The following is a 133,419-nucleotide window of genomic DNA, read 5'->3' as shown; positions in this document are numbered from 1 at the left end:
ATAATGTATGTTGGTATGTTGACCAGAATATATGGGTCAAATTATGTGTTATCTTAATAAAAATATAGCAATAAATTGTGAGAGTATAAAATGTTCGGTTGCACCCGAACTTAGCCTTTCCTTACTTGTTTCAATAATTTGCTTTTTCCTAGTTTTTTTTTCAAAAAAGGTTTTTCTGTTTCAGAAAAGCATGCAATTCGTTTGGACAATCAACTTTGGATGCTAAAATAGGCCACGATACTCTATTCGAATTCTTGCCAACAAACCAAGCTCACTCGTCCTGATTTATGGATCAGAAGCGTGTACGATGTCTACATCCGATGTGACGATACTAGGAGTTTTCGAGAGAAAGGTTTTGCGGAAATTTATGGTCCTTTGAACATTGGCAATGGCGAAACGATGAGCTATGAAAGTTATAGGACGCCATTCACATAGTTCAGCGAAAGACATCGGGTATAAATCATGTAGATCACGTGGAAAGCAGCCTGGTTTTGCCCCAAAATTACGAGAAAAAGAGACAAATGAACAGTGGTTCCGCTTGTATGAAGCCGCGTCCATAAATACTTCCCATTCGGACATCGCTATGCAATTTTAACCAAAAATTTAGAAAATACTTTGCCACATCATGCGACTATATCCTATAGTGCCCATAGGAATGATCGGGACAAGTTATAATAATTTTGTTATTTTTGGTTATAAACTTTTCCATTTTATTGTAGAGAGATATTAATATTTTGGCGGAAAAATGTGTGGTTAACTCCCGCCCGTCCACTTCTATACCTATACAAATATACAGATCCTTAATAAGACGTTATTATTAGATATTTAACAAAAAAATGAATAACAATTAATGAAGGGCTGAGTTCGGTTATGAGAGATTTTCCGAATTAGCGAAAAGCACTGTGGTCCTCATGTTCTATATCTGTGGCTTTGAAAGGTTATAGTCCAATTTTGGCGATTTTTATAGCTGTTTTATTTATTTGTATCAGATGGACTTCAAAATTGTGGTGTAAAGGTTGCAAGCCGATTTCACCCATTTTCAAACTGTAGTATTGGGATGCCAAAAAATATTATGAACCGAATTTCCTAAGATATGGTTTTTAACCAATAAGTAGGCGTCGCCACGCCCATTGTTCATTTTTTAAACCAAGCTTAATTAAACTTTTATGTACCATCTTTACATTAAAATTTAGGGTGTCTGGTGTTTTTCCTCTTTTTTAGAAGTTTTACCTTTTTATAACCTTTGTATGGGAGGTGGGCGTGGTTATAATCCGATTTTCCCCATTTTCATGGCGTATAATCAGGTTCCTAAAGGAAATGACTCCAGCAAATTTGGTTGATATAGCTTTAGAAGTTTATGATATATGCACAAAAGACTTAAATGGGCGCGGTTACGCCCACTTTCCCAAACAAATTTTATCCAAATATCCACCTCCCTAATGTGATCCTTTGTACCAGATTATGCCTGTATCTTTAAATTTCTGCAGCAAACTTTAACATTTATATGTATTAACTTAAGAAACCCACAAATATACTGGACAAAAAAATCAAAGGGGGAGAAGGAGGAATACAACTAAAATTTTAACTAAACATAATAAAGACGCGTACACAATCTATAAAAAAAATCAATTTAAAAGAATACAACAAAAATTAGTTTTTTTTAGTATAATATAAAATATATACCTTTCACATAAAAATACATTTAAATTCATTAAAATTTAGACGAAAGTATTCGATAGACCCTTTTGGTCGAGAAGTATTCGCTGCGCTATGAAAACGAACATCTACTCACGTCTTCCATTCTATTTGTAGAAAGTCCCGTTAGATTTCCAGATAAAACTGTTTTACCATAGAAAATGTTGGTCATTTTAGAGACAATTCGTTTACATTTTGTCAAAAAAATTTGTTATAGATTTTTGGACTTTTGGCCTATGGGCGGAACCATTATAAAATGGCGCACTCTTATAGAGTCGGCTATAAACTTGTAAGAGGTGCTTCGGTCAATTACATACATATGTACATGCATTTAGATTTGTATATGTAGTAGTAGTAGTAGTATGTCTGTACATAAGTATTTATGTACATATATCTGACACCCATGAAGTGAACGCATTCGTCTACATGTATATTTGCGTATATATGCGAAGTATAAATTAAGTGCAAATACATATATATAGTGTTCATACATTGCAAATTGTGGAATGCAAGGGGTTAATTGATATTAAACAAGTAAGGAAAGGCTCAGTTCGGGTGCAACCGAACATTTTATACTCTCGCAATTTATTTAGAGATTTACCTATATTTTCGGTGAAAAATTACCTTTAGGCACTGAGTTCTTCATGTTTGATATCAGGGGCCTTGAAAAGTCATGGTCCGATTTTGACAATTTTTCCTCAAGTGATGTCACAGCTCAAATACAGTATTTGTGTAAAGTTTTATTTCGCTATCTTTATCTGTTCGTTATGTATACATTGTTTTATTAAAGTGAAAGAATCAGAAGGATTCAAAATTGAGTTATATGGGAAGTAGGCGTAGTTGTGAACCGATTTCATCCATTTTCCACACGTGTCGTCAGGGTGCCAAGAAAATATTATTTCATTCGAATCTGTCGAGTAGTTCCTGAGATATGGTTTTTGACCCATAAGTGGGCGACGACAACAAATGTTGCTAAAGAGAGTATTATAGTTTTGTTCACATAACGGTTGTTTGTAACACCCAAAACTAAACGAGTTAGATATAGGGTTATATATACCAAAGTGATCAGGGTGAAGAGTGGAGTTCAAATCCGAATGTCTGTCTGTCCGTCCGTCCGTCCGTCTGTGCAAGCTGTAACTTGAGTAAAAATTAAGATATCTTGATGAAACTTGGCACACTTATTTCTTGGCACCATAGGAAGGTTGCTTTCGAAAATGAGCAAAATCGGACCACTGCCACGCCCACAAAATGGCGAAAACCGAAAACACATAAAGTGCCATAACTAAGCCATATATAAAGCTATGGAAGTAAAATTTGGTATGAAAGATCGCACTAGGAAAGGGAATATGTGGATGTAATTTTTTTGGGGAGGTGGGCGTGGCCCCGCCCCCTACTAAGTTTTTTGCACATATCTCGGAAACCAATAGAGCTATATAAACCAAACTTTCTGCAGTCGTTTTATTTAGCAACTTCCTAATACAGTTCAAAAATGAAAGAAATCGGGTAGTAAGCACGCCCACCTCCCATACAAAGGTTGGGTTGAAAACTACTAAAAGTGGGTTAACTCACTAACGAAAAACGTCAGAAACACTAAATTTCACATAAGAAATAGCAGATGGAAGCTGCAATCAGATTTTTTTACAAAATGTAAAATGGGCGTGGCGTCGCCCACTTATGTGTCAAAAACCATATCTCAGGAACTACTCGACCGATTTCAATGAAACTTGGTTTGTAATAGTTTCCTTACCTCCCAATAATATGTTGTGAAAATAGGCCAAATCGCTTCACAACCACGCCTACTTCGTATATACCAGAACTTTGAAGCCGATCTGAATCGTTTACTTTACAATATATAAAGCAAGCACTAGTGACGATATCGGTGCAGAACTTTGCACAAATACTATGTTAATAGTGTGGCAGCCCCATTCTAAAAATCGCCGAAATCGGACCATAGGTTTTTAAGGCCCCATATATCGAACACGAGGGCCTCGGTGCTTCTAACCTAATATTATGGTTTCCAACTTTCAATGGACTTTATACAATATATTTGACGAATATGTGGGTCAAATTGTGTATTATATAATATAAATAAAGTTAAATAAATAAATTGCGAGAGTATAAAATGTTCTGTTACACCCGAACTTCGCCCTTCCTTACTTGTTTAATATTTACATCAATGGTCGGCACATGAGGAATTGTGACTGTGTAAGCGTATTTTGATGTCTTTAAACAACTGAAAACATTAAATGTAATAGATTACATCAAACTATATTCACATTCTACATTACAATTCGAAGTCTGCTAGTGGAGGTTTACTCAACTCTCTATCTACACTATCTATATCTTTTTGAAGACAATATGCCTTTTTCAGAACCTAAATATTGTTGAATGGTGTTCCGTCTATTTGTCATAGAGGAAAGTATATACCGATGGCTTCCCTATTCGTTGCCAAACCACCCTGTGCTAGGTGACACATTCTAACTCAATTTTATTAATATTTACCAAACATTAACCGACATATTCGGTGTAAATTAAACTGTTTTCTTTTGCCAAACGTAATTACAACTGTCACGCAACGGCTAGAACAAGCAGTAGCCTAACAGTTCGATTTAAATGTTGAGGAGGATTTACAATTTAAGGGGACCCTCCCACGTTATTCTATACATATATAGCTATGGTATGAACTAGGATAAATCAAATAGGTGGAGATCTTCTTTACTTTTCAACTTTTTGTGGCTTAAAAAAGGCGATTTTCAAAAAAAAAATTTCAAAGGTCCTCCATCTTGTTAATTTTTGTGCGAAATTAATAATTCAAGTTCATACCAGAGCCAGACATGTACTTCTAATCCCGTCGGAATTTTTGGTTTTAGATGTTCCAGAGAGTTCCTAATGTGTGCTTAGTGAGTGCAGTCGCAGCTACTTAGCTCTGGGTGAATTTATTTAAACCTGGTGTAATATTTGTGAACTAATAGTGTGAACTATTGTAATAATATATAATTTATATATTACTAGTGTAAAATTTATGGACTAATAGTGTGAACTAGAATTAAAAAAAAAAATAAATAACTATATATTCAATTCATGCTTAATGATATTGAAGTCAATGGGACGTGTGTGGACAGCGAAGGCTGGCAAACCACATACCAGCCTAAAGCAACAAAGCGTGCGAACATTGATTCTCCCAAATTATCAAAAAAACAACAAAGGATGAATGAAGCTCCAAACAATTCAAACCGGTTTTCAGTACAGGATTTGGATGTGCAAATTGATGACCACAACTCTAACGAAAATGAAGACTCTCCCACAACTGCTGTAATTTCGCATAAACCACCACCGATTTTTGTACCACAAGTGAGTGACATTAACAAGATGTTGAGTAGCTTTTCAGCTATTATCGGTAGAGAAAATTTCACGTACAAGTCAGGTAGAGACGCGCAAGCACGAGTAATGACTGCAAATAGTGAATGCTACAGAAAACTTGTAAACTATTTAGATTCAAATGGTTTTGTTTTTAATACTTATCAGTTAAAAGAAGATAAGCCATATCGAATAGTTTTAAAAAATATTCACTTCTCAACGCCCATAGATGATATTAAAAATGACTTAGCAAAAAAAGGGCATACTGTTCGAAATATTGTAAATGCTAAAAGCAAAATTTCCTAGTTGCCGATGTCAATATTTTTTGTTGACCTTGAAACTTCAATAAACAACAAAAGGGTATACGATGTAAATCGCTTGTGTAATGCTGTCGTAAAGATTGAGCCAACTAGAAAATTTAATGATCTGGTACAATGTCATCGATGTCAAGAATTCGGCCATACCAAACAATACTGCAAAAAACCTTTTAGATGCGTAAAATGTGGACAAGATCACCCAACGTCACTTTGTCAAAAGAATAAAGAAACTCCACCAAAATGCTTCCATTGTCTACAAAATCACACCGCTAATTATAAAGGTTGTAGAGTTTATCAAGAGTTAATATCTAAAAGAGAGTCGGTTTATAATAAGGCAAAGTCCATTTCAACAAATCATTCGAATTTTGAACAACGGCCTTTCAATAAAAACGTCAGCTATGCAGATATAACAAGAGGACAACTTAGTTCTACTACAAATAACGAAAATAATGGAAAATTAGATAAACTTGAAGAAATGATAGCCAAACAAATCGAATTAACCTCAACATTAATAAATATGATGTCTTCTCTCTTAACGAAGCTATGCAATTAAGTCTGAAAATAGCGCTTTGGAACGCCAACGGACTGAGTAATCATAGACTAGAAGTTGAGTATTTTATAAAAACTAATAATGTAGATATTTTACTGGTCTCAGAAACCCACTTTACCGATAAGTCATACTTTAGAATAAATGGATTCGATCTCATCACTTCAAATCATCCTGACGGTAAAGCACATGGTGGTTCGGCAATTCTTATAAAATCATCACTAAAATACGTTGTTTTAGAGCCAGTTTCAGTACCATCAATTCAAGCTGTTTCTTTGAAAATCCCGACAATCAACGGTGAGATTATTATAACTTGATTATATCTCCCACCCCGATTCAACATAAACAAACAAACTTTCAAAGCATTCTTCGACAAAATGGGTTCCAGATTTTTAGTTGGAGGTGACTTCAATGCCAAGCATCCATGGTGGGGATCACGTCTCACGAATCCTAAAGGTCGTGAGTTGTACAAATGTGTTTCTCAATGCAACTTTAACGTTTTGTCTACTGGCAGCCCCACATACTGGCCGTCCGATCCTAACAAAATTCCAGATCTTATTGACTTCGCAATTTACAACGGCATTGATCCTAGTCGTTTAGAAATTTTTAACAATGAAGATTTGAATTCTGATCATTCTACTCTTATTATCAATATTAATATGCCAGTTTTAGTCACTTCTCGTAAGCTGCGTATTTTAAATAAAAGGTCGAACATAAAATTTTTTCAATCTTGGCTTGAATCTAACGTAAATTTAAATATGGAAATAAATAATAACAGGGATTTAGACGACGCTGTGGAAAACTTCACCCAAAAAATACATGAAGCCGCTTCGCTAGCTTCTCCTACTAATTTATCCAATCCTCCCGGTAGGAACAAAGTGCCATATTCAGATGAAGTGGCTGAAATGGTACACAATAAAAGACGACTTCGAAGAATCTGGCAGAATGGTAGAAATCCGATTGACAAGAGTAGACTGAACAAAGCAATCAAAGAATTAAAATCTAAATTAGCAGAGCTGAAAGAAGAATCGATAGCAGAATTTCTTAAGAATGCCGGTCCAAATAAAAATGTTGACTGTAATCTATGGAGAGCAACAAAATATTTAAAACGTCCTCCGAAGCGACAAGTACCAGTGAAAGATGTTAACAATTCATGGTGTAGATCCGACAAAAACAAAGCCGACGCTTTTGGCAATCATCTTAAGAATATTTTCAAGCCGTTTGCCCTTAATAGTGACCATCAGCGTCAGTGTGTTGAAACTTATCTTGACTGTCCATGTCAAATGGATAAACCCTATGCCCTACGTAAAACTGTCGGAAGTGCAAGAAGAAGTGTCGCGCCTAAAAAATTCCAAATCACCAGGCCTAGATAATATTGATACTTGGACAATCAAACAACTGCCAAAAAAATGTCTGATATTCTTAGTGTTAATCTTTAACTGTAGCTTTAGGCTAAGTCACTTTCCTACGCAATGGAAATGCGCTGAAGTTATAATGATTTTAAAGCCAAATAAACCAGAAAATGAATTATCATCTTATAGACCAATAAGTTTGCTAACAATATTCTCAAAAATACTCGAAAGAATATTTCTTCGACGATTATTGCCAATTTTGGAATCTATATCTATTATCCCAGACCATCAATTTGGATTCAGGCAACTACATGGAACTCCGGAACAATGCCATCGAATCGTTAAAACCATATTAAGAAGTCTCGAAGAGAAACTGTACTGTTCGGCAGTTTTCTTAGACATTCAACAGGCTTTTGACAGAGTTTGGCACGCGGGGTTGTTATTTAAAATAAAAAAGGCACTTCCAGCACCACTTTACCTATGTATTTCTTAGATCATACTTAGATTACAGACATTTTTACGTGAAAATTAATGATGACACATCTGACATTTACGAAGTTAAAGCTGGTGTTCCTCAAGGCAGTGTACTTGGGCCAACACTGTATACAATTTTTACAGCTGATATGCCAGTAATAAATGATGAAAATTTAACTGTTGCTACATATGCCGATGACACCGCCATTCTTGCTTCAGCCTTTTCCGCTATCGACGCTTCTGAAACTGTTCAAAAACAACTAAACGAAGTAGAATCATGGCTTCGTAATTGGAACATTATGGTGAATACAACAAAATCAGCGCATGTCACCTTCACAATGAAATTAGGAGATTGTCCTAGTGTCAATCTCAATCAAACAATCATACCAAAATGCAATAGCGCTAAATACCTCGGGATGCACCTAGATAGAAGACTGACTTGACAGCACCATATAAAAGCAAAACGTGAACAACTTAAAATAAAGACCAGAAAAATGTACTGGTTAATTGGTCCTAAATCTAAACTTAGTCTTAAAAATAACATGCTTCTATATAAATCCATTTTAAAACCGGTTTGGGCTTACGGAATCCAAATCTGGGGAACTGCAAGCGAATCGAATATAAAAATAATTCAACGATACCAGTCGAAAACACTGCGGCTGATTGCAAACGCTCCATGGTATATCAAAAATATTCATTTACACAAAGATCTCGAAATAGATATGATAAAGTGCGAGATTCAAAAACTCAGTTCTAGATATGTTGACCGATTGAACTGTCACCCTAACATACACGCCATTAACCTACTGGACAACAGTGAAGATACTCGACGGCTGCAAAGGCTGCATCCCCTAGACTTACCATTTAGATCTTAAGTTTAACTTTACTCAATAAGTTGTAAAATATAATAGAAAACTAAGTTATTGATAATAGTAACATATAGTACAAATCACATGCCTTTAATGTATTTAATGGACAAATTGCAATTTAGCATCAGTGTCAATCTTTAGATATAATTGTATTTACTTATTGTCATTCGACAGATTATAAATAAATGGATGTAATATAAAAAAGATGTTCCAGAGAGCGGAAATCACAGGGCTTTTGTTTGATCACAAAAAAAAAAAAATATGTAAAGATTCTTTTCTTCTTTTTTTTCTTCCTTTTTAAGTCAAAATTCAAGTAAATGTATGCAAAGTTACAAAAAATAATTTATGTTCATTTACCAGCCTATTGAAAATCGTCAAAATTTGAAATCGAGAATGGGGGAACCCCTTAAGAAGCAATAGGTTGTTAGATTTGTTTGGTTGTAGGCAAAGTACAGGGAAACTTCTCTAACTCGAATCACCATAATCCACAAAAAAACTTCGAGTTAGAGAGACAGTTAGAGAATTTTCATTAAAGCATACAATTTTTCAAAAAGCTGTAAAATATAGATTTATACACAGTTTTATTTATTTACAACGCATAGAGTTTTATGTTCATACGTTAAAACATGTATTCTGTATTTTTGTTCATTGCAGTTTGCTATTATTGGCTCTATCCCATGCCTTTGTAAGATGATTTATGCAATCCATAAGTGCTGTATTATATTTTTTGTTCGCCTCCGTACAATATAGAGGGGATCTTTTAAAATTCTGCCTCGATAGTAAAATTTTAAATTTTGTATTATATCCTAACCAAAAAGTTCGATTGATGGAAGGAAATTTGTATGAAAGTTGCCTTTTATTGTCTCTTCAAGAGTTTAAGTTATGGAGAACTTCGAGTTAGGGAAGGAAATTTGTATGAAATTTGGCTTCTAATTTTTGGCTTCTATTGCCAATTCAAGTGTTCGAGTTATGGAGATCTTCGAGTTATGGAAGTTCCACTGTATATTACGATGCTATTATATTATTTACATAACTATTCTGTACCCCTACACCCCTTGACTCCAACTCTAATGGACTGCAAACTAGTGTTATGGTTATTTCTTGATCATTATACATACACATATTTCTTAGCAAACGCCTATATATTTATGTATACATAAAACTACGAATAATTTTCCATATTAATTTATCATTTGAATAGAAGAGAGTTATGGAGCTTGTCAAACGCCAAGCGGTGCACCCGGTGAATGTATGTTGATATATAAATGCCTTGAACTTTATAACACGACCGTTAAACCCAATTTAGGAGAAGCGGAAATACTATTTTTAAGGCGGAGTAAATGTGGTGAACTTGGCAAAAGTATTCTGGTAAGTATAATACAACAAATTGAATTTTTCCACAAAATTTTCCCCAGCAAAATCATTCGCTATAGAAACCCTTAGTAACCATTTGGTGACAGATCCGAACTGTAAGGTGGGTAAAGAAACTTCCAACCAAGCTCCCGGAGCTTCTGGCGCGTCATTATCGAAGTGTGCGACCTGGAGTTGTCGTAAGAGAACGCATTGTCCACCTTATTGCCTAAGGGTGGTCGATTGCTCCATTAAGAGTTTGGCCGTAGGGGAACAGATCCTAGTATTTTAGATGATTATCTTGCAAACCCACGAAATTCTAAGCAAAACCTTCTTGTTCGTCAATTCTGGATTAGATATCGTTTGTGCCGCATATACATTTCACACAGAGTATAATAGTTTTTAGCCGATCAGCTATAAAGTGCATTAAATAAGCCTTAATAAATAAAGTTATAAATGTAAAATTTTGGTATTTTGGTAGGATCGCACTAGGAAGGGACATATTTGAATGTATTTTTTTAGGGAAAGCGGGCGTGGTATTGCCCCAAATATAATTTTTCATATACATACACTAATTAAGGTATTTAAACCAATTTATCTGGACACATTTCCATTTAGTATCCTATCATGCACTATGGAAATGGGAGAAATTGGACAATAACCACGCCCACCCTCATACAAAGGATATGTTTAAAACTACTAAAATCTTGTTAACTCACTAACAAAAAATGTTAGAAACACTAAATTTTACAGAAGAAATTGCAGAAAAGAACTGCACTAAGACTTAATAAAAAAGTAAAAAATGTGCGAGGCATCGTTCATCAAAAACAATACAGCGGCAACGGATTTCAATGAAATTTAATACATATTACTTTGTTGACACCCCTTTGGCGCCAATTGGTTATTCCAAGCGGAGGCAGGTCCCTCTCCACCTGGTCCTTCCATCGGAGTGGAGGTCTCCCTCTTCCTCTGCTTCCACCAGCGGGTACTGCATCGAATACTTTCAGAGCTGCCATTCGAACAACATGTCCTAGCCAGCGTAGCCGCTGTTTTTTTTATTCGCTGGACTATGTCTATGTCGTCGAATAACACATACAGCTCATCGTTCCATCGTCTGCGGTATTCGCCGTTGCCAATTCTTAAGGGACCATAAATCTTCCGCAAACCCCTTCTCTCGAAAACTCCCAGTGTCGCCTCATCATATGTTGACATCGTCCACGCTTCAGCACCATTAAGTAAGATGGGAATGATGAGGGACTTGTAGAGTTTGGTTTTTGTTCGTCGAGAGAGGACTTTACTTTTCAATTGCCTACTCAGTCCAAAGTAGCACCTGTTGGCAAGAGTGATTCTGCGTTGGATTTCCAGGCTGACATTGTTATTGCTGTTAATGCTGGTTCCCAGATAAATGAAATTATCTACAACTTCAATGTTATGACTGTCAACAGTGACGTGGGAGCCAAGACGCGAATGCGCTGACTGTTTGTTTGACGACAGGAGATATTTCGTCTTGTCCTCGTTCACCACCAGACCCATACGCTTCGTTTCCTTATCCAGTCTGGAGAAAGCAGAACTAACGGCGCGGGTGTTGTTTCCAATAATATCGATATCATCGGCGTACGCCAGTAGCTGTACACTCTTATAGAATATTGTACCTTCTCTGTTTAGCTCTGCAGCTCGTATTATTTTCTCCAGCATCAGGTTAAAGAAATCACACGAAAGTGAGTCACCTTGTCTGAAACCTCGTCTGGTATCGAACGGCTCGGAGAGGTCCTTCCCGATCCTGACGGAGCTTTTGGTGTTGCTCAACGTCAGCTTACACAGCCGTATTAGTTTTGCGGGGATACCAAATTCAGACATCGCGGCATAAAGGCAGCTCCTTTTCGTGCTGTCGAAAGCAGCTTTAAAGTCGACAAAGAGATGGTGTGTGTCGATCCTATTTTCACGGATCTTCTCCAAAATTTGGCGCATGGTGAATATCTGGTCCGTTGTTGATTTTCCAGGTCTAAAGCCACACTGATAAGGTCCAATCAGTTTGTTGACGGTGGGCTTTAGTCTTTCACACAATACGCTCGACAGAACCTTATACGCGATGTTGAGGAGGCTTATCCCACGGTAATTGGCGCAAATTGTGGGGTCTCCCTTTTTGTGTATTGGGCATAGTACACTGAGATTCCAATCGTCAGGCATGCTTTCTTCCGACCATATTCTGCAAAGAAGCTGATGCAAGCACCTTATCAGCTCTTCGCCGCCGTATTTGAATAGCTCGGCCGGTAATCCATCGGCACCCGCCGCCTTATTGTTCTTCAAGCGGGTAATTGCTATTCGAATTTCTTCACGGTCGGGCAATGGAACATCTGCTCCATCGTCGTCGATTGGGGAATCGTTTTCGCCATCTCCTGGTGTTGTACTTTCACTGCTATTCAGCAGGCTGGAGAAGTGTTCCCTCCACAAACTCAGTATACTCTGGTCATCAATAACTAGATCACCTCTGGGGGTCCTACAGGAGTTTGCTCCGGTCTTGAAACCTTCAGTTAGTCGCCGGATCTTTTCGTAAAATTTTCGAGCATTACCCCTGTCGACCAGCTTGTCAAGCTCTTCATACTCACGCATTTCGGCCTCTTTCTTTTTTTGTCTGCAAATGCGTCTCGTTTCCCTCTTCAGCTCTCGGTATCTTTCCCATCCCGCGCGTGTTGCGGTCGATCGCAACATTGCGAGGTAGGCAGTCTGTTTTCTCTCCACTGCGAGACGACAATCCTCATCATACCAGCTGTTTTTTTGACTTTTCCGAAAACCAATGGTTTCGGTTGCAGCTGTACGTAAGGAGTTTGATATGCCGTCCCACAGCTCCCTTATACCGAGATGCTGATGAGTGCTCTCAGAGCAGGAGTGCAAGTCGAGTAGAAAATCGTTCGGCTGTCGGTTGTGATTGCAGCTTCTCGATGTCGAACCTTCCTTGTGTTTGTTGACGTGTGCGCTTTTCTACACAGAGGCGGGTGCGTATCTTAGCTACTACAAGATAGTGGTCCGAGTCGATGTTGGGACCACGATGCGTACGCACATCAAAAACACTGGAGACATGTCGTCCATCTATCACAACATGATCGATCTGGTTGCGAGTGATTCGATCCGGGGACAGCCAAGTAGCTTGATGGATTTTCTTATGCTGGAATCTAGTACTACAGATGACCATATTTCGGGCCCCGGCGAAGTCGATCAGCCTCAGACCGTTTGGTGATGTTTCGTCATGGAGGCTGAATTTTCCGACTGTTGTGCCAAAGACACCTTCTTTACCCACCCTAGCGTTGAAATCGCCAAGCACGATTTTTACATCGTGTCGGGGGCTGCGCTCATAGGTACGTTCTAGGCGCTCATAGAAGGTATCTTTGATCACTTCGTTAAGTTAATAACATACAATTGCAAAAATAAAGTGAATAAATACGTTTCAGCGCGCGTCAGCGCCGAAAAACACTTCAAAACTGTTTTTCTCGCGTTGATCAGCATTACGCTCTGCCTCTGTCAAGCAGTGAAAGAACTTGCAGACTTGTATGCATACCGGGTCGCAAGTCAGTTCAATGAACACTTATACGACAAGTTGTTCATACATCATTTCGTTGCAATCTTTGAAGTGAGCGGACGTTATGGCATCGGATGATGCAATTGTGTGCTTGTAATTTCGGGATGCGCTGAAGGGTCGTTTTATTTAAATTTTTATTGAAAAATTTCGAAAACTCAGCCGTTGGTACTTCATCTCCGATCATGTGTCCAAAAAAGGCTCTTGCCGTGGACATTATAACTCATTATTAAAAACCAAAAATATTTCGACAGTAAATGGATAAATCTAGTTAATGATCGAAGGAAAAAAATTATATTAAAATTTAAATTTTTACAGATTTTTAACAAAAAAAAACTAAAACTAAAAACTATTCTCGCCATATTTTGGCTCAAAAAAATATTTGTAATAAAAAAATATATATAATCCTTAGTTCATTAACTACATAATGTTATTGCAAAGAAATGTGCAAAATTTGAACAAAATCGTTTCATAAATTTTCGAAATATCGTGTCGCGCCTTGATGCGTACACAACCTTCCAAAAATGAAGCAAGAATGAGATCGGTCCGCGTATCACACAATATACTTTGCTACCCGTCGCAACGACGAGCAGAAAAATTGAAACATTTCAATTTTGTGCATACTTGCATGCAGACCTAAAATTTGGTGTACAGACCAGGCTTTACACGATGCGACGGTAAACCCCGGAAGGGGTTCTGCTGCAATTGTATCAGATACCCTAGCTGGGCTCTAAGCTACCGGGGGGGTCGACAGGTCGCGGATAGCCGAACGGCCTGTAGTAGCAGGTTAGTTGCGAGATAAGGTAAAACGAATAAGCAACCCCCGACGATGAGTGACAGGAGCGGAGGATGCGGCATAAAAGCTGGCAAGTCCTATGAAACTCCTGTGACTGTGGCGAAATGGCACCGCCTCATAGAATTATGTGCAACACAAAACCCAGGCGCGACGGACCCATAATGGGCGGCTTCCTGGTCAGCGTCTGTTCACCACGTTAGGTGCGGCTGTTATCTTAAACTGACCGGTACACATCGCGGCGCACTGGGAGTCCCTTGAAGTGTAGACAGCGACTTCTCCGCTGACGGGACGAAGAGGGTGATGTGAGCGTGCTCTACCGAGGTGTCAGCCGTGGTGTGTATCAGTAACCAGCCACTTCGGGCCCTGGTCAAGAAGTGTGCATTGGACGAAGGAGTAGTAGCCTACGTTGCTCCGGGCGAGCGCTGGTCCGTCCGTGTTTTCCGGGACTGGTAAAGCGAAGGACAGGCCTCAGGGAACTGGGGTAGGGGCTGTGCCGCGAGGGTATACCCGTTCCTGTCTACTTCGGCCCGCCCCCCTGCACACGATGCGCTGGAATATATAAACCAATGGAGAAAATCTTGAGAATAAGTAACAACAACGATATTTTTGTGAGCAGCGGCACTGAGTGCCAGAATGAAACAACTAATATGCAAGAGATAAACTCTTCTCAAAGGACGGCGCTTGCGGAATCCGATCCGTTCAAGCGTGCAAAACTGGGTAGGTCCCCGATTAAGAACCTCAATGTAGAGAAACCGGTGAGAGCGAGGTCGTCGCCTCCGTCGCTGGGTGATTCTACGCCCATACAAAAACGTGGAGATAGTATGTCTCAACTAGCAATTAAAAAGTTGACCGAAGTAATGCGCCCTCCGCAACGGTCTATAAACAACAATATGAGAGGTCTTCTCAGCTTGATAACCAAGCTGCATTGAAGCGCTCAAGAGGAGCACATTGCAAACAAGGAAGTAAGACGTAATATCCTTGTTAGCCAGCCATTGACTGCTGAAACAACGCCGAAGAGGCCTCGTGAAGAAAAGCAGGTGAAGCGAAGGACACCTCCCAAGAGGAATAAAACAACTCATAATGAAGTGTCCAGTAAAAGTGATTTTGACCTGAACAAAGTAGCTAAAAGTGATAGCTCTATCAAAAGCAATGGAAATTTGTCGAAAAAGCAAGATAGTTGGACCACGGTTAAACGGAAAGACCAAAGACCACCAAAAAAGATACCACATAAACCGACACCCCGACCCGATGCCATAATTATAGGGCGAACCGGGGATATGTCTTACAGCGATATATGAGGCAGTCAAGAAGAATGAGTTCAAGACCGCGATAGGTAAAGTGTTAGGAAACCACGCACAAATCCGAGCACTAACACATGAACTAATGGTGGAAAATCGAGATCTCGACGAGATCACCACTAAAGAAAAGAACAAGAAAAGTTGTTGGAAGCACTAGTGGAAACGGAGAAAGAAAAACTACAAATTGAGAAGGAAAAAATGATGGAACTAAAATCCATACGAATTTCAAATGGCTATGTGGCTTCACTAACGAATTATCTTCCAGATTAACGTAATGTATAGCCCCCAAATGATGAAGCCGTTGTTTGATAATGCAGGACATTCGAACAAGAGATGCTCCATTGTTTCTCTGGTGCCTTGTGGCGTGCGCCTACGTTGATCATGCTTTCAGATGACAGTTTTACGCCTCTTTTGGCAATCTCATCCACTACCTCGTTACCCTCTATGTACTTGTGGTCTGGCACCCAGCACTTTCGGTACAGTTGTTATAGAGAAGTAGATGTACCTGTGGTTAGAGAATGGCGGTTTACTTAACACTCTCCATTGCACTCACATTGTTATCACTGGACTACTTTGTAAAATGAAGTTGAGTAGGGACTCAACTCTTTGATTGATATCGGTGCTGCCCCAGATCGTGTGATGGGCGTTGGCATCGGCTCCCACTATTAGCGCCTGTTTTCTTCTTCGGGATGCAACTATAAGCCTATGTACCTCTGCCGTGGGTGCTTCAGCATCATGTGGCAAGTAACAGGATGCAAGTAGGGTCATCCTTGACATCCTCTACTGTCACAACAGTCAGGTCGTCTGTGGAGAGGTTAAGATCAATGTGGGAATACGTATTTTTGCTCACAAGTATGGCTGTTCTTATCTTGTTAATAACGCTCGGGGTGCATATGGTAAAGTTTTGTGACTTTAGTCCAGCGACCACGTTACCCGATGCTATCCATGGTTCTTGGACTAAAGGCACATCGTCATCAAATGTGGGCATGGGTGCGCTTGGCTCAGTATCCATCCTCGCAAAGAGGACTTCCAATAGCTTCATTTCCACTATTTTCCAACTGACATCTGCCGCAGCGGGTTACTACGGTCAATGAGTGCCACGATAAGATGTCGTTTTGCAATCTCACTGGCTACCGACGCTGCTTTGGACATCGTTGGTTTATCGTCGGCATGCCTGACGTGTTGCTTCTCAGCTACGTCCTTGCACTTCCTATTTTTCGCTGGCGCCTTCGGTTCGCTCTCCGTCGAACGCTGCCTCTTTTCAGCTATTTGCTCCTCAATCCGATTAGCAAAAGCTGGATCCGAGGCATTGCACCAGTTACGAGTTGCAAATTGCTCCCAGCCGGTCTTCACCTCCTCTCTGGCTCAAGCCAACCGTTGCACCTCATCTTCCATCAGGTTGGACTTGCCCTCGATTCGGTTACATATTCCGACCCCGCCTTGTATCTGGCCTTGGCTTTCATCCCCTCCTTGTTAGGCTTCTTCCTGGACCTTCTATTGTTACCAGAGTTGGTACCCACGGCCGTTTTTTCTTCAAAAATTTCACTGTATATTCTTGAAACATGTATAAATATATTCTTACAATTTTGAAATAATTGATAAAGTATTTTTTTTTAATAAACATTCCCAAAAATCACCAATTTTTTAGGCCATTACACTAGGTGTGCCCCTTAACACTAAAATATTTAATATATGTATGTATGTATAGTATTTTTGTTTTAAGAGAGATTTGCAATAGTTATGTTTCTGTGGCATTCGTAAAGATTACCCTAAAGATAAAGAACCTCTTTGTGATGAATTTAATTTGACAACTTTTTGTTTGCTTTTTGCACTTAAAGTTATAGACGATTTTACGTTATAAATATAAGGGAGGATAAAAAAATTGCTTCGAAAAAAGTAATTTTGGGCAGGATTAACGTAACTTTTTCCTATTTTTAAAGAGTTATAAATATTAAAATCTTAACATATTTAATTTTTACGGAAAATATTCAGGCAATACTGGAACAGTGCAATCAGAATAAAAAGAGAAACAATGAGAGAGAGAAAGCAGTTCAAATGTCAACATAACTTAGAATTCTAAATTCAACAGACTTCCAAGTCAAATTATAGGTTCGGTAATCAAGTATGTATAAGTTAACTCAAATAGCTCACCCACAGACGGAGAATTCACGCGTGACTTGAGTGAACAAAATCCTATCTCTTGCCAGCCACTGCGTTGGTCGCTTGATACTATTTACGGTGTAAACGGTGTAAAGTCACGTAGCAAGGCTCTAGATATACTTTTCATTAGATTTAAGTTGTAGTTATAAATTGTAGCTCATAAGGTGCAGCAGTAGTTCACCAAATTATAATAAAATAAACAATACAAAATAACATGTGTTGTTTAACTTATTTAACTGGCCTCCAACAAGAAGGATTGGAACCCAGCAAAAACGGATTGTAACATAACTATTCTAAATAAATAAAGAAGCGTGTAAGTAGAGTGCTTATTAAACATAAAAAAAATCGAAATTATTTAAAACAAGTAAGGAAGGGCTAAGTTCGGGTGTAACCGAACATTTTATACACAATTTGACCACATATTTGTCATATATATTGTATAAAGTCGATTGAAAGTTGGAAACCATAATATTAGGTTAGAAGCACCGAGGCCCTCGTGTTCGATATACGGGGCCTTAAAAACCTATGGTCCGATTTCGATGATTTTTAGAATTGGGCTGCAACACTATTAACATAGTATTTGTGCTAAGTTCTGCACCGATATCTTCACTAGCACTTACTTTATATATTGTAAAGTAAACGATTCAGATTGTCTTCAAAGTTGTGGTATATAGGAAGTAGGCGTGGTTGTGAAGCGAGTTGGCCTATTTTCACAACATATCATTGGGATGTAAGGAAACTATTACAAACCAAGTTTCATTGAAATCGGTCGAGTAGTTCCTGAGATATGGTTTTTGACACATAAGTGGGCGACGCCACGCCCATTTCTCATTTTGTAAAAAAAATCTGAGTGCAGCTTCCATCTGCCATTTCTTATGTGAAATTGAGTGTTTCTGACGTTTTTCGTTAATGAGTTAACCCACATCTAGTAATTTTCAACCTAACCTTTGTATGGAATTGAATTGATTCATTTTTGAACTGTATTAAGTGGCTAAAAAAACGACTGCAGAAAGATTGGTTTATATAGCTCTATTGGTTTCCGAGATATGTACAAAAAACCTATTTGGGGGCGGGGCCACGCCCACCTTCTTAAAAAAATTACATCCAAATATGCCCCTTCATAGTGCGATCCTTCATACCAAATTTTATTTCCATAGCTTTATATATGGATTAGTTATGGCACTTTGTGTGTTTTCGGTTTTCGCCATTTTGTGGGCGTGGTAGTGGTCCGATTTTGCTCATTTTCGAATGCAACCTTCCTATGGTGCCAAGAAATAAGTGTGCCGGACGGACGGAAGGACAGACAGACATTCGGATTTAAACTCCACTCTTCACTCTGATCACTTTGTTATATATAACCCTATATCTAACTCGTTTAGTTTTGGGTGTTACAAACAACCGTTATGTGAACAAAACTATAATACTCTCTAGCAACTTTGTTGCGAGAGTATAAAAATGATTTTTAAAAACAAGAGAGTTATTAACAGAATCTGTGCGAGAGTTAATTAATTAATTTTCTTAATTTTCATAAATTATTGTAATATGTCAAGGAAACTTGTCGATAATGCAGTTCTATGAAGAAATCGAGCGTAAGTTAACGCTCCTTTTTAATAAAACTATAATCACATACGAAAGCACCTTAGCTGCTTCTCTAAACGAGAAATACAGAACAGATGCACTGAGGATATTTATTTCAGGTATGAAAAAACCCTTAAGTGACATTCTTTTTGCGGCACGCCCAAATGACCTGCCATCAGCGTTAGCCTTAGCTCAAGAAGTTGAGTCTAATCATGAACCTTTTAAATTCTCAAATAATTTTGCAAAAAGCTTGGAAGAAAGGGCCAATCGAAATGAATATCGACAACAACAAAGTTTAAATTCAGATTGTAAAAACGTGCAACTGTCTAAAAATAATTTTTATTTTATTTATTATATTTTTTATCAATATCAAGTTTATCTCCTTATGTACTGCAAGGGACTGCATGGTTTACGCAACCAAAGCAACATATAATAAATCATCTTTTACGAAATAAAAGCAAACCTGCTCAAGAGGAATTAGAATATCAAAGTACAGACGAATTAGAGGCGAATGATATTAGAGATGAAACTTATCAATATGATGAAATCAATTTTTTAGAAACCATTAAACCGTTAGTAGAACTAAAAAGCGTCACAACAGAAAACGATTATGATAATGCATCAAGAGAGGAAGAACGCTCCTCAGTAAAATATGAAGCTGCAACTGAATTATTTGAAACAACGGAAATAAAAGAAGAATTGATTCACAAATATATAGTTGAAGAAGAATCTTCCGCAGAAATGAATGAATCAAAGAATCAAAAGATATGAAGTTGCACTTGATTTTTTTGAAACAACGGAAATAAAAGAAGAATTGATTCACAAATATATAGTTGAAGAAGAACCTTCCGCAGAAATGAATGAATCAAAGACTAAGGAAATATCAACCGAATTAGTTAAAACCACAGGAGAAGGCGGGGATGATGATAACATACAAACCATAATATTTCTTCCAAAAACAATTGTAGAAACATACCCAGGAAATGACGGACATGTTCGAATTGTAATGTAGAAGTCTTGTAACAACAGATACACTTCACAAGGAAATAGTACAGCACTAATCAAACGTTCTGAGAAGACAAATAATTACTCAAACTCAATTGAAAAAATATATGTAATATCAACCATATGGGAATTTTTGATTCCATGGCAGTCAACATTGGATGAAACCAGTGAATTCGCGAATTATCGGCATTAATCAATACCGCTAATACAGATTATACATTTTTTTACCCATCAATGCCAATATTTTGTCAGGAAGCTGCAATGGAAACCGACTTGGGAACAGCGGTTTTAATAAAAAGGAGAGAGGTCCTTAAGGACAGATAAGTCTTTCAGAAATATAGCGAAACAAGATTACTTATGAACCACTTCTCCCAGTCGCATATGCCAAAAATTTGAATCTGATGTATGTAGATCATATAGCAACACTTTTAGAAACAGTTAACTCACCATAGATAAGCAGGGAGTATTAATGTCCTAGGAATTCCTTTGAAAGTGATTCTCGGAACTCCCGATTTTGAAGATTTTGTAATGAACCTAGATTAGTTTGTAAAAAGATAACTTATTTTCCTGTCGAACACAACGGCACAATATTACATTTCGCTAAAAGCTACAATGTCGCAGATTGCGGCGATAAGATCCTGCTAATTTGAAAGTACACTATCATGGAAACTGCACTACCACACTCACGAAGACTTTCTACAAAAAATAACCCTTCACCACTTGTGATCAACAACTCCACTCCGGTGGCACGGCGCATTGCAATACCCGTCCCAGCCACCTAAAACCGTCTAAACCTAAAATTAGTCTATTATACCTACAAAGGCTTAACATCAAGAATCTACAATACGTTGGTGACATAGATAGAAAGCCGACAACAAGATCTGCAATGTTTAGCATGGCTATTCTCCTCATCACAGCTATTGTATTTTCTCTTTAGAAGGTGCTCCAAAAATTAAAAAAGAACGAGACGCACATCTTCCCTAAAAATTGTTATAGACAGCCTGAAGAAGCCCGAGGACGGCCTACATTTAGAAGGGGACGAGTTAACTCAAGTAGCTCACCCACAGACGGAGAACTCACGCGTGGCTTGAGTGAACAAAATCCTATCTCTTGCCAGCCACTGCGTTGGTAGCTTGATACTATTTGTAGTGCAACGGTGTAAAGTCACGTAGCAAGGCTCTAGATATACTATTCTTTAGATTTAAGTTTTAGTTATAAATTGTAGCTCATAAGGTGCAGCAGTAGTACACCAAATTATAATAAAATAAACAATACAAAATAACATGTGTTGTTTAACTTATTTAACTTATATACAAAGCCTATTAAGCAGATTATTTATTTGACAGTTCTCACGTATGGCAATGCTATGATCACCAGATGCTTATCGACGCTGAAAGCCGAGCCGAACGCAACGCTGATGAATGCTAGAAAAAAGCGTCAAAGCTGTGCGCATTCATAATCATACGAATCACACAGTTAGCGCAGAGTGGAAGTTGAAGCGGTAAATACACTTGCAGACTTGTCTGTACTACATGTCTTGTATGGCATTCCGTCGCATTTTTTTTATTTTTTTATTTTTTTGGTATGGAGGGGGAATCTTCTAAAGATACCGATAACGGTATGCACGATTCGTACTGTCCTCTAAGGTACACCTCATTTGGGACCGCGCCCATAAGGACTTGTGGACAATACGCCTACGTACTAAACCCTTAACTCCATCGTCAGTGCTTATCTGTACGGCTCACGGAACTGCCGTTAGGCATTACATCGAGAGTCCAAGCATAGCCATTCGGCTCGTCAGTTATTCATTTTTCTTAGTCACCGTTTATTCTAACGCTTTCGCTGCGTTGCCACTCTTTTTTTCGAAGTTCCTGCATGGCTAGTGCTGACCATGTTCGTACTTTATCCCAAACTAGCTTGGATTTTATCATATGTCGCACGATATTATCCGGTGTCACTCGTTCTGCTATAATTTCTTCCAGTTTGGTTCTCTCATCTTTATACCGCGGGCAGAAAAAGAAAATGTGCAGCGCATTTTCCTCACTGTTGCCGCAGAAGGAACAATTTGTATCGTCGTCATGGCCATATTTGTACAGATATTCTCTGAAACATCCATGCCCCGTCAAAAACTGCGTCAAGTAAAAATCAGTCTCTCCATGCTTTATTTCTAACCACGCTTGCACGTTTCCGATGAGTCGATGGGTCCATCTTCCGGTCGTTGCTGCGTCCCATCGTCTCTGCCATTCATTGAGACTTGCTTGTCTTTCCCCTTTTCGCTCATGTGCTGTGAGTCGCCTACCAATACTTTTGGATGTATCGAAAATTCTTTTCAGCTCCATCGCCATTATGTCTGGCGGAACGATGCCCGCTATAATACAGATTGCCTCATGTGATACCGTTCGGAATGCACTAGCGACTCTGATAGCATTGAGCCTAGTTACCGTATTAACTTTCTTGGCGTATGTATTGCGCAACAGGGCTGGTCCCCATATGGGTGCCGCATACATTAGTATTGATTGGCTCACCTTAGCCAATAATGCTCTTCTGTTGTGGGTTGGTCCACCAATGTTGGCCATTATCCTCGACAGCGCGGCAGTTACGCGTGTCGCTTTTTCACAGACTTTGTCAACGTGCATTTTATAACATAGCCTCGTATCAATCAGGACTCCTAAGTACTTCAGTGATCTCTGTGTCGTGATGTTATGCCCGTCAATATTAAGTGTGACATATTCAAGCTTCTTCCTACTCGTTATTAACACCGCTTCGGTTTTATGGCCATCAAGCTGGAGATTTGTTGCAGTGAGCCAGTTCCTAATTTGTACAGCTGTACTATTAGTTAAATTCTTAATTTGTTCAAGCTCCTTTGCCACTACGGTTACTGCAATATCATCCGCGTATCCGATGATCTGCACTTCCCTCGGAAAAGGAAGACACAACACACCGTCGTAGAGTACATTCCACAACAGTGGTCCAAGCACGGAACCTTGCAAAACCCCTCCTGTTACCATATACTTTCTGGGCCTATCTTCGGTGTCGTACAATAACACCCGATCAGACAGGTAGCTGGACACGATTCTCACTAGATAAGTCGGTGTTGACTTTCGTTTCAGAGCTTCTATGATGTGAGGCCAATATGCAGAATTAAACGCGTCCAGATTAACCTCTCGAGTATCTTGCCAACGGTATCCAGCATGCACAGTGGCCTATATGAGCTGGGTTCGCCAGCTGGTTTATTAGGCTTTTGTAATAGGACTAGCCGCTGCTTTTTCCAAACTTTTGGGAATACACCATTTTGCATACACCTCGTAAATAGTTCACAAAAAGGCCTCGCGTTTTGGTTGATGGCAATTTTCAAAGCTTTATTTGGGATGCCATCCAGACCTGCTGCTTTGGTATTACCAAATCTTTCTGCTGCTCGTAACACCTCTACGTCAGTGACTGTTGGTACGTTTTTTCGGGTGGATCTTCTCCTCGTGCCTGTCGGTTTTCAACGGGCTGTGAAGGAAAGAGTGTTTCCACCACCGTTTTCAGTAGTATGGGGCAAGTTGGAGCTTCACTTTTGCCACCTTTAATCCTCGACATTACAATCTTGTACGCATCGCCCCACGGATTTTCATCGATTTTCCCACATAATTCTTTGAAACAGTAGGTCTTACTTTTCTTTATGGCTTTTTTCAGGTCGTTGCGTTTACTTTTGAACCTTTCGCGTAGTTCCGTTTGCTCCGTCGCGCCTCGACTTCTTTGGTATATTCTCCTGGCTTTGTGGCAATCTCTCCTTAGAGTGTCGATTTCTGCATTCCACCAGTATACGGGTTTTCTGCAGGCCCCAAATTTCTTTCTGCACATTGAAGCGTTGCAGGCTTTGCTAATGTGTTTCACCAGCATCTCCGCTTGTCGGTCTATGTCTTCCACATAGTTGAGATTATCCTCCAGTGATAGTCTGAAAAGTTCGTCATCAAGGGTTTTGATTTTCCACCCTCTCGTTTGTACGCTGTTAGTAAGCACACTCCGTCGATTTTGCATTAAGTGTCCAATTTCTTTAATAATAGCCTGATGATCGCTATGTGTATAGAGATCACACACCTGCCAGCTTGTTGTGCGCACGAGAGACCTACTTGCGAATGTGATATCAATCACAGAGCCCCTACCGTTCTTTTCGAACGTGTTTTGATTTCCAGTGTTTAACAACACTGTGTCTAACACCGAAAACGCCTTGAGGAGGGCATCTCCACGCCTGTTTGTGTAGATGCTACCCCACTCCGTCGCCCACGCATTAAAGTCACCTGCCACCACGTTCATCGTAGTGGTCAACACTTCTTTCACTAATTCGTCCAGTATTTTTTCAAAGTCACTCTGGGATACGCTTGGTGGGATGTAGCAACTATAGAAGTTGATTCCACCGATCTTTGCCCTGGCGTAGAACGGTTTATCTACTAGTGGTTTGTCTTGGAAAGCTTTTCCACCACATGCCCATATCGCAGCTTTATTTGTGCAGTCTGATATCCATGTGGATTCGCTTTTGTTTCTGTACTGCTCACTGATTATAGCAACGTCTATTTTTTGTTCATACACCGTCTGGCTTAGAAGCTCTTGAGCAGCCTCGCAGTGGTTCAAATTAAGTTGCAGTACTCTCATCTTTTGGTACTTTTGATTGCTTCTTGATATAGGGGGCATTTCTTACTACCTATTTGGTGGTCGGTGTTCTCCCTACTCCTGCTCCTACATGCGATACACGACGGTTTTTTGGTGCACTCTTTCACTTGCTTCTATCGTCAGGATTGTTACATGCCTTCGCAACATGTCCGTATTCGAGACATCTGAAGCATCTTCGTATATTCAACTTCTCTCTTATTCTGCATACTACCCAGCCTATTTTTATTTTATGTAAGTCGAGTAGGAAGCGGAAAGGAAACTAATCAAAACACGTTCGAAAGAACGGTAGGGGCTCTGTGATTGATATCACATTCGCAAGTAGGTCTCTCGTGCGCACAACAAGCTGGCAGGTGTGTGATCTCTATACACATAGCGATCATCAGGCTATTATTAAAGAAATTGGACACTTAATGCAAAATCGACGGAGTGTGCTTACTAACAGCGTACAAACGAGAGGGTGGAAAATCAAAACCCTTGATGACGAACTTTTCAGACTATCACTGGAGGATAATCTCAACTATGTGGAAGACATAGACCGACAAGCGGAGATGCTGGTGAAACACATTAGCAAAGCCTGCAACGCTTCAATGTGCAGAAAGAAATTTGGGGCCTGCAGAAAACCCGTATACTGGTGGAATGCAGAAATCGACACTCTAAGGAGAGATTGCCACAAAGCCAGGAGAATATACCAAAGAAGTCGAGGCGCGACGGAGCAAACGGAACTACGCGAAAGGTTCAAAAGTAAACGCAACGACCTGAAAAAAGCCATAAAGAAAAGTAAGACCTACTGTTTCAAAGAATTATGTGGGAAAATCGATGAAAATCCGTGGGGCGATGCGTACAAGATTGTAATGTCGAGGATTAAAGGTGGCAAAAGTGAAGCTCCAACTTGCCCCATACTACTGAAAACGGTGGTGGAAACACTCTTTCCTTCACAGCCCGTTGAAAACCGACAGGCACGAGGAGAAGATCCACCCGAAAAAACGTACCAACAGTCACTGACGTAGAGGTGTTACGAGCAGCAGAAAGATTTGGTAATACCAAAGCAGCAGGTCTGGATGGCATCCCAAATAAAGCTTTGAAAATTGCCATCAACCAAAACGCGAGGCCTTTTTGTGAACTATTTACGAGGTGTATGCAAAATGGTGTATTCCCAAAAGTTTGGAAAAAGCAGCGGCTAGTCCTATTACAAAAGCCTAATAAACCAGCTGGCGAACCCAGCTCATATAGGCCACTGTGCATGCTGGATACCGTTGGCAAGATACTCGAGAGGTTAATCTGGACGCGTTTAATTCTGCATATTGGCCTCACATCATAGAAGCTCTGAAACGAAAGTCAACACCGACTTATCTAGTGAGAATCGTGTCCAGCTACCTGTCTGATCGGGTGTTATTGTACGACACCGAAGATAGGCCCAGAAAGTATATGGTAACAGGAGGGGTTTTGCAAGGTTCCGTGCTTGGACCACTGTTGTGGAATGTACTCTACGACGGTGTGTTGTGTCTTCCTTTTCCGAGGGAAGTGCAGATCATCGGATACGCGGATGATATTGCAGTAACCGTAGTGGCAAAGGAGCTTGAACAAATTAAGAATTTAACTAATAGTACAGCTGTACAAATTAGGAACTGGCTCACTGCAACAAATCTCCAGCTTGATGGCCATAAAACCGAAGCGGTGTTAATAACGAGTAGGAAGAAGCTTGAATATGTCACACTTAATATTGACGGGCATAACATCACGACACAGAGATCACTGAAGTACTTAGGAGTCCTCATTGATACGAGGCTATGTTATAAAATGCACGTTGACAAAGTCTGTGAAAAAGCGACACGCGTAACTGCCGCGCTGTCGAGGATAATGGCCAACATTGGTGGACCAACCCACAACAGAAGAGCATTATTGGCTAAGGTGAGCCAATCAATACTAATGTATGCGGCACCCATATGGGGACCAGCCCTGTTGCGCAATACATACGCCAAGAAAGTTAATACGGTAACTAGGCTCAATGCTATCAGAGTCGCTAGTGCATTCCGAACGGTATCACATGAGGCAATCTGTATTATAGCGGGCATCGTTCCGCCAGACATAATGGCGATGGAGCTGAAAAGAATTTTCGATACATCCAAAAGTATTGGTAGGCGACTCACAGCACATGAGCGAAAAGGGGAAAGACAAGCAAGTCTCAATGAATGGCAGAGACGATGGGACGCAGCAACGACCGGAAGATGGACCCATCGACTCATCGGAAACGTGCAAGCGTGGTTAGAAATAAAGCATGGATAGACTGATTTTTACTTGACGCAGTTTTTGACGGGGCATGGATGTTTCAGAGAATATCTGTACAAATATGGCCATGACGACGATACAAATTGTTCCTTCTGCGGCAACAGTGAGGAAAATGCGCTGCACATTTTCTTTTTCTGCCCGCGGTATAAAGATGAGAGAACCAAACTGGAAGAAATTATAGCAGAACGAGTGACACCGGATAATATCGTGCGACATATGATAAAATCCAAGCTAGTTTGGGATAAAGTACGAACATGGTCAGCACTAGCCATGCAGGAACTTCGAAAAAAAGAGTGGCAACGCAGCGAAAGCGTTAGAATAAACGGTGACTAAGAAAAATGAATAACTGACGAGCCGAATGGCTATGCTTGGACTCACGATGTAATGCCTAACGGCAGTTCCGTGAGCCGTACAGATAAGCACTGACGATGGAGTTAAGGGTTTAGTACGTAGGCGTATTGTCCACAAGTCCTTATGGGCGCGGTCCCAAATGAGGTGTACCTTAGAGGACAGTACGAATCGTGCATACCGTTATCGGTATCTTTAGAAGATTCCCCCTCCATACCAAAAAAAAAAATAAAAAAATAAAAAAAATGCGACGGAATGCCATACATGACATGTAGTACAGACAAGTCTGCAAGTGTATTTACCGCTTCAACTTCCACTCTGCGCTAATTGTGTGATTCGTATGATTATGAATGCGCACAGCTTTGACGCTTTTTTCTAGCATTCATCAGCGTTGCGTTCGGCTCGGCTTTCAGCGCCGATAAGCATCTGGTGATCATAGCATTGCCATACGTGAGAACTGTCAAATAAATAATCTGCTTAATAGGCTTTGTATATAAGTTAAATAAGTTAAACAACACATGTTATTTTGTATTGTTTATTTTATTATAATTTGGTGTACTACTGCTGCACCTTATGAGCTACAATTTATAACTAAAACTTAAATCTAAAGAATAGTATATCTAGAGCCTTGCTACGTGACTTTACACCGTTGCACTACAAATAGTATCAAGCTACCAACGCAGTGGCTGGCAAGAGATAGGATTTTGTTCACTCAAGCCACGCGTGAGTTCTCCGTCTGTGGGTGAGCTACTTGAGTTAACTCCTCCCCTTCTAAATGTAGGCCGTCCTCGGGTTCTTCAGGCTGTCTATAACAATTTTTAGGGAAGATGTGCGTCTCGTTCTTTTTTAATTTTTGGAGCACCTTCTAAAGAGAAAATACAATAGCTGTGATGAGGAGAATAGCCATGCTAAACATTGCAGATCTTGTTGTCGGCTTTCTATCTATGTCACCAACGTATTGTAGATTCTTGATGTCAAGCCTTTGTAGGTATAATAGACTAATTTTAGGTTTAGACGGTTTTAGGTGGCTGGGACGGGTATTGCAATGCGCCGTGCCACCGGAGTGGAGTTGTTGATCACAAGTGGTGAAGGGTTATTTTTTGTAGAAAGTCTTCGTGAGTGTGGTAGTGCCGTTTCCATGATAGTGTACTTTCAAATTAGCAGGATCTTATCGCCGCAATCTGCGACATTGTAGCTTTTAGCGAAATGTAATATTGTGCCGTTGTGTTCGACAGGAAAATAAGTTATCTTTTTACAAACTAATCTAGGTTCATTACAAAATCTTCAAAATCGGGAGTTCCGAGAATCACTTTCAAAGGAATTCCTAGGACATTAATACTCCCTGCTTATCTATGGTGAGTTAACTGTTTCTAAAAGTGTTGCTATATGATCTACATACATCAGATTCAAATTTTTGGCATATGCGACTGGGAGAAGTGGTTCATAAGTAATCTTGTTTCGCTATATTTCTGAAAGACTTATCTGTCCTTAAGGACCTCTCTCCTTTTTATTAAAACCGCTGTTCCCAAGTCGGTTTCCATTGCAGCTTCCTGACAAAATATTGGCATTGATGGGTAAAAAAATGTATAATCTGTATTAGCGGTATTGATTAATGCCGATAATTCGCGAATTCACTGGTTTCATCCAATGTTGACTGCCATGGAATCAAAAATTCCCATATGGTTGATATTACATATATTTTTTCAATTGAGTTTGAGTAATTATTTGTCTTCTCAGAACGTTTGATTAGTGCTGTACTATTTCCTTGTGAAGTGTATCTGTTGTTACAAGACTTCTACATTACAATTCGAACATGTCCGTCATTTCCTGGGTATGTTTCTACAATTGTTTTTGGAAGAAATATTATGGTTTGTATGTTATCATCATCCCCGCCTTCTCCTGTGGTTTTAACTAATTCGGTTGATATTTCCTTAGTCTTTGATTCATTCATTTCTGCGGAAGGTTCTTCTTCAACTATATATTTGTGAATCAATTCTTCTTTTATTTCCGTTGTTTCAAAAAAATCAAGTGCAACTTCATATCTTTTGATTCTTTGATTCATTCATTTCTGCGGAAGATTCTTCTTCAACTATATATTTGTGAATCAATTCTTCTTTTATTTCCGTTGTTTCAAATAATTCAGTTGCAACTTCATATTTTACTGAGGAGCGTTCTTCCTCTCTTGATGCATTATCATAATCGTTTTCTGTTGTGACGCTTTTTAGTTCTACTAACGGTTTAATGGTTTCTAAAAAATTGATTTCATCATATTGATAAGTTTCATCTCTAATATCATTCGCCTCTAATTCGTCTGTACTTTGATATTCTAATTCCTCTTGAGCAGGTTTGCTTTTATTTCGTAAAAGATGATTTATTATATGTTGCTTTGGTTGCGTAAACCATGCAGTCCCTTGCAGTACATAAGGAGATAAACTTGATATTGATAAAAAATATAATAAATAAAATAAAAATTATTTTTAGACAGTTGCACATTTTTACAATCTGAATTTAAACTTTGTTGTTGTCGATATTCATTTCGATTGGCCCTTTCTTCCAAGCAAAAAGCTTTTTCTTCTTTGCAAAATTATTTGAGAATTTAAAAGGTTCATGATTAGACTCAACTTCTTGAGCTAAGGCTAACGCTGATGGCAGGTCATTTGGGCGTGCCGCAAAAAGAATGTCACTTAAGGGTTTTTTCATACCTGAAATAAATATCCTCAGTGCATCTGTTCTGTATTTCTCGTTTAGAGAAGCAGCTAAGGTGCTTTCGTATGTGATTATAGTTTTATTAAAAAGGAGCGTTAACTTACGCTCGATTTCTTCATAGAACTGCATTATCGACAAGTTTCCTTGACATATTACAATAATTTATGAAAATTAAGAAAATTAATTAATTAACTCTCGCACAGATTCTGTTAATAACTCTCTTGTTTTTAAAAATCATTTTTATACTCTCGCAACAAAGTTGCTAGAGAGTATTATAGTTTTGTTCACATAACGGTTGTTTGTAACACCCAAAACTAAACGAGTTAGATATAGGGTTATATATAACAAAGTGATCAGAGTGAAGAGTGGAGTTTAAATCCGAATGTCTGTCTGTCCTTCCGTCCGGCACACTTATTTCTTGGCACCATAGGAAGGTTGCATTCGAAAATGAGCAAAATCGGACCACTACCACGCCCACAAAATGGCGAAAACCGAAAACACACAAAGTGCCATAACTAATCCATATATAAAGCTGTGGAAATAAAATTTGGTATGAAGGATCGCACTATGAAGGGGCATATTTGGATGTAATTTTTTTAAGAAGGTGGGCGTGGCCCCGCCCCCAAATAGGTTTTTTGTACATATCTCGGAAACCAATAGAGCTATATAAACCAATCTTTCTGCAGTCGTTTTTTTAGCCACTTAATACAGTTCAAAAATGAATCAATTCAATTCCATACAAAGGTTAGGTTGAAAATTACTAGATGTGGGTTAACTCACTAACGAAAAACGTCAGAAACACTCAATTTCACATAAGAAATGGCAGATGGAAGCTGCACTCAGATTTTTTTTACAAAATGAGAAATGGGCGTGGCGTCGCCCACTTATGTGTCAAAAACCATATCTCAGGAACTACTCGACCGATTTCAATGAAACTTGGTTTGTAATAGTTTCCTTACATCCCAATGATATGTTGTGAAAATAGGCCAACTCGCTTCACAACCACGCCTACTTCCTATATACCACAACTTTGAAGACAATCTGAATCGTTTACTTTACAATATATAAAGTAAGTGCTAGTGAAGATATCGGTGCAGAACTTAGCACAAATACTATGTTAATAGTGTTGCAGCCCAATTCTAAAAATCATCGAAATCGGACCATAGGTTTTTAAGGCCCCGTATATCGAACCCGAGGGCCTCGGTGCTTCTAACCTAATATTATGGTTTCCAACTTTCAATCGACTTTATACAATATATATGACAAATATGTGGTCAAATTGTGTATAAAATGTTCGGTTACACCCGAACTTAGCCCTTCCTTACTTGTTTTAAATAATTTCGATTTTTTTTTGTTTAATAAGCACTCTACTTACACGCTTCTTTATTTATTTAGAATAGTTATGTTACAATCCGTTTTTGCTGGGTTCCAATCCTTCTTGTTGGAGGCCAGTTAAATAAGTTAAACAACACATGTTATTTTGTATTGTTTATTTTATTATAATTTGGTGAACTACTGCTGCACCTTATGAGCTACAATTTATAACTACAACTTAAATCTAATGAAAAGTATATCTAGAGCCTTGCTACGTGACTTTACACCGTTTACACCGTAAATAGTATCAAGCGACCAACGCAGTGGCTGGCAAGAGATAGGATTTTGTTCACTCAAGTCACGCGTGAATTCTCCGTCTGTGGGTGAGCTATTTGAGTTAACTTATACATACTTGATTACCGAACCTATAATTTGACTTGGAAGTCTGTTGAATTTAGAATTCTAAGTTATGTTGACATTTGAACTGCTTTCTCTCTCTCATTGTTTCTCTTTTTATTCTGATTGCACTGTTCCAGTATTGCCTGAATATTTTCCGTAAAAATTAAATATGTTAAGATTTTAATATTTATAAATCTTTAAAAATAGGAAAAAGTTACGTTAATCCTGCACAAAATTACTTTTTTCGAAGCAATTTTTTTATCCTCCCTTATATTTATAACGTAAAATCTTCTATAACTTTAAGTGCAAAAAGCAAACAAAAGGTTGTCAAATTAAATTCATCACAAAGAGGTTCTTTATCTTTAGGGTAATCTTTACGAATGCCACAGAAACATAACTATTGCAAATCTCTCTTAAAACAAAAATACTATACATACATACATATATTAAATATTTTAGTGTTAAGGGGCACACCTAGTGTAATGGCCTAAAAAATTGGTGATTTTTGGGAATGTTTATTAAAAAAATACTTTATCAATTATTTCAAAATTGTAAGAATATATTTATACATGTTTCAAGAATATACAGTGAAATTTTTGAAGAAAAAACGGCCGTGGGTACCAACTCTGGTAACAAGAGAAGGTCCCGGAAGAAGCCTAACAAGGAGGGGATGAAAGCCAAGGCCAGTTACAAGGCGGGGTCGGAATATGTAACCGAATCGAGGGCAAGTCCAACCTGATGGAAGATGAGGTGCAACGGTTGGCTTGAGCCAGAGAGGAGGTGAAGACCGGCTGGGAGCAATTTGCAACTCGTAACTGGTGCAATGCCTCGGATCCAGCTTTTGCTAATCGGATTGAAGAGCAAATAGCTGAAAAGAGGCAGCGTTCGACGGAGAGCGAACCGAAGGCGCCAGCGAAAAATAGGAAGTGCAAGGACGTAGCTGAGAAGCAACACGTCAGGCATGCCGACGATAAACCAACGATGTCCAAAGCAGCGTCGGTAGCTAGTGAGATTGCAAAACGACATCTTATCGTGGCACTCATTGACCGTAGTAACCCGCTGCGGCAGATGTCAGTTGGAAAATAGTGGAAATGAAGCTATTGGAAGTCCTCTTTGCGAGGATGGATACTGAGCCAAGCGCACCCATGCCCACATTTGATGACGATGTGCCTTTAGTCCAAGAACCATGGATAGCATCGGGTAACGTGGTCGCTGGACTAAAGTCACAAAACTTTACCATATGCACCCCGAGCGTTATTAACAAGATAAGAACAGCCATACTAGTGAGCAAAAATACGTATTCCCATATTGATCTTAACCTCTCCACAGACGACCTGACTGTTGTGACAGTAGAGGATGTCAAGGATGACCCTACTTGCATCCTGTTACTTGCCACATGATGCTGAAGCACCCACGGCAGAGGTACATAGGCTTATAGTTGCATCCCGAAGAAGAAAACAGGCGCTAATAGTGGGAGCCGATGCCAACGCCCATCACACGATCTGGGGCAGCACCGATATCAATCAAAGAGTTGAGTCCCTACTCAACTTCATTTTACAAAGTAGTCCAGTGATAACAATGTGAGTGCAATGGAGAGTGTTAAGTAAACCGCCATTCTCTGACCACAGGTACATCTACTTCTCTATAACAACTGTACCGAAAGTGCTGGGTGCCAGACCACAAGTACATAGAGGGTAACGAGGTAGTGGACGAGATTGCCAAAAGAGGCGTAAAACTGTCATCTGAAAGCATGATCAACGTAGGCGCACGCCACAAGGCACCAGAGAAACAATGGAGCATCTCTTGTTCGAATGTCCTGCATTATCAAACAACGGCTTCATCATTTGGGGGCTATACATTACGTTAATCTGGAAGATAATTCGTTAGTGAAGCCACATAGCCATTTGAAATTCGTATGGATTTTAGTTCCATCATTTTTTCCTTCTCAATTTGTAGTTTTTCTTTCTCCGTTTCCACTAGTGCTTCCAACAACTTTTCTTGTTTTTGCGACTCTGTTGACAAAAAGTCAATAATTCGTTTCTCTTTCGATTTTCTAACGAATATTCAACGCTATTATTATCGTAGACTTCGCCCATTTCTTCAAAAAAGTCTCAATTGGACGTTGTATTTCTCCTTTTAGTCCCAATATATTGGAGAATCAGTGCATTATTTCATCTACGGAAAAAGAATTGTCCACGTCTTGTATTTCTCGTCAAATTGCCTGCCAAATTGTGGTACGCTTTTTTATTTTGGCAATAAAATCGCTCTCGTAGCGGAGCCGTACTGCTATGAGCAATTTTTTGCGCTCACGTTTCCACTTTTTATCACTATAAACAGATAAAGAGATTTGCATGTGGCCACATGTAGAAGTGCACGTGCAAGAAAGGAAAGTTTCTCTCAAGTAGCTCACGAGGTCCGGTCATAGACCAAGTATTCTTTGGATACCTAACAGACATCCATTTGCCGGCGACTTAAACTGAGAAGGCGTAACCAACTTCTGCTACTGTGGGTAAAATTTGACTTATCACATAAAAAAACATGCCTCAGTGAAAAATCATTTTACGAAATATTTACAACACTTACAAACGATTTGAAGTCACACACCTGGAATGTTCGGACCCTTAATGAAGTGCGATTTATGGAAGAATGTGAGTCCTGTGAAATATACTACAACGGCGCAAATTTGGTGTGGAATGTGTGGTGGGAGAGAGTCTCCGTCGTCGAGTCCTGGCGTTCACACCGGTGGATGAACGTGTATCGCTGATTTGCGCCCACTTCCCGACGGAAAAGAAGGACGATGTGATCAAAGATTCTATTAGCGCCTAGAACGCACCTAAAACGCTGCCACCGCCATTATGTTAAAATCGTCCTTAGGTTCGGCACAACAGTTAGAAAATTCAATCATTCATCATTCATGGCGAAACATCCCCAACGACCTGAGGCTGATCAAATTCGCGGGTCCGAAATATGGTTGTCTGTAGTACCATGATTCCGGCAAAATAAAATTAATTAAGCTACACGACTGTCCCCCGATCGAAAATTACGATCATGTTGTGATTGAAGTCATGTATCCAATGTTATAGACGTGTATTCGTTCCGAGAATCAAATATTGGACCTAATCATTGAATCCGTTTCGATCGAAAAATGGTTCGATTCGATCGAAAAATTTTACATGGGAATCATTGAATCCCTATCGATAGTCACATTTTCGATCGAATTGAACTTAGTTACCGACGTGATAAATTGCTTTCCGCGGCACATAGATGTCACTAATTTCGGAATCATTAATACCGCAATATCGAAAATTTGCATCGAAATCAATCCGTTGGTGAGTGCGTTGCGGAAATTTTAAAGAAATGGAAAATTTGTAAGTATTTGAAGTTACACCCCGATACAGTGAAAGGATTTTCGCAGAGAGCACCAGGCGACTTGAATAGTTTTTGGGAAGAAATATCAAATAAACTGAACGCTTTATGTCCTCCAATCAAGGACAGAACTGGATGGAAGAAGGTATGAAAAATCATAATTTGTAAATTATCGGCTATTAAACGTCTTTCTTAACCTATAACTAGGTTTGGACATATTTTAAGTTTGCAACAAAGAAAAAAATGGTAAAAAATGCAAAACACATTTCTGGAACAGGTGGTGGGCCCTTCAGCCAAGTTTCTTTAAGTTCACTTGAAGAGGAAGTGAGTGTTATACTGTCACTCAATACATCAGTGAAGGGCTTAAAAGGCATTAACAGTTTTGGATGCTTACCACTCACTTCAATAGAAAATATCCCTGATGAGATTCCTACAACAAGTAGTGCTAGCAAGAGACCAGTTGAGTCAATTTATACCCAGCCTGACATTGAATTGGTTGAACCTACACCACATATGACTCCTGGTCAGGCAATAGAATCTAATGTGGATGCCGATATTTTCTGTACTCCGCATAAAAAGAACAAAACAAACAAGATGGATCTTCTTACAGAACAAATAACGATCCAAAAAAAATGGAGAAAAATATTTCAAAACTGCAGGACACGTTTGTGAAACATCAAAAAGAATATATTAAAGAACAGTCCGACACAAATAGGTGGCTTAGAAAACTTAATGAAACTGAAAAGGATAAATTAAAGGAAATGAAGCGACATAATTCCGTCATGGAAAAAATAGCAATAGATAATTTAGAAACCAAAAAGAAAATTTTAGAACTAGAACTTGAAAATTTAAATAAGCCATAAGTTTTATTGTTAGTTCAAAACATTTCGTTTTAATGAATTTTTATGTTTTTTAATTTGGTCTAATAAAAATGAATTCAACATATACATATATTAAAAAATATCTAACAAACTATCTCTTATTCTACTTGCTTCGTCGGTGGGCATATCATTGTCATCATCGATGGAATATTCATTTTCAGTTGTATCCAGGTATGGCTCATTAAAAGTTTCGTTAGAATTAAAATTCAAACGAATATTATGCAATGCACAGCAGAAATTAACAATACGCGCTGCTTTAAATGGCTCGTAATGTAGACCTCGTTCAATGCAAAGGCAACGAAATACTGATTTTAATAAATTTAAATTTATTGTTTTCTCAACAATTATTCGGCCTTTAGCATGATGCGTATTAAATCTTCTTTTTCTAAGGCATGTGATTGGTTCTCTAAATGGAGTTATAAGCCACGGTTTTTAGAGGGTATCCTTTGTCACCTTTACGTATTTGCATTTTGTGGTCGCACACCTATATACATTCAAAAAAGCGAATATAAACACTTAGTTAAAAGATAATTATAAAAGCCTCACAATCATAACGTTTAGACTTGAGAATCCTTTGCGGTTATAATAGAGATGTTTATCTCTTTTTGGAGCCATTATCTTTATGTGAGTTCCATCAACTGCCATTGTCACACCCGGAATTTTTGATTTGACAAAAAAAAAGGTTTTTGATTCCAATTCTTCGCTGTAAGTCATGTTAATAGAAATCCACCTCGAACATAGCCTGTACTCAAGACAGTTAAGAACTTCTTCCAATATTCCACAGAATGTCGATTGGGCCACATTTATATTGAAGTCCTTTCCAATGCAATGCTGATAGTTGCCTGTGGCAAAGAAACGTAGACATGCAGCAAGCTTTAATTTCGGGGAAAGAGAACCTTGTCTCTTATCATTTCCACATACATTTTCGTATTCCCTTAAAATATATATAAATGCTCTCTTGTTGACGCGAAAATTTTTGATGAAACTGTAAATACGTATACATATAAATGAAGTTATGTATTCCTTTTTTAGCTTTAATACTTACTTAAAATCATCCTTTTCCAATATGTCTTTTGAACTATTTCTTAAATTTCTGCGCTCACGACGAATTTTTACACAATTTTCATTTTCACTATCACTATCACTTAAATTTAACGCGATTGTATCCATTTCAAATATTTATATAAACGAAATAAAAATTCCAGAGAATTTAATTTTTCAAACCTGTCAAACTTACAGTCGACAATGAAGTTTGACATTTTTATTTTGTGGTAAAGCAGTTTATCGACGGAATGAATGATTGCATAAAAAATTTCGATCGAAAATACTTATCGAATCGAAATCGAATTCGCTGCGGATTCAATGATTAGGCCCATTGACTCGGACCACTATCTGGTAGCAACTATTATACGCACAAGCCTCTGTGCAGCAAATATTAGACACACTTCCAGAAACAAACGCTCAGCATTTATTTCTTTCATCTCTTCTTCTAGGACATTGTTGTCCTCCTTAGCATTCCTTTCTCCATTGGCATTAATCCTAAACTTTAAATTAAACAGTAACCAAAAATTATCCTCGCAGTCGTCTACGCCGTTACCGTGAACAGGAATATTTGGGTATCATCTGTACCTGAGATGGTGCCTGTCCAACAGGCTTTCTAAAATGCTCTTCAAAATTTCGGATGAATGATTCCACAATGATATAGGATTGTGGATGTGATGCAGCTTCAAATGTTTTCCGGACACACAGCTTCTGAAACATCACCCAACTTTTGATGCCCACGTCTGAAATCTCGCCAGTCTTTTTTATTACGAATTGGGCACACCTCTGTCCTGACCAACAAAACACTCATGTTTCCTGATTTACTGGTAGCAAATCGCTCTAATGGAGCTGCTGAACTGTACTGCTTCATCTGCCCATGACTCTTGGAACTCGACACTTTAGCTGCGAATGCAATCTCTCATTGATTGACGACAACCAACCCAATAAAATTGATTCTTCAACCACCAACTTAAAATTGTTCCACTGTGCCTTCGCGATTTGACGTTCTGCAGCTATTTCTTCTTTCTTTGGTCGTTTGTTCAACTCTACTAGCCCATGCATTACACGTTTTACAACTGGAACTTCCTGTTAATATTCTTGTAGCTTCTTCGGATTACAATCTTTTTTCCAATGGACTTCTGGCTTCTCTGGGGTCACCTGCGTCGATATATGTGCTTCCTGCTTCTTCAACTGTGTCGAAAGTTGTGATGGTATACACTCTCCATGTGCTTCCAGCTATTTTGACACCTCTGCTATATATGAGTTCACCTCAATCGACGGACTTTCCTCAAGCTCTTTCGACTGTAATGTAATTTCCGGTGGCATACTAGACAACGTCTTCTTCAATTGGCTACGTATTTGGTCCCCATACGCTTCTATCTGGCTGCACAATTGCGACGTCATCTGCGACATTAGGGACAGAGACTGTGTTCCTGTCTAAAGTTTTGACTTTCGTCCACGTTTTCTTCTTCCACTGCCACTCGTAACCGGGCTTTCAATTCGCATTTCAAACCATTTGTTGCTAACCCTCCTGGTTCAAACTCCTTTTTGAGTTGTGATATTCTTTATTTATTGAATTTAGTCATTAACTCCTATGGAATTCTTAATTGCCAATACCACTTCTGACACCAATTGTAACGGATTTCAAAAATCTGTCGTTAACGCAGAAACTCTATCCTGAGTTCGATCGCTGGATTGTCAAATAAAAGTCACACTTTAATGGATATACACAAATCTTTATTTCTAAATCCTTATAATTTAACACTTTATTACTCGATACTCTACTTTATAACTCTAACTAATAACTTACACTTTATTCGACAACTCGCTCCTTGGAATTGTCCTTACTCACCAATTCTCTTATCAGTACTTATAGAAGCTTCTGTACCGCTGTGTCTGAACTTGGTATCCCTGCAAAGCTTGTACACACAGTATGTCAAGAATAAGTTTACACATTCCAATTTCATATTTTTTTCACTTGAAGATTTAATGTGTGAAAGAAAACTATGAATACAGCTCTATTCAGAATAGCACAAAGGGAAAAGGTTCCAAACCGTATTTGTTTTGAAACCACACAAGTTTTTGCACCACAGCCAGACCAGGTAGCTCGCTTTAGACGCTTTAAACATTTAGAGATTTAAAATATTAGAAGATGTAAAAAATTGGAGTCAGCCAAGAACATAAATGATAGGTGAAAAAATCATTTATTCAAATTGTATTTGAAATTTTAGAATTAGTTTAGTAAACACATTTGGGCCTTTACAGTTTGAAGTGGTCGAACTATTGCTATTTATCACCAATTGCGTAAAAACGTTTGAGAGCTATCACAAATGTTTTCTATAACACTCAAAAAAGTGTATAGTGTGTAAAATTTATTAGAAAATGAGAAAAGACTATAAGCAAAGCTAATCAAAAATTACTAGACGTAAAAAGCTTTTAATTATTCATAACGTCACTATTAGCAATCAAAACTTTGCATTTGTAGTTAATTTTGTCGATTTTGGAACTAGTATCAACAACACAAATAATATCAGTCTTGAAATCAAACGGATAATCACTCTTGCCAAGAGGTGCTACTTTGGACTGAGTAGTCAATTGAGAAGGAAAATCCTGTCTCGACGACCTGAACTCAAACTCTACAAGTCGCTCATTATTCTGCTTTATGGAGCAGAATTGTGAGAAAGGTTTTGCGAAACATATAATAAAAAGACAGCGGCTACGTTGGCTAGGTAATGTTGTCCGAATGGACGAAAACACTCCAGCCTTGAAAGTGTTCGATGTACCCGCTTGAGGAAACAGAGGAAGAGGAATGCCTCCACTCCGTTATAGAGATCTGGTGGGGAGCGACCTGGTTTCGCTTGGTATTTCTAATGGCGCCAAATTGCGAGAAAAAGAGAATAATGGCGCGCTCTTACATATATATTCGGCTCTAACCGCGTAAGCGGTGCGTACGTCAATTACATATATGTTGGTTGTACATAAGTATTTATGTATACCTGACGCCCATGAAGCGAAAGCTTTCATCTACATGTATGTATATAGAAAGTCGGCGCTTTTGAAATACAGTGCGCTTAAATCTATATTTTTTAATTGGAATCGAGGTTATATGTATATAGAGATATACTAAATATTATTTATGTTGTAATGGAAATGAAATCCTTAAGGAATATCGCTGTTCTACTTGCATTAACTTGGTGTGTTTTCGGTGCAGTTTCTGCGGGTAAGATTTGTGAATTTGCAAACCTGAGCACTCTCAAAGCCTTTAATGTCTTATCACCAATTTGTGTGTATATGTATGTGAAATTTAAATAAAGTGTAAATATAGAAATAGTTCATACAGTGCATTTGGAAATTGTGGAATACAGTTACCAGGGAATGTTCTCTTTCTTAAATAAATATTAAAATATATAGAGCACAATAGTTTTGTTCATCTAATGCTTCTAATTATCAATATGACTAGACGAAACGAAATCGAGGTATGTATGTAGTAAGGAGGGCCTAGCCTCGAATACTAATAAATGTAGTGTATAGTAATCCCCTCTTAAGTGCCCCTTTTGAGACACTTAAGCGGGCACTGAAACGGGGATCACTGTATATATTAAAGCTGTCTTTAAACAACTGAAAACATTAAATGTAGTACTTTACGTCAAACATCCATAATCATAAGCAGGGATGGCCACTATCGCAATCAAACAAGCATCACAAAATGAGATTGTGTTAGTGCGCTTACTGTGGGACCAAGCGAATCAACGATCAAAAACACTCAGTGTGCTTCAACGGGAAATTGTTCACAGCTGAGATCATCTACATTTATTTACTGCGTGTTTCAACACAGAGTTTTAAATAAACGCACTCTAAAATGGAAATATTCTTGTGGATTTGGAAAGAAAATATTAATGAAAAATTTAATTCATAAAAATAATTATGCTCTTTCTCACCACCTCTGAAGTTGCAATATAGGCGCGTTAACGATGTTTTTGGATGTTCGATTCCCCAGGAGGCATATTGTCACTTAAAACATTATTCACTATTTAACTTAAAAAGCTTTTGCCACAGTACATACAGTACTTATTTGTGGGGAATTCTCGGTGGTAAGATAGCCGCCATCTTGGAAAACCGCAGTGCTGTGAGTACATAATTGTCTCCGACCGATAGCAAATTTTTGGCCGATGCCAATGCCGATTAATCGGCCAGTTGGCAAAGGATCGGCCGATACCGATGCCGAAACTTTCATCAATAACTTTATTTAGTAAATTAGTAAAATAACAAAGAAAAACAGAGACAAATAACATTACAAAATAAGTAAAAAACAGTTCATATGTAAAAATTAAGTTGTTTATTTATTTAATTAATATTCAAAACTAAACAAATTATTATTATAATATATACATATATTGTTTAATATATACATATGTGTTTGCTTATTAATTTATAATATATCCTAAATTTTCAAGTCGATCTGAATAATAGTTTCCAAGATAAAACCTTTGGAAGGTGTGCGCTCCAAATCAGTTATTATTGTTCCTCAAACTTTAAACGCGTTTTTCTCGGAACCATGTTTTCAAAGTCGGTTGTCAAAGTTGTTGTTCTCGAAAACTACTCAACCGATCTTGATGAAATTTTGCATAATGTGTTCGAGATACATTTAGAAATTTTTTAAATGAATAAAAGAAAATGCCGAATACTTTCTGCTTATGCAAAACAACTCATGGAAGCAATTTACTAATGTTTTGTGCTCCAACTGATAAATTGCAAACAATTTTATCAATGTACAATATAATGTTCAAGATAAAAAAGACCGGTTAATGTAAACAAATACATGAAATGTTTACTATTTTATTGTCAAAAACGGGTATTTCAAATACTTAGTTCACTTTGTTGAATACACTTTGATCAAAACCATATAAATTATTCTTTGTAATTTCAAAAAACACGAAAAATATTTGAAAAGCTGCCAAAACCTGCATGACACCCGCGCGAAGTGCCTTTTTATACTCTCGCAACAAAAGTTGCTAAGAGAGTATTAGTTTTGTTCACATAATGGTTGTTTGTAAGTCATAAAACTAAACGAGTTAGATATAAGGTTATATATATCAAAATGATGAGGGCGACGAGACGAGTCAAAATCCGAATGTCTGTCCGTCCGTCGTGCAACGGATAACTTGAGTAAAAATGAGATATCTTGATGAAACTTGGAACACATGTTCCTTGGGACCGTGAGAGGGTTGCTTTCGAAAATGGCGGAAACCGAAAACACATAAAGTGTCGTAACTAAGCCATAAATAAAGTTATAAAAGTAAAATTTGAAAGAAAGGATCGCACTAGAAAGGGGCATATTTGAATGTAATTTGTTTGGGGAAGGGGGCGTGGCCCCGCCCCTAAATCGGTTATTCGTATATATCTCGCAAACCAATAAAGCTATATATATCAAACTTTCTGTAGTCGGTTTCTTTCGTACCCCACCACACACCATGAAATTAGTTGAAATCGGATAATAACCACGCCCACCTCCCATACTAAGGTTAGGTTGAAAATTACTAAAAGTGGGTTGTTATCTCATTAACAAAACACGTCAGAAATACTAAATTTTACAGAAGAAATTGCAGAAGGAAGCTGCACTCAGATTTTTTTACAAAATGGAAAATGGGCGTGACATCGCCCACATATGGGTCAAAAACCTTATCTCAGTAACTACTCGACGGATTCTAATGAAATTCGGTATATAATATTTTATTGACACCCTGATGACAAGTGTGGAAAATGGATGAAATCGGTTCACAACCACGACAACTTCCCATGTAACACAATTTTGCACTCCATCTTATTCCTTCACTTTATAATATATAAATAAGGAACCAATAAAGTTAGCGAAAAAAAACTTTACACAAATACTGTATATGATCTTGTGAAAAATTTGTCGAAATCGGACCATAACTTTTCAAAGCCCCGAATATCGAATATAAAGATTTCAGTGCCCCATGGCAATTTTTCACCGAAAATTTCGGTAAATCTCTCAGGTATCTTAATTTAATTTAGAGGAAATATTTTTCTTCTAATAGTGTAACTTCCCCTAGCTCTCATATACCTAATTATAGGATTTTCAAATTGGGTCAAATTGTGTGTTATCTTAATAAAAATATAACAATAAATTGCGAGAGTATAAAATGTTCGGTTGCACCCGAACTTAGCCTTTCCTTAATTGTTAGTAGTATATTACGCACGAAAACCCGCACCGAATGCCTATCGGTTTCTTTCATTCTGTTGCATTCATGTCCCAATTTCTTTCAAGTGCTAAACACAAAGACGACGACACGACACGACGTAGCGACGGCTGATCACAAATGTCGCTTTGAAGCCAGCGTCTTGAACATTTTGAAGACGGCAGCGACATATCAAACAGGAATTTCATTGTTGCCGTACTAAAATCTTCCTCTTCAATCAAATTCACATATTTAGTTTAAAGTGAAATTATTTGTGCAAAAAATGTAAAAATGGTCGATTTATTTGTTTTATCATCAATGTGCTTTAGATTTCTTACTTGTAGGTTTCTACAATGCTCTGCTAGCAGAGTTTGAGCGAAGTCGGTGCCGAACGATTACAAAATTCAAATACATATGTGTTCGTGCTAATAAATGTAAAAAAAGAATTGTATTTTATAGTTAGAAGAAATTGTATTAAAATGGGTAATATAATAATTTCAAATAACCATTTAGTGATATTTTACAATGAAATAATAGTTTTTATTTCAAATATAAATAAACAGCCCTATTCTGTGCACTTTACAAATTCAACAAATTTCTAATTTGTAAAAAATTGAAATTTATCAAGCATTTCGTATTCTGTGTCTAAAATAAAAAGCTTTTTTCTTTACAAATTGTTAAGAAGTAAAATCTCTTTGTAAAAAGCATAAAAGCAAAGCAAAGATATTTTACATTTGTCGTTATTTTATACAAAGAGGAAAAATATGAACATGTTGATGGCTCGCGTTATTGAACCATTTCTATATTAAGAAGTTTCTGTTTACCTTTTTTGTATAAAAAATTAAGATAATGAGGGTAACTTTGACGATATTGATTTCTATATATTGCATACGATTACAGTTTAGCAAAATTTTGCTAATAAAGCGAATATGTAGCCTCTGCCTTCAGATAATCAATCAACCTCATTTACGCGCGGCACTCCCCGTTTGAGGTTAAAGAGGGTCTGGCCACCAAGTAAAGGCGGTATAACCTTATCATCTATATAGAGTAAATGGGGTTGTAAAACCAAACCAAATACTTTGCATCTGGTCTGGGAAGCTTCAGTCGATATCTCGTCATCAGATAATCGGTCAATCGTAAACCAAACGTATCAACGAAGCCACAATGAAGAAATCTCGATTAAAACAAACACTCATCCAAATAATGATCTTTTGCATGAAATAGGGCCAGATTCGGAGCATGGAATATTTGGCGACTCTCAGAAACCTCACGTCTAGACTAAGAGCAAAGATTATTATTATTGTGAAATTGAAGTTAAATTATTAACTATTTTGCAACAAATATTGAAAATCATGTGAAAACTTGCGGAATAGAATAATTTAAAAAAAATTCAGAAATCAGAAATCAGCTGTTTCTGTTTACATTATTTTGTTTCCCACATGTGTGGGAAAAGCTATGCGTACTGAAGCTTTTTATTTTATCAAAATTGTCACAGAATACCAAAAAATTTCTTACTTGATAAAAATTTGAAACAATTTTCAAATTTTTTGTTATTTTGTCAAGTGCATAGGGCTGAAAATATATAGTTCCGCTCACATCAACCTGCTCAGTCAACTGCCGTTTGCAGACTGATTTTATCGTCGTTTATTTATCGTAGTGTCCCATCGTAGGTGCTCGTTTAGTGCTGAGCACAAAGACGACGACATGACACGACGTAGCGACAGTGGATTACAAATGTCGCTTTGATGTCTTGAACATTTTGAAGACGGCAGCGACATATCAAACAGCAATTTCATTGTTGCTTTCTTTCACATCAATAAAATTTATATATGTATTTAGTTTAAAGTGAAATTATTTGTGCAAAAAATGTAAAAATTGGTATATTTATTTGTTTTAAATAATCGATTGTTATTATTAATGATATATCAAGGCTATTTTACGCTTCTGCTGTCAAAATAACGTCATACTTGTTAGAACTTTGAATACATATTAATGGCAGCTCTACAGCGGCCATTTTCGTCGGCAAAATTATAATCATTTCTAATTTGGCGACAGCCAGAACTTCAACCCTTTTGTCGCGAAGTTGTACTATTGTCTAAAAAGCTGTTCCCATAAGTACGCGTGTATTTTAATATTAGACAGATGTCGCTCGTCGCTTGTCATCGCCTATGTTGTTTCCAATTGTCGATCCCTTTTGTTAGAGTTATTGTGTAATGGTGTCCAGTGAGATGTCCTCATGTTTGTGTAAGTTTTTTTTATAGTAGGGGGAAGCATCGGAATACGGAACTTTAATCCGCTAAACCTAACCTACTCACAACACAAAAACTCTCCCACGGAACCACCTGATTAATTATTACTTTGTGGGAGTGTTAAGACAATTTAAGTCGTCTCTGTCATTTAGGCCTGCCACTTCGATAAAAAAAACTTTCCAGTTATCGGAGAACTGACACATTACCACCCGTGGTTGCTTTCAACTTTTCCCTTAAGTGCCCTGGAGACGATCAAATAATTGCGTCAAACAGTGCATATGTGTTAAGCACTGAATACACTTGCAGACTTGTCTGTACTACATGTCAAGTATGACATACCGTCGCATCGTGTGGAGCCGGGTCTGCATACCAAATTTTAGGTCTGCACACAAGCATGAAGAAAATTGAAATGTTTCAATTTTTCAGTTGGTTGTTGCGACATGTATGTCCGTTTATTGTACGCAATGCAGACAGAACCTCATACTTCGAAAGAATTCAGAGCGATAGGTAGTGCGCACACAATGGCTTTAACAGATAATGAGTTTTGGCGCGATTTTATCGAAGTGTTTAGAAATGAAAAAATATTATGGGAAGTAAAAAATGACAACTACAAAAATAAATTAAAGCGTTTACAAAGCTGGGAAATTCTTTTAACAAAATATAAAGAATTTGATTCGAGGGCTACTATAGATGTTGTGAAAAAACGTATTAATGGCATGAGGAATTGCTATAGTATATATAGCCGAAAAACGTTCATGGGGCGTAATTGCGTCTCTCATGAATGTATCCTCTTTTTTTATTAGGGGTTCCACCATCGACAGGAGTTCTTAATAATTTTCATTATTCATTCGACATATGGTATATATATAAATTCATCCATAAATTCCTCTTTTTGTGAAAATTCCTCTTTTTTGCCAAAATTCCTCATTTATTTAACAAAATAAATTTTTAAAAATCATATCGAGGACAGCCGTTTATTTTGCTAACACTTGTATTGGCTTCACCAGAAAGGAGTTCTACGCGAAAAAACTTCGAACACACCTGGTTTTGGCTCGACCAGGGTAATTTTTTTGAAGCGCGGCCGAAGGCCGCCTGTGCAGAAAGCAGTTCTACGCGAAAAACTTCGAACACCCCCGGTTTTGGCTCGACCAGGGTTATTATTTTAAAGCGCGGCCCAAGGCCGCCAGTGCAGAAAGGAGTTTTACGCGAAAAAAACTTTGGACATCCCTGGAAAGATTTTTTATATACATTTTGGATGCAGAAGAGAGTTCTACGACAAAAAACTATGATATGCTAATAAATAAAACACAGTCATTAAAAAATCTATCATCTATGGTTTCTAACATGTGGCAACGCTCGTTTTCCACATAATTGTAAACACAGAAACCTTTTCAGCTATTAGTGTGCTAAGTGATTTTTAAAATAAGTAATTTTTGCCTAAAAAATCTTAAATAAATCTATATTTTGAATTAAATTGAATGTTAATAGTGTAATTTTCAATATGTGAAGTGAAAAATGTGAAAAAATAGTGTTATAGTGTGTGAAATTCCATGTGTTACTTATAGAAAAAATTGGACTTTTAAACATGAATATTTTAAAAACTATAAGTCCAATAAAACCCCGACCGCCAAAGTAATCAGAATCGTGCTGGCCTGCGCTAAAATGTCCTCTTAATCGTGCGAAATAGTGCTGAACCATTCTCTTTGGTGGTTTTTTACTTAAATCTGCACAAAAATAATTATTTTATTTCTTTGTTTCGAGCTGCGTCTATAACTTACCTTTTATTTAATAAATAAAAATGTATTTAAAAGTAAAAACAACAAACATATATGTTTGTATTGACATTTTTGTCAAAAATGTGTCCTTTTCTCGTTTTTACCATTGTGAATAGTTTACACATGTAAAACAAAAACAAGTATCCGCATATTCTCCTGTACGAAATCAAATATGTATATAACTTTGTTGTTGAAGATTGCGAGCCGAGAAGTGACCAATCGATTACAGCTATAATTATGTTGGCTAAGTCTTCCATACAAACTAAGCAATAGCTCAATTTGCTGGTCAAATAAAACACGCCTAACATCACATGAATATAATATTGCCTACTGATTGGTAAGCATGTTCAAGGGTGAAGTAATTCCTACTACTGTAGCTAAACCAATTTTATCTTCATTCTTTGGGAAAGCATTTATTGTTGAATACAGTAATCTCCATCGATTGCCCAAAATTCCGAATGTGTTTTATATGCACCCGGGCTTTAGATAACGCTAATTTACATTTGTCTTTATATTCTACTAACTGGCGGCGGGGATATCGCCGATGTAATAACTGCCATTCAATAATTTGCTTCCACCGTCACTTTGTCTTCCTAGATTCCCGACGTCTACATATTTGAGTACGTTATTAATGGAAATCTAAATGGACTTTTTAAAAATAGAATCGAAGACGCGAGTACATGTTCATTCTCATAGCGCAACGAATACTTCTCAACTAATAGTAGCCATACACGATAACAGATCGAACACACATGTGTATCGTGTATGGCCACTTCAAAGGGAAAATTCACAGGGGTCTATCGAATATTTACATTCCTAAATTTGAATGATTTTAAATGTATTTTTAAGTGAAATGTATTCATAGTAAAATAATAATAAAAGCTATTCTGTGTTGTATTCTTTTTAAATAAATGCGTTTCTTTACCTTGTTTTTTTTTTTGATATTTTGCATACGTCTTTATTGTGTTTAGTTAATCTTTTAGTTTTTCTCCCCCTTAGATTTTTTTGTCCAGTGTATTTGTGGTTGTCTTAAAGGCCTTCTGTTGCAAATTCTCGGGCGATTCTCTTTTGCAGTCGCCCATTGCGTTTACATGAGGAATTTGTGTTCGACAACTATGTTCGTGTTTTTCTCCCATTCTCTTTAATATAATTTTCTCAACTTCTTGTAAGCATCGTTTCCACATAAAAAAATATATATCATTAACTAATTTTTATCTTCTTCTTCTTGACTGGCGTAGAAATCGCTTAAGCGGTTATAGCCGAGTCCACAACAGCGCGCCAACAGGGTGCAAATCAGTGATATGTTGAAGAACCTCGCTTTGATGCGGATTGTGGCTAGACGTTCATCCACCGGAGTGAATGCCAGGATTGGACGACCGAGTCTCTCTCCCACCACGAATCCCACCCCGACTTTGCGCTCCTCCATCGCATTTCTTGGATTGCGGTGATGTCAGCCTTTACTCTTACGAGGATATCAACCAGCTGGGCAGAGGCACCTTTCCAATTAAGGGTCCGGACATTCCATGTGCAAGCCCTTAAATCATAGTCCTTTATACGTTTGCAGTGGTCGTCATAAAAAGGGGGGTGTCTCATCCGAGGCTGTTGCTTCTTATTCATTGGTTATTCGTTTTTATGTGGTGGGTCCCAAACCCTACGCACAACCGAATAAGCGGTATTCGCCTTCTCACTTTAGCTCGCTTCCAGACGAATGTCTGTTGGCTACCCAGAGGATACTTGGTCTAAGGCCGGAAGTCGTTAGCTGCTTGAGCCACATGCAAAAGAATCGTTCCTGGCCACTCCCAAGTGAATGGCAGTCAGAAACTTTTCTCACTTACGTGAACTTCTAGATATGGCTCCATCCTCCAATTAATTATCGTTATTCTCTATTTATTATGCATATTTCTATATGAACTTCCAAACTACATAGAAAAAAATAAATTATAAAATTAAAATTTTCAAATATAATTTATACATTAATTTTAAAATGTTCGCAAATGCAACACTGCTACATAACAGCGAGCTGTTACGAATAAAAACACAAAGAGTGTTGCCGAACACCGCAGGCTCGGCGCGATTGTCCTCTCTTCGCCGCCCCCTCTCCTATTAAGTAATAATTGCCGCCACAGAAGTTCATCCGTGTGAAAGAGCTCAAAGTGTATTGGTCTCGTCGGCTTTTGTCGGCTATACGTACGCTACACAGATTTGTTGTCGGCTCTGCTTGATGAAAATCTAAAATTTTTAATATTTTAATTCGCCGACCGCAAATTTGATCGTCTCCATTAAAGTGCTGACCACAAAGACGACGACACAACACGACGTAGAGACGGCTGATCACAAATGACGCTCTGAAGCCAGCGTCTTGAACATTTTGAAGACGGCAGCGACATATCAAACAGCAATTTCATTGTTGCCGTACTAAAATATTTCAATTCAATAAAATTTACATATTTAGTTTAAAATGAAATTATTTGTGCAAAAAGTGTAGAAACTGACGATTTATTTGTTTTAAATAATCGATTGTTATTATAAATGATATATCAAAGGTATTTTACGTTTCTGCTGGCAAAATAACGTCAAATTTGTTATAACTTTTAATAATTGTACATTTCACATATTAGTGGCAACTCTACAGCTGCCCATTGTCGTCGCCAAAATTAGAAACATTTTTAATTTAGCGACAACTACAAGCCAGTTGTCGCGTAGTCGTGCTGTTGTCAAAAAATCTGTGCCCATAAAAGTCCAGACCCAATGCTGGCTGGCTTTACTTGCTTTGCTGTGAGAACTGTCAAAACTGAATAGAACTATACTAGAGCATATGAAAAGAGGCCAAATGGAGCTTTGCTTCAAGCACTTGAAGTTACGAATAGATCTATGCTCTATTTGCCAGCGCTTCTGGCGCTTTTGACATTTGATATTGTAACTAGGGTTGCCAGTTTGGGTGAAATGTACCAGTTTCTGTAATTTTTTTGTTGCTACATTGGCACACAAAAATTTATCACATAAATTACTGGCGTTTGCCAGTACAAATAGTTAAAACGTAGAATATTTAAAATAGTTGATGTAAGTATGTAGAAATTTACAAAGAGTTTATAATAATATAACATTTAACATGAAACTATTGGCAAGTTTTGTTTGATTTTTTGATGTACAAATTATTAGGTGTGTGGCAATAGTGATTGTGACATTATTTTCAAAGCGTTCAAAGCGCTCAATTGGTAATACGAGTACAAGCATTCAAAGTACGCAAAGTAAACGAAAGCAAGTAAAGCCAGCCAGTTTTGGGTCTGGACCTTAAGAACGCGTGTATTTTAATATTTGACAGATGTCGCTCGTCGCTTGTCGTCTTCTACGTGTTCAGCACATCATGCTTGAAGAAAAAAAGTTCATTTGCCTTCTGACGTTCAACATGGCCGGATGCGCTGACGAAATTAATTGCATATTACGGTATATTGGACGTAGTAGTAGTAGTAATCGGGATGAGAAGAGGAAGCAATGGAATTTATTTTAAGGAATTTGTTTTAAAAAGTAATATTTTTTAAATAAAATTCCAGAAGATGCCAATAAAAGCATATCATCGCCCGATGTTTACATGACAACCGAACTCATTCAGAGTAAATATAAAATAAAAAAATTAATTTTAAAATGTATTGCGGGCAAAACACGAGTGAACATTACTCACACATATGCAATGCTTGACGTGATTATTTGATCGTATACAAGGTCCTTTAAGTTAATATAAATATTAAAGTTAGCTGCAGAAATTTGCAGATATATGCATATACTAACTCCATCCTTTTGTCTTCAAGGTCAAATTTGCCTTGTAAAGTGCTATAACTAAGCCATAAATAAAGTTATATAAACAAAATTTGGTAAAAAGGATCACATTAGGGAGATGTATATTATGATATTTTTTTTTTGGGAAAGTGGGCGTGGCTTTATGTTTTTTGTGAACATCTCATAAACTGCTAAAGCTGTATCAACCAAATTTTCTGTCATTTTCTTTAGGCACTTCATTATACAGCATGAACTTGGAGGAAATCGGATTATAACCACGCCCATCTCCAATACCAATTTTATGTTAAAAACTACTAAAAGTGCTTTAATTTAGTAAGGAAAAACACCACAAATCCTAAATTTTATTGTAAAGGTGGTACAGAATAGCTATGTATGTTAAACTTGGTATAAAAAATGGACAATAAGCGTGGCTCCGCCCACTTATGGGTTCAAAATCATATCTCAGGAACTACTCGAGCAATTCTAACAAAATTCGGTACATAACACATTCAGGGTGCTAAGGACTATGTGTTTTAAATTAATTGTTTTGAAAAAAGTACTTTTTGTCCAATTATTGTAACTTTTTTCTATTCTTGAAGGTTGATTGATATAATTCTGGTACAGTCTCATAATTGAAGCAATGGCAATTAAAAGAGAAACAGATCAATGTCAGAATTGAATCAATGAGTGAATGAGAGCAGGTCAAATGCCAACTAAACTTAGAATTCAAAGGTCAACAGACTTCCTAGTTATGCGCTCCGTAATAATATATGTTCATGTAAAACATACTTAACAGATTATTTATGTGTTAGTACTCATGAATGGCAATGCTATGCCAAGTATGCATAATTGGGCCCTTTGAAGTGGTTCAATTATTGCCCTATAATCACAAATTGGATGAAAGCAGAGATAGACCTCCATTCCGTTGCAAAGATCAGGCATAAGTCATGCCTACGCATTTTATTTTACGACAATCTTGCAAATATGCAAGACCAATTTCATTGATATTCATGGCATGTTTACAATTAATTCACAATCAGCTGATATTGCCACAATATTGCCAAAGAGCGCTTATTTAACTTATATTGCCATATTTCCAACGGGCCATTTATGTATAATGGCGACGTTAAATTAGTACCACTAATGTCCTTCTGGCCGGAAATATATCGCAAGTGTATGCTTCAGCATGATGCTTTCAAGGCGCGTTGTCGATACTACTACGGGAATTTTCTGACTTCATGACGTGACTTTAAAGTTTCCATTATGATACATTTATAAAGAATTAGTTCGGGAGTAGCTGCCAACATATAATTCGAATGGGTGAATATAGTAAGATGACCTCTTCACTTCCTGGAAATTGTGTTAAAACATTTAATGAGCGATATCTATTAGGGAATTACAAATAAATAACAAAGGTTACAATGTCAATTTGATATTTATGAAATGATTATTTAAATATATATACATACGTTTGTGTGTTCATAAATGTGTCAACCACGAAGCGAGTGCATTCGTGTACGTATGTATGCTCCTTACATACCCAGCGTATTTGTATGATTCCATCAGTGTGGATTTAAAGCCCGTTGATAATCGACGCTTGTGAAATACAGTGCTCTCATTATCTGATTTTTTTTTATTGGAATCGAAGTTACATACATATAGAGATATACTTAATAGTGGGTTGAAACGAAAATGAACTCCATAAGGAATATCGCTGTTCTACTTGCATTAACTTGCAGTGTTTTCAATGTAGTTTCTGCGGGTAAGGTTTGTGAATTTGCGAACCGTGAAACTGTGAGCAATCTTAAAGCCATTAATGTCTTATCATCAATTTGTGTATATAAGTGAAATTTAAATAAAATGTAAATATGTATCTAATATAATGTGTTCATAGATTTCATTTGGAAATAGTGCAATGCCGTTACAAGAGAATTTTATCTTTCTTAAATAAATTTTAAAATATATAGCGCACCTAACGGTTCTAATGATCAATATGACGAGACAGAGAATTCAATCAAAGTGCTCTTAAAAAGTTAGTATTGGAGTTCAAGGCCTCGAATGCTAAGAAATTTGGTGTAAACATCTTACAAAGTAAGAATACCCAATGAGAACTATGTAACCTGAATTTGAGAAGTCAGAATTTTTTTAATGTTTTCATTAAACAATGATTTTTATGCTTATTTATTTATTGGTGTTATTTCATTATTATAAGAAATCTATTAAATCATAAAGGCCTAAATTGATATCTTTAAACAATTGAAAACATTAATTGTAATACATGATACCAAACAACATTTCCAATTAGATTGTTATTCGAAATCTTGCGATCCTTTCTTCCAAATTTTACTTTCATAGCTTTATTTATGGCTTAGTTATAAATCTTTATATCTGTGGCAATACATTATAACATCTTAAGCCAAGTTAAGTCAAAATCGAGTTAATTCACATATTTTGGCTCATCTTCTTACACATTTTAATCCAATCCGTTTTCAAATTCTTCGTTTTTATTATCGTTCTAATTTTTATCGTTTAAGTTATCACGGTTTATTTTTTAAGTTCCATACCTTTTGAGCATATTTCACAAGTCTTAATATTTCAAATAAACCTAAGTTTTTTGTTGTGTCGGTTATTAATATATTTTTTTATAAAATTTGAAGTCAACATAAACTGAATATTTACTGGACAATATTCAGCAAATTGAATATAATCACAATCATCTTATGTTTACTTAAGCCATTATGTTGAAAACAGTTTTTCAAATTTCCATAACTTAAATGGACATAAGTGCTTATAATAAAATTGAAATCATAAAGTATATGAAATGTGTCGTTTTACATAACATGTCGTTTTACGATAGTGGTGTTTTAAATCAACATTAGTTTGTTTTTGTGTGTGCTTATTTCATCTATTTTTCTACTTAAGCTGTCCGGTAGCTGTACAACAGTGAGGTTGTTTAGAATATTTCCTTTTTAAAATGGAAATCAAGCATTTACTGAAACTATTACACATTAGCAATAAGAGTAATGTTGATTTTTCTAGAGATGATTCGGTTGTTGCACTGCACAGATTCGGAAAGTGAGGTAGGAAGTACTAAACTCATTTATTGGCTAATAATAAAAAAACAAGTAAGGAAGGAGGCTAAGTGCGGGTGCAACCGAATATTTTATACTCTCGTATTTTATTGAAGAAATTTTATTAATATAACATACAAATTTTCCCATAAATTCTGCATAAAGTTTAATAGAAAAACGAAAAACGTCATATATATATATAGTATATGAGGGCTGATGTAATTTCTGAACCGATTTCATTCATTTTCACCAGCAAGGTACGCTATATCCAAGACTATACGCTCACTTAATTTTGCTAAGATATCTCACATATTAACCAATACATATATGCGGAATAAAGCCCACCATATTTTTGAAAAACCTATAATTAGGTATAAAGGAGGTAGGGGAAGTTATAACCCGATTTTAATATTTTTTCGGTGAAAAATTACCTTAGCCACTGAGTTCTTCAGGTTCAATATCCGGTGCCTTGAAAAATGTTAGTCCGATTTCGACAATTTTTACACAAGCAAGGCCACAGATCATATACAGTATTTGTGCAAAGTTTTTTTCCACTATCTTCATTGGTTACATACATATGTATATACATTATAGAGTGAAGGAATGAGATGGAATTCAATTTCATTGAAATCTGTCGAGTAGTTCCTGTAGGTATGGTTTTTGACCCATAAGTGGGCAATGCCGCGCCCATTTTCCATTTTGTAATAAAATCTGAGTGCAGCTAGTTTCTGCTATTTCTTCTGTAAAATTTTGTGTTTCTGACGTTTTTCGTTAGTGAGTTAACGCACTTTTAGTAATTTTCAACCTATCCTTTGTATGGGAGGTGGGCGTGGTTATTATCAGATTTCATTTTTGGACTTAATAAAAAAATGGTTTATATAGCGTTTATGGTTTGCGAGTTATATACAAATAACCGATTTGTGGGCGGGGCCACGCCCGCTTCCCCAAAAAAATTACACCCAAGTATGTCCCTTCATTGTATGAAGGGCGTGGCAGTGGCCCGATTTTGCCTATCTTCGAAAACAACCTTCCTATGGTGCCAAGTTTCATCAAGATATCTTATTTATTACTCAAGTTACAGCTGGCACTTACGGACGAACGGGCGGACAGACGGACATTCGGATTTTGACTCGCCTAGTCGCCCTGATCACTTTGGTGTATATACTCCTATATCTAACTCGTTAAGTTACAAACAACCGTTATGTGAACAAAACTATAATACTCTCTTAGCAACTTTGTTGCGAGAGTTTAATAATGGTTAGAAAAATTAAAAAAACCTTCTGGAAAACTATACTTCAAAGGCAGGAAACCCCGTATCTGCACGTGCTGTAGTGATGAGCGATGTTTCACTACCGGTGATTTCTTCACTGTGATTAAAAAATCGCATATAGCAACTCAGTTTTTGTAAATAGCAGTGATTTACATTCGCAATTGCAGCTCAGTAATTTGAGTTCGATCACAGTAGAGAAGTTCCGTGCTTGTTTCATATAGCAGTTCAGTGATTATAATTCGATCACTGTAGCAATATCAGTTCGAAAAGTAGCAATCAATGTTCAGTAGCAATAGCAGTTCGAAAGTAGCAATCACTGTTCAGTAGCAATATCAGTTTGAAAGTAGCAATCACTGTTCAGTGATCACAGTAGCAATTTTAGTTGCGATTTCGATAGACATTCGGATTTGAACTCCACTTTTCACCCTGATCACTTTGGTGTATATATAACCCTATATATAACTCGTTTAGTTTTGGGTGTTACAAACAACCGTTATGTGAACAAAACTATAATACTCTCTTTAGCAACATTTGTTGCGAGAGTATAAAAATAAAAACACGAAATGGATGATTTAATTTTTGCCAATATATATTTACATGACAATTAATTGATTGGTTACAATTGTTGAGTTACGACTGCTAAATTATAACTAAAGTATTATATTAAACCTAGCCCTATATAAATGTGCTGATTTACGTATTGGCAGAGAACGTTAAATATAGAGAAGGTCCAATTGCGGACCAGCGTGTGAATTGTCAAAATCTAACAAAACACGATGAGCGTGTTTCACCTCAGCCAGCTCGGAAGGAGAAATTTTAACAGCGTCACGTTAACATTGCTGAGCATTAAATGAAAAATATGCTCAGAGATTTACATTTCTATTATATCGGGATGTTAGCCCGTTTGCTTATATATTGATACATTTATATGCAATCATATGTGCTAATATGATATTTATTTATGACTGCATGCAAAATTTATTCAATTCAAATAAATTATGCGATTTCAGAGGCATATTTGTCGGCATGTTTAAACGGACCTACATATGAATGTTATGTTTTAAAATAATATACCTACTTTCATAAAAAATGTTTTTATTTTTATATTAAATGCATTTCTTACAATACTAAAATTAACTACATATTTCATTATATGAGACTTGTATATACATACATGTGTATACCTAGATATATACATATATATATATATACAAAAGCGCTTGATACATACATATGTAGATGCATATGTATGGACATCTTCCAAAATTCGTATTGTCTCGTTATCAGTTATCAGTGAAGGTCATATGCACACATTGTCACATATGCATATACATAAATATGTTTGTATGTCATTGACGAACAAGTAATGCATACACAAACTTACATTCGCATATGCGTACACGTAAGTTTGTCACCATCACAAAAAATCAAAAGTATTTTCTACAAAAACAACAAGCGCCTCAAACGCATAAGCAGCATCACAAGTCAATATGGCAGCCAATCAACGAAGCCAAATTTTGTAGTACATACAACAAAACCATTTTCATTCATGAACGCAAGCGCACATTCACTTGGCAAAGTTGCTTCATTCATAAAAACAACGCCATACACACCTCCCTGCGCATGCCATGTCTACAAACGGCTTTTCGCGACGATGACAAAAATCATAAATTGAAGATTTTTCTAATGTTCCCTCCAGAGGGAAAATTTACAACATCGCAAAAACCTAGGTACAAAAATGGCAACATAGCCTTTTAAAATATTTTTCAGCAAAAATTCTGATTTGAGGCTCGCAAAAATTTATGTCGATATGTTTGCATGCTCATACATATTCATACATATTTACGACAAGCCGATTTTCTACCAACAACGCAATGTTGCGTCGTTTTGACGTCGCGCAGGCGGCCATCAAACCTTCGACACATCGAGCTTTACAGAGGCGTTTCAAGTGTTCCCTAATTATAAATGCGCTAATTATGTATTGTATAGTACTGACCTACAATTAGCAAATACAAATAATTAAATGTATTTAAATATTCTACCAATATATTATGCCATATTTCAATGTACTACGACTGATTTCTGTAAGAATCAAGACATAAAAATTTAAACGATTACATGAGTTGGGGACCTGGACCCCTTCCCTTCGAACGTGCGACACTGCTTTGACTTGAGAACAAAAAATCACAATTTGCGGCCATTCGTTGCCCGTGGCAACGAAGATTTTACAACAAACCATGAGGCACATATTTACGCACATATGCATGTAAACAAATTTACAAACATTATGCGTATGATTCTTTTGATTTTGTTTACAATTTCAAATTATGCGCGAAAGTTTATTCTTTTGGTATATTATAGAAAATTTTAATAACCAAAGAAAATAAATATACATATGTACATATATAGTATATAATTACATTGTATTTTAGCATATGAATAAAATAATTAATTTATTAGATACTTCAAAGCATTTTAAATAATAATTCATGCATTTTTGCATATGTACGTATATATTTTGATATCAAATATAAACGAAATCATATACAGAGTCGTTTGCGCATTGTATATTGGCGAAACTGTAAGCGTACAGTAATTAACATTGAAATTAACATAACACTGAAACCGCTCAATTCTGCTATTTTCGAGCGCGCCGATGTTAAACCTGTGGTGAAACACGCCAATAATTTTCTGTGGTGAAACACGCTCATCTTGGCGAGTACCCCTGCGAAAAGAGGACCACTTTGACAATCGGCACACCATGAACCTTCTCTATATTTAACGTTCTCTGGTATTGGTCAATTCGGTGCACGTGTTGCTTGATTCGCTGGCTTATTTCCGTGCTAGTTATTAGGCTGAGCTTGCATTTTGATTGTTGCGAAATATTAATTGCAGAGCTTGCATTTCTTTAATTGTGTCATTCTTTTAGGTCGTTACAAATTATTAATTGCAGAGCTTGTTTTTATACTCTCGCAACAAAGTTGCTACGAGAGTATTATAGTTTTGTCCACATAACGGTTGGTTGTAAGTCCTAAAGCTAAATGAGTTAGATATAGGGTTATATATATCAAAATGATCAGGGTGACGAGAAAAGTTCAAATCCGGATGTCTGTCTGTCCGTCCGTCCGTGCAATCTGTAACTTGAGTAAAAATTGAGATATCTTAATGAAACTTGGAACACGTATTCCTTGGCACCATAAGAAGGTTAAGTTCGATTTGGTATGAAGGATCGCACTATGTAGAGGCATATTTGGATGTAATTTTTTTGGGGAAGTGGACGTGGCCCCGCCCCCAAATAGGTTTTTTGTATATATCTCGCAAACCAATAGAGCTATATAAACCAAACTTTCTGCAGTCGTTTTTTTTTTAGCCACTTCCTTATACAGTCCAAAAATGACAAAAATCGGATAATAAACACACCCCCCTCACATACAAAGGTTAGGCTGAAAATTACTAAAAGTGGGTTAGCTCACTAACCAAAAACGTCAGAAACACTAAATTTCACATAGGAAATGGCAGATAGAAGCTACACTCAGATTTTTTTACAAAATGTAAAATGGGCGTGGCGTCGCCCACTTATGGGTCAAAAACCATATCTCAGGAACTACTCGACCGATTTCAATGAAACTTGGTTTGAAATAGTTTCCTTATATCCCAATGATATGTTGTGAAATAGGCCAAATCGCTTCACAACCACGCCTACTTCCTATATACCAGAACTTTGAAGACGATCTGAATCGTTAACTTTTCAATGTATAAAGTAAGCACTAGTGAAGATCTCGATGCAGAACTTTGCACAAATACTACGTTAATATATTAATATTATATATAAAGTTAAATAAATAAATTGCGAGAGTATAAAATGTCCGGTTACACCCCAACTTAGCCCTTTCTTACTTGTTTTTTAATATTTTCGTTCTTTAACTCTTCCCCCTCGAATTTATGCTTGTCCTCAAGCGATTTCTAGAAATTTGGAATGTTATTGAATTGGGGTAGGTTACTTTGTATTTCAATTGTTGATTCATTGCAGTTTGGTGGTGCGGTGATTGCTGAACCGTTAGTTGTTGATTAGCACTATCATCTAATGCATATTTGTATTAGATAGGTACCCTCTAAAATGCAAATCTGTGTCATTTCAAGTTATGTCGTCCATTTCTTTCACATCTCCTACGTGGTCAGAATGGCTAAATCTACACATCGCTTTTTCTTCTTTAACTAACTTAGGAATACAATTTGAATTACTTATATTAACAATATTGTTTTTATCAAACATTTTTATACTCTCGCAACCTGTTGCACAGAGTATCATAGTTTTGTTCACATAACGGTTGTTTGTGTCACCAAGAAATATAAGAGTTAGATATGGGGTTATATATACATAAATGATCAGGATGACGAGTAGATTTGAAATCCGGTTGTCTGTCCGTCCGTCTGTCCGTCTGTCCGTATGTCCGTGCAAGCGATAACTTGAGTAAAAATTAAGATATCTTAATGAAACTTGGAACACATGTTCCTTGGCACCCTGAGGAGGTTGCTTTCGAAAATGGGCAAAATCGATCCACTGCCACGCCCACAAAATGGAGGAAACCGAAAACTTATACAGTGTCATAACTAAGCCATAAATAAAGTTATGAAAATGAAATTTGGAACATAGGATCCCATTAGGGAGGGCAAATTTGGATGTAATTTTTTTGGAAAAGTGGGCGTGACCCCGCCCTCAAATAAGTTTTTTTGTATATAACTCGCAAACCAATAAAGCTATATAAGCCAAACTTTCTGCAGTCGTTTCTTTTAGCCATATCCTTATACAGTCCAAAAATGAAAGAAATCGGATAATAACCACGACCACCTCCCATACAAAGGTTAGGTGAAAATTACGAAAAGTGGGTTAACTCCCTAACGAAAAACGTCAGAAACACCAAATTTTACATAAGAAATGGCAGAAGAAAGCTGCACTGAGATTTTTTTACAAAATGGAAAATGGGCGTGGCGTCGCCCACTTATGGGTCAAAAACCATATCTCAAGAACTATTCGACCGATTTCAATGAAATTCTATATATAACACTTTCTTGACACCCTGATGACATGGGTGGAATATGGGCGAAATCAGTTCACAACTACGTCTACTTCCCATATAACCCAATTTTGAATTCCATCTGATTCGTTCACTTTATAATGTATTCATAAGGAACCAATGAAGCTAGCGGAATAAAACTTTACACAAATACTGTATTTGAGCTGTGACATCACTTGTGGAAAAATTGTCAAAATCGGACCATGACTTTTCAAGGCCCCTGATATCAAACATGAAGAACTCAGTGCCTAAGGTTAATTTTTCACCGAAAATATAGGTAAATCCCTCAGATTTTTTAATGTAATTCATTCCCTCTGAATTTTTTTCTTATAACAGTTTCTCTCTGTACCTGAAATGGTAAAAATCGGGTCATAACTTCCCCCAGATCCTATATACCTAATTATAAGTAATATTAAATTAAGTGATCGTATAGTCTTCGATACATTGTATCTTGGTGGTGAAAACGAGTGAAATCGGTTTAGGAATTACCTCAGTCCCCATATACTAATTATGATGATTTTCGTTATTTTATTGAACTTTATGCCGAATATATGCGTCGAATTATGTTGTCTTTATAAAATTACATCAATAAATTGCGAGAGTATAAAATGTTCGGTTACACCCGAACTTAGCCCTTCCTTACTTGTTATATTTGCTTCTGTTTTTAAATTTTTTAGAACGCTAGATATAAATTTTTTATTAACAAATATTTCATTTGTGTTTAAACTTATAAGTGAATTGTTTTTTATTATTGGTTTTACAAGTATATTTTATTCATTTTCTTCTATATTTAGTATTTTAACAATGTATAAAAGCGTAGTTTTATTGTGTAGAATTGAAATATCAGAAAACCCCATGATTTCTTCTATCGAAAGGTTTTCCAAGTTGTTCTTTTTAAAAATGTTCTCTATTTAAATTAACTCGTCTTCATTTAATAAAATTGCGTTTGTAATATTTAACCGTGCCCATTGCGATGCGTAATTAATATTAACTATTTACCTGTAGGGCCAGTCATATTTCATAGTTATAGTCTGTAAATGTTAAATTTTGATATGGCTTTTATGAACTGTTTTTCCTCATTCTGTTAAAATAGTAGTGTTTTCGTTTTCCTTGACTACTTCCTTTCCTATCCTGGTTGATAATTAATTACTTTCCTTCGATTTTTGTTATGGTTTAATAAGTCTGTGTCTCTTTTTGTCCTTAATATGTCGATGTTATCCTGTCGATCTTTTCATATTGATCTGGATCTGTTGTTACTTTCCTACCGTAAAATATCTCTAATGGTCGTTTCTTCGTAACTGAATGAAATGAGTAATTGTATTCGTATATTGCCCTGTCTTATTTAAAAACTAGTATTTAGTGGGTCCAACATGCATCGAAGAGATGGTTTTAGCTGTAAATAAAGTGGGTATTTTGCTCCACTCTTCTATTAGGGCCTGTTTTAGACTGCCCACTAACGAAATTGTATGTTTTTTAAGTTTATTTTTCAAATAATTCCATACATGTTTATTGAGAAAATTCGAACCTAGATATTACTTTGGACAACTAACCACCGTTTCTTAAATAATACACACACATTAACTCAATTTAAGTAAAAGTGAATAAGAACGCTCCTAAGGAGTGCTCATCTTTAAGCTCATCAAGTTATAACTGTCAACAGTGACGTGGTCTCCTAACCCCTGAGATCCTTTGCATGATGACAGGAGTCGTTCAGCTTTCCGTGTATAACTTGGCGTACGATTTACGCTACGCTGGCATTCACGCTCCTTGGCTGCAACAAGGTAGTGGTCTGAATGTCGATCAGCCTCAAACCGTTATCGGTAGTTTGATCGTGCACGCCAAGCACGATTTTGATATCGTGGCGGGGGCAGCATTCGTAAGTACATATGCTCGAGGAGTGCATGAAAATCTTCTTTGGTCTCGTCATCCTTCTCGTGCCAACCCCGTTTGCCCTTGATTTTGATCGTGGCGATTCGCTCGCTCCCAGGTGTGAATCCAGAGACGAGGTGGCGAAGTCTTGGACGCACTACGAAACCGACACCAAATACGTGTTCTGGTGCATGACAGCTGTAGTAGAAGTCACTTGATTGTCTTTGTCATGTCAATCATGTCCCGACCATCGCATTTTTAGGATGGCAGTGATGTCGTTGCAGTTGAAGACAATATGCGTTTTTCATAACGTAAATATTGTTGAATGTCTTCCGTCTATTTGGCATGGAGAGAGGTATGTACCGATGGCTTCTCTATTCGGTGCCAAACCATCATGTGCTAGGTGAAACATTTTTACTAAATTTCAGTAAAAATTCCCAAATATTTACCGAAATATGCAATGTAAATTTGACACATTGAACCTTCGGGCACTGCTCGGTTGTTAACGGCATACTGATAAGTAACGACTATTTGACTCCATTTTACAACTGGAAAAGAAGGTTTAAAGTAAACTTGGAAAAGGGTGGTTTACGTAAGGGCAATACAACTAAACGCAATACCTTAAACATCTATACACATGGTTCGAAAATGGATAATGGAGTTGATGCAGGAATATACTGTCAGGAGTTAGGTATAAAGGAACCTTCCAAACTGCCGGACTACTGCAATATATTTCAGGCTGAGGTGTTTGCTTTTGGGAAAGCTCGGAACTAGTCTCTAATACACCAACCCGATACTCTAGAGTTAACGTCTACGTAGACAGCCAAGCGACAATCAAAGCAATAACCTCGTTTCGAATATCGGCCAAAAGGATTTTGAAAAGCATGGCGGCTGCTACACTTCTAATGGGTGCCAGGCCGCAAGGGCATCGATGGTAACGAAATCGTTGACGGGATTACTAAGATCAGTGTACAGCTGTCCCCCGAAAACATGATCGACATTGGCAAATCTATGCACTGTCTGCACGATGATATTGACAGATGCATGATGAAGAGAATCAAATGTGCAAAGTACTGTGTGTACTATCACTGTGCAGAAAGGACTGTAGGACCATGGTTAGCAAACTTACTGGTCACAGCCAAGTAGCAGCGCACGCCTATAAAATGGGGCTTTCAGATCGGGAGGAATGCAGGAATTGTCAAGAGCATGGCACCAAGGAAACAGTGGGGCATCTCTTGTGCGTTTGTCCCACACTAGCAAGACAACGCTTCATGTACCTAGGTGCCCCGCAGTTGGATAAGTTGGAGAAGATACCATTAGTGAGGCCTCATCATCTCTTAAAATTCGCGTTAAGCGCTGACATCCTATGAGATTACTACTATTCAGAGAATATGTGACGGGACTCCATTTGGTATCGCTAAGGATGATAACTGGTCTATGCGTGGCCTGTTGGCCCACCAGACTAACCTAACCTTACCTAACCCGTGTTCTCTTTTGCCAACCGTTATTACAACTGACTTATCTCAGCGACGACGACGTGAAAGAGTTCAAGGTTAAAACAAAAGCGACACCTCCATAACGCGCAGGCATAACCTGCTAGAAGAAGCAGTCGCCTGGCAATTAAATGTGAAGTAGAATTTACAAATTAAGAAGTAACAGGAAGTTAGACTTTCTTGGGTATTAATTTACATAAACATTCTGAACCCCTACACCTCTTGACTACAACTCTTCTGAAAAGTGAACTTTGACGGGGTTTGAGGTTTTAAACAATAGCACCCAATTTTATTATGAACACAAGTTGCCTTTGTGCATACTGTAATTTAATATACAGAGTAACTTCCATAACTCGAAGATCTCCATAACTCGAACTTTTGAATTGGCAGTAGCGTTTAGATATCAAATTTCATACAAATTTCCTTCCATAACTCAAACTTCCTTAACTCGAAGTTCTTCATTACTCGAATTCTTGAATTGGCAATAGAAGTCAAATTTCATACAACATAACTCGAAGACTCTCTAACCCGAAGTTTTTTGTGGATTATGGTGATTCGAGTTAGAGAAGTTCCACTGTAACATGATTTTAATTTAAAAAAATCATAACTCAAAAATCTTACGTGTTAGGAAATTTTTAATATCATTTTCCACCAAATACGTGTTCTGGTGCATGACAGCTGTAGTAGAAGTCACTTGATTGTCTTTGTCATGTCAATCATGTCCCGACCATCGCATTTTTAGGATGGCAGTGATGTCGTTGCAGTTGAAGACAATATGCGTTTTTCATAACGTAAATATTGTTGAATGTCTTCCGTCTATTTGGCATGGAGAGAGGTATGTACCGATGGCTTCTCTATTCGGTGCCAAACCATCATGTGCTAGGTGAAACATTTTTACTAAATTTCAGTAAAAATTCCCAAATATTTACCGAAATATGCAATGTAAATTTGACACATTGAACCTTCGGGCACTGCTCGGTTGTTAACGGCATACTGATAAGTAACGACTATTTGACTCCATTTTACAACTGGAAAAGAAGGTTTAAAGTAAACTTGGAAAAGGGTGGTTTACGTAAGGGCAATACAACTAAACGCAATACCTTAAACATCTATACACATGGTTCGAAAATGGATAATGGAGTTGATGCAGGAATATACTGTCAGGAGTTAGGTATAAAGGAACCTTCCAAACTGCCGGACTACTGCAATATATTTCAGGCTGAGGTGTTTGCTTTTGGGAAAGCTCGGAACTAGTCTCTAATACACCAACCCGATACTCTAGAGTTAACGTCTACGTAGACAGCCAAGCGACAATCAAAGCAATAACCTCGTTTCGAATATCGGCCAAAAGGATTTTGAAAAGCATGGCGGCTGCTACACTTCTAATGGGTGCCAGGCCGCAAGGGCATCGATGGTAACGAAATCGTTGACGGGATTACTAAGATCAGTGTACAGCTGTCCCCCGAAAACATGATCGACATTGGCAAATCTATGCACTGTCTGCACGATGATATTGACAGATGCATGATGAAGAGAATCAAATGTGCAAAGTACTGTGTGTACTATCACTGTGCAGAAAGGACTGTAGGACCATGGTTAGCAAACTTACTGGTCACAGCCAAGTAGCAGCGCACGCCTATAAAATGGGGCTTTCAGATCGGGAGGAATGCAGGAATTGTCAAGAGCATGGCACCAAGGAAACAGTGGGGCATCTCTTGTGCGTTTGTCCCACACTAGCAAGACAACGCTTCATGTACCTAGGTGCCCCGCAGTTGGATAAGTTGGAGAAGATACCATTAGTGAGGCCTCATCATCTCTTAAAATTCGCGTTAAGCGCTGACATCCTATGAGATTACTACTATTCAGAGAATATGTGACGGGACTCCATTTGGTATCGCTAAGGATGATAACTGGTCTATGCGTGGCCTGTTGGCCCACCAGACTAACCTAACCTTACCTAACCCGTGTTCTCTTTTGCCAACCGTTATTACAACTGACTTATCTCAGCGACGACGACGTGAAAGAGTTCAAGGTTAAAACAAAAGCGACACCTCCATAACGCGCAGGCATAACCTGCTAGAAGAAGCAGTCGCCTGGCAATTAAATGTGAAGTAGAATTTACAAATTAAGAAGTAACAGGAAGTTAGACTTTCTTGGGTATTAATTTACATAAACATTCTGAACCCCTACACCTCTTGACTACAACTCTTCTGAAAAGTGAACTTTGACGGGGTTTGAGGTTTTAAACAATAGCACCCAATTTTATTATGAACACAAGTTGCCTTTGTGCATACTGTAATTTAATATACAGAGTAACTTCCATAACTCGAAGATCTCCATAACTCGAACTTTTGAATTGGCAGTAGCGTTTAGATATCAAATTTCATACAAATTTCCTTCCATAACTCAAACTTCCTTAACTCGAAGTTCTTCATTACTCGAATTCTTGAATTGGCAATAGAAGTCAAATTTCATACAACATAACTCGAAGACTCTCTAACCCGAAGTTTTTTGTGGATTATGGTGATTCGAGTTAGAGAAGTTCCACTGTAACATGATTTTAATTTAAAAAAATCATAACTCAAAAATCTTACGTGTTAGGAAATTTTTAATATCATTTTCGTTTTTAGCAACCCAAAATTATTAAGACACGGCCTCTAACATCACAGTCGCAAAATGACTGTAAACTAGTCTTTCGGCTATTTCCTGATCATTATGCATACGTATGTACAAATAATACAAATAATTTTTCGTTTAAACAGAAGAGAGTTATGGAGCGTGCCAAACACCAAACGGCGCACCCGGCGAATGCATGTTAATACAGAAATGCACAGAACTTAATAACATGATTAAACCCAGTATAGGAGAAGCGGAAATGATATTTTTAAGGCGGAGTAGATGTGGTGAACTTGGCAAACGTATTCTGGTAAGTACAACACATTGATGCTCCCATCAGAAAACTTTGATGGTCGATTACTCGAGCTTCTCTTATAGCCTTTTCACACAGCCAAATTAATTGATCAATTAAAATTTTGATTGCGAAACAAGTTTTTGCCCTCCACACTGCCGGCTACTCGATAATCGACTAGCTGTTATACATTTATGTTTCTGCTTTTCCTAAGAAGTTGGTAAGTTTCATTAGCTGATTGCTATTTCCAGCAATGAACATAACTCGCAGACAAATAACGTATATATAATAATTACAATTACGGTCTTTGTCGCAGAGTTTCATTTCATTTTCACGTCTATTTAAATTCAATTAAACATTAATGTAGACAAATTAGCTTTTTATTTTGTATTTTAACCCGCAAAAACATTCGCCATATACAGTTATTGACCTAAAAAAATCATATAGAATCGGCGATAAGCATCTGAAAAACTGCTCTTCTCAGGGATGAGTCCACACTTAGTTTGGTAGAATGTGATAACGTGTAGCACTCGATTATCACGAAACAAACGTCTTGAAAAAAGCCTCATACTTTTATTGATACCATGCTACGTCTACAAAGACATTATTCCATCCGATATGTTGCAACATGATTAATAGGAAAAACCACTTTAGAGAGTCTTCCAACAGGACAACGACCGTAAGCATATGGAAGAGGTCACAAAACCATGTTTCAGAGGAATAAAGTGTATGAAATGTAACCCCCGTAATCGCCAGATCTTAACCCCATTAAAATTGATCGCAGGAATTTGGCAAATTCTGATAAATTTTTCCAAAGCCACCTTCGCATGGAGAAAATTTACTTTGTTTACCTAAATTAATATCCATTGTGTAAAAAAAACTAAATAATAGGTCTCCAGCGGAGATGGTAATGTCATTATCATTCAGTTGCAAATGTTTTGTCAAGTACTGGATGTGCAGAATGCTGCGATATTATACACATTTTGGAATGGATTCAGTATTCATTATTCGACAGAATTGTGAATGGTTTATGATAATAACCATGTATACTAAATACGTATAGTATAGTCAGTGATGGATTACTGAATGTTAAATTTTAAATCTGATATAATGTGACAACAATACATTTTAAGGATTTATTCTGATTTTTTAATATAAATTTACAAATAAATTTCTATGAAATAGAATGTAATTCATTTTCTTATTATTTTTTAGTGAGTACAATACTGATAAAAAATGTTTTCTAACAGAAATAATTGAATATTGATAAGCTTTTTCTGACGAATTTTCAAAGCTCTGTTGACTTGTTGTATCTTTAGTAAAGTTATTCTTACAAGTGAGCCGCTTCTAAAATTGCACAATGTTTTCTTATTTTATTTTCAATGATTCCTGTGTTTCATATATGAATTGATATTCATTTAAAATTCATCTTTTTATGTGTATATAAAAATATTTTTATTCTTAAAAATGATTTCTATAGAATCAAATAAATCAATTCATTCATTTTTTTGAAAAATAGGAACAATTTGAAGAAAATAAAAATTTAATAACATTGATGTTTCATTTTCGCAATATTGTAAATTATATTAACGAACTATTATAGCTTGAAGCAATAATTCGTAATTATTTTAAAATGTTATTAAAATTCAAGTATATATTTATGTCGATATATACTGCCGTGGTCACGCAAATAGCACACATAGTCATAAGAAGCAATAAGAGCTTATACAAATGACAAAGTTCTTTAAAAGGCTAAAAATATTATTATTTGTCTATTAATTTATCCATTTACGTAAAAAATAATAATTAGCAATTCACGAATAATTAATATTAATTGAAAAACTCCCTCTAAAATGCCTTGGACATTCAAATAGCACAATTTACCAAACCTGCAAAAATTATGTGAAATTAATGAAATTTAATAACGATTTGGTTCCATAATATATTTACGTTTCTAATACTTGGTCCCCGATTTTGCATTACGGCATTACATCTGCGTACCATACTTTCTACAAGCTTCTCACACCTCTCCTTTGGGATGGAGTACCAAGCTTCCTTAACACCTAAATGTTCAAAATTTGAGAAATTTTTAGCCGCAATTTTAATTTTAACATCGGGGCTTTGCGCTGGCTAATCCAAAACATTTATATTTTCTTTCACAAGCCAATCCTTTGTGACCTTCGCCGTATGCTTAGGGTCGTTATCCTGCATTAAAGTCCAGCGAAGGGGAATGCAATTAAAAGCAAATGGTTCCATTTCGTTCCTTAATATGTCTAAATATTGATACCGATCCATTTTTCCGTTAATGCGAATAATTGGGCCCTCGTCTTCCAACAGTCTTCCGCGATATATTTAATCCATATTCGTCATTGATTTCCTGCATTATTTGTCTTGAAGACTTAAACGGGTCGGCCTTGCTTTTCCGGACTATGGCTCTATCTTCAGTAATGTTTGTCTTACGCGGTGGTTGGAGTTTTTTTTTTTGTTTTTGGTCAAACAGATCTCATTAGATTTCATGAGTTTAAGGCCATTATAAACCATTTTCCGGGAACAATTCAATAAAACAGCAATTTCGGCAACAGTTTTACCAGATTTCTCCGTATTCTGCATAATGCGTCGTTCTTCCGGTGTACAGTGCTTACCACGGCCCATTTTCACTTGAATTAACTCACTTTATTGTACACAACCTTAATTCGAATTAAAAAGTCACGTCTAATATTTTTGAAGTGAAAATTTCTTATGGCGCGTTGGGCACTTTTGTGGGTGAGCATTTTCAGCCGTTTTCGCGACAGATGAGATTTTACACAAATATAGACCAGATTGAATACTAATGAAATTAGTGCAAATGAGTACTAATATTAATATCAACAAGTAAGGAAAGGCTAAGTTCGGGTGCAACCGAACATTTTATACTCTCGCAATTTATTGAAGAAATTTTATTAAATTCAGCATAAAGTTTAATAGAATAACGAAAATCGTTACATATACATAGTATATCAGGGCTGAGGTAATTCCTGAACCAATTTCATTTATTTTCACCAGCAGGGTACACTATATCCAAGACTATACACTCACTTAATTTTGCAAAGATATCTCACATATTAACCAATACATATATGCTGAATAAAGCCCAACGTATTTTTGAAAAAACCTATGGCTAGAGGAAGTTATTACCCGATTTTAACAAACAGAGACACACTATTAGAAGAAAACACTTTCCTCTGAATTACATTAAATTATCTGAGAGATTTACCCATATTTTCGGTTAAAATTTACCGTTAGGCGATGAGTTCAACATATCCGATATCTGGGGCCTTGAAAAGTTATAGTTCGTTTTCGACAATTTTTTCACAAGTGAAGCCAGAGATGATATGCACTATTTGTATAAAGTTTTATTTCGCTATCACCATTGGTTCCTTATTTATATATTATAAGGTAAAGGAATCAGATGGAATTCAAAATTGAGTTATAAGGAAAGTAGTCGTGGTTGTAAACCGATTTCGCCCATTTTCTATCCGTGTTATCAGGGTGTCAAGAAAATATTAAATACCGAATTTCATTGAAATCTGTCGAGTAGTTCCTGAGATATGGTTTTTGACTCATAAGTAGGCGATGCCACACCCATTTTTTATTTTGTAAAAAATACTGAGTGCAGCTTCCTTCTGCTATTATTTCTGTGAAATTTAGTATTTCTGACGTTTTTCGTTAGTGAGTTAAGACACTTTTAGGCGTTGTTACTATCCGATTTCAACTATTTTCATGGTGTGTGGTGGGGTACGTAAGAGAACCGACTGCAGAATGTTTGGTTTATGTAGCTTTATTGGTTTGCGAGTTATATACAAATAACCGATTTGGGGGCGGGCCACGCCCATTTCCCTAAAAAAGTTACATCGAAATCGTGTGATCCTTTGTTCCAAATTTTACTTTTATAACTTCATTTATGGCTTACTTATGACACTTTATGTGTTTTTGGTTTTCGCCATTTTGTTGGCGTGACAATGGTCCGATTTCGACCATCTTCGAGCTTATGGTGCCAAGGAACACGTGTTCCAAGTTTCATTAAGATATCTCAATTTTTACTCAAGTTACAGCTTGCACGGACGGACGGACAGACAGACATCCGGATTTGAACTTTACTCGTCACCCTGATCACTTTGGTATATATAACCTTATATCTAACTGCCTTCCCTAAATAAAAGCGTTGGCGGAACGTTTTTTTCCGCTCAGCGTTAACGTCGATGCGCCATCCCTAAAAAAAAGCGGCAACTTTACGTCAAATATCAAAATGTTTACTTGAATTGTTGTTGTGAAATTTTATTGAACGGAGAAACTTCGTTTTTCGCAGCCAACTTTACTTCGGAACGCTCTGTCAAAATAGAAAATTTCAACCGCTCAGCGTCACCGTCGCGTTATTTAGGTATGCGCCATACAAATTGTATGGGCATGAGAATTTTTTGACAGTTTGTTGCCGCTGCCGCTTTTATTTAGGGAAGGCAGTAACTCGTTTGGTTTTAGGACTTACAAACAACCGTTATGTGGACAAAACTATAATACTCTCTTTAGCAACTTTTGTTACGAGAGTATAAAAATTACTAAGACTCATTTCCACGAAACCAAAGAAAACTTATAGTATTTCTATGCTTATACATATGTGCCGTCAATTTATGACTCAAACGAGCGTATAGTAACAATTTGATTTTACTCACTTATTCATTGGTTACGATGAAAATAAACTTGAATGAGTTCTGTACACTGATCGGAACTAGTGGAATTGTGACTACGAATTATTGTCTCATGAAACAATTGAGCACTTCAACGAAACGTATCAAGAGAAACTTACTCATTATTCATACTCTCGCTTTGTGTGCTGTGCGTAAATGTGTTTTAGTGGATATTAGTGTTTGATGAGTTTTGACTTATATGCTTAATACTATTTTTTATGTTACTCAACCAATGACTCAAAAAATGGAATAATTGCAGTTCTCTGATATACACCGCGCGTATTCTTATAATATATGTATACTAAACGCAGTCTTTATCATGGGAATTCGATCGTGCCCTCGCGGCAGACAAGATTGAGAGTTTTTTATATTTATTTTATAAATGAATATTAAATGGAAAATTTATTTATTTATTTAAATATTTCATTTGACATTTATTGATTTAATTTCTACAAAAAAGGGTTATCTATTTTTTCATTCAATTGTCAAATCTACATGACCTATCAGTTGATGCTCTTGTTGAGAAAATGAGTATGTTAATAGAAAAGTCATGTTAGTAACGAAGAAACCATTGACATTCCAAAATTCAACTTTATAGCAAGTTTCAAAAGAGACAATCATCCAGCAGGTGGGTGGCTATTTATCATCGGTCCGATGATACTATGGCCACATTTTCTACAGATCATATGGAAGTGCATGCGAGATATACCAGTATCTTTAGCACTAATGTTTCGAATACTAGTGATATATGTATGTATTCCCCAATGCCATTCTAATGGACAAACAATAATAACGGCTGCCGTTTATATTTCAACAAAACAGTCTTTACAAGCAATACGAGAATTCTTGTATTGAAATTTATTCATTTATTCTAAAGCTGCTTGCGCACTATTTATGATGAAAATTAATAGAAGATTTGATCATTATCCTATGATTTTGAGTGGAGATTTCAACATAAACTTTGCAGATGTCAAAAATCAATCATTAATTGAATTTTTATATAAAGAATTTGATTTAACGATGTCCAATGATCGCAATCTTAGCACAACAAAATATAAAACTACTATTGATGCAGTATTCACAAGATATATAAATAGACTTAAATCAAAATTGTTCATTTCATACTTTAGTTACCATAGACCTATTGTTTCAGTTTTAAAATTTGATGAATATCCTGATAACAATGATGAAAATGCTGATAATGATGAAATTATGGATGAGAATTGATAAATTTTGTATTTACTATTTACTAATATTTAATCATTTAAATAAAACCACTTCCTTCGAATATAGTTTCTATATTATTATACTTCATGTCCATTCAAAAAATTCAACAAGTAAACTTGTTTTGTTATTTACAATTTCTCATCTCGCGAGCGCACCAAAAAAAAGTTCAAGTTTTCACTTCTGCCTGCACTCCCAGAGTGCAACCCCACTCGGTTTTTGCAAAAAAATATTCACTTTCAAAAAAAGTGCTATTTGAATGACCACCTCTAAAGAATGCAATATTTCAACAAAATTCCGGCTACGAACTGTTCAGGAGAAAGATCTTTTTCCACCTTAAAAAGAGTCAAAACGTATTTACGCGCAAGTATGGGCCAAGAAAGACTCAATGCTTTAGCACTACTGTCAATTGCAGCCGAACTAGTTCAAGAAATTGATTACAACGATATAATTGATGATTTTGCTCAGACGAAAGCCTGAAAGAAGATATTTAAAAATTAAGTTATACATTATAGTTTAAGAAAACTGACTGTTATTTATGTTGTTAATATTTATTTGTATTGTTTAACAATTATACTTTTATGAAATAAATATTATATCTTATTAATATGAACGGACTCAAAGAAATAAAATTTCATCCTTTAAAAAGGGCGGCTAATCAGACAAGGCATAGGGCGGCAAAATACTTAATCCGCCACAGAGTATAGTTAGTCAATTACCTAACTGGAATCACAATACTCATCATATTAATACAGCGAAAACAAAATTATATTACATCATCTTCTAATCAGTTATATGCGATAATCAATTAAACGGACAAAATGCAAAACAAAACCATTGTCCAGAATATTATTATTGATTGGATTTCATTTACTTGTATTTTAAGGTTTGCTGCCCTAAGTCTCAACAATTTCATGACAATATTTTGAAAGGAAAACCAGGTTAGTATAATATTACCCATCAATATTTAAATATTATTAAAATAAGTAAAGACGTCAAGAATAAAGCAACAAATCTGTAATTTCAAGAAAATCACATTTATTTTATTGTTTTCAGTTGACATTTCTTCCAAAATCTCTATGAAAAAATAATTTTTTCAAAGGAATACATTGCATCTCAACTGCCAACTTCTTGTTTTACTTGTTTATTACTATTTTCTGCACAAAGCCAAGGTTTTTTAAAGTCTTTATCCCAAGCTTCTTTAAACGCGACCCTTAAATCTATGGCCGTTTAACATAAAAACCTTCGAATAGAATCAGATGTATGTAGGGTTTAAGTCTGGGCTACGAGTGGGTCAATCGAGAAGTGAATTCTTTTCCTGAAAAACTCATTTGTTTCTCTGGAACGAACAACTTTTACTTTTTACTTTATACTTTTACACATACATACATACATTTATATATATATATATATATGTACATACATACATACTTATGTATACATATTTTTATTTATTTTACAGAAGATGCTTGCGAAACTCCGAATGGCAAAAACGGACGTTGCATTTCCATCCTTGAATGTGGTTCTTTATTATCGTTAATAAAAGAAGATTTATCAGCAAATGAAAGAAATTTCTTAACCAAAAGCGTTTGTAGACAGGAAACACGACAGGTAAGATAATAAACTACATCTACAAAAATTTCATTATAAACTTTGTGCCCCTCAGAATTATGTATTAGATTTACAATTTAATTAATTGATATACAATAATTATATTGGTACAAGGGTAATCCATATACATATGTACAATATATTTTCTTCTTGGTTTTTCACATATCGCCATGTCAAACACATCTTTCCTACTTCCTTAAATGCCATAAATAATGTATTTAGGTATGCTGCCCCGACCCATCGACGAATAATCGAGGAGAATTGCCGTTGTCCCCCAATTGTGGAAAAACTTCGTTAACGGGGCGCATTTATGGTGGAACCGTGGCGGATATCGATGAATTCCCATGGACTGCTTTGCTTATATACACGAGAGGTGAGAACATTCGCTCTAGAGAATATATACAGTGAAACCTCCAACAACCGGACACTGACGGTTCCACAATTAGTAGCTATTCGCAGATAATTCCGCAAGACATTCAAGCTTTCAGATTTGATTTCCATTCATCTGACAGACTTCTAACATCAATCATTTTGTCTTCTGCCTATGAAATACCACTCAAAACACAGATTGTCTTTTTTGAGCCATGTTTATTTAAGAAGGTTTTATACTGATTTGAATATATACATTACGCATATTACTTTTTACAATTTTTGCAAATACGAAAAACGGCATACCATAGTCGAATAGAGAATAAAAAAGTATGAACCCCATTATTTTTTTTTTTGCGAAATTGCAAAAAAGTTTCCGCGCAAAACGAAATTACTTTTTTATCAGAACTGCTGAAAGAAACAAAAAAGTTTTGTACACTGTACACGTTTTTCTTCATAATAATAGATATTTATTTAACTAATAATCTTCCTATTATTCCAAACGCCTTTTAATGGACCTAAGGGAAGTGCCCCACCCACCCCAAACTAATTTTTCTTCAGAAAATTCTGATTCAATATAATAATAACACAGCTGACTTTTTTTTTACTTTTTTTAGAAATCCATTTTTGTGCGGAACGTTTTTGAACCGAAATCACCTAAAAAAGTGATATTCATTACAATATTTGCCACCACGTGGTGGTATGCTAAATTTTTCGTCAAAATTTGTTATATGCCTAATATACATATGTATGTTATCACCACTCAACCAAATGCTTTTAATATCTTTGTGGTTTTGTTTCACAATAGTGGAGCCCGGAGTTTCCAATTACGAATCTTTAAAACAAACAAATAAAATTAAAGAAATGTGTACTATTATAAAGCACCATCCTTTTTCCGAGAGCCCGAACAGATAAATTTACTTTATCTATCACATTTAATATTTTCATTTTTTCTTTCACAGAAAGTATTGATTCAGAACTTTTGATCATGTCGTGTTAAAAGCTACAAATTGTTATTTAACTATTATGTTACATATTTACATGTTTATGCCCGGTTAATAGTGGGGTCCGCTTATTGGAGGTGTCCGCAAGTGGACGTTTCACTCTATACGTATATACATACAAATGTATGTATGTGATTATTTCGGGATTATGTATGTAGATTAATAATATGTAGGTTCCTTTATGTAAATATTTTTTCATTAATTTTTTTTCAATATACATTAGACCGGACTTAAATTTTTTTTTTGCAAAAAGAGTGTACCGCCCCCGAAAATTTTTCCTTTTTATGCCAATAACGAAATTCCAAAATCTTAAACTGATTGCCCTAGGTTAAGGCGTGGCACATGCCCACTAAAGTGGCTAAAACCGGTTTATATGGACTTTTCAAGAGACAAGGCACGAAAATATAAGTAAAATGTTTCATATATGTCTTTAGTATATTATTATATTGAAATTAACTTACCTTTAATGATTAATATTCTTTATAATCATTTAAACTTAAGCGCAAAGGTCTGATTGATTAATGCTACAGTATTTTTTCCTATACTCAGTTACTGTTTGCATAAAAGTTTTAAAACATAAGCCTTTAAAAAAATCGCAAAAAGGCAACTCTGTAAACTTACATATATTTAAATCGTAAAATAAAATGTTGGCAAAGAAAGCGAAGAAATACTCGTATTGAGAAAGAGGTAATCCGAAAAGGAAAGCAGGATGAAGAACAATTTCAAGTAACAGCGAATGATTTGAGTGACAATACTGAAGAACTAATTGATGTATACGATGATAATACTGATGATAATACTGATCAAACTGCTAACTGTAGCTTTCAACAAAAAAACAGAAAACGAGGAATGAAACATTTTATCACTTCAAAGCTTGTTGCGACCTTAGACAAGTGCAAAGTCAGTGATAGGGACGCAGTACGTATTCTGATAGCTGCGGCTGAAGCATTGGAACATGATATCAGTACATTGGTAATCAGCAAGACATCGATTCGGCTTTGCCGTAAACAAATTCTTTCGGAAACTGCAGCAAAACTGATGACGGATTTTAAAAACAGCAATATAAATCAAATTACGGTACATTGGGATGGAAAAATTTTACCGTCAATCACAGGAAACGCAAAAGTGGATAGATTACCAGTTGTGATAACAACAGATGGCATTGAACATCTACTTGGAGTACCTGCCCTGTCAGCTGGTACTGGCAAAGAACAGACTTACGCCATACTCGAACTATTAAAGGAATGGAATCTAACAGAAAAGGTATTTAAAAGTAATTTCTTATAATAGTAAATATTAACAACATTCTTTCCGAACAAGGTAGAAGCTTTATGTTTTGATACTACCGCGACAAATACAGGTAGATTACAAGGTACTTGCATTTTATTAGAACAACACCTCAATAGAGAATTGTTATATCTCCCTTGCCGTCATCACATATATGAGCTCTTGCTAAAAAGTGCTTTCGCGAAATATGATTTAAAATTAAGTGGTCCATCATTAGATATTTTCCAGCGTTTACAAAAAAATTGGCCCAAAATCAATCAGCAAAAATTTGCAAGTGGAATGGTGGATAAAAAATAAATCTTGCGCTAAACAAAGCTGAACAAGACCAATTAGCTCAATTTGCTCATAACTATATCACTAAACAACATCCCAGGGCAGACTACAGGGAGTTATTGGAATTGAGCCTTATATTTCTTGGTCGAAACACAGAGCCTGTAAGGTTTAAATCACCTGGAGCGATGCATCATGCCCGATGGATGGCTAAAGCGATATATACAATAAAGATTTTTCTTTTCCGCCACCAATTCTTAATGTCGTCAGATGAGGCAAACGCTATACAAGATATTAGTGTGTTCATTTTGAAAATTTATTTGAGACCGTGGATTGAAGTGCCAATTGCCGCGAAAGCACCCTTAAATGATTTAAATTTTATTAAAAAATATTATTAAATTCAATGAATTGAATGAAATAATAAGCAATGAAGTAACGCTCAAGTTTTCGAATCACTTGTGGTACCTGACACCTGAAGCAGCAGGTCTTTCATTTTTTGATAATGCTGTAGACCTTGGAGAAAAGAGAAAAATGGTTGAAAATCTCAAAAAAGAACAAAATAATGAGAATAAAAGAATAGTAACAAACATGAATGAATTAAACCAAAACAATATTTCAGATTTTGTTAACAAAAAAACAATGAGCTTTTTCGAAAGATTTAATATTCAAACTAACTTTCTAAAACTTGACCCATCCAAGTGGCACAATGAATCCGAATTTCAAAAAGGAATGAATATTGTGAAAAACTTACATGTTGTTAATGATACCGCAGAGCGTTTTGTAAAACTAATGGAAGAATATAATGCAGCTCTAACAAAAAACGAAGAAGAGAAACAATATATCTTGCAAACAGTAACTGAATATAGGAAAAAATACGCTAGCATTAATAAATCAGACCTTTGCGCTTAAGTTTAAATGATTATAAAGAATATTAATCATTAAAAGTAAGTTAATTTCAATATAATAATATACTAAAGACATCTATGAAACATTTTACTTATATTTTCGTGCCTTGTCTCTTGAAAAGTCCATATAAACCGGTTTTAGCCACTTTAGTGGGCATGTGCCACGCCTTAACCTAGGGCAATCAGTTTAAGATTTTGGAATTTCGTTATTGGCATAAAAAGGAAAAATTTGCGGGGGCGGTAGACCAGTCTAATATACATACATATATGTTAATTGCAATCTATCAAGTGACAATTAGCAAACTTTATAAATACAATAATAATGACTAGATTGAATGTGCTCCATTGAGGATAATCAATATTCATATATAAATGTACTTCAATTACTTTATTTTAATACTTTATATAATTATACTTATGAAAGATCCAAAATGTGAGTTCGTTTTAAGCGACTAACATCCTTACTGTTGTCTCGTAAATTTAGTACCAATAAGTTTTCATGGTGAGGCAGTCTGTCTAGGTATTTTCGACAGGCTTTGCAGATTTCTTCTTCAACAAAAGGTGTATTTAAGTATTTGTGTATTTCGAAGTTGCTATATACCCAGGAGCAAATAAAGAACAAGTTTTTTGTCAGTTTCACTTTCAGGTATTGCAGAGCCACTTAATTATACGGGGGAAATTCTCTTCCCTTAATGTAAACGTTAACTGACCGGATTTCTGTGTTTTTACCTTTATACTCCAATTCATCAACAATTTTTCGAAAATATTAAGGTGTTTTTATACTCTCGCAACACGTTGCTAAAAGAGTATAATAGTTTTGTTCACATAACGGTTGTTCGCAACACCTAAAACTAAATGAGTTAGATATGGGGTTATGTATACCAAAGTGATCAGGGTGGCGAGTACATTTGAAATCCGGATGTCTGTCCGTCCGTCCGTCAGTGCAAGCGAAAACATGAGTAACAAGTAAGGAAGGGCTAAGTTCGGGTGTAACCGAACATTTTATACTCTCGCAATTTATTGATGTAATTTTATAAAGACAACATAATTCGACGCATATATTCGGCATAAAGTTCAATAAAATAACGAAAATCATCATAATTAGTATATGGGGACTGAGGTAATTCCTAAACCGATTTCACTCGTTTTCACCACCAAGATACAATGTATCGAAGACTATACGATCACTTAATTTAATATTACTTATAATTAGGTATATGGGATCTGGGGGAAGTTATGACCCGATTTTTACCAGTTCAGGTACAGAGAGAAACTGTTATAAGAAAAAAATTCAGAGGGAATGAATTACATTAAAATATCTGAGGGATTTACCTATATTTTCGGTGAAAAATTAACCTTAGGGACTGAGTTCTTCATGTTTGATATCAGGGGCCTTGAAAAGTCATGGTCCGATTTTGACAATTTTTCCACAAGTGATGTCACAGCTCAAATACAGTATTTGTGTAAAGTTTTATTCCGCTAGCTTCATTGGTTCCTTATGAATACATTATAAAGTGAACGAATCAGATGGAATTCAAAATTGGGTTATATGGGAAGTAGATGTAGTTGTGAACTGACTTCGCCCATATTCCACCCGTGTCATCAGGGTGTCAAGAAAGTGTTATATACAGAATTTCATTGAAATCGGTCGAATAGTTCTTGAGATATGGTTTTTGACCCATAAGTGGGCGACGCCACGCCCATTTTCCATTTTGTAAAAAAATCTCAGTGCACCTTTCTTCTGCCATTTCTTATGTTAAATTTGGTGTTTCTGACGTTTTTCGTTAGGGAGTTAACCCACTTTTCGTAATTTTCAACCTAACCTTTGTATGGGAGGTGGGCGTGGTTATCCGATTTCTTTCATTTTTGGACTGTATAAGGATATGGCTAAAAGAAACGACTGCAGAAAGTCTGGCTTATATAGCTTTATTGGTTTGCAAGTTATATACAAAAAACCTATTTGGGGGCGGGGTCACGCCCACTTTTCCAAAAAAAATTACATCCAAATGTGCCCCTCCCTAATGGGATCCTAATGTTCCAAATTTCATTTTCATAACTTTATTTATGGCTTAGTTATGACACTGTATAGGTTTTCGGTTTCCTCCATTTTGTGGGCGTGGCAGTGGACCGATTTTGCCCATTTTCGAAATCAACCTCCTCAGGGTGCCAAGGAACATGTGTTCCAAGTTTCATTAAGATATCTTAATTTTTACTCAAGTTATCGCTTGCACTGACAGACGGACAGACATCCGGATTTCAAATCTACTCGTCATCCTGATCATTTATGTATATATAACACCATATCTAACTCTTATATTTCTTGGTGACACAAACAACCGTTATGTGAACAAAACTATGATACTCTGTGCAACAGGTAGCGAGAGTATAAAAATGGAGATATCCTTGGCACCATGAGGTTGCTATTGAAAATGGACGAAATCGGACATCTGACACGCCCGCAAAACGCTGAAAACCGGAAACATAAAAAGTTTACAGAAGAAATGACAGAAGAAAAGCTGCACTGATTTTTTTAAAATGTAAAATGGGAATGGCGTCGGACACTTATGGGTCAAAAGCCATATCTCAGGAACTATTCGACCGATTTTAATGAAATTCGGTATATAATACTTTCTTAACACCCTAATGACTCGGACTGAATATGGGCGAAATCGATTCATAACCACGCCTACTTCAAATATAACTAAATTCTCAATCCATCTGATTCCTTAATTTTATAGTATATACATTAGGTACCAATAAAGTTAGCGGAATAAAACTTTACACAAGTACCGTATTTGAACTGAGACATCACTTGTGGAAAAATTGTCGAAATCGGACAATAACTTTTCAAGATCACTGATATCGAACATGAAGAACTCATTGCCTAAGGGTAATTTTTCACCGAAAATATTACAATTTAAATCAGTGGGATTTTTTTTCTTCTAATAGTGTGTCTCTGTTCTAAAAATGGTTAAAATGGGGGCATTACTTCCCCTTCGTGAGATATATGTGAGATATCTTAGCAAAATTACGTGAGCATACAGTCTTGGATATAGTGTGCCTTGGTGGTGAAAATGTGTGAAATCGGTTCAGGAGTTACCTCAGCCCTGATATACTATGTATGATGATTTTCGTTATTCTATTGGACCTTATGCCGAATATATGGGTCATATTGTGGGTTATCTCTATAAAATTACATCAATAAAGAGCGAGAATAGAAAATGTTCGTTTGTCTTTCCTTACTTGTTGATAGACATCGCTGTGTAAAAGTTGTGGCAATAAATACCGCACCATCAGTAAAACTTCAACCTCTAAACCATTATTGATCGGCAGGTCAGCTGTAAAAAATATAAAGACGCTTCCCTTGGGGAACTCCAGCGACAATCGAATACAACTCAGAGAAAGCACCTTTTTCGAGACATAAACGATACGATGGCTTAAAAAATATTTTATAAGTAGATAGTAAGGCCATTTCATTATTTTAAAAGGAATCCTCAGTGCCAAATGCTTGTTTAACCTCTAAAAAGACCCCTGCCCGGTACCGTTTATATTCGAAAGCACTCGTGATAATTTTAACAATTTGATGGCATTGCTCAGGAGTTCTATGAACCCTTCTAAACAAAAACTGGTGTTCGGGTAATATGTTGTGGTCGTCTAAAACAGATAACATTCTCTTTAAAGGAATATTTTCAAATACTTTAGAGAAAGTCGCCAGTAAACAAATTGGACGGTATGAAGGAGGGACTTGGTTATTGGTTGTTGTCGCTCCGGAATTTCAATAAAACTATATATTTAGACTGACTTCTTATAATTTTTATTTCTTCCTGTGCTGTGTACTGTGTTCTGTGCACGCAGGCACTTTTATGTACATATGTATGCTATATTTACTAAAATATTTAATTACTTACTACATAAAAGTTGAGTTGTTTGCTTGGTCAGCAATTTTTATACTCTCGCAACAAAGTTGCTAAGGAGCGTACATATTACCGTTGTCCGTCCGTGCAACGGATAACTTGAGTAAAAATTGAGATATCTTGACGAAATTGGCACACATGTTCCTTGGTACCGTGAAAGGGATGCTTTCGAAAATGGGCAAAATCGGACCACTACCACGCCCACAAAATGGCGAAAACTGAAAACACATAAAGTGTCATAACTAAGCCATGAATAATGTTATAAAAATAAAATTTGGTACAAAGGATTGTCCTAGTAAGGGCCATATTTGGATGTAATTTTTTCGTGAAAGTGGACGTGGTCCCCCCCGAATAGATTTTTTGTATATATCTCGCAAACCAATAAAGCTATATAAACCAAACTTTCTGCAGTTGGTTCCCTTACGTATACCACCACACACCATGAAAATAGTTGAAATCGGATAATAACCACGCCCACCTCCCATACAAAGGTTAGGTTGAAAGTTACTAAAAGTGCGGTAACTCACTAATGAAAACCGTCAGAAACACTAAATCTTACAGAAGAATTAGCAAAAAGGAGCTGCACTCAGTTCAAGTGGAAAAATGGACGCACTTATGGGCCAAAAACCATAACTCAGGAACTACTGGACAGATTTCCATGAAATTTGAATTCTTGATACCCTGATGACACGTGTGGAAAATGGATGAATATCGGTTTACAACCACGACAACTTGGCATATAACTCAATTTTGAATTCCATCTTATTCCTTCACTTTGTAATATATACATACACTAGCTGACCCGGCGAACTTCGCCCCGCCCAATTTTTATTTGAAATAGTTAAAACGCTTCTTGAACTCTGTTCATTGCTTATTTGTCTGACCATGCATATGTGCATAACTTTATTTATTTCACGGATTGTATGTGATTTTTTCTTAAATTTAGAATATTGGAAGTCATAGATTCGTATAAAATAATATAAACTTCAAACAACGCATTTTCATTTAATGTTTTTAGCAAGTGGCAGCTTTTGTTATGACAGCCTAAATCCATGAACATTTAAAAAGAAATATAGCGCTATCTACTGTTACATAGCGTACTTAGCGCCACCAACTGGTGGATAGCTCTTTGCTAATAATAAACAAATAATTTGCAATAAATAAATAATGCGACTATAAGGAGAGTTATAAACTATCCTATCTTTCAAGTTGGACCAAACTGCACACAGTGTTAAAAATTTCATTAAAATCGATTCAGTAGTTTAGGAGTCCATCGAAAACAAACAATGTGACACGTGATTTTTATATATTAAGATAAGGAATCAATGAAGATAGTGAAATAAAACTTTACACAAATACTGTATATGATCCGTGGCATCACTTGTGAAAAAATTGTCGAAATGGGACTATAACTTTTCAATGCCCCGGATATCGAATATGAAGAATTCAGTGGTTTATGGTAATTTTTCACCGAAAATATCGGTAAATCTCTCAGATATCTTAATTTAATTCAGAGGAAATCTTTTTCTTCGGATAGTTTGTCTCTGTATCAGAAATGGTTAAAATCGGTTCAGGATTTTCAAAAATACGATGATCTTAATAGCTTATTATTATTATTATTAACCCAAACGATTACCCTCCTCCCGCCCAACCGACGCGTGGGGCGCAGTCCGCATACGAGCGGAATTTGCCGAGTCTAGAAAGGCAAGAGATTTTTAAGCGTCCGGTTCTCAAACTGCTCAGCTACAGAAAGAAACATTTCAACAGCTGAGATTTAAAAATATATAAAAACAAAAAGTTAAAAATTTCTGAATATTATTTATTAAGAGAAGACAAAATAATTTTTTTGATGCTAAATATTGAGTCAGATGGATCAAATGTGCTGGAATGCGAATTAAAATCATGACATATTCGGCAGAATGGTTCATTTAACAGAAAATTTGTTCTAGAAGATTTTAGAAATAATGGTCTAAACTGCCTGGATGAACGCAATGGGACATTAAACTTAATATCAGACAAAAGGAATGAACTACAAACTAAACCATTCAGAAGTTTTACTAGAAAAATTATACCTAGCATTTCTCTGCGACTAGTGAGTGTGGGAAGACTTATAAGTTTTAAACGACTAGTATACGGGGGAAGATTCAATCTTGAATCCCAATGTAAGTGGCCTAAAGCAAAAAGTAAAAATTGTTTTTGAACGGACTCAAGCTTATCAGAATGGGATTGATAGCTAGGATTCCATACCACAGAACCATACTCCAATATAGGCCTTACCAATGTTGTAAAAAGAATTTTAGTAATATACGGATCACTAAATTCTTTAGACCAACGTTTAACAAAGCTAAGAGCACCTTTAGCTTTTAAGACAATTGAATTTACATGAGAATTAAAATTTAGTTTAGGGTCCATATTAACTCCTAAATCAACAAAGCTAAAAACTTGCTCTAAACTGAAGTTATTTATTACATAGGGGGAAAGATCAACAGTTCTACGGGAAAAGCACATCGTTTTACATTTTTTAAGATTCATTGGCATATCATTTTTGTGACACCAAGTAACTAAATTATTTAAATCCGATTGCAACTCAGTCCTTTCGTTATGAGAAGTATATGATTTAAAAAGTTTTACATCATCCGCATATAATAAAATTTCTGAAAACTTAATTACTGAAGGTATATCATTGATGAACAACAAGAACAGAATCGGGCCGAGATGACTACCCTGTGGAACCCCTGAAGTGACACTAATTGAATCGGATAATGTATTATTAAATAAAACTTGTTGTTTTCTGTTAGTAAGATATGAGGATACCCATTCAAGAAGTCTTGGTTGAAAACCAAGAAGATTCAGTTTTTGCAAAAGAATTGAGTGGTTTACTCTATCGAATGCTTTACTAAAGTCTGTATATATAACATCAGTATTCTTCTTATCCCTAAAACCCATTGACACATGGTTTACAAATTCAAGCAAGTTAGTTACTGTAGATTTCCCTTTACAAAATCCATGCTGAGAGAATGAAATTAAAGGAGAGATTAAGAAAGTTATTTGGTCAGTGACAATAGCTTCAAAAAGTTTGGGTATAGCTGACATTTTAGCTATCCCCCTATAGTTCTCAACAGATGATCTAACTCCACTTTTATGCAAAGGTAATATAAAAGAGTTTTTCCACATTGACGGAAAAATACCTTGTTTAAGAGATAGGTTAAAAAGCTTAGTTAAGGGCAGATAGATATATTTTGCGCAATTTTTAAGAAAGCTTGAGGGAATCATATCAGGGCCATATTTAAACGAATTTTTTAACGTAACTAAATAATTTAAGACATCTGTTTCAGAAATAATTGGTGTATTAATTACAGTACTCGGACATAACACTTGATGATATGGCACATTCATAGGGTAGTTTGAACAATAATTGGATTTGAAGAATTCTGCAAACATATTAGAAATAATATAATTGTCACATGACATTGTTGATTTATATTTCATCGCGGACGGAAAATTTGAAATCCTGCGTTTGGAGTTAACGAAACCATAAAACAATTTCGGATTACGAATAATATTATTTTTTACTTTGATTATGTAGTTTTTATAACATTTTTTGTTAAGTTCCTCAAACTGACGACGCAATTTAGAATATTTTAAATAGTCAACAAGAGCTCCAGTTCTTTTATAAAGTTTAAAAGCACGAGCTATTTTATTTTTTAATTTACATAGCTCATTCGAATACCACAAATTTGAACTTTTTCTTTTGATAATAAAACATTTCGGAACAAATCTTTCAAAAATATTATAAATTGTTTCATTAAAATGTGATACATTTAATTCAATATTACCACTATAATCAGGCCAAGTCAATTTAGAAAGTTCACAATTAATCTTTTTGAAGTTAGCTTTCGCAAAGTTGAACCGAGAACAAAGGTCCTGTTTGTTGTATACAAGTAATTCGTCTATGATTTCGATATTAATTTCCAAGGCAGGGTGATAAGAGTCCTCTGGCAAAACTAAAGGATCAGATCGGACCACAGAAACTGTTGAAGAATCATCAACATAGACCAAATCTAAGAATTTACCAAACTTGTTCGGAATTAAGTTAATTTGGTTAAATTCAATAAAGTCCGCATGAGGAACTTCTACTTCTTCAGATGGAATTGAAGAATGCACAGCAAATAGTAACACAATAATTATAAATCTTAAATCTTAGATATAATGTATGTTGGTGATGAAAATGAGTGAAATCTGCTCAGAAATTACCTCAGCCTATATACGAGTGCTACTATATATATTTCTGGCCTAATAATGAAAATATGAATATTTATCAACGAAAATGGTTTTATTGTTTTTCAAAATATTCTCCATCAAGATTTATACACTTTTGCGTGCGCTCAAACCAATTTTCGAAGCACTTTTTTTGATCCTTTTTTTGAGCGATTGTCAAATTGTGCGGGATCCAACGAGAACAAACCTTTTTTACGACCAGGTGTTCATGCAATATCGAATGTATGCTGGTGGGAGAAATGCATAGGCATGCCTCTATCTGAAGGTATGTTACATGACGGTCTTGCATTATCAGTTCACGTACGGCATCGATGTTTTCTGGTCCAACGGCTGTTTTTGGACCACCTTCACGGAATTCGTCTTTGAGCGAGCGTCGGCCACGATTGAATTCGTTGTACCAGTTTTTCACAGTGCTATAGGATGGTGCTTCATAGCCATACAAAGATTTTAGTTCATCGATGCACTTTTGTCGCGATAATCCACGTCGAAAGTTGTGAAAAATTATCACACGAAAATGTTCACGAGTTAATTCCATTTTTTGCCGAGATGAATTTTTTAATTCCCTGTAAATAAAACAATTCACGATTAAATGACAAAACGTTCTGAGTGATGTTATGCTAAAAAATGTCAAACTTTCCAATGGAAATGTCAGATTGCACCTGGCAACACTTAGTGTTGCCTATGCCAGAAATATATATAGTACTATATATTACGAGGAATTTTCCTTTTTCTAGTGGACTTTATGCCGAATATATGGGTCAAATTGTGTATTATCTTAAAAAATATCATATTGATCTAAAACTACATGACTAGTTTGTGAAGAGCCAGGTTTTGCTACCACGTGGATAGAAAGTGAATTCAATAAAGGAGCCGTTATGCAAGATTTGAAAAGTGCAATTCAAATACATACAAGTACTGGTATGTTTGATCCTACAGACAGACATACTTTAATACTTGCGCAAAATATTTAATTTTATTTTATTTGTTAACTACACACACATTTATGTTGAAAATTACCACACGGACCACACACCAAAAATATTGGTCAAACTGTAGGTTAACTTACTTTTGCTGATAAGAAAAAAATCGATTTGGTACTTCCCCAGTGGTACTTCCACAATGCTAACGAAATTGAATGAACGTATTTCCATAGATATATATGCTATTTTATTTTCTCGATTTTGATCCTCACATACTGCGTGAGTATAAAATGTTCGGTTACACCCGAATGTAGCTCTTTCTTACTGGTTATAATTTTTTGTTTCGTTTCTTTTTTTCCAGCAAACGGTGATAAAGGCTTTTTTTGCGGCGCTTCTCTCATTAATGATCGCTATGTTGTAACGGGAGCACATTGTGTTAGCAAAGAAATGCTCGGAGGAAGTTTTCGACTAACTGGAGTCCGTTTGGGTGAATGGAATATAGAGACACTACAAGATTGCCAATTTGATAGAAAGGGCAATAAACTTTGTTCGGATCCACCTATCGATTTAAATATTGAGGAAGAAATTTGTCATCCACTATACAATTATACCACCCAAACACATGATATAGCTTTACTGCGTCTTCAAGAGAAAGTCAATTACAATGATTTCACTAGTCCTATATGCTTGCCGGTCAGCACCAGCTCTTCCAAAAGTAATTACGAGGGTGTAACTATGGGCATTGCAGGTTGGGGAGCAATCGAAACGGCCCCTAGAACCCAAAAGAAATTAAAAGCATTGATACAAGGAGAAAACTTTGAAAGATGTAAAGCTATATACAATAACGAGATAGAAATAGATAATACTAAAATATGTGCGGTCAGTGAAAAGAAAGGTGTCGACACGTGTAATAGTGACTCTGGTGGACCACTAATGATTGTCCAAACATATAACGGAAGGCAATCATTCTTTCTGGTTGGTATAGTTTCATATAGTTCAAACCCGTGTGTAGGAGAAGCATTACCCAGCGTTTTCACTCGTGTAGATGTTTTCAGTAGCTGGATACAAAGTACAGTTAGAAAATAAAATGTTTAATTGTAATATGCACTTGTAATATCAAAATTCAGTTCATTACATTTCATATATAAGTTTTTTCCGATCCTTAGAGATATTGTGTTGAAATATCTAAAAATTTGGTTAACGAAATAAATCTAAAACAAGTAAGGAAAGCCTAAGTTCGGGTGCAACCGAACATTTTATACTCTCGCAATTTATTGATGTAATTTTATAAAGATAACAAAATCGACCAATATATTCGGCATAAAATAGAATAACGAAAATCTGGTGACTGAACCGATTTCACTCGTTTTCACCAGCGTTTGAAAAACTACGCAACTCTCGTAGCATTTCATTTTACTCTTGCTACCGCTCTCACTTTGTCGAGCCTTATCATAACAATGTAAAAGTATGTGCTCTACTCTGCTCCGAGTTTTGTTAGGTAAAAAACTATAGCTGGAGCGGGAGCAAAAAATAAATTCTGCGCTATGCTCCGGCGTAGCGGTAGCAAAAAATTGAGAGCGGTAGCACAGCAGAGCTAATGAAAATTTTCATGTGCTACAGCTCTCGCATGTGTTTGTTGTTTTTTTTCTTTAGAAATCTTTTCGAAGCATTGCACAGAGCTGTGCAATATACATTGAAGTACAGTAGTTTTCCGAAATAACAAATATTCGTTTTAACGAAGACCGCTTATAACGAACAAGCAAATTTGTTACATTGAGTACCTTAAATAACGAACATCGGAGATTTGTAAGTACTCGGTATAACGAACAACATGAAGAAGACATATGAGTTTGTTTTTTTTTTCTTTTTCTTCAGAAATCTTTTCGAAGCATTGCACAGAGCTGTGCAATATACATACATTGAAGTACAGTCGTTTTCCGAAATAAGAAAAGATAAGTTTCTCAGATATTTTAAAGAAATTCAGAGGGAATATTTTGCATCTAATATGTCTTCGTGCCAAAAATGAGTGAAATCGGATCATAACTTCCCCTAGCTTTCATATACCTAACATTAGGGTTTTCAAACTTTCAATCCTGACCAATCAATTTTAACATGTCAAAGATTATTACTGGTAATTTGGCATTTAACTAAAAAAATCTTATAAGTATTGCCCAAAACACTTTATTTGGATTAAATTGATGAAATTTAACCTTTCTCAAGTTTATTTACCGCTATCTATACAAATTATTCACACACTGAAACAATACGCGCAATATCATCATATCATAAATATCATAATATCATACCATTATTATTTTGTAGCTTATAGTATATAGGAGGATGGACTCATGTGTAGAAGCTCACGTAAGTGAGGAAAGTTTTTGATTGTCATTCACTTGGGAGTCGCCAGAAACGATTCTTCTCCACATGATTCAAGCAGCTCACGACTTTACGACGACCGGTTTTAGACCAAGTCTGCTCTGGATAGCTAACAAACATCCGTTTGAAGGCGAGCTCAAGTAAGAAGGCGAACCCGCTTCTGCGGTTGTGCGTTGTGTACCCACCACATAAAAACGAAGTACCAATGACAAATCGAAGAAAGCCTCGGATGTTTCACCCCCCTTTTGATGACGACCCCTGCAAACGTTTTAAGGATAATGATTTAAGGGCATGCACCTGGAATGTCCGGACCCTTAATTAGGAAGGTGCCTCTGCCCAACTGGTTGATGTCCTCATACGATTAAAGGCTGATATCACCGCCATCCAAGAAGTGCGATAACGAGACAAGGACGAAAGAAGGTGGGTCCTTGTGACATCTACTACAGCGGCTATATAAAGGATCGCAAATTTGGTGTTGGATTTGTGGTGGGAGAGAGACTCCGTCGTCGAGTCCTTGCATTCACCCCGGTGGATGAACGTCTAGCCACAATCCGCATAAAAGCGAGGTTCTTCAACATATCGCTTATTTGCGCCCACGCTCCAATGGAAGAGAAGGACGATGTGACCAAAAATACTTTCAATGAGCGCCTAGAACGCACCTACGAGCGCTGCCCCGCCACGATGTCAAAATCGTGCTTGGCGATTTCAACGCTACGGTGGGTAAGTAAGGTGTCTTTGGCACAACAGTCCGAAATTTCAGCCTCCATGACGAAACATCGCAAATGGCCTGAGGCAGATTCCAGCATAAGAAAATACATCAAGATACTCCTGATCGAAACACGCATAACCAAATCGATCACGTTGTGATAGACGGAAGACATGTCTCCTGTGTTTTAGACGTGTGTACGCTCCGAGTGGCTGGTTACAGCGAAGATACGCACCCGCCTCTGTACAGCAAAGAACGCCCGTCAACAAACACAAGGAATGTTCGACTACAAAAAGCTGCAATCGCAACAGACAACCATGAAATACTCTACTCGACTTGTACTCCTGCTCTCTGAGAGCGCTCATCAGCACCTTGGTGGAACGGCATCTCAAACTTACTGCGTACCGCTGCAGCCGAAACAATTGGATTTCGCCAACAACAAAAAACAAGCTGGTACGATGAGGTTTGCCGTCTCGCAGCGGAGGGAAAACAGATTGCCTACCTCGCAAGGTTGCAAACGATTACAACACGTGCGGGATGGGATATATACTGAGAGCTGAAGAGGGAAGCGAGGCGCATCTGTAGACAAAAATAGAAAGAGGCCGTAATGAGTGAGTACGAAGAGCTTGAGAAGCTGGGAGACAGAGGTAATGCTGAAAATTTTATGAAAAAGTGAAGCGACTTAACGAAGGTTTAAAGACCGGAGCATCCTCATGTAGAGACCAAGGTTGTAATCTGAAAACCGATGTCCAGGGCATACTGAGATTATGGAGGGAACAATTCTCCGACCTGCTGAATGGCAGTGAAAGTACAACACCAGGAGATGGCGAACCCGATTCCCCAATCGATGACAATGGAACAGATGTTCCATTACCATGAAGAAATTCGAATAGCAATTACCCGCCTGAAGAACAAAAAAGTGGCGGGGCCGATAGATTACCGGCCGTGCTATTCAAATACGGCGGCGAAGATCTGATAAGGTGCATGCACCAGCTTCTTTGCAAAATATGGTAGAAAGCGTGACTGACGATTGGAATCTCAGTGTACTCTGCCCAATCCATAAAAAAGGAGATCCCACAATCTGTGCCAATTACCGTGGGATAAGCCTCCTAAATATCGCATATAATGTTTTATCGAGCGTACTGTGTGAAAGATTAAAGCATACCATCAACAAACTTATTGGACCTTATCAGGGTGGCTTTAGACCTGGAAACTCCAGAACTGACCAGATATTCACTAAGCGGATCGACACACACCACCTTTTTGTCGATTTTCAAGCTGCTTTCGACAGCACGAAAAGAAGCTGCCTTTATGGCGCGATGTCTGAATTTGGTATCCCCGCAAAACTAATACGGTTGTGCAAGTTGACGCTGAGCAATCCCAAAAGCTCCGTCATGATAGGGAAGGACCTCTCCGAGCCGTTCGATACCAAACGAGGTTTCAGTCAAGGTGACTCACTATCGGGTGACTTCTTTAACTTGATACTGGAAAAAATTATACGAGCTGCAGAGCTAAATAGAGAAGGTACAATATTCTATAAGCGTGTACAGCTGTTGGCGTACGCCGATGATATTGATATCATCATAATGAGCTGTACGAGTTATACGACGACATTGACATAGTTCAGCGAATAAAAAGACAGCGGCTACGATGCTAGGTCATGTTGTCCGAATGGACGAAAACACTCCAGCTCTGAAAGTGTTCGATGCAGTACGCCGAAGAAAGCCGAGGAAGGGGAAGGCCTCCACTCCGTTGGAGGGACCAGGTGGAGAGCGACCTGGTTCCACTTGGGATCTCCAACTGGCGCCGAACTGCGAAGGAAAGAGAGGAGTGGCGCGCTCTCATCGATTCGGCTATAACCGGCTAAACGGTTGAACGCCAATCACATACATTATAGTATCTACCAATAGTATGTGCAAAAAAAACTTTATTCGAAGAAAATCAATAAAACTGTGTAGAAATACATATTTTCCAGCCTTTTGAAAAATTTTATGTTTTTATGAAAATTTCTATAAAAGAAGTTCCACATGCAGAAATCCACGCAAGTGAGGAAAGTTTCTGGCTTTCATTCAATTGGGAGTGGCCAGGAACGATTATTTTGCATATGGCTCAAGCAGATCACGACTTCCGGTCTTAGATTAAGTATCCTCTGGATAGCAAACAGACATCCGTTTGAAGGGGAGCTAAAATGAGAAGCCGAACCCAGCTTCTGCGTTTGTGGGTAGGGTTTTTGGCCTATCACATAAATAAAGCCTGTATCAATGGATACAATTAAGGATAACGATTTGAGGGCATGCACCTGGAATGTCCGGACCCTTAATTGGGAAGCCCAGCTGGTTGATGTCCTCATACAACTGAAGGCTGACATCACCGCCATCCAAGAGGTGCGATGGACGGGACAAGGACGGAAGAAGGTAGGTCCTTGTGACATCTACTACAGCGGTCATATAAAGGAGCTCAAATTTGGTGTTGGATTTGAGGTGGGAGAGAGACTCCGTCGTCGAGTCCTGGTATTCACCGCGGTGTATGAACTTCTAGCCACAATCCGCAAAAAACGGAAGAGAAGGACGATGTGACCAAAGACACTTTCTATGAGCGCCTAGAACGCACCTACGAGCGCTGCCCCCGCCACGATGTCAAAATCGTGCTTGGCGATTTCAACGCCAGGGTGGGTAAAGAAGGTGTCTTTTGCACAGCATTCGGAAAATTCAGCACAAGAAAATTCATCAAGCAACGTGGCTGTCCCCTGATCTAAACACGCGCAATCAAATCGATTACGTTGTGATAGACGGAAGACATGTCTCCTGTGTTTTAGTCGTGCGTACCCTCCGATGACCAAACATTGCCTCGGATCATTATCTAGTAGCAGCAAAGATACGCACTCGCCTCTGTGCAGCAAAGAACGCCCGTCAACAAACACGAGGAAGGTTCGACGTCGCTGCAATCACAACCGACAACCGAACGATTTTCTACTCGACTTGCACTCCTGCTCTCTGAGAGCACTCATTAGCATCTCGATATAAGGGAGTTGTGAAACGGCATCTCAAACTCATTGCATACCGCTGCAGTCGTTCCAATTGGTCTCCGACAACGCCAAAAAACCAGTTGGTACGATGAGAGTTGTCGTTCGGCAGTGGACCACAACGTTGCGATCGCCCACAACACGCTCGGGGTGGGATAGATATCGAGAACTGAAGAGGGAAGCGAGACGCATTTGCAGACGAAAAAAGAAAGAGGCCTAGATGCGTGAGTATGAAAAGCTTGAAAAGCTTACCGACATCGGTAACGCTCGAAAATTTTATGAAAAGACGAGGCGATTTACAGAAGGTTTCAAGACCGGAGCATTATAATGTAGGGACCGAGGAGGTAATCTGGTAACGGATGTCCAGAGCAAACCTGGATTATGGAGCGAACATTTCTCCGACCTGCTGAATGGCAGTGAAAGTACAACACCAGGAGATGGCGAACCCGATTCCCCAATCGATAACGATGGAATAGATGTTCCATTACCCGACCATGAAGAAATTCGAATAGCAATTACCCGCTTGAAGAAGAACAAAGCGGCGGGGGCCTATGGATTACCGGCCGAGCTATTCAAATACGGCGGCGATTTTATCGATTTTAAGGCTGCCTTCGACAGCACGAAAAGGAGTTGCCTCTATGCCGCGATGTCTGAATTTGGTATCCCCTCAAAACTAATACGGTTATGTAAACTGACGTTGAGTAACACCAAAAGCTCCGTCAGGATCGGGAAGGACCTCTCCGGGCCGATCGATACCAAACGAGGTTTCAGACAAAGTGACTCACTATCGTGCGACTTCTTCAATCTATTGCTGGAAAAAATAATACGAGCTGCAGAGCTAAATAGAGAAGGTACAATCTTCTACTAGAGTGTACAGCTCCTGGCGTACGCCGATGATATTGATATCATCGGAAACTACAACCGAGGCGTTTGTTCTGCTTTTTCCCTCATTGATAAGGAAGCGAAGCGTATGGGTCTGGTGGTGAATGAGAACAAGACGAAATATCTCCTGTCAGCGCACTCGCGTCTTGGTTCCCACGTCACTGTTGACAGTCATAACTTTGAAGTTGTAGATAATTTCGTTTATCTGGGAACCAGCATTAACAACACCAACAATGTCAGCCTCAAAATCCAACGCAGAATCACTCTTGCCAACAGGTGCTACTTTGGACTGAGTAGGCAATTGAAAAGAAAAGTCCTCTCTCGACGAACCAAAATCAAACTCTATAAGTCGCTCATTATTCCCGTCCTGATATATGGCGCTGAAGCGTGGACGATGACAGCATCCGATGAGACGACTCTTGGGGTTTTCGAGAGAAAGGTTTTGCGCAAGATTTAAGGTCCTCTAAACATTGGCAACGGCGAATACCGCAGACGATGGAACGATGAGCTGTAAGATTTATACGACGACATTGGCATAGTTCAGCGAATAAAAAGACAGCGGCTACGCTGGCTAGGTCATGTTGTACGGATGGAAGAAAACACTCCAGCTCTGAAAGTGTTCGATGTAGTACTCGCTGGAGGAAGCCGCGGAAGAGGACGACGTTCACTCCGATGGAAGTATCAAGTGGAAAGTGACCTGGCTTCACTTGATGTTTCCAGTTGACGCCAAAAAGGAGAAACGAGTAGCGCGCTCTGGTGGATTCGGCTATAATCGCTTAAAGTGGTCCCTTTGCAAATATATATATATATATATATATATAAGAATGATATATGAAATGAGATATGAAATAAGCTAAATGCGTTTTATTTGTCTATGATTTAGCTATTAGCTTGTGGTGGTCAAATAAAACACGCCTATTATTAGATCGAGAATGGTCGAAATAAATATGGATACAGTTTTTATTTCCCATTTTGAACATCGAATAGAATTTAAAGTTTTGGGTTCTTTACATTTTTAACTGTCAAAATAGGGTTTCCCGCTATTGCCAACTACTTAAAAAAAAAAAACATATCTATTTTGAATAAAAAAAAAACGATGAACTGGCAATGCCTCTAGTTCAATACAAAAGCTATGATAGCTTATGACAAGCCAACATATGCTGTCATCGATTGGATAAGTTTTATAGAGAAGCCAAAAGAACGCACTATCCTGTAATTCAAACAGATAGGCAGCACTTATGGTGCAGGCCTGTGCTAAAATGTCCTCTTAATCATGCGAAATAGTGCTAAACCATTTGCTTGGGTAGTTTTTTACTAAAATCGCAGAAAAATATTTTTTTATCCCTTTGTTTCGAGCTGCGTCTATGCCTAACCTTTTATTTAATAAATTAAAATGTATTTAAAAGTAAAAACAATAAAAATAATATTAGTCTTGTCATTTTTGTCAAAAATGTGTCCTCTTGTTTTTACCATTGTGAATAGTCTACATATGTAAAACTAATTTGGAAGCACTCAGCAAGCGGCGATAGCATACAAAATAAGCAATAGCTTAATTTGCTGTTCAAATAAAACGCGTCTAATATTACATGAATATAAGTAACATTACAAAGTAGTACTTGAAGTAAATTATTTTAAATTTTCACGTAACTGAAACGGGAATTTCCTTCTTCTCTCCAACGGCCTTTTATTTCTTGGTTGCCTACTGATTGGAAAGCATGTTCAAGGGTGAAGTAATTCCAACTATTGTAGATAAACCAATTTTATCTACATTCTTTGGGAAATCATTTATTGTTTAATGCAGTAATCTCCATCGATTGCCCAAAATTCCGAATGCGTTTTATATGCACTCGCACTTTAGATAACACTAATTTAAATTTGTCTTCATATTCTGCTAACTAGCGGGGGGATATCGCCGACGTAATAATACGGAAAGCTGGTAGATGTGCCCGGTAAGTTTGCATCGGAAGGAACTTCTAGACTGTCATTCAATAATTTGCTTCCAAAGGCACTACGAGCTAATATTCCACCGTCACTTTGACTTCCTAGATCAACGTCGTCTACATAGTGAGTACGGAATTAATGGAAATCTAACGGGACTTTTTAAAAATAGAATCGAAGACGTGAGTACATGTTCACTTTCATGGCGCAACGAATAATTCTCAACTAATAGTAGACATATACGACAACAGATCGAATACACATGTGTATCGTGTATGGCCACTTTAAAGGGAAAATTCGCAGGGGTCTATCGAATATTTATGTTCCTGAATTTGAATAAATGTATATATTATATGTTAAAATAATAATAAAAGCTGATCTGTGTTGTATTCTTTTTAAATAAATGCTTTTCTTTACCTTGTTTTTTTGATATTTTGTATACGTCTTTATTGTGTTTAGTTAAACTTTTAGTTGTTCTCCTCCTTTGATTTTCTTATCCAATTTATTTGTGGTTGTCTTAAGGGCCTTGGAGACGATCAAATAAATTTATCAAATTCTAAAGAGCACTTTCACACGGGTCAACTCCTGTTGCAAATTCTCCGGCGATTCTCTTTTGCTGCCGCCCATTGCATTAACACGAGGAATTTGTGTTCGACAATTCTGTTCGTGTTTTTCTCCTATTCTCTTTCATATCATTTTCTCAATTTCTTGTAAGCATCGTTTCCACAAACAAAATATATTTCATTAACTAATTTTTATCGTTATTCTCTATTTATTATGCATATTTCTATGGATGGATAGGTGGGGTCATGTGTAGAAGTTCACGTAATTGAGGAAAGTTCCTGTCTGTCATTCACTTGGGACATCCGTTTGGAGGCGAGCTACAGTGAGAAGGCGAACCCACCCACCACAAAAAAAAAACACCAATGAAAAGGAAGCAACAGCCTCGGATCAGAGACCACAATTTTGATGACGACCACTGCAAGTGTACAAAGGACTACGAATTAAGGGCATGCACCTGGAATGTCCAGACCCTTAATTGAGAATGTGCCTCTGCCCAGCTGGTTGATGTACTCGTAAGAGTAGGCCATCTAAGAAATGCGATGGAAGGGACAAGGACAGAAGAAGGTGGGTCCTTGTGACATCTACTACAGCGGCCAAATAAAGGAACGCAAATTTGGTGTTGGATTTGTGGCCAGCCGCCATGACGAAATATCGCCAAACGGCCTAAGGCTGATCGACTTCGCTGGGCCCGAAATATGGTCGTCTGTAGTACTAGATTCCAGCATAAGAAAATATATCAAGCTACTCGGTTGTCATGAGTATACTAAATATTTGTATATGGAATGCTAACGGTGTAAACCAACACACACTGGAGTTAATACGATTTCTGAGCGAAAAAAGCATAGATGTTATGCTGCTGTCAGAAAATCATTTAACAAATAAAAACAATTTCTTTATACCGGGATATCGACTTCATGTTACAAATCATTCAGAAGGAAAGGCGCACGGTGGTACAGCAGTATTGGTTAGAAATCGACAAAACCACCATGCTTTAGAACCGCATGCTAAAGCGCAGTTACAAGCTACAACAATATCATTAAAAATCGAGGTTCTGACCTCAATCTGACAGATATATACTGTCCACCTCGTTTTAAAATTACAGACTGTGAATTTAAATACTTTTTTGGAACGCTAGGTCCAAGATTTCTAGCAGGTGGAGATTACAATGCAAAACACATGTACTGGGGCTCACGTCTTATTAATCCGAAAGGACGACAGCTGTACTACACTATTCTAGATAAACACAATAACCTTGATATAATATCTCCTGGTAAGCCGACATACTGGCCCAGTGATAGAAACAAAATACCTGACTTAATAGATTTTGCTGTAGTCAAAAACATAGATAGATCGCTTATAACAGTAGATACATGTATTGACTTATGTTCTGATCATTCTCCTGTACTTATAAAATTATGCGAACAGCCCATGATAGTTGAGCCAAAAGTATCTCTAACATCTTTTAAAACAAACTGGTTGAAATATAGAAAATATATCAGTAGCCACATCAATATCGATTTAAAAATAAATACAGGAACAGATATTGATGAAAGAATAATGGAATTCAATGATGTAATAACTAATGCAGCTGTCTTGGCAACACCTAAAAGAAACAATAAGGTTTTTAGAAACATCACTAATAATGAAATAGAAAAGTTTGTAAGTGAGAAAAGGCAAGCGAGACGTGAATGGGGACAACTTAAAAAGCACTTAAACGCGATGAAGAATACAATACTGAAAATTATATAAAACACCTGTGTCCAACTTCTACCAAGAAAAACTCCCTTTGGAAAGCCCAAAAATCTTTTAGGCCACCAGTAGATTCCAACGTGCCTATAAGACAGTCGAATGGTAATTGGGCGCGTAGTAATGAGGAAAAGGCAAATTGCTTTGCAAATCACCTAGAAAAGGTATTTCAACCCAATGGCCCAAAAAATAACTTTAAGTTGCCAACTTTGCCCAATATCGCAAACGAGTCCAGAGTGTCTATTAGGACGTCTACTTATGAAATTACCAAAATCCTAAAAGAGCTAAATCCAAAAAAGTCTTCAGGACATGATAATATTACTCCAAAAATGTTTATTGAGTTGCCAAATATTGCTATATCAGTGCTTTCTTTGCTCTTTAATGCAATTCTTGGTTTCGGGTAATATCCAATTTCGTGGAAAAAGTCGCAGATCATCATGATAGATAAACCGGGAAAAGACTTAACACAACCTTCCTACAGACCAATAAGTCTCTTACCCTGTCTTTCCAAAATATTCGAAAAAGTTTTACTATCAAAAATGTCTCCTTTCCTCCACGAAAATAATATAATACCAACCCACCATTTGGGTTTCGTGCTAAACATGGCACAGTAGAGCAAGTAAATAGAATTACAAACGAAATCAGGAAAGCATTCGAGCACAGAGAGTACTGTTCAGCTATTTTTCTCGATGTAGCTCAGGCATTCGATAAGGTCTGGCATGAAGGACTTTTATGGAAAATCAAAAACGTTTTACCTTACGAATTGCATAAAACATTCGAATCATATTTATGAAAGAGGAAATTTACAGTTAAAGTAGCAGATTTCATATCAGAAAAACGAGCAATTAGGGCTGGTGTACCACAGGGCAGTGTATTAGGCCCTACTCTGTACATAATATATACCAAGCGAATGAAGTAACTTATCTTCGGACTCACCTGTATTGAAGGCTCACGTGGCGGAAACATATAGCAAGTAAAGTAACTTGCATGAAATTAAGAGCAGCAAATTTAAATTGGCTTCTAAACAAAAATTCTAAACTTAGCCTAGACAACAAAGTCCTGTTATACAATGCAACTGTGGGGTACGATCTGTGCAACCAACATTGATATAATTCAGAGATTCCAATATAAAATGCTTAGAACAATAACGGGTTCACCATGGTACATGCGTAACGAAAATATCCATAAAGATCTTGATATTCCTATGGTAAAGTAGGAGATAGAGGACAGCAGAAAGAAATATATTTCTAAATTCGTGAACATCCAAACCCATTGGATGCCTTGGTACATTCCTGCAATCAAACACGTTTAAAAAGAAGAGATCTACCTGCCTACTAAAGAGCAACGTTCTACCAAAAAGCTCAACCACATTCTTGAGCTTACTTAGTTGTAAATAGATTTAAGATTTTAATACTTATTGTTAGGCTTTAACCAAAGCAGATTCAGTAAATAAAGAAATATTGAAGGAAAAAAAACTTGGTTGTCCCCCGATCGAACCACACGCAACCAGATCGGTCATGTTGTGATAGATGGACGACATGTCTCTAGTGTTTTTGATGTGCGTACGCTCCGTGGTCCCAACATCGACTCGGACCACCATCTTGTAGCTGCTAAAATACCCACTCGCATCTGTGCTGCAAAGCGCGCCTGTTCACAAACACAAGGAAGGTTCGACATCGAGAAGCTGCAATCACAACCGACAGCCGCACCGTTTTCTACTCGACTTGCACTCCTGCAACTCGGTATAAGGGAATTGTGGGTGTACTGCTGCAACCGAAACCATTGGCTTTCGCAAAAGTAAAAAAAATAGCTGGTATGATGAGTACTGTCGTCTCGCAGTGGAGAGAAAACAGATTGTCTACCTCGCAATATGGCGATCGCCGGCAACACGAGCGGGATGGGAAAGATACTGAGAGCTGAAGAGGGAAGCGAGACGCATTTGTAGACCAAAAAACCAACCAAAAAATTCTACGAAAAGATCCGGCGACTAACAGAAGGTTTCAGGACCGGAGCACACTCTTGTAGGACTCCCATAAGTGATCTAGTGGTTGATGACCAGAGTACACTGAGTTTGTGGAGGGAACATTTCTCCGACCTGCTGAATGGCAGTGAAAGTACAACACCAGGAGATGGTGAACCCGATTTCCCAATCAATGAGGATGGAACAGATGTTTCAATACCCGACCATGAAGAAATTCGAGTAGCAATTACCCGCTTGAAGACCAACAAGGCGGCGCAGACGATGGATTGCCGGCTGAGCTATTCTAATACGGCCGCCGAAGAACTGATAAGGTGCATGCATCAGCTTCTTTGCGAAATATGGCCGGAAGAAAGCATGCCCGACGATTGAAATCTAAGTGTACTCTGCCCAATCCATAAAAAGGGAGACCCCACAATCTGCGCCAACTACCGTGGGATAAGCCTCCTTAATATCACCAATAAGGTTCTGTGTGAAAGACTAAAGCCCACCGCCAATATACTGATTGGACCTTATCAGCGTAGCTTTAGACCTGGAAAATCAACAACCGACCAAATATTCACCATGCGCCAAATCTTGGAGAAGACAGCATGCTTTCGACAGCACGAAAAGGAGTTTGGTATCCCCGCAAAACTAATACGGCTGTGTAAGCTGACGTTGAGGAACACCAAAAGACCTCTCCGAGCCATTCGATACCAAACGAGATTTCAGACAAGGGGACTCGCTATCGTTTGACTTCTTTAACCTGATGCTGGAAAATAGTACGAGCCTCAGAGCTAAACAGTGAAGGTACAATCTTCTATAAGAGTGTACAACTACTGACGTACGGCGATGATATTGATATCATTGGAAACAACACCCGCACTGTTAGTTCTGCTTTTTCCCGCCTGGATAAGGAATCGAAGCGAATGGGTCTAGTGGTGAACGAGGACAAGACGAAATATCTCCTGTCATCAAACAAACAGTCAGCGCATTCGCGTCTTGGCTCCCACGTCACTGTTGACAGTCATAACATTGAAGTTGTAGATAATTTCATTTATCTGGGAACCAACATTAACAGCAATAACAATGTCAGCCTGGAAATCCAACGCAGAATCACTCTTGCCAACAGGTGCTACTTTGGACTGAGTAGGCAATTCAAAAGTAAAGTCCTCTCTCGACGAACAAAAAACAAACTCTACAAGTCCCTCATCATTCCCATCTTACTTAATGGTGCAGAAGCGTGGACGATGTCAACATATGATGAGGCGACACTGGGAGTTTTCGAGAGAAGGGGTTTGCGGAAGATTTATGGTCCCTTAAACATTGGCAACGGCGAATACCGCAGGCGATGAAACGATGAGCTGTACGATTTATACGACGACATTGACATAGTTCAGCGAATAAAAAGACAGCGGCTACGCTGGCTAGGTTCGTTGTTGTTCGAATAGACACTCCAGCTCTGAAAGTGTTCGTTGTAGTACCCGCCGGAGGAAGCCGCGGAAGAGGGAGACCTCCACTCCGATGGAAGGACCAGGTGGAGAAGGACCTGGCTTCACTTGGTGTTACCAATTGGCGCCAAACTGCCAAAAGGAGAGTTGCGTGGCGCGCTGTTGTGGACTCGGCTATAAACGCGTAAGCTGTTTCTACGCCAGTCAAGAAGAAGAAGATTTCTAAATGTACTTCCAATTACATACAAAAAAAATTATAAATTTCAAATTTTCAAATATATTGTATACAATAATTTTAAAATGTTACGTAGCAGCGAGCTGGTACGAATAAGAACACAAAGCGTGTTGCCGAACACAGCAGACTCGGCGCGATTGTCCTCTCTTATAAACGAGGAATTGCCGCAACAGGAGTTGAAAGAGCTCAAAGTGTATTGGTGTCGTCGGGGTTTGTCGGCTACACGTACGCTACACAGATTTGTTGTCGGCTCTGGTTGATGCAAATCAAACATTTTTGATATTTTAATTTGTCGGCCGCAAATTTGATCTTTCACTCAGAGTAAATATAATATGAAACAAGTAAGGAAAGGCTAAGTTCGGGTGCAACCGAACATTTTATACTCTCTATTTATTGAAGAAATTTTATTAAGATAACATACAAATTAACCCACAAATTCGGCATAAAGTTTAATATAATAACGAAAATCGTCATATAGAGTGGGTAATTCCTGATGAACCGATTTCATTCATTTTCATCAGCAAGGTACACTATATTCAAGACTATACGCTCACTTATTTTTTCTAAGATAGCTCACATATTAACCCATACATATATGCGGAATAAAGCTCACCATATTTTTGAAAAACCTATAATTAGGTATATGGGAGCTAGGAGAAGATACTTTTGAAAAACCTACAATGAGGTATATGGAGATGTTATGACCCGATTTTAATAATTTTTGGAACAGAGACACACTATTAGAAGAAAACAATTTCCTCAGAATTACATTAAATTATCTGAGAGATTTACCCATATTTTCGGTTAAAATTTATCCTTAGGCGCTGAGTTCAACATGTTCGATATCTGGGGCCTTGAAAAGTTATGGTCCGTTTTCGACAAGTGAAGCCAGAGATGATATGCTATCTTCATTGTTTCCTTATGTTTACATTATAAAGTGAAGGAATAAGATGAAATTCAAAATGGAGTTATAAGGAACGTAGTCGTGGTTGTGAACCGATTTCGCCTGTGTTATCAGGGTGTCAAGAAAATATTATATACCGAATTTCATTCGAATCGGTCGAGTAGTTCCTGAGGTAAGGTTTTTGACCCATAAGTGGGCGATGCCACACCCATTTTTTATTTTGTAAAAAAATCTGAGTGCAGCTTCCTTCTGCTATTTCTTCTGCAAAATTTAATGTTTCTGACGTTTTTCGTTAGTTAGTTAACCCACTTTTAGTAATTTTCAACGTAACCTTTGTATGGGAGGTGGGCGTAGTTATTATCCGATTTCAACTATTTTCATGGTGTGTGGTGGGGTACGTAAGAGAACCGACTGCAGAAAGTTTGAATTATATAGCTTTATTGGTTTGCGAGTTAAATACAAATAACCGATTTGTGGGCCAAATATGCCCCCTCCTAGTGCGATCCTTTATTCCAAATTTTACATTTATAACTTCATTTATGGCTTAGTTATGACACTTTATGTGTTTTTGGTTTCGCCATGTTGTGGGCGTGGCAATGGTCCGATTCCGCCCATTTTCGAACTTAACCTTCTTATGGTGCCTAGGAACATGTGTTCCAAGTTTCATTAAGATATCTTAATTTTTACTCAAGTTATCGCTTGCACGGACAGACGGACGGACAGACATCCGGATTTCAACTCCACTCGTCATTTGGATTTTTTTTTTGGGAAAGTGGACGTGGCCGCGCCCCTTTATGTTTTTTGTGAACATCTCATAAACTGCTAAAGCTGTATCAACCAAATATTCAGCCACTTTTTGTTTAGACACTTCATTATACTAACTAACTTAACTTATTAACTATAATACTCTCTTTAGCAACTTTTGTTGCGAGAGTATAAAATGTGTTTATTTGAAAGTTTGCGCGCAAAACACGAGTGAACATTACTCACACATATGCAATGCTTGACGTGATTATTTGATCGTCTCCAAGGTCTTTATTATAAATATTAAAGTTAGCTGCAGAAATTTGCAGATACATATATTCATAATCTTTTTGTCTTGAAGGTCAAATTTGCCTTGTAACTAAGCCATAAATAAAGTCATGAAAACAAAATTTGGTATAAAGGATCACATTAGGGAGATATACTATATATTTGGATAATTTTTTTTTGGGAAAGTGGACGTGGCCGCGCCCTTTATGTTTTTTGTGAACATCTCATAAACTGCTAAAGCTGTATCAACCAAATATTCAGCCACTTTTTGTTTAGGCACTTCATTATACAGCATGATCTTGGAGGAAATCGGATTATAACCACGCCCATCTCCCATACCAATTTTATGTTAAAAACTACTAAAAGTACTTTAATTTAGTAAAGAAAAACACCACAAACCCTAAATTTTATTGTAAAGGTGGTACAGAATAGCTATGTTAAACTTGGTATAAAAAATGGACAATATGCGTGGCTCCGCCCACTTATGGGTTAAAAATCATACCTCAGGAACTATTCGAGCAATTCCAACGAAATTCGGTTCATAACACATTCAGGGTGCTAAGGACTATGTGTTTTAAATTAATTGTTTTGAAAAAAGTACTTTTTGTCTAATTTTCGTAACTTTTTTCTATTCTTGAAGGTTGAATGATATAATAGTGGAACAGTCTCATTATTGAAGCAATGATAATTAAAAGATAAACAGATCAATGTCAAACTTAGAATTCAAAGATCAACAGAGTTCCTAGTCATGTTATGCGCTTCGTAATCAAGTATGTTCATGCAAAACATATTCAACAGATTATTTATTATTTACAGTACTCATGAATGGCAATGCTATGCCAAGTATGACTAATTGCCCATTGAAGTGGTCCAACTATTGCCCTATAATCACCAATTGGGTAAAAAGGTTTGAGAGCTATCAGAAATATTTTCTGCAACACTCAAAAGAGTGTATGATCAGTAAAGCTGAGTAGAAATCGAGGAAATACTATAAGCAAAGTGGGAAAGATGATTCAAATGAAATATGATGCGGAAGTTATCGATAGCATTAACAACTGCACCGTTAGTTCTGCTTTCTCCAGGCTTGGCAAAGAAACGAAGCGAAAGGATCTGGTGGTGAATGAGGACGAAATATCTCATATCATCAAATAAACTGTGCGAGTTAAACGACGAATTTTTCAGCGAATAAATAGACAACGGCTATGCTGGTTGGTCATGTTGTTCGAGTGGACGAAAACACTCCAGCTTTGAAAGTGCTCGATGCAGTACCCGCTGATGGAAGCAGAGATAGACCTCCATTCCGTTGCAAAGATCAGGCATAAGTCATGCCTACGAATTTTATTTTACGACAATCTTGCAAATATGCCAGACCAATTTCATTGACATTCATGGCATGTTTACGCAATTCACAATCAGCTGATATTGCCACAATATTGCCAAAGAGCGCTTATTTAACTTATATTGCCATATTTCCAACGTGCCATTTACTTCCTACTACGGGAATTTTCTGACTTCATGACGTGACTTTTAAAGTTCCATTATGATACATTTATAAAAAATTAGTTCGGGAGTAGCTGCCAACATATAATTCGCATAGGTGAATATAGTAAGATGACCTCTTCACTTCCTGGAAATTATGTTACAACATTTAATGAGCCATTTCTATTAGGGAATTACAAATAAATAAAAAAGGTTACAATGTCAATTTGATATTTATGAAATGATTATTTAAATATACATATATACATACGTTTGTGTGTTCATAAATGTGTCAACCACGAAGCGAGTGCATTCGTGTACGTATGTATGCAACTTATATACCCAGCGTATTTGTTTGATTCCATCAGTGTGGATTTAAATCCCGTTGATAATCGACGCTTGTGAAATTCAGTGCTCTCATCATTATATTTTATATAATTATCTCTATATGTATATAACTTCTATACAATATATATATATATATATATATACTAAATAGTGGGTTGTAACGAAAATGAACTCCATAAGGAATATCGCTGTTCTACTTACATTAACTTGGAGTGTTGTCAATGTAGTTTCTGCGGGTAAGATTTGTGAATTTGCGAACCGTGAAACTGTGAGCAATCTTAAAGCCATTATTGTCTTATCACCAATTTGTGAATATATGTATGTGAAATGTAAATAAAAATGTAAATATGTATTTAATATAGTGTTCATAGATTGCATTTGGAAATAGTGGAATGCAGTTACAAGGGATTTTTCCCTTTCTTAAATAAATTTTAAAATATATAGAGCACCTAACGGTTGTAATGATCAATATGACGAGACAGAGAATCAATCAAGGTGCTCTTAAGAAGTCGGTATTGCAATTAATATATACAATACTGGTACAAAAACACAGTATGGAGGTCATGGCCTCGAATGCTGAGAAATTAGCAGGCCTAAATTTGGATGTCTTTAAACAACTGAAAATATTAATTGTAATACATGACACCAAATAACATTTACAATTTACATTGTTATTCGAAATCTTTTAGTGATGGTTTCTTCTACTCTCTCCCTGCGATCCTTTGTTCCAAATTTTACTTTCATAGCTTTATTTATGGCTTAGTTATAATTCTTTATATCTGTGGCAAAATATTATAACATCTTAAGCCAAGTTAAGTCAAAATCGAGTTAATTCACATATTTTGGCTCATCTTCTTACACATTTTAATCCAATCCGTTTCCAAATTCTTCGTTTTTAGAAAAAGTTATCACGGTTTATTTTTTAAGTTCTATACCTTTTGAGCATATTTCACACTTCTTAATATTTCAAGTAAACCTAAGTTTTTTGTTGTGTCGGTTATTAAAATATTTTTATATGTGAAGCAAATTTGTTGCGAGAGAGTATTATAGTTTTGTTCACATAACGGTTGTTTGTAACACCCAAAACTAAACCAGTTAGATATAGGGATATATAACCAAAGTGATCAGGATGAAGAGTGGAGTTCAAACCCGGATGTCTGTCTGTCCGTCCGTCCGTCCGTAAGTCCGTCTGTGCAAGCTGTAACTTGAGTAAAAATTAAGACATCTTGATGAAACTTGGCACACTTATTTATTGGCACCAAAGGAAGGTTGCTTTCGAAGATGGGCAAAATCGAACCACTGCCACGCCCACAAAATGGCGAAAATCGAAAACACATAAAGTGCCATAACTAAGCCATAAATAAAGATATGGAAAAAAGGAAGGATAAATTTTACAGAAGAAATAGCAAAAGGAAGCAGCACTCAGATTTTTTTACGAAACTTGGCACAAATATTTCTTAGTACTTCTTACCTCACTTTCCGAATCTGTGCAGTGCAACAACCGAATCATCAAGTGCTGAACACAAAGACGACGACACAACACGACGTAGCGACAGCTGACCACAAATGTCGCTTTGAAGCCAGCGTCTTGAACATTTTGAAGACGGCAGCGACATATCAAACAGCAATTTCATTGTTGCCGTACTAACATCTTTCACTTCAATAAAATTTACATATTTAGTTTAAAGTGAAATTATTTACGAAAAAATGTAAAAATTGGCGATTTATTTGTTTTAAATAATCGATTGTTGTTATAAATGATATATCAAAGCTAATTTACGTTTCTGCTGGCAAAATAACGTCATACTTGTGAGAACTTTGAATAATTTTACACTTCACATGTTAGACACAGCTCTACAGCGGCCATTGTCGTCGGAAAAATTAGAAACATTTCTAATTTGGCGACAACGACTACTACAAGCCTGTTGTCGCGTAGTCGTGCTGTTGTCCAAAAATCTGTGCCCATAAGAACGCGAGTATTTTAATATTTGACAGATGTCGCTCGTCGCTTGTCGCTTTCTATGTGTTCAACACATCACTAGGAAAATCAACATTACTCTTATTGCTAATGTGTAATAGTTTCAGTAAATGTTTACTTTCCATTTAAAAAAGGAAATATTCGAAACAACCTCACAGTTGTACAGCTATCGGACAGCTTAAGTAGAAAAATAGATGAAATAAGCACACACAAAAACAAACTAATGTTGATTTAAAACACCACTATCGTAAAACGACATGTTATGTAAACACATTTTACATACTTTATGTTTTTTATTTTATAATAAGTACTTATGCCCATTTAACCGAACATTTTATACTCTCGCAATTTATTTATTTAACTTAATTAATATTATATAATACACAATTTGACCCACATATTCGTCATATAGTATACACGAGGGCTGCTATATATATTTCTGGCCTAATAATGAAAATATGAATATTTATCAACGAAAATGGTTTTATTGTTTTTCAAAATATTCTCCATCAAGATTTATACACTTTTGCGTGCGCTCAAACCAATTTTCGAACATTTTTGGGCCTTTTTTTGAGCGATTGTCAAATTGTGCGGGATCCAAAGAGAACAAACCTTTTTTACGGCCAGGTGTTCATGCAATATCGAATGTATGCTGGTGGGAGAAATGCATAGGCATGCCTCTATCTGAAGGTATGTTACATGACGGTCTTGCATTATCAGTTCACGTACGGCATCGATGTTTTCTGGTCCAACGGCTGTTTTTGGACGACCTTCACGGAATTCGTCTTTGAGCGAGCGTCGGCCATGATTGAATTCGTTGTACCAGTTTTACACAGTGCTATAGGATGGTGCTTCATAGCCATACAAAGATTTTAGTTCATCGATGCACTCCTGTCGCGATAATCCACGTCGAAAGTTGTGAAAAATGATCGCACGAAAATGTTCACGTGTTAATTCCATTTTTTGGCCGAGTTTAATTTTTTAATTCCCAGTAAATAAAACAATTCACGATTAAATGACAAAACGTTCTGAGTGATGTTATGCTAAAAAATGTCAAACTTTCCAATGGAAATGTCAGATTGCACCTAGCAACACTTAGTGTTGCCTAGGCCAGAAATATATATAGCAGCCCTCGTATTGTATAAAGTCCATTGAAAGTTGGAAACCATAATATTAGGTTAGAAGCACCTCATGTTCGATACATGGGGCCTTGAAAACCTATGGTCCGATTTTGGTGATTTTTAGAATGGGGCTGCCACACTATAAACGTAGTATTTGTGCAAAGTTCAGCACCGATATCTTCACTAGGGCTTACTTTATATATTGTAAAGTAAACGATTCAGATCGTCTTCAAAGTTCTTGTATATAAGAAGTAGGCGTGGTTGTGAAGCGATTTGGCCTATTTTCACAACATATCGTTGGGATGTACTAAGCTATTTCAAACCAAGTTTTATTGAAATCGGTGGAGTAGTTCCTGAGATATGGTTTTTGACCCATATTGGGCGTCGCCACGCCCATTTTCCATTTTGTAAAACAATGGGAATGCAGCTTCCATCTGCCATTTCTTATGTGAAATTTAGTGCTTCTGACGTTTGTCGTTAGTGAGTTAACCCACTTTTAGTAATTTTCAACCTAACCTTTGTATGGGAGTTGGGCGTGGTTATTTTCCGTTTCCTTTTGAAATCCGGATGTCTGTCCGTCCGTCTGTCTGTCCATCTGTCCGTGCAAGCAATGACTTGAGTATAAATTGAGATATTTTAATGAAACATGGAACACATATTCCTTGGCATCCTGAGGAGGTTGCTTTCAAATGGGCAAAATCGGTCCAGTGCCACGCCCACAAAATGGCGAAAACCGAAAACACCTAAAGTGTCATAACTAAGCCATAATTAAAAATATGAAAGTAAAATTTGGTACAAAGGATCGCTTTAGGGAGGGGCACATTTAAATGTGTTTTGTATATATCTTATAAACCAAAAAAACTGTATAAACCAAACTTTCTGCAGTCGTTTCTTTTAGCCATTTCATTATACAGTCCAAAAATTAAGTGAGCATATAGTCTTGTATATAGTGCAATTTTGTTCGGAAAATGAGTGAAATCGGTTTAGGAATTACATCAGCCCTCATATACCATATAAGATAATTTTCGTTATTCTATTGGACTTTATGCCGAATATATGGGTCAAACTGTGTGTTATATTAATAAAATTTAATAAATAAATTTGCGAGAGTATAAAATGTTCTGTTCGGTAGCCCTTCCTTACTTGTTTAAATTTAAATGTTCTTAAAATTAATGTTTTTATAAAATAATTTATATTTTAACATAAAAATAACAACAATACGCGAATCATTGTATTAGGAAAATGTAAAAAATCCGATCATCCAAAGATTAATATAAGATCGCTCCCTTGCGAGCCATGGATTACTCAGAGGTCCATGGATTGCTCAGAGGCCCATGCATTTATTACTCGTTTTTAACATACCATGTCCTTACGAGGGATTACTCATCTTAAACTCCAAATGGAAAGCAAACCGAGCTATTTTTGACCTCCGAAACGAGAGCAGAGGGAGTCATCTTTTTTGTCTCCAGAAAGAGCACAAAAAAGAGCAGAAGTTGAAAATTTTTGTTTTGCTGGACCAATATGTATACTCAGTTTTTAGCAGTGTTTCTTTAGATGGTGGAACTTCCCCATCAGTTTTTAGAATTTCGAGAAACTCATTACAGCATTTATTATAAATGCAAACTTTTTATGTACAATTATTAAAAACTAGCAGACCCCTCCGGCTTCGCACGGTTTTGTATATTTCTAATATTTTTTACCCTCACCTGGGAACTATTTCCAGAAAGTTGAGATTCTAGCAATAAATATAGCCTATGTTACTCGGGTGAATGTTGCTTTCTAATGGTGAAAGAATTTTTGAAATCGGCACAGTAGTTTTCGAGTTTATACAATACAAACATACATACAAATCTTTCTCCTTTATAATATTAGTTTAGATAGTCATTTGGTTCCGACGCCTCTTCATAAGAAGCTTCTCGATTACCTGTAGACTATTTTTCAATTTATTTTTTCACTAATTGTCTTAAGATTAAATATATTCACACATTTTCTATAAATAATTACATACATTTATATTATAATTAGTCACTTTTTACCCGTATAACAACTTTTTACATATATTCGCGACACTTGATTCACATTCACGCGTTGATTGAAAACATAGAACATAAAAGAATTTCACAACAATTAACAGTTATGATTAGGCCTTACGATTTATCTTTTTTTATAAACCTCCTTTATTCCTCCAAAACGTATTAAAACGAGTGGAAACAAACGATTTTTGTAAAAACTAACGAAAATGGCTTTGATGTTCTCTTAATGCTCGAAATTAATGAACAAGTACATAATTACTCCTATATTACTAGATTTTGGTATTAATCCAAAGATTTTTTACTGGGTTATGGTGTGTTTGGGGAATAAAATTTGTTAATCTCGCCAAACACTAAAGTCGATACCTTGGCCTCTATATCATTCACCACGTTTGGCGGAAGACCGGCTTCTGTAATTTTTGCTGCTAATGAAGAAAGGTGCAGGGCGGTGGAGTTTTGCTTCCGAGTTTTTTCTACAAACGCCGCACAAGTTTCACTTATGCTTGTTCCTGCGATGTCTAGAAATCTTCTCGCAGCCCTTTTTCTGCGAACATAGATTATGAAGTAATTAGGATAATTGTCAAAAGAAAACAAACTATATATTTTTACCTTTCGCCGAGGTGCATCAGAATCTGCATTTCTGCATCCCGTGTCAGAGATGGTTGGCATTCAGTTAATAAAATTTGCCTCTTTATATCTAAGACTATATTTAAGATATGAAAGGTCTTAAAATTCAAAACGAAGAAATAATGGTACTCGACAAGTCCGAAGCAGCGGTTGCGTATTTGATGCAGTTCGGTAATTTTCTGGATCACCAGGCGGAGTAGTCGGATTAGCCGAGGCGAGGAGCATGAGACGCTGCACAGTGGATCCGGTTGTATGGAGCCGCGGCCATAAATACTTCTAGTTGAGATATCGTTATGAAATTTTTACCAAAAATCTAGAAAAATATTTTAAATATGCTGTGAAAAAATTGGCCACATCGTGCGACTATATCCTATAGCTCCCATAGAAACGATCGGGTCAAGTTTTAATATTTTTTTTATTTTCGGTTTTAAACTTTTTAATTTTATTAATATAATAAAAAAAATAATATTTTGAGGGGAAAAGGAAACGGTTCATTCCTGTCCGCTCACAGTTACACATATATATTCTTAATAAGTTAATTAAGAAAAAAAAAAGATAACAAATAATATTTATAAGATTGTGTCATTTAAAAGTTAATATGTAGATTTTAAAAGTGCTGATTTTTTACAAGATGGCAGTTTTCTTTGACCTGTAATAAAGGGATCTGAGCTTAAAAGCAATCTATTTATTAGATCTGCGTTTGCAGCAATCCGTGATATCTTTCGGGTATGTTGCCTTCTAAACATTTTGATATCCTTATTTCTAGATTCTGCCGCTTCTTCAGATAACTCTCCAATGGACACAAGAGCATGATTTATTATGTCTGGGGCATGAATTAACACTTTGTGTACTGTGGGTGGTAGATAGTACCAAGGATACAAATGGATTAGCTGTTTGGCAGTCTCTAGTGCATACTCTGCAAATTTGTCTACATTGATTTTGTAGCCTGATGCCAAGCATTGCAGCAATGTTAAACATCGCATTATTACATTTTCATTCAGACCAGTAATTTCAGCTGCCAATTCCGGGTTATTAAAAAATGTTCTAGCCGTATTACCATCGTTTGAGGTGCTACTTCCTCCACTTCTGGGTTTGTCGACTAAAAGTCCCATTTTTTGGCGAAAGTCTTTTTGAATTTTAATTTTTCTTTGCAGAAAGCATTCTTTTCCTTCTGAGGTATAAATTCGCCAACTCTTCAGGTCTAGTCTATACGACAAATGCAAAAAATATTCAAAAAAGCGAATATAAGAGTGTAATGGAGACAATCCAAACTCAAAACGTGTTTCATGAACATTTTTTTCCAAACATTTTTTCAAATGGTTCATCTCTGTTGGTTTCGCTTCACATATGTAGAAGATGATATTTCACTTAAGGCATTACAGATTTTTCCATCAACCATTGTAAGCTGTAAACTGTGTTCAACTATAATTTTATTATTAGATATTGTACATATCGTTGGCTTTAGCAATTCAATTTTATCTTTAAAATATTTTTCTTCATTTACAGCTAATTGAGAGGTTTCTTTTTGGAATTGAAATCTGATTGGTCTGCAGTAGCGTGTTGACGACGGTCGCGGATTCTTCCAAATTATTTTTTGATGTTTAGGATCATTTCCTACCATTTTAAGTTGCAGTGGCACATATGATGTAACAAAAAGGCTGGTATCGTTCATATCGTTATTCATGAATTTTTGTTTATATTCTGAATGTCCAGTGCTGCCGTCAAATCCCCATTTCCCAATTAAAACTAGGTTATCATCCAAATCACATCCAATGCTGTCCAGAACATCATTCTGCAGTCTGATAATCCGCGAAGCCGTGTGATCAACCAAGCTCTGCAAATCAACTTCAGCCTGCGATTCACTCACACTTATTTTGTCGGGATAGCTTGATGCTTTAGCCATTGAAAGTAGCTTGTAGCTTGTAGCAAAAGTTCTAATAAGTATATATTGATGTTTGCTCATGTTTGTCTCTATAAATAGTGATAGGACTTCATCAATGTTAGCTTTGCACATTTCAGTACTTAGCATCTTGCAACGTAAAGCCATAGATGCAGATTCGTCAATTTTCGATAGCTGAGCTATTCTTCGACGCTTTGTTCTCTTTGATGACCTATTAAATACTAATTTCGGATGTCCACGCTTAGCGCTTCTAACCACTGTTTCAGTTTTAGTTTTTATGCGATCCATTGATATTATTACTTTTTTCTTTAATTCGGTTGATATTTCTTTAGTCTTTGATTCATTCATTTCTGCGGAAGATTCTTCTTCAACTATATATTTGTGAATGAATTCTTCTTTTATTTTCGTTGTTTCAAATATTTCAGTTGCACATTCATATTTTACTGAGGAGCGTTCTTTCTCTCTTGATGCTTTATCATAATCGTTTTCTGTTTTGACATTTTTTAGTTCTACTAACGGTTTAATGGTTTCTAAAAAATGTATTTCATCGTATTGATAAATTTCATCTCTAATATCATTCGCTTCTAATTCATGTTTGCTCTTATTTCGTAAAAGATGATTTATTCTTTGTTGCTTTGGTAGCGTAAACCTTGCAGTACATAAGGAGATAAACCTCTATTTGGTTTTTGTTCAGACTGTCTGATTCGAAATGAACCGTCAATGTCCATCGGTTGAGGTGTATCTTGTTCTGGCAATGGGCTTCAATTTTGAGATTTTTGTCTGCCAATTTATAGTCTGAATCTAAACCTTTTGTTCTCGATATTCATTTCGATGGGCTCTTTCTTCCAAGCAAAAAGCTTTTTCTTCTTTGCAAAATTATTTTCGAATTTGGAACGTTCATGATTAGACTCAACTTCTTGAGCTAAGGCTAATGCTGATGGCAGGTCATTTGGGCGTGCCGCAAAAAGAATGTCACTTAAGGGTTTTTTCGTACCTGAAATAAATATCCTCAATGCATCTGTTCTGTATTTCTCGTTTAGAGAAGCAGCTAAGGTGCTTTCGTATGTCATTATAGTTTTCTTAAAAAAGAGCGTTAACTTACGTCATAGAACGTCATAGAACTGCATTATTGACAAGTTTCCTTGTCACAGAGTCGATAACTCTTGTTCAATAAGATAAATAGGACGCTTGTCAGCGTATCTATAGTCTAGTCTATTAATTATTGCTTTAAAAGTAAGTGGTGTATCCTATGAGGACAGCATCATATCAGCGGATACCCTTATTTTATTTCTAATAATGCCTAATGCCTGGTAGTGTTTAGAACTCTCCACATAAGTCTCAAAACTTTTATAAGCCATATGAGCAGCTTTGCGCCGCGATGCATATGTCTCTTGTTTCCCTTCGAAGTCAGGTAGTGACATTACCATGTCTAATGTTTCATCGCAACTTATTCCTTGTACTATTTCAGCATCTTTAAATACTTCTACTTCGGCTACGGTTAATGAAAATTTATTTTCTATAGCTTTTATTTTCTTTTTTCGAAAATGTGAGCTTGATTTGCAAGCGCAGTGTTAACCGCAAGCTCGACAAGCGCTCTTATTTCAGATTCTCTGATCGACATTTTATAAGGTCAATTTGGACACTCTAATTCACTGTCACTCGAATATTTTTTTTTAATATTTTATGAAAATTAATTAATCTTTCGCACAGATTATATTAATAACTCTCTTGAAAGCAAAACATTTTTTTTATTTATTTCGATTTTTTTGTCGAATAAGCACTCTACTTACATGCTTCTTTATTTATTTAGAGTAATTATGTTCCACTCCGTTTTTGTAGGGTTCCAATCCTTCTTGTTGGGCGCCAGTTGAATAAGTTAAACAATTCTTATTATTTTGTTTATTTATTTTATTATAATTTGGTGAGCTACTGCTGCACCTTATGAGCTACAATTTATAACTAAAACTTAAATCTAAAGGAAAGTATATCTAGAGCCTATGTTTACTATTAGCTACATGACTTTGCATTGTTGCACTATTAATAGTATAAGGCGACCAATGCAGTGGATGACGTGAGATAACGAATTTCCTTATCTTCTCAATACCTTCTGCTGCACTAATAATAGCATCAAGCGACCAACGCAGTGGCTGGCGAGAGATAAGTATTTTGTTCATTGAAGCCACGTGTGAGTTCTCCATCTGTGGATGAGCCACTTGAAATAACTTATATTATATTTTGGGGTGTGTCGTACACGTGTTGATTGTGATCAACACACTCGAGTGGCACTCGAAGACCAAAGAATAATAAATAAACATACGTACACACATACAGTGATGAACAAAAGTATTGGCACAGCAAGATACTTTGACTTTAGCACTGTTTTTTACCACTTATATAATAAGTTTCAAATACAAAAAAAAAATCCATAGTTAGGGCGAGTAATTATCAATTTTATTTCATTTAATTATCTCTCATATTTACTTAATGGTAGTTAAAAAAAAAAACTTCTCATTTTAGCGAAACAAAAGTATTGGTACACTCACTCCATACAAATATAAAGAAAACAAGAACAAAGTATTAGGTTATGGTTGTCAAAACGAAAATAAAGTATTAAATAATATAAAAAATTAATATTTTGTAGCCAAGCCCTTTTGCTTGATGACTGCTTCCAGCCGGTTTGAAACCAATTTTTGTGTCCTTTCTGTCCCAATATTCCATTCCTCCATTAGAGCCAACTTCAACTCAGCCTTTGTTGATATTTATCGCTTCTTAACGCGCCTATCTAGTTCTTCCCATAAATGTTCTATATGGGTTTAGACCATGCGATTGAAGGGGATACGGTAATGTATGTTTTATATGATGTGCCAGCCACATGTGTACTTCATAAGCAGAATGCTTCTGGTCATTATCGTGTTGAAATGTGAGTGAATCTGGCAAGTCACTTTTTCGGCACTTTTTTTACATTTCTCTTCAGAATATCCATATAATATATTTTGTCCATAATGCTGTCAATGAATTCCAGCTCGCCGACACCTACAGCGGACATACAACCATACACAATCATCCCTCCACCGCCATGTTTTACAGTAGCAGCAAGGTTTTTTTTTGCAGTTCGGTGTTAGGCTTTCTCCATACAGTTTGTCGACCATCAGATTGAAATACATACATATATTGAATTTACTCTCATCTGAGAAGAGTACACTGTCCCAAAAGTCCCTTGGCTTGCTTATGTACTTCTTCGCATAAGCTAAACGCTTTCGTTTTCGAAATGAGAGCTTTCCGTCTAGCTACGCGAGAACTGTAATCAGCTTCAAGCAGTGTCCTGCGGACCGTTATTGGATGGATATCTTTTCCCATCTCTTCCTTAACTTCCGCAGCGATTTGTGTGGATGATATTCTGGGGTTCTTTTTTACTTTCATGACTATTTGGCTACGTTCACGATCACTTAAAACCTTGAACCTGCCTGTTCGTTTTTCGCTTTGTAAAGATGCAGTACCTCTGAAACGTTGAATAATACTCCGTATAGTTGCAAATATAATATTATTTTTCGCTGAGATATGTTGGTTTCACATTTTTTGCTGCCCATTTTAATAAAAGTAAATCAAAATTTAACTATAAAATAAAAGCATGTGGTTAAGTATACCGTTATACTTTAAAAAAGAATTGCCATAATTAATAAAAATTAAACGAAATAGCATAATTTTATAGAGTGTGGCAATACTTCTGTTTCGCTAAAATGAGTAATTGATAATTACTCGCCCTAACTAAGGATTTTTTTTTTGTATTTAAAACTTATTATTATTTTGCTGTGCCAATACTTATGTTCGTCACTATATGTATGTATGTTGGCGTCGGGATGTCGCGTTCTGAGTTAGCTTCGTTAATTGAATAATTTGAAAATTAGACGTACATAATACATATTAAAAAATAATAATTCAATTTAAGAATAGAATTCACTCAAAACTTATTTCATTTATTAATTAACTAATAATAAATAAAAAACAAACATTTCATTGCACTTAAATATTTTGATTTTTTTAAATCATAAATTTCAGGAAAAAGAAATAAATAAAATATAATAAAATAAAAAGTAACCAAAACAAACAAAACCACTAATCGTTGATAATCAATACGCAATAATAGCATGACTGCCGATTACATACATACATATTGTAAAATTTTGTGCACATTCGTGTGTAACTCGATCACTTTCAATACGATCGGGCTAGAGTTCCAGCTCGTTCACAAACGAGTGTCAACTCGGCACTCTGTTAAAACAAGCATATATGCTTGCGGTTCGAGTGTCGCGAAAGGCTCGTTCTTTTTGAATATGTCTCCTAGCGGTCAATACATGTATTCATACTGAAAAGTTTGATCAAACAAAATCAGAGTGGACGTACGAGTATGCACGAAAATGATGTACCCGTTGCAGCTCTCACATCATGCAGCTATGGTACATCATGTATCATACACTGATCATGTTTTGTATGCAGTATATGTACATATGTATGGATTATGTCGGTTTAAGAGGTTGAAAACATTAGTATATTTACAATTTTGTTTTAACAGTATTTTGTGAAGTTAATATTTACAAATTCCGAAAGCTTAGACGTTGTTACCTCATCTTCCATGAAGTGTTCAAAAAAAGGTTCTTGCCATGGACATCATAACTTATTAATGATTCATCCAAATCAACAAACCAAAAAGATTTGTTGTTAATGAACGAAGGAAAAAAGAAGAGATTAAAATCTGAATTTTTGATAGATTTTGAACAAAAAAAAACTAACTTTTGTGGTCAAATTTTCGCCATATACTGACTCGAAAAATAGTTGTAAAAAATATGTGTGGGAATTTTTCACCAGAATCGCTTCATAACTTCAAGAAATCGTGTTCACTGACCTCACAATTCGAGTTTTGAGATAAACGCGATTAAAGTTTTACATTTTTGAAATTTTAATCATATCGATTTCATAATTTTGGATATTTAAATATAGTACTATTTAATAAGACAAAACAACTTTCAAATTTTGATTTCCACGTAATCGCTTAATTTACCAAATGGTGCAAATAAGCGTGATTCCTGTAATTGAACAAACTTTTCATTTAAACGGGATTCTTTTAATTGAACAAATTGTTGTTTTCACGGGTCTTCTCCAAGATTTGGATCATGGTGAATATCTGGTCAGTAGTTGATTTTCCAGGTCTAAGGCCACACTGATAAGGTCCAATCAGTTTGTTGACGGTGGGCTTTAGTCTTTCACACAGTACGCTCGGTAGAACCTTATAAGCGATGTTAAGAAGACTTATCCCACGATAGTTGGCGACGATTATGGGGTCTCCCTTTTTGTGGATTGGGCAGTGTACACTGAGATTCCAATCGTCGGGAATGCTTTCTTCCGACCATATTCCGCAAAGAAACTGGTGCATGCACCTTATCAGTTCTTCGCCGCCGTATTTGAATAGCTCGGCCGGCAATCCATCGGCCCCCACCGCCTTGTTGTTCTTCAAGCGGGTAATTGCCATTCTAATTTCTTCACGGTCGGGCAATGGAACATCTGTTCCATCGGGGAATCGGGTTCGCCATCTCCTGGTGTTGTACTTTCACTGCCATTCAGCAGGCGAAGTGTTCCCTCCACAAACTCAGTATACTCTGGTCATCAACAACTAGGTCACCTCTGAGGGTTCTACAGGAGTGTGCTCCGGTCTTGAAACCTTCAGTTAGTCGCCGGATCTTTTCGTAAAATTTTCGAGCATTACCCTGTCAGCCAGCTCACGCATTTCAGCCTCTTTCTTTTTTTGTCTGCAAATGCGTCTCGCTTCGCTCTTCAGCTCTCGGTATTTTTCCCATCCCGCTCGTGTTGCGGTCGATTGCAACATTGCGAGGTAGGCAGTCTGTTTTCTCTCCACTGCGAGACGACAATCCTCATCTTTTTTTTTTTTTTCCTTTTCCGAAAGCCAATGGTTTCGGTTAAGGAGTTTGATATGCCATCCCACAGTTCCCTTATACCGAGATGCTGATGAGTGCTCTCAGAGAGCTGGAGTGCAAGTCGAGTAGAAAATCGTACGACTGTCGGTTGTGATTGCAGCTTCTCGATATCGAACCTTCCTTGAGTTTGTTGACGAGTGCGCTTTTCTACACAGAGGTGGGTGCGTATCTTAGCTGCTACAAGATAGTGGTCCGAGCCGATGTTGGGACCACGAGCCGTACGCACATCAAAAACACAGGAGACATGTCGTCCATCTATCACAACATGATCGATCTGGTTGTGAGTGATTCGATCCGGGGACAGCCAAGTAGCTTGATGGATTTTCTTATGCTGGAATCTAGTACTACAGACGACTATATTTCGGGCCCCGGCGAAGTCGATCAGCCTCAGACCGTTTGGTGATGTTTCGTCATGGAGGCTGAATTTTCCGACTGTGCCAAAAACAATTTCTTTACCCACCCTAGGGTTGAAATCGCCAAGCACGCTTTTGACATCGTGGTGGGGGCAGCGCTCATAGGTACGTTCGAGGCGCATAGAAGGTATCTTTGATCACTTCGTCCTTCTCTTCCTTCGGGGCGTGGGCGCAAATCAGCGATATGTTGAAGAACCTCGCTTTGATGCGGATTGTGGCTAGATACCAGAGTAAATGCCAGGACTCGACGACGGAGTCTCTCTCCCACCACGAATCCCACACCGAATTTGCGCTCCTTTATATGGCCGCTGTAGTAGATGCCACAAGGACTCACCTTCTTCCGTCCTTGTCCCGTGCATCGCATTTCTTGGATTGCGGTGATGTCAGCCTTTACCCCTACGAGGAAATCAACCAGCTGGACAGAGGCACCTTCCCAATTAAGGGTCCGGACATTCCAGGTGCATGCCCTTAAATCATAGTCCTTTATACGTTTGCTGTGGTCGGCATCAAAAGAGGGGTGTCTCGTCCGAGGCTGTTGCTTTCTATTCATTGGCTATTCGTTTTTATGTGGTGGGTCCCAAACCCTACGCACAACCGTTTAAGCGGGATTCGCCTTCTCACTATAGTTCGCCTCCAAACGGATGTCTGTTGGCTACCCAGAGGATACTTGGTCTAAGACCGGAAGTCGTGAGCTGCTTGAGCCACGTGTAAAAGAATCGTTCCTGTCCACTCCCAAGTGAATGGCAGTCAGAAACTTTCCTCACTTACGTGAACTTCTACATACATATGACTCCATCCTCCATAGAGAATAAACATATTCCCTCTTAATTTCTTCAAAACATCTGAAAGACTTACCTATTTTTTCTATAAAATTTGTTGGAAGAACTGAGGTCCTCATATTCGATATATGTATAGGATCTTGAAAACTTTTGGATGGATGTCGGTGATTTTTACAAGGGCGATTCAGTATTTTTGCAAAGTTCTGTTCCGATATCTTCAATAGTGTTTTTTTTATATATTGCAAAGTAAATCATTCAGATCGACTTCAAAGTTCTGGTGTATGGAAAGCAGGTTGTGAACCGATTTGAACTATTTTCACAACATATTATTGGGAAGCTAGGAAGATATTATGTACCGAATTTCATTGATTTTGGTCGAATAGTTTCGGCGATGTGGTTTTTGACCCATAAGTGGGCGGAACCAGACCCATTTAAAATTTTGTATATCATTTTGAATGCAGATCTTCTCTACCATTACCTTTACAATGGAAATTACAGTTTCTGGTGGTTTTCCTTACAAATGAATTAAAACATTTTTAGTAGTTTCCAACACAACCTTTGTATGGGAGGTGGGCGTGGTTATAATCCGATTTCCTCCATTTTTGGACTGTATAAGGAAATACCTGAATAAAACGACCTGAGAGTTTCGTAAAAGCTAAGTAGGGGCGGGATCACTCCCACTTTCTCAAAAAAAATTACATCCAAATATGCCCCTTCCAAGTAGGAACGTTTATACAAAAGTTTACTTTTATATGTTTATTTATGGCTTAGTTATGACACTTTGTGTTTAGTAGGCGTGGCAGTGGTCCGATTTCACCCATTTTCGAACTTAACATTCTTATGGAGCCAAGTAATACGTCTACCAAGATTCATCAAGATACCTCAATTTTTACTCAAGTTACAGCTTGCACGGACGGACGGACAGACAGACATCCGGATTTGAACATTGCTCGTCACCCTGATCATTTTGATATACAAATATAACCCTATATCTAACTCGTTTAGTTTACCTTTATGTGAACAAAACTATAATACTCTCTTTAGCAACTCTGTTGCGAGAGTATAAAAATAGGAGAAAAGCAGGTGTTCCTCGACAAGTGATTTAAAATAAGAGATCTTAACTTGAAAAGCATTTAAAAAATCTTTTGCCGACCAAATGTAATGAAGATGTCTCTTCGAAGAACATAATTCATTGACTGACATTATATTATTTAAGGGGTTAGATGGGTTTCAGAGGCTGAAAACAAGGGTATTTTTAAATTTTTTTTAATAAATACAATCATATACATATTTCATTTAAACAATTCAGCATATATAATATACACACTTAACCTTTATGTGCTCGGTAGTGTACTTTTGTAGCATTTTTGCAGAGAAAGTTGAATTAAAAAAAATTGTCATAACAACATGGTCCGAAATTTTCAGTAGTTTCCTAAAAATCAAGTCTAAGCAACTTTGGCTACTAACACGTAAAATAATAGTTTACAGCACCCCCCAGACTTTACTTTTCAAAATGACCATCTCCTGGCGGTTAGTCTACAAATGATATAAAAGAAAATTGTAAACACAGGCTAGGCTACGAAGAGCTTCAAAACCATGTTGAGAATCTATTGAGTGAGGTTGATGAAAAGCAGAAGAGGGCCTGGATTACGTACCTTCTTGTATAAACCCCGAAGAATCTGATGCTGAAAACGAAATGGTACTTGAAGAAGCCGATATTCGATCCGATGAGCAAATAGAAGGCGTATTGTTTGAAGCAGATAACGATGAAGAGATGGATTTCGAGGAAGAGGAGGCAGATGAACAGCGTCTTGGTTCGCTGGTTTCAAAAGACAACACTACCTGACTTTTCAATCTGCCTAATCAAGCAATTCGATTGAGTACTCATAATGTGTTTCGTGGGACTGCTGTTGGCCCATTTCATGCTATCAAAAGACTCATCGAGTCAAGTGTATTTGATTTGGGAGGAAACCATCGATCTTCGAAGAAGTTCTAATTAATAAGTCTAACGATGAAGACATTGATTGTGGAGTACAGAAGCAGTTTGTTACTGCCGTGCTGTAATGCCTAAATCTCGGTTCAAGGAAATTTTGCGGTTCATTCGGTTTGATAATGAGCGTACTAGAGCTTTTCGATTAGCAATCGATAAGGCTGCTCAAATTTCTGTATTATGGACTCTAATGAACAACAATCTTCGCCGCTACTATCAACCATCAAGAGAGATAACAGTTGACGAACAACTACTTGCATATCGCCTGCAAAGTATGGCATAAAAGACTGGTTTAACCTTGGCAAAACACCGGAAGAACCATAATCTGTGATAACTTTATTACTTCGTTGAATCTAGCTAGGCATTTGATGTCGAAAGGGCTCTCCCTTCTTGGTACTGTTCGTTAAAACAAAACATTTGTGCCAAATGAAATGAAAGTAGACCGCAAACGAGCAGAACAGTCAACAATTTTTGGCTTTCTCGAATCAAAATTTGAGTTGGTATCTTACGTGCCAAAAAAGGGAAAAGCTGTTATACTACTATTCAGTACACCCTTGACAACTGCTATTGTACCTGAGAAGAACAACAAGCCACAGTATATCCTTGACTACAACGCTACCAAAGGAGGCGTCGATGCAATGGACAAAATGCTTTCTGCATATTCCACTAAACGGAAAACTTTGCGTTGGCTTTTAGCAATGTTTTTTAACATGCCAGATATAAGCGCTCTAGCCGTATTCATTGTATATTCGGAAAACAACGACCATATCCAACAAACAGACAAACGACGAAAGTTCCTGCGATGCCTTGCAAAACAGCTTTTCATGACAGCAATTGAACAGCGCTCTGAAAATCCAAGGGTATTAGGTCATGCTCCAACACGCCTGTCTATTGAAATGGCACTCGGTAGTTCTCCAGTTTCCGACACTATTGCGAACCACTTGCCTGATATTTCTAACGACTTTCAACCTATGCACCCTGTTCGTTGTAAAAATTGTGAAGCTGGAAAACGTAAAGTCACACGCAAGATTTGCAATTGGTGTAAAAAACCTGCGTGTGACACACATGCCACAACATATACTTTGGGTAATTGTTGTACCAAGAATGATATTTAAACATTTTCAACTTAACTATGTATCTAAAAATCATATATTACTTAATAATTATGCATTCAAGTATAAAACTCTTCATGCCAGTGTTTTTGTTCATGTGTTGACATAGTTTTCCATACAAATACATAATTGTTACAAATGTAGACTTCCGACCGCCAACGTAAGTTTACAATGCCGAGCAAATAAAGGTTAAACATTATTTTGTGAAATGTTTATTTAAAATTTCCGTTAGCAACTCATCTCCTTAGAAGTTTCCTAAAAAATGCTCTTACCGTGAAGCCCATAATGAGTTATCTAAAAACAATAAACCAACAAGTAAGGAAGGGCTAAGTTCGGGTGCAACCGAACATTTTATACTCTCGCAATTTATTTATTTAACTTAATTAATATTATATAATACACAATTTGACCTACATATTCGTCATATATATTGTATAAAGTCCATTGAAAGTTGGAAACCATAATATTAGGTTAGAAGCACCGAGGTCCTCGTGTTCGATATATGGGGCCTTAAAAACCTATGGTCCGATTTCGGCGATTTTTAGAATGGGGCTGCCACACTATTAACATAGTATTTGTACAAAGTTCTCCACGGTAATCTTCACTTGTGCTTACTTTATATATTGTAAAGTAAACGATTCAGATTGTCTTCAAAGTTCTGGTATATAGGAGGTAGGCGTGGTTGTGAAGCGATTTGGCCAATTTTCACAACATATTATTGGGAGGTAAGGAAACTATTACAAACCAAGTTTCATTGAAATCGATCGAGTAGTTACTGAGATATGGTTTTTGACCCATAAGTGGGCGACACAACGCCCACTTTCCATTTTGTAAAAAAATTTGAGTGCAGCTTCCATCTGCCATTTCTTATGTGAAATTTAGTTTTTCTGACGTTTTTCGTTAGTGAGTTAACCCACTTTTAGTAATTTTCAACATAACCTTTGTATGGGAGGTGGGCGTGGTTATTATCCGATTTCTTTAATTTTTGGACTGTATTAAGTGGCTAAAAAAAACGACTGCAGAAAGTTTGGTTTATATAGCTTCATTGGTTTGCGAGATATATATAAATAGCCGATTTGGGGGCGGGACCACGCCCACTTCCCCAAAAAAATTACATCCAAATATGCCCCTTCCTGGTGCGATCCTTTATTCCAAATTTTACTATTATAACTTTACAGCTTAGTTATGACACTTTATGTGTTTTTGATTTTCGCCATTTTGTGGGCGTTTTGCCCATTTTCGAAAGCAACCCTCTCACGGTCCCAAGGAACATGTGTTCCAAGTTTCATTAAGATATCTCAATTTGTACTCAAGTTACAGCTTGCACGGACGGACAGACATCCGGATTTCAACTCCACTCGTCATCCTGATCATTTATATATATAGATATGAAGTGGCTTTTTATTCGGTCAATTCCAAATAAGAACTACTGTTGCAGTTACATGAAAAGCTTACATTCTAGATCTTACAAGCGAATGGAGGATGGAGTAGGAGAGAAATTAAGTGTAGAGTTAAGGATTCAGTGTTGTAAAGCGTAGGAGTATGATAATAGGATGTATAAACGTAAGGAATATAGTAATAAGATGTGATACGTAACGCCTCCACCCTCAAGAAATTTGCGTCTCTGCAAATTCTTAATATAACAATTTTCAATTTATAATCGTGTTTAACATTTTAAATAGTTTTTTCATACATTTCTTAAATTAACTTCTAATCGTTTTTAACATTTGTGATTGGTTTTCTTAAATAAGTTCTAATCATTTTTGACATATTTAATTCATCTTTCAGTAATTTATGTTTTTAATGAATTCATAATTGTATTTGAAAATTTCAATTTCATTTTATTTCTTTGTACATTTTTCTTTTTTCATTCGTTTTGAAACTTGTATTTGCGCTTTAATTGTGTTTTATAATATTTTGTTCTTCTTTTATTTGATGTATCTACCACATAGTTACCATTACGCTCATATTTATTTAATTGTTTGTATTTAGGTTTATTTTTTGCAATTTCTCTGTTAATTACTACATTATCCAACTGATTTGGTTCATGGTGTCTTTTTAGATTAATCTGAGTAATTTTTTTAATTTTTTCTTCTTCGAATTTTCTAGATAATTTTTGTATCGATTGTTTATCATAATTTTTAATTATAAAATCAATTGGTCTTATATTTGTTGTTGAATGTATTGTATTGTTATATGAATTAAATATTTTGAAAAGTTTGTCATTTATGTCTTCTTCATTATTGCTTTTATCTACTTCTATTATTTTCAAATGTTCGTTTAATGTACCATGTAATCGTTCGATGTCAGAGTTACCTGTTTTGTGCCATGGGGTGGTTACATGTGTCTCAATGTTTTCCTCTTCTAAAAATAATCTTACTGCCCTATGTAATATGCAGCGTTCGTTATCAAACACTAGTTTTCGCATTTTGCCTAAAAACTGTATACGTTGTTTCAAAGCTGCCAAGATTGCTACCCAATTTCTGTCGTTAAGTTTGTGAAACGTTACGTATTTTGAAAATTTATCTATTGTTGTGAGATACATGATGTTCCTGTATGGAAACCAAATGTCTATGTGAACTATGTCGTTGAAATATTTTGGGGATTCTGTTATTTGATAAGGATGTTTAATTGGATTTCTGTCATGTTTTGCTATTTTGCAAATTGAACAATTATTAATGGCTTTAGTTATTATTTTAAATAATTTACGATAAACAAATTTACTTTTTAATTCAAGAAATATTTCCTGTATACCTCTGTGGTTGTTACGAAGGTGTTCGTTTTCTATTATAGTTAGAATTTCATTTTTGTCCGTGACTTCTATTAGTTTTATTTTTGACCTATACAACGTTAAATCTTTTAATTGAAAATTTTCATTATAAATATCTTGGAATTTAAGAAAAAATTCGTCATTCTCACAAAAAATGCACATTAACCCCTTTTCAATAAGTACTTTTTGCATTATTTCTTTTAAATTTGAATTTTCTGTTATAACGATATGTGATTGACACTTTTTGTGTACAATTTTTATAAAAAACTTTTCGTTTTGCCCATAACTAAGATAGATTTGATTTTTGTAATAATTAACCGATTTTTCCGTAGTAAAAATGTATGTTAAGTTATCTTCTTGTATACTATGAACTGTCCCGTCTGTGGACCAAGTTTCTTTCTGTTCTTCACTAATATCGTTTTGGATATTTTCATTATTAAATACGATTGCGGTTGTGCATTCTTCATTTTTTATGTATCTGCTTAAACTGTCTGCTACTGTGTTGTCTTTACCTTTTATATAGGTTATATCAAAATCGTATTCGTTAAGAAAAATTTTCCACGTTTGAATTACAAATTTCCGACCGTACAGATATGTTCGAAAGTGTTTTACTGACCAAACTATAGCAAGCATTTCTTTTTCTATAGTCGAATAACGAATCTCGTGATCAGCTAAAGTACGTGATGCAAAACAAATTGGATGGCCGCTTTGGCTGAGAACAGACCCTATTGCAAACTGAGATGCGTCAGTTGTAAGAATAAATTTTTTATTAAAATCTGGTGGTTGTAAAACTGGTTCACTTGTAACTAACTTTTTTAATGTTTCGAAAGAATTTAAAAATTCACTGTCTTTATTGTCAACAACGCAATCCTTTTTTAAATATCTAACCATTGGGTAGGCAACTTTTGCATAATCCCGTATAAATTTCCGATAATATCCTGTAATGCCCAGAAATTGTTTAATTTCTTTCGCGTTAGATGGCGGTGACATCGTTGCGATTGCTTTGATTTTTAATGGGTCTGGTCTGATACCGTCAACTGAAACAATATGTCCTAAAAATTTTGTTGTAAATGCTGCAAAATGACACTTTTCGCCTTGAATTTTTAAATTTGCTTCTCTCAATTTCTTAAAAATTTTCGTTATGGAGTCAATATGTTCTATAAAGCTAGTAGAAAAAATTAAAATATCGTGCAAGTATACAACGCAAATTTTATTAATGTAGTCTCTTAAAACGTGATTTATTAGTCTTTGAAACGTTGCTGGAGCTGTTTTTAACCCAAAGGGCATACGATTAAATTCGTAATGTCCACTTGCCGTTGAAAATGCAGTTTTGGCTCTGTCATCTGGATGTACTTCGATTTGATGGAAACCTTTAGCAAGGTCAATTGTGCTAAAGTAACTACATTTCCCTAATTTGTCGAATATGTCTTCCATATTTGGGATAGGAAATTTATCATCAATTGTCTGTTCGTTTAGCTTTCTGTAATCTATTACAACTCGCCACTTTTGTTCACCGCTGTTATTAATATTCTTCGGTACGACCCATAAAGGTGAATTATAAGGACTGTTGCTTGGAACAATTATATTTTGTTTTAACATCTCATTAACTTGTCTGTCTACTTCGTCACGATGCACAACTGGGTATCTATAAAGCTTGGTATAAATTGGCGAATTTGTCTTAGTTCTAATCCTATGATGTATTACACATGTAAATGGTAAATTATTTCCCTCTTTATAAAATATGTCTCTGTATATATATATATATATATATATATAATTGTTCAGAACCTTTTTTAATGTCGATTCATCCTTTGAATTTAAATGTTTTGCGAATGTGCTATTAAGTGCACTGTCTGATAATTCGTTTTTACAACAAAATACCTGCAAATTTTCATTTTTGAAATATTTATCTACTTCGTACTCTTCTTTTTCAGAAAAATAAATCGGTAGTGTTGCATTGTCTGTAACAAGCTTCCGAGTTCTATAATTAACTATAGCGTTTAAGCTAAGTAGTACATTGTTTCCCAATATACCGTCGAAGTAATCGTGAAACGGTAATTCGATAAAATCGATAAATTGATTTTCTTTCCGAAATTCTTTAAAAAGTGGTACGCTATATCGTACATTTGTTGAGACATTTCCGTTTAAAAGTTTAATATTGAAAGTAGGTGATATTGTTCTCCATTTCGGATTGCAAAGTTTGGGATTTATTATGCTAAATTCAGCACCAGTATCTATAATAAATTTTAGTTTCTTCAATTTCGTATTTATGACTATATAGGGTAGTTTCCCTGATCGCCAAATTGAAAATTTTGGTTGTTTTCGTTCATGCCTATATCCATTGGCTCAAGTCCAGGTTCTCTATGAGAAGAATTATGGTTTTGGTTATTATGAAAATGTTGATTCCGTCTAGTTGTATGATTGTATTGTGTGCTATGATTTGTTTGTTGGTTGTGGTTTTCTGTTCTATATTTCTGGTGATTAACGTTATGATTTTGTCTCGATTGTGTTGAAAAACTTTGTTGAAAATGGTTATGATTTTGTATCCTATATGTCTGGTTGTTAATATTGTGAGTTTGTCTCGATTGCATAGGTAAATTTTGTTGAAATTGAAATCTCCCATTGTTATTGTTGTACCCTACTGTATTTCTGTAACTTAATGGCTGTTCGAAATTACGTCTATTTTTATTATGATTTTGTCTACTATTGAATTCTATTGAAATTCGAGACAGTGTAATTTAAATAACCGTTTGACTTTATAATTTCAAAAGCTTCTTTAAGACTTGTCGGGTTTCGACTTACGATTATACTTTTAACAGGTTCCGGTAAACCGTGTTTAAAAGAATTTAATGCAATTCTAGCATTACTTTCACTGTTAACTTCAGGAAGTTTATTTTCACTAAAGTACAACGCATTGTTTAAACGACATAAAAGTGTTGCTAATTTATTATAAAAATTCTCAATTGTAGAGTCACATCGGCATGCTCTTATCTTGTCTACTATTTCTTCAGCTGAATTTTTTTCACCATGAAAATCAATTCAAACTTTTTTAATTAATGGCCAAGTTTCTAAATTTCCATTCATTAAGAGTGATCTTCTTGCATTACCCGTAATTTTGTCTTTAATGTTGCCCATTAATAATACTTTATATTCAGGTGGAAATGATTCTAAAATAGGCACCATTAAATCAATTCGTTCAATAAAGTTAAGAAGAGCGTCTCTATTACCATCATAATATATATATATATATTTGGCGTAGGAACCGCTTTAAGTGATTATAGCCGAATCCACCAGAGCGCGCCACTCATTCCTCCTTTTTGCTTTTTGGCGCCAACTGGAAACACCAAGTGAAGCCAGGTCACTTTGCACTTAGTCTTTCCACCGGAGTGGAGGTTTCCTCCAGCGGGTACTGCATCGAATACTTTCAGAGCTGGAGTGTTTTCTTCCATCCGTACAATATGACCTAGCCAGCGTAGCCGCTGTCTTTTTATTCGCTGAACTATGTCAATGTCGTCGTATAAATCGTACAGCTCATCGTTCCATCGTCTGCGGTATTCGCCGTTGCCAATGTTTAGAGGACCATAAATCTTGCGCAAAACCTTTCTCTCGAAAACCCCTAGAGTCGTCTCATCGGATGTGGTCATCGTCCACGCTTCAGCGCCATACATCAGGACGGGAATAATGAGCGACTTATAGAGTTTGATTTTGGTTCGTCGAGAGAGGACTTTACATTTCAATTGCCTACTCAGTCCAAAGTAGCACCTGTTGGCAAGAGTGATTCTGCGTTGGATTTCAAGGCTGACATTGTTGGTGTTGTTAATGCTGGTTCCCAGATAAACGAAATTATCTACAACTTCAAAGTTATGACTGTCAACAGTGACGTGGGAGCCAAGACGCGAGTGCGCTGACTGTTTGTTTGATGACAGGAGATATTTCGTCTTGTCCTCATTCACCACCAGACCCATATGCTTCGCTTCTTTATCTAGTCTGGAAAATGCAGAACAAACGGCGCGGTTGTTGCTTCCGATGATATCAATATCATCGGCATACGCCAGGAGCTGTACACTCTTGTAGAAGATTGTACCCTCTCTATTTAGTTCTGCAGCTCGTATTATTTTTTCCAGCAATAGATTGAAGAAGTCGCACGATAGTGAGTCACCCTGTCTGAAGCCTTGTTTGGTATCGAACGGCTCGGAGAGGTCCTTCCCGATCCTGACGGAGCTTTTGGTGTTGCTCAACGTCAGCTTACATAGCCGTATTAGTTTTGCAGGGATACCAAATTCAGACAACGGCTCGGAGAGGTCCTTCCCGATCCTGACGGAGCTTTTGGTGTTGCTCAACGTCAGCTTACATAGCCGTATTAGTTTTGCAGGGATACCAAATTCAGACATCGCGGCATAAAGGCAGCTCCTTTTCGTGCTATCGAAGGCAGCTTTAAAATCGATAAAAAGATGGTGAGTATCGATTCTTCTCTCTCGGGTCTTTTCCAAGATTTGGCGCATGGTGAATATCTGGTCCATTGTGGATTTTCCAGGTCTAAAGCCACACTGATAAGGTCCAATCAGTTCGTTGACGGTGGGCTTTAGTCTTTCACACAATACGCTCGACAAAACCTTATATGCGATATTGAGGAGACTTATACCACGGTAGTTGGCGCAGATTGTGGGGTCTCCCTTCTTATGGATTGGGCAGAGCACACTAAGATTCCAATCGTCAGGCATGCTTTCTTCCGACCATATTCTACAAAGAAGCTGATGTATGCACCTTATCAGTTCTTCGCCGCCGTATTTGAATAGCTCGGCCGGTAATCCATCGGCCCCCGCCGCTTTGTTGTTCTTCAAGCGGGTAATTGCTATTCGAATTTCTTCATGGTCGGGTAATGGAACATCTATTCCATCGTCATCGATTGGGGAATCGGGTTCGCCATCTCGTGGTGTTGTACTTTCACTGCAATTGAGCAGGTCGGAGAAGTGTTCCCTCCATAATCCCAGTGTGCTCTGGACATCCGTTACCAGATTACCTTCTCGGTCCCTACATGATAATGCTCCGGTCTTGAAACCTTCTGTTAATCGCCTCATCTTTTCATAAAATTTTCGAGCATTACCCATGTCGGCCAGCTTTTCAAGCTTTTCATACTCACGCATTTCGGCCTCTTTCTTTTTACGTCTGCAAATGCGTCTCGCTTCCCTCTTCAGTTCTCGATATCTATCCCACCCCGAACGTGTTGTGGTCGATCGCAACGTTGCGAGGTAGGCAGTCTGTTTTATCTCCACTGCGGAACGACAATTCTCATCGTACCAACTGGTTTTTTGGCGTTGCCGGAGACCAATTGTTTCGGCTGCAGCGGTATGCAATGAGTTTGAGATGCCGTTCCACAGCTCCCTTATATCGAGATGCTGATGAGTGCTCTCAGAGAGCAGGAGTGCAAGTCGAGTAGAAAATCGTTCGGCTGTCGGTTGTGATTGCAGCTTTTCGACGTCGAACCTTCCTTGTGTTTGTTGACGGGCGTTCTTTGCTTCACAGAGGCGAGTGCGTATCTTTGCTGCTACTAGATAATGGTCCGAGTCAATGTTTGGTCCTCGGAGCGTACGCACGTCTAAAACACTGGAGACATGTCTTCCGTCTATCACAACGTGATCGATTTGATTGCGCGTGTCATAATATGGAAGAGAATTTAAATTATTTGAAATAAGCTTGAATTTGCTATTTATGTGTAATTCCTCCATGTTTATAAAATTTTTCTTTCAGTAAATTGTTATGAATAATGAAATATTACAAAATCGGAAAATATAGGTATGTACGTAGCAATTGAATTGTTAATAGAACATAGTATTAATACTAATAAAGATTACAATATTTTTAAATTATTAATTATTTAAATAGGTAATATCAAACATAGAAATAAATAGATGTATACTAATCTTTTTCTGCGGGTGTATTACTGCTGCTGTCTTTCTTTAGCTTTTCCTTTCTTTCGCTGCGTCACTTGCTAGCACTAATCGTTTTCATTGTGTGTATTCTTGCTGCTCTCTTGTCTTAGCTTTTTCTTGGCGTCACCTGCTTGCTTTGTCGCTCATATTACCGTTTTGATGTTTTTGCTTCTTTATTTCCAGCGGTGGTTGTTGTTTGTACATTTGATTCTGCTTTTTCCTTTAGTATTGATTGATTGGTTGGTTATTTTACGTTGTTGTTTGTAGATTATTTGTCTTTTTCTTGAGAATTTACAATTTAGCGTTATGTACATTGATGCATGTACAGTGTACAGTTTTACATTATGTTCTGTTTTTTATTTCTGTTCAGGTCCAACTTCTTTGTTATGTACAGTGGTACAGTTAGTCTATAATTGTTACTCTTTTTCGGTATATGTTCTTTATCTATCTTCACTTATTATTTTTCTTTTGTGTACAGTCACCTCGGCTTTATTTTAGTTTTGATTTCACATTAACTCTAACTGTCATATATGTTTTTTGATTGTCACTTATGTTTTGTACAGTCACATCGATTTTAGTATAGTTTTTT

At 36.8% G+C, this 133,419-nt stretch overlaps 3 protein-coding genes across 6 annotated transcripts; 1 reads left to right on the top strand and 2 right to left on the bottom strand.

Annotated features, from left to right (window-relative positions):
- Positions 1-23,795: 23,795 nt before the first annotated feature.
- Positions 23,796-25,004, bottom strand: LOC128920325 (uncharacterized). Its single transcript, XM_054227406.1, has one exon. The coding sequence runs from the start codon at positions 25,002-25,004 to the stop codon at positions 23,796-23,798; it is 1,209 nt and encodes a 402-aa protein (XP_054083381.1).
- A 27,907-nt stretch (positions 25,005-52,911) lies between these two features.
- LOC105219978 (serine protease easter-like) lies at positions 52,912-93,058 on the top strand. 3 transcript variants are annotated; one of them, XM_054227155.1, is made up of 6 exons: positions 52,913-53,123; positions 66,902-67,065; positions 73,879-73,933; positions 74,455-74,603; positions 74,826-74,976; positions 87,912-93,058. In XM_054227155.1, the coding sequence occupies exons 1-6, from the start codon at positions 53,054-53,056 to the stop codon at positions 88,634-88,636; spliced, it is 1,314 nt and encodes a 437-aa protein (XP_054083130.1). In that variant the 5' UTR covers positions 52,913-53,053; the 3' UTR covers positions 88,637-93,058. The 3 variants fall into 3 exon arrangements, with proteins under 3 accessions (XP_054083132.1, XP_054083130.1, XP_054083131.1); XM_054227156.1 differs by lacking the exon at positions 52,913-53,123 and adding an exon at positions 53,239-53,393; XM_054227157.1 differs by lacking the exons at positions 66,902-67,065; positions 73,879-73,933 and having other exon boundaries at positions 52,912-53,123.
- A 15,416-nt stretch (positions 93,059-108,474) lies between these two features.
- On the bottom strand, positions 108,475-116,230 carry LOC105219976 (uncharacterized). Of its 2 annotated transcripts, XR_852258.3 has the most exons (3): positions 115,640-116,230; positions 111,932-112,262; positions 108,475-111,866 (listed from the first exon to the last, which is right to left on the bottom strand). XR_852258.3 is itself a non-coding variant. In XM_054227163.1 (2 exons), exon 1 carries the CDS (start codon positions 114,195-114,197, stop codon positions 113,271-113,273), a length of 927 nt encoding a protein of 308 aa, XP_054083138.1. In that variant the 5' UTR covers positions 114,198-115,593; the 3' UTR covers positions 108,475-111,866; positions 111,932-113,270. The 2 variants fall into 2 exon arrangements, 1 of the variants encoding a protein (XP_054083138.1); XM_054227163.1 differs by lacking the exon at positions 115,640-116,230 and having other exon boundaries at positions 111,932-115,593.
- Positions 116,231-133,419: the final 17,189 nt, after the last annotated feature.

This window comes from Zeugodacus cucurbitae, chromosome 3, assembly GCF_028554725.1.
Source record: "Zeugodacus cucurbitae isolate PBARC_wt_2022May chromosome 3, idZeuCucr1.2, whole genome shotgun sequence".
Classification (NCBI taxonomy): domain Eukaryota; kingdom Metazoa; phylum Arthropoda; class Insecta; order Diptera; family Tephritidae; genus Zeugodacus; species Zeugodacus cucurbitae.
Note: the sequence above shows the minus strand (reverse complement) of the source record. Positions and strands in the feature narration are given on the sequence as shown.

Bases quoted from the DNA above. Each gene is read 5' to 3' on its own strand.
- LOC128920325 (XM_054227406.1), bottom strand. From the start codon at position 25,004: ATGAGAGTACTGCAACTTAATTTGAACCACTGCGAGGCTGCTCAAGAG.
- LOC105219976 (XM_054227163.1), bottom strand. From the start codon at position 114,197: ATGAATGAATCAAAGACTAAAGAAATATCAACCGAATTAAAGAAAAAA.
- LOC105219978 (XM_054227155.1), top strand. From the start codon at position 53,054: ATGAACTCCATAAGGAATATCGCTGTTCTACTTGCATTAACTTGCAGT. The intron at 67,066-73,878 runs GTAAGTACAACA...TTGTATTTTAAG, and splicing joins AACTTGGCAAACGTATTCTG to GTTTGCTGCCCTAAGTCTCA. The intron at 74,977-87,911 runs GTGAGAACATTC...CTTTTTTTCCAG, and splicing joins TTTGCTTATATACACGAGAG to CAAACGGTGATAAAGGCTTT.